A 139286-nucleotide genomic window follows, 5' to 3' on the forward strand; every position below is an offset into this window, starting at 1 on the left:
AACAAAACAAACAAAAAAAAGAGGACACAACAAAGCTTTTTAAAAATAGATGTTAATTCAAGGTTGCATTTAAAACTTTTAAAAGCTTTTCAGTTCACTTTCCCATCGGCCCCAGTATATTTTGGGCCCTTATATAATATGACAGGGTTTAAACAGCAGATGAGCCAGAGTGACTGGCTTAGAATTATGGCTCTAACACTTATTGGTTGTGTAATAAGTCACATAACGTCTCTGTGCCTGAGTGACCTCATCTGTCAAATGGGGATGATGATTCTTTCCCCACAGGGTTGTTGGGAGGGTTTTGGAGTCAAACAGACATGGCTTGAATCTTGGCTTCTCTCTTTTTCTGGTCTGAGATCTTGGAAAGTGTAACACTTGGAGAGTATAAAAAGTAATAAGTCCCTAAAGTAGTGGTTTTGGGTATTACACAGTGTTTGAGAGTTGGGTTTTTATCTCTAAACCTTAGTTTAACCCATGTGAGGGAGAGATGTTGATTACCAGCAATTTTAAATGAATTTTCTTCTTATGTTTTTCTTCTCAAACCCCAAAGCATCTTCAGTTCTTCAAGAAAGGGAGAGAAAAAGAGAGTTTTGAATCGTGACAGGGTTCTTCTAGCTGCTACCCGCGCTCGGGAGAGTGTGGCCAGTCTGCGGACAAGCACACGACGAGCTCAGGTCTCCAGGACAGGCAACACGCACGGACCCCTCTGTTCTCTGCCTTCCCACCTGCTTTTTCCTAACTTGGCCACCCTCACATCGTTCAGTGGAATGGCTACCTGGCTTTTCCATCCCCTGGAGTCTTAATCCTCCTCTCCGTAGTTTCTGTCACTCCCCACTATAGACCGAAGTGGGTTCCTGGGACCCTTGTGTTATGCGTGTGACAGAACAGATTTTTCCCTTCTTTTCTTCTAGTTCTTTGGCTGGTTGAAAATATTTGAACTTCTGTAAGACAGACTAACAGAAGCACCACAAATTTTGTACATGCGGGAGCCCCCCAACACGAGATTCCCCGGCAGTCAGGTAATCGCGGTGTGTATGTATCATCTTGAGCTAAGGAGGAGGGGGCCGGGCTCTGGGGCTTCAAGGGGAAGAGCGGACGTTTGGTGGATAGATGTCTCCACGGGGCAGAGAGTCTCAGACACGGAACTTTCCTCTGTAATAGCCCGGAGCGGCTGTGAGGCTTTTTAGCCTCATCACCGATTTTGTCCTGGTTTCTCAACAAGTGCTTAGGCCCTCGGGGGAGTGGGCTCAATTCAAACCGCACCCCAGTGAATTTCTAAGTAAGAATGCTAATGCATAAGCCTAACGTGGATGTGATGTCGGGAGTTGTGGCCTCCAAGAGCGGAGGACTTTTTACAAGAGCTGTGAGAGCGATTAAGTGCCTTGTCTAAGGTTTCCTTGTCGGGTTTTCTGAGAGAAGCCTGGGGTCTCTTTACTAAGTGGCTCTGAGCTGGTAACCATCCGTTTGTTTACAGGTTGTGGTTGAATTGGACTAATAGTAAGGGTTTAAAACTGGTGTTTCTCCAAAGCTGGTGGTTTCCCTCTTCCCTGCCGTGTGCGCTGCACTGCGATCCTCCGAGGCGGGCTCGATCATGCTGTGATCGCAACATTGCAGGCCGGAGACATTAAGAGGCCAAGCAGTGGGGTCTCCTCTAGGGCTATGACCTCTATTTTTATTCGGCGCATGCCAGGTGTCCGGCACTGTGCTGCGGACCCGTGAGAGGAGACGGATAATGTCCAAGGGCACAGAGATGGTAATTGCAGAGGCTGAACAGTGCTGTGAAAGGAAGAAATGCACGGTGGCGAGGGACCACGGCTTAGAGCATCCTGCAGATGCCGAGGATTTTGGATTTTCTTCACAAGGAGAAGGAACATGATCTGGTTTAGGTTTCATGTGTCCAAAGATTCACTCTGGAGACGCGACCTCTGTCCTTTAGTGGAGGTCGGACGGATGTCGTGCCGAGCAGTGCGGAGGCTGCTGCAGACGGCCGGGCGAGAGCCGAATCGGCCTTCGATGACGGTGGAGGTGGTGAGGGGACAGTGGGGAGAGACTGGTTTTCACTCTAGGATTGTTTTACTCGGGGGGCCAACTAATCCTTAGACCCATTGCATCCTTTCCCACTCAACAATGCTGCCTACCCATTGACAAGTGCTTTTGTCTCCTTTTAAAAGAAACCTATCAGGGGCGCCTGGGTGGCTCAGTCAGTGAAGCATCTGACTTTGGCTCAGGTCATGATCCCGGGGTTCTGGGGTCAAGCCCCGCATCGGGCTCCCTGCGTGGTGGGAAGTCTGCTTCTCCCTCTCCCTCTGTCCTTGCTCACACACACTTTCTTTCTCATATAAATAAATAAAAATCTTAAAAAAAAAATAATAAAAGAAACCTATCAGTCTTCCAGCAACCTTGGTCCCCCCACTGTTGTGACAAGAAGGACGCACGAATTCATTCTGCATCGTCTTTTACGTCAGCGCACTTTAAGTCATCGCCTCCTGTTAGAGGGGCGTCCTGGCTCTGTTCCCGGGGTTCAGGCGAAGTCCGAGCTATGAAGGGAAACTTGTACCTGACGGAATTTGTACAAGTCTGAATGACTGAAAGAGGATAGGTCACCCTGCCTACGCACAGTGTTGTGAGGACCTGATTAAGTGCTTTGTGCACACATCGTGAACTTCAAAGTGGTCACTTTAAAGTGTTCTGAAGTATTTACTGTGACCAAGCATTCCACCCCAATGAAAGCCTTATTATCTGAAGGAATTTACCTAATAAAGAGCCAGGGATTTACAGCAATGACTAATCCTTGGTTCTTTTTTCTTTTCTTTTCTTTTTCTTTCTTTCTTTCTTTTTTTAAATTTCTCCCCCCCTTTTTAAAAAAGATTTTATTTATTTATTTGACACAGAGAGAGAGAGCACAAGCAGGGGCAGCAGCAGACAGAGGGAGAGGGAGAAACAAGCTCCTGGCTGAGTAGGGAGCCCGACGTGGGGCTCAATATGGGGCTCGATCCCAGAACCCTGGGGTCATGACCTGAGCCGAAAGCAACTTTAACCAACTGAGCCACCCAGGCGCCCCAACTATGGTTGGTTCCTAATTGTTTACATACAACTTTGGGACTGCGACATGACATTTTGAATTGATGCCAGTTGGGGCCTGTGAATCCTTTGGGCAATGATCGGATTCACTAATGCTGGGAGTACAAAACGTGTTCTGTCTGTCCAGTCTTATTTTATCCTCATAACAGCTTGGCCAGCACCTATGCCCCCATCTAGAGATGAGAAAGTGAGGCTGAGAAGTTAAGCAGACCATCTGGACTGTCCGAGATTAAATACTGAGAAAGGTAAACGCAGGTAGTCGATCCAGGGCCTATAGGAGGAAAAGTCCATGGTCTTTCTTCTCTAGCATCCTGCTTCATTTTCAATAGTTATCCATTTATGCCTGCTCTACCCTTTTCTCTTAATAGCACATCTGTCCTCCTACCAACAATTTGGGGACTAGCTGCTCCCTTAGGGCATGTGATTCTGGTTAGGCCGCCCTCATGGCAGGCCGATAGATTGGGCCCCCCGCAGTCAGAAGATGGTGCAGTCACATAGCGATGATCTATGTTGTGACTTTCTCTTGTTCCATATATATATATATATATATATTTCTTTTTTTTCATTTGAGACAGGGTTGTGGGGGAGGGGCAGAGGGAGAGGATCTCAAGCAGACTCCCTGCTGAGCATGCAGCCAGATGCAGGACTGGATCCCAGGACCCTGAGATCAAGACCTGAGCTGAAATCAGAAGGCAGACGCTTAACCCCCTGAGCCACCCAGGGGCCCCTGTGCCACGTATATTTACCGTATTTGTCCGTCATTTGGTTTTTCTGGCTTGTGAAGTTCCTGAACAAGTTTTTTGTTCAGCTTCTATATCATTTCCCACTTTCTGTTATTGATTTAAACAGGTTCTGATTAATATTCTGGACCCCAGCACTTCGTCAGTTTTATATCTTTTTCAGTTTTGTGACTTCTATTTTTGATCTTTACATGATTGCCTATATAAACTGAACCCCTTGTGTTTAATACAGTCACATTTACCCATCTTTTACTTTCTCTCTTTTTTCTGTCTTATTTTACAAACCTTCTTCTCTAATCCAAGGTCACGATGATATTTACTTATGCTGTTTTCTAGGAATTTATGTTTTGCCTTTCACGTTTCAGTCAGTCTTTAGTCATCTCAGGGTGAAGTTTTAATTTCATGCGTTTTTCCACGTGGATATCCAGCTTTCCAAGCATCATTTACAGAAGACATCGTATTTCCTGCAGGTCTGTTATGCCTCCTCTACCCCATGCTGAGCGCTCCCAGGTGGGAGGGTTTCTGGGGTCTCTACTACATTCCGGTGGCCTTCTTGTCCGGACTTTTACCAATACAATATATTGTTTTTTCACCATGATGCCTCAATGATCTAGGAGCAGGGTCCACCTCATTGCTTGTCACATAGGAGATTAAATGTTGATTTGATTAAGAATCTAAAGTAATCCATAATTAAAATAATTATGCCTTTTACTCTGGGAACTAGGCTTTACTATGGCAAATGTAGGTTAAGTTCCCAGGTAACACCTCAAGTCACATTCTCACCATATGGCAAGGGGAGGCCAAGGTTACGTCAGTTAGGCTCTACCAGTCTTGTACTCGTTTCCTGCGGCTTCTCTATCAAATCAACACAGATTCAGTTGCTTAAAAAACATCCTGAAATTTACTAAGCTTACACTTCTGGAGGTTGGAAGTTCAAAATGGGTCTGTGGAGCTACGTGAGGGTGTAGGACTGCATTTCTTTCCAAAGATCTAGAGGAGATTTTTTTTTTCCTTTTGCAGCTTCTAAAAATCACCCACATTCCTTGGTGCGCAGTCCCTTCCTGTGTCTGCCAAGCACATTGCTTCCGTCACTTCCATGGTCACTTCTCTTGACTCTGATGCCTCCTTTCATAAGGATCACGGGTTCACCTGTATGATCTGGAATCATCCCCTCGCCTCCACACCCTCCATTTCATTCCATCTGCAAAGTCCTTTTCAGTGAGGTAACATATTCACAGACTGCGGGGATTAGGATGCGAGCATCTCTGTCAGGTGGGCTGGGCTGGGTATTCGGTCTGCCACGGCCGCAACAAGGGCTGAAGGCTTTCTGCGTCTGCGGGGGGTCAGAGCATGCCACCTCAGTACATGCCGCTTCGAGATCGAAGACCAAATCCATTGGACTTGATAAGCAAAATATTATTTTCAGCTAAAGGCACTTGGAAAACACTAGATGCAAGAAGGGCACTCTGACCTTCCTTTTCTTTCCAAGCAGGAGGTAAAATTCCCATGTGAAAGGTGCCCCTCCCCGTCCTGGGAGGAAAGAACATTTTTCTCACCAGAGACAGGAACTGGTGAGAAATCTGTAAAAACAGACGTTGTTAAAATAACCCTTATCTTCCTTCAGCTTCCCTGTATCATTCTGGTCACTTCCATAATTTCGTCTCTTCATGCAACCTCGTCTGTAAGTACGCAGGCCTGGCCATGTCTTTGGGTCTTCATTTTCTTGTGAAGACTCCCATGCACATGGGAAGTAAAACTTGTATTTTTTCTCCTGATAATTTTACCTTCCCTACACATCACTGTTGGGAAGCAACTTGAAGGAACTAAAATACACAGACACTACCAGAAAGTATTTAAAACCATTTAATACCTTTTTTTTTTTTTTAACTCAAAGTGCTTAGTTGCAACAAGAAAGGTGACTCTGGTTGATCAAACATTAAAGGTGATTTTTTAAAAAAGATTTTATTTATTTATTTGAGAGAGGACGCACAAGCAGGGGGAGCGGCAGGCAGAGAGAGGGAGAAGCAGGCTCCCAGAGGAGCAGGGACCCCGATGCAGGGTTCAATCCCAGGACCCTGGAATCATGACCTGAGCTGAAGGCAGATGCTTAACCCACTGAGCCCCCCAGGTGCCCTTAAAGGTGATGTTTTAAGGGGTAGATGACCGCGTCCTGGGGAGGGCTGTGGAACCAGGCCTGAAGACATTTCCAGGTACAAAACCCGAAACCAAGCTGCGAATCAGTCTGGTGCTGTGGTCACAGCTGCCACTGCTCAGCCCGTACTTGACCTCCTGGAAGCCATGGCTGCTGCTACCGCCAAAGTCTGGATGCTTCTGACAGCTTCTCTCCCAGCGGAAGTGAAGCTCCGGTCTCTGCTGTCTCATCCGGCAATTTTGAAGTCAAGTCTTTCGAAGGTGAGACTGACCCGTGGAGCCTGGCCACAGGTGTCCATTTTAGGCGGTAGGGAAGCTGACAGTTGCAGTTTGGAGGCCTGGGTGTGTGACGCCAGTTCAAACCTGGGAACTGCACACATTGATAAAGGACATAAACGTATGAGTAGCTTGCAAACTTTTTGTCCTCCAAGTCCCACAGTCAAAATAAAACAAAACAAAAACATATATACTTGAAACTAAAATTTTATGATGCGATATTTTCATTTATTATGTGAGATGGTACTTTGATATTTTCTATATATTATTATTATTATTTTTTTTAAGTCCACATCAATGGATACGATGTAGGAAAGATGTTAGGGCTTGAAGCCAATGGCCAAGAAAGAATTCTTGAGACATCTTTGGTGCAAAAAAAGTGGTTTATTAAAGCACAGGGACAGGACCCATGGGCGGAAAGACCTATACCGAGGCCATGGGGAGTGGCCCATTATATACTTTCAAGTTGGGAGAGGGTTAGGGATAGCGTAAGTCTCTAGTTTCCAGGACCTAATTATTGTTACGAAAAGGTCATTTAGTACTGTTTAGTAAAAACTCAGTCATGAGACTCTTCTGATGTATATCAGTGGGTCATATGCTTGGGGGATGATTGCCAACACGTATCTTGCGGGGTAGAGAGAAAGGATCCTGAAGGTCAGGTTGAGATTGCCTTTTGCGCTTAGCAAAGCATTCACACCGAGGCAGCTGAGTCCCTAGAGATGAATGTCACTCTGCCTGTTTCAAGAACTTGTGAAAGGGCTGTAAGCAGTAAGGAAATATAATTTTTCTTTTGCCTTTTTTTCCCACATCACATATAGGTAAATCCAAATTTTATTCAGAAGAGTAATCAATAACTCTGAATAAACATATCATTTTAACTCAGAGTAAATTAATCTGGATTAATTTGGATGATTAAATATTTTCATAAAAAATCTGTTGCAATAACTGGTTTTCATACTGTATAAGTGAATGTGCTAAAAACATAATACCATACATTCTTAGGAAAGTTAACCTTGTAGAAAAGATCAACCCTAGTTACAGAACTAAAGAAACAGTTTGGTTTTTTTTTTTTCAAGTAGGTGCCGACATCCAGCGTGGAGCCCAACATGGGGCTTGAACCCACAGCCTTGAGATCAAAATCCAAGCCAAGAATCGGATGCCCCCAGGCACCCCAAGAACTAGTTTCTTTGGCATCACACTTACACCAAATACGGACCCCCCCCCCGCAAATTCTGCTAATCCCTCTTTTATTTTCTTTGTCTTATAACTCATGCCAGCAAAATAAAGCTTAGGAATTTATGGCAACATATGACTATTCCATTAAATAGTGATAGAAATCTGGCTCACTTCGATTACATTGGAGTCTAGGAAAGTGGCATTTTTGTGAGAAAATTTTGGGTAAAATTATCCTCTTTGAAAGGTGGACATTAAAATAAAGACCTGTGAGAACAAGAAACAGAAGGCATATTTATTTTATACCTATAGGTTGTGACTCATTAAATTACTTTTATCACAAATTAAGGGCTTACAATCTGTATCTAAAAGTCTGCAATAGTGCTTTGTAGCCAGAAGCCTGACATTTGTGTAAAGGAAAATGGTAAGAGAGGAAAAAGTTCTAGGGGAGCAGATAAAACTATTAAAGGAGAGGAATTTGTATAAAGGTTTACTCGTGGCCTTTGATAGTTTATTCATTCCATTGAATCATTTAGCCACTGCACAAATATTTACTAAGTGTTTAATAGGTGCTGGTAATTACCTGGGTCCTGAGAGTACCAAAATGAAGATGCTGTCCAAGCCCTCAAGGCATCTAGAGAGCTGTTGAGGAGTGTAGCAGCTCTGGAGTCCAACAGGGCACCCTAAAGCTGCGTTAGGTACACGTGTGGAGGGGCGCCTGGATGGCTCAGTCGTTAAGCGTCTGCCTTCAGCTCAGGGTATGATCCTGGTGTCCTGGGATCGAGCCCTGCATCAGGCTCCTCTCCTGGAAGCCTGCTTCTTGCTTGGGTTCCCTCTCTTGCCGTCTCTGTCAAATAAATAAATAAAATCTTAAAAAAAAAAAAGTTACATGTGTGGAGCACATCTTTTGGAACGTCAGGAAGTCCTAGGCATTGATTTTGCCTGGGAGAATCAGGTGAAGTTTTCCAGAAGGAAACTCTTAAAGGAGTGAAGGGGATCAGGATCTGCCACCCCAAAACATGCCACTTCATATAAGCACCTATACGAAGCGTAAGAATTAATTTTTGCTGAAGGCATTTGAGTTCCTGAAATCTTTCTTTACCTCAAAGCAGGTTCTCTCAAAAATAACTCAGTTGTCATGCCTCCCCTCCTCGGGAGCAACACTTGTCTCTTGTTGGAAATGAGAAGTTGGTACCACACCCGGACAGACTTTGTCATAAACTATCATATCTGCCATCTATTCTTTTAGGGCCCATTTATCTTTCCTAAAAGTCACTTGCTCTTCTGTAAGAGCCCTTCTTCCCTCCCTGCCCGTAGTAAGTTAGGTACATAGCCTCGAACTCTAACTTCCGCTTTGAGTTACTTATCGCTGAGCTCTTACGTGTGGCTGTGATGTGATGTGAGCTCTTACGTGTGGCTGTGATGTGATGTGAGCTCTTACGTGTGGATGTGATGCACACACTAAGCTTGTTTGTTTTCCTCTTGTTAGGCTGTCTTTTCTTAGTCTCATTTACCGGACGCAGCCAGAGAACCTCAGAGCATTTTTATAAAACCTCCGAAGAGTTGAAGGTTCTTTGTGGACGAAGACACAGTGTATAGAAAGGATACTGTTGAGGAAAAGAAAGCTCCAAGTATGACCAGTTGTTCAGGATATTCAGCTAGAGAAGTCGCTGGTGGATGGGGAGAGGGGCTGGAAGAGGAAATTGTACCGGTAAGCAGGTGCCAGATAAGGACAAGAATCGGATTTTATTTTGCAGATGTTGGGAGAACCAGTGAAGGCTTTTTATTTTTTGTGGTTTTGCCTAGATGGGATAATGAAATGTGCATGTCACTCAGGTCTCCGACTGCAGCAAGGTGGGGGAATAGCGGGGGTTGGGGGTGAAGGATGCAGGCAAAGAACTGGCAGGAACCTGTGGTCACAGGAAGGCATCGAAGATCGGACTGGGAGGCTGTGTACAAGAGGCAGAACATCCCGCTACCCTTTTGGGGTCTATGGCTGAGCCCAAGAATTAAATTGACATAAAACAGATTAACAAGAGAAAAGCATACACGTTATTTAATATTTTTATGTGTTCATGGGAGTCTTCACAGGAAAATGAAGACCCTGAAAGTGATTAGGCCTAAGTACTTACAGACTAGGTTGAACAGAGGAGTAAACCTGAAATAGCAACAAAAATAGGAGAGGACGAAAGGAGATACAGGGTTATCTTAAGGTCTGTACAGATTTCTCTCCGCATGGCTCTGTTTCTGCCAGTGTGTTCTCTTTTCCTGATATAAGGATGACACCTTTCACCTGGGATCATTATCTGCCTTCAGGGAGAAATGGGAAGGTCAGAGCCCCATTCTCACATCTGCTTTTCAAGTGCCTTTAGCTCAAAATAATTCTTATGCCAAAATGGTGTGTGTTGGGGTGGCCTATCCTGCTACCTCTCAGCTAATACTCAGTTCTTTCCGGGGGTGCCTGGATGTCTCACCATCCATGGAAGAGTCTGGAGGAGATGGCTCAAGGAGGATCTCTGGCCTGATGTGAAGAGAATGCAAGTTTGTTCATTGGGAAGAATCACAAGCAGAGCAATAGGGCCCCAAAAGCAAAGTGAAAAGAATCATGGTGAACCTAAGATCTGGGTCAGGAAGAAAGGTACCGCAAAACCCTGTGAAGAGACCGTGGCGGGAGGAGGGATGAGCAGAGTCAGGCGTAGCAGATGATGTTCTTGGTATAATTCTGGATCTGGCAATTAGGTCACTGGTAACCACGGCAAGGGTATTTTTAGTGAGTAGTGCACAAGACAGATAATCATGAATGACAAACACAGAAATACTCCAGATTACTTGGAGATGTAACACTAGGAAAGATCTAGTAAAAGGGATTTGGATGAAGTTGAGACACAGATACGTTACATTGGTAGTAAGCAACCAGTAAAGGAATATTAAAACATAAACCAGTACTACTGTTGGATCACATCAACCAACTAACAAAGCTCACTGGTCCGTCAAAAAAGCTATCGATAGTACCTTGTGGGTTCCGTCAACAGACGAGAACTGCCCGTGGTAAACAAGGGCGCGCTTTCTCTGGCATCAGGGACGGCAGGGCAAGTCTCCAGGTAGGGAAAGCAGATTTCGAAGGTTAAGTAGCAGGGTGAGCGTAGCCTGAAGGCCACCTCTGCGCCTGCCTGGCAGGAAAAAGGGAGGGGTGAGGTCCTCGGTGAGGAGGCCAGGGGAGAGTGGACAGAACGCAAGGAGGAGGGCTCGGCGGCGCCACGGGGCACGCCTTCCCGCCCGGCGTTCACTGGGCGCCGCCATCTTGGTTGGCCGCCAACCATCACCGGTCGGTGACGGTCTCCAAAAACGGCCTGGGCAAGACGCTCGTTCAGCCAGAGTCCGAGGAAAAGAACAACGACAAATACCTTCATCCTCCGAGCACAGCTCTTCCTGTGACCAAGTGGGTGGTCCTGAGAAGGACCTTTGGAGAATGCGGCGAGGCTGCGGCACCCGGAGATGGGGCGAAGCTTAGCCCCCGAAGCCGTAGAGGGTGCGGCCCTGGCGCTTGAGCGCGTAGACCACGTCCATGGCCGTCACCGTCTTGCGCTTGGCGTGCTCCGTGTAGGTGACGGCGTCCCGGATCACGTTCTCCAGGAACACCTTGAGCACCCCGCGGGTCTCCTCGTAGATGAGGCCGGAGATGCGCTTGACGCCGCCGCGCCGGGCCAGCCGCCGGATGGCGGGCTTGGTGATGCCCTGGATGTTGTCGCGTAGCACCTTGCGGTGGCGCTTGGCGCCCCCCTTGCCTAGACCCTTACCACCCTTGCCGCGACCAGACATTGCGAGCAAAAACGGTCACTCTCCAGCGCCGGAGCGCTGCCTGCCGCCCTTTATATACCGCTCTTGCGGACCTTTTAGGAAACTGAAACGCTGGGGGCGGGAACGAGTCCTCCGCTCCGCCTCTTCCGACCTTCCTCGGCCGGCCGGGGCTTAGCGACAGGAGGGGCCGGGAGGGGGGACCACATCTGACTGCCCTTTCTTTGTAGAGGCCGGAATCGCTGGTGTCTGTGACTAGTCCTGTGCCTGTGGGGTCTCTCAGATCAATGATATTGTCTAAGTCTCCTCACCTCTTTTATAATTTAGAAAAAGGAGGCAGTGACACTACGATTGTCTATAAAAGAGAGGGGTAACAATAAAATTACTGTTTAAATGTGAAGATTCTTTTAAAAAATGCGAGTATTAATGCTTACAATTTTAACAATACTTACTTAAATGTGGCAGATCACGGAACAAATATACTTACGTGTTTTTCAGCATTCCTGATAAAAAGGGAACTGTAGGAAGGGGAGCAAATGTTAACTGAATTTTCACTCTTTGCTCCCAAATTTATAAAGCACTATTTGCATTGCAGAGATGAGGAATTCCAGGCTTGAAGAACTAGTCCTGTTCTAATAAGCGGTATTGTTGGAGTAGAGCTGAGGTCTGATTCTGGTCTTAAGATCTTGACACCTACCACTGATCTATGTCAGTAAAACATTGAAGATGCATCATGCTGTGTAAAAGTTTGCATTCAACAGAATTAATAATAAAAAACACTAAGAAACTGAAATATGATCCAAGTAAAAAGAGTTACAGAATTAATATTTTATACATAGATGATACATTGATACGCTTAATAGACAAATGTCTATTTACTCATTCTGTACATTCACAGTAAGTGCCTCCCTTCTGTGTACTATAAATGGTAATTAAAAAAAATTCCTTCTCTGCTGGTACTTACAGTATAGAGTCAGATTATTCATTTCCCTTAGACACTATTAGAAATTTAGCTCAGTTACAGTTACCTGCAGACTTAAGACACAGTGATCTTCCATACACCAAAGAAGAATAACTGATTTGTTCATTCATTCAACTTAGGGTCTAGTATATGCCAAGATCAATGTACAAATAACAGGTTTACAAGGACAATCATACAGGTACTTTTAAGGAACTCAGAGCTTAGAAGAAGGAAGAGAAATGTAAACTCAGGGTGAGAGGTCACACATCCACCAAATACTAGTTTCCATCAGGTGGTAATGGGTGGAGCAGCTGAGAGCTTGTTAGACACACAGAATTTTTAGGCCCAACCCCAAGTCTACTGCACTGATATGGCATTTTAAACAGGATCTCCAAGTGGATGGTATGCTCATTCAAGTTTGAGAAGAGGTTTTTTTTTTTAAGATTTTATTTATTTGAGGGAGAGAGAGCATGAACAGAGGTGAGAGGCAGAGGGAGAAGGAGAAGGAGAAGCAGGAAGCCCGTCTTGGGCTGGATCCCAGGGTCCCGAGATCATGACTGCAGGCAAAGGCAGACACTTGACTGACTGAGCCACCCAGGCGCCCGGAGAGGCGTTGTTTTATAGCTGTGTTGCCTACATTAGCCAATAGCCAAATGCGCTCATTTAAATTCAAAATTAAAATTAAAAATTTCTTCCGTCACTCTAGCCACATTTAACTGTTCAAGAGCCACATGTAGGTAGTGGCCATGCATTTGACAGTGCAGATAAAGAACATTTCCATCATAGCACATATATCCTATTGGGCTGTGCTGTGACAGTGAATTTCTTCGAGGACCTTCTAGTTCAGACTGGGAAGGGAATGTGGTGGGTATTTGAAAATGAGGCTTACTGCAGGAAGTGAGGATTGGAGTATTTTTGAAGTATGATAGAGATTAGTCAACTTCTGGGTGTACCAGATATCGCAGATAGAGAGGGACATACAAAAAGGAAACTGGAAGTTTGACGTCAGTATTGCCCTTCGTAGGAAATAAACTGAGATATAGTTATCCTTGGAGAAAAGTTTCAAGTGGGAGAGTGCCCTCAGATGAGACCATATGATAGGAAATTAAACTAGATGTGTTTTCTCATGGCCCTTCTGAACATCTTTGATTCTAACACAATGCTCTATCTGTTATAGAGCCCTTATGTTGTCTTCACGCCTTTTGGTATTTATTTATAGTCACTTTTCTCCTTAAACTTTGAAATTCACTGAACTTTGGAATATGTAAGTACAGCCACCGTGAACTGACCTGGTGAGTGCTACCTAGATCTCTCACAGGGGTTTACTATGATGAGAAGGAGGTTGATACCAAAATTGGGAGAACATGAATTCACAAGTGAGCTACCCATCACTCATCCAACTGTGGTTTTTCTGTTATTTTTACATCTAAAAGGGTGCAAGTTTCAGTCCAGTTCAAAATCAATTGTCTTAACATATACAGCCTTACGCTTCAGAAGTGACGAACGCAACTTTTTTTGTGAGCTACCAAAGTAATAGGTGGAACCTTTCAAGTTTACAGTCCCTTGGGGTGAGCCAGCTTTCCAGATCCTTGTCCATGCTACAGTTACAGAGAGGATAAGTACCTGGGTCTCAGGTCGTAGCAGTAAGTATTTGCAGCCAAGCCCTATCCTTCTATAAACATCTGGGGAAGAACTTCTCAGGTGGATTCATGTCTCAATTATTGCCTTCCAGGAAGGGCAGGGATTACCTACAGTTAAGGAAATAGCCCCAAATGTAATTTCACTTATGTGGAACGTAAATAGCCCTGGGAACCGGTAAGAGTTGCACAAGAATGGAATGGGGACATCTGCTGTGGGAACTGGTCGCGTATCTTAAATTGAGTGTATGTAACTTAGGGAACAATTCCAAGGAGTATTCAACAACTGATGTTTTGACTACAGTGATGACCAAAATGGTAACTTTTAAAAATCTGAGTTTTAATTCTATCATTAGGTCTAGATAATAATAGGCTCTGGTCTGAAAAGGAACAGGGCCTATGTAATGTCTGGGGCCGTTGCTATTGATGTTGATGCTACTAAGGATGAGAAACAGCCCCTTCCAGACGCACATGAAATGCCTGCTTAGGGAGAACTGCACATTGCAGATCCAATCCTGTAAGTGCGCTCTCTGCACACAGCATTTGTTTGGTTTTTAACATGGACTCAAGTCACAGAGGCTTGGTTTCAGTCTGTGCCACTCAATAAATGACTATTTAAAACCAGGCCACGTGACTTTTATGGGTTTAGTGAAGTGTGGGGAGATGACATCTTCAAAACTGATGATCCTATCTTGGATTTTTTGGTGAAAATTCTTAAATCATCATTGAATGTAAGCCAGAATAACAACATTTTTGGAAATGAGGGTATTTGTTTGACGAGAGATAACACCAAAATACTGTTCTTGTTTATTTGTTTTAACAAACATAGAGTTTAATTTCACTATCTGATTATTTGGTAGATAATACTAAATTTGTGCTTAATTATCCAATATTTACCTAATTTCCTTAGCTCTGCTGTGTTGCAAACCAACAGTAAAGCAATGAAGTGGGTCACGTTTGCTGTGAAATGTTTGTTCTACTTCTTAGGCAGACTTATTTAGCAAATAATTGAGGTTGTGACAGCCTAGTTCATATTCTGTTAGGAAAAAGCCCAGGGAGCACTGTGAAAATTCAGAAAGAGTGATTTAAAAGAGAACTTTCTCTTCCTAATCTTGTGTCCCTACTGGCAATGTTGGAAAAGAGTTAAATAAAATCTGTACTATACATGTCATTTGGAAATGCAGGAAATATGTGTAAAATTCTATGTACGTATTGGAGGGAACATATCTTATGGACAGAGTGTCTGTCATTAAATAATTTACAGTTTTAAGAAGATGGGGTATAAACACGTGAGGTTGTGTTCTTCAGCTCCTAACTGGTAAAATGAGGTAGAACTAGCATTCTATTGCTTCACGATTCACTTTTCCTCTTTGTAGATTTGGTGATTGATCTCTAATGCCCGTTCTAGGTCTGAAAAATCTATTCTACCACTATTTCAGGAAAGTTGCTATTTAGAACTCTTTATGTGGAAAAGGAATGGAACATCCTCGTCCCCCATCCTTCCTAAAATATTTAAATCTCCAAAACACGGGGATCAAACACAATTTACACACTGGCCACTCAAATACTTAAAAATGAATCTATTAAAAAAAATAGTTATCCATCTTGTACGTAGAATTTTCTATCCCAGTGCCAATTCCCAGGGCTTCGCGCAAACAGCTGCGGGAGAGCTGTGCTATTGCTCTCGCGAAAAAAGCGTCTTTCCTTGAATATTTGAGTAACAATGAACTTATTTATGTAAACTTGCAAAGAAAAGAATGTGTAGAACAATGCCCTGGAAGACAGACGTGCAAAGGAAACAGAGAGAAATAGTATTTTTAAGGAAAATCTGAAAGTTGTCTCAATGTGACCGAAGTTTTAAAGAGAGTTGGGGGAATCGGCCAAGTTTCAGGGTACTGGTTTTGAAACTAGGTATCGTAAATGAGGCAGGAATGAAGCCTGAAAACTCTTGGATCCGTTTCCCCCAAATCTCTAATTATTTCATGCCCAGATTTCTTACGTTTTTCTTCTTTTTTGAGAGGAAAGAAACACAGCCACACTGCAGAGCGGAGGAGCTATTCCGAGCAGCGCGGCGCAAGGCGCAGGCAACCAATCATCACTCAGCCGCTCTCTATATAAACCCCCGGCCGCCGGTCTCCGAGACACGCCGTTCTGACAGTTTGAGAGTACTTTTTGTCTTTGTTGGCAAAGCAGAAAAATGTCGGAGACTGCGCCGGTTGCTCCCGCTGCTCCCGCACCTGCAGAGAAAACACCTGTTAAGAAGAAGGCGAAGAAAACGGGCGTTGCTGCTGGAAAGCGCAAGGCGTCCGGGCCCCCGGTGTCCGAGCTCATCACCAAGGCCGTCGCCGCCTCCAAGGAGCGCAGCGGCGTGTCCCTGGCCGCGCTCAAGAAGGCGCTGGCGGCCGCCGGCTACGACGTGGAGAAGAACAACAGCCGCATCAAGCTGGGCCTCAAGAGCCTGGTGAGCAAGGGCACCCTGGTGCAGACCAAGGGCACCGGCGCCTCGGGCTCCTTCAAGCTCAACAAGAAGGCGTCCTCCGGGGAAGCCAAGCCCAAAGCCAAGAAGGCGGGTGCGGCCAAGCCCAAAAAGGCGGCCGGGGCGGCCAAGAAACCCAAGAAGGCCGCGGGGGCGAGCGCCCCCAAGAAGAGCGCCAAGAAGACCCCCAAGAAGGCGAAGAAGCCCGCGGCGGCGGCTGTCGCCAAGAAAGTGGCCAAGAGTCCGAAGAAGGCGAAGGCTACCAAGCCTAAGAAGGCGACCAAGAGTCCGGCCAAGACCAAAGCCCCCAAGCCCAAGGCAGCCAAGCCTAAAGCGGCCAAGCCTAAGGCGACAAAGGCAAAGAAGGCAGCTCCTAAGAAGAAGTAAAAATTGTAGCGGGATGTCCTGCTTTGAAAATCTCAAAGGCTCTTTTCAGAGCCACCCACTGCTATCAGGCAAAAGAGCTTAGTAACTAGTAAGTATCTAGATAAATTTCTTTGCAAATTCGCCTTTCCTGCTGTTACTGGCTGCACGTAGCACGTAGCATGTTTCCAGGCCACCGACGTCTTTCAAAATTTACCGCCTGCGTCTGATTGGCTCGCTTTCCCTTAAAGCGACAGGGGCCTGTTACAGCGCGCACCCGGTCGTGTAGTCGGAAATGGCTTACGATTTTAGCCAGGTCGGGTCACAGTTCTCGTAGGAGAAATTTGGTGGCTCTGAAAAGAGCCTTTGGCTTTTGTGAAGAAAAAGCCGTCACTTGCCCTTGGCCTTGTGGTGGCTCTCGGTCTTCTTGGGCAGCAGCACGGCCTGGATGTTGGGCAGGACGCCGCCCTGCGCGATGGTGACTTTGCCCAGCAGCTTGTTGAGCTCCTCGTCGTTGCGGATGGCCAGCTGCAGGTGGCGCGGGATGATGCGCGTCTTCTTGTTGTCGCGGGCCGCGTTGCCCGCCAGCTCCAGGATCTCGGCCGTCAGGTACTCCAGCACGGCCGCCAGGTACACGGGCGCGCCGGCCCCGACCCGCTCGGCGTAGTTGCCCTTGCGGAGCAGGCGGTGCACACGGCCCACTGGGAACTGGAGGCCAGCCCGCGAGGAGCGCGTCTTGGCCTTGGCGCGAGCCTTGCCGCCCTGCTTGCCGCGTCCGGACATATTAGAGAAGAAAGTGTAATTCTCAAATTAATCTGAGGAAGGGATTATTATAGTCTCTGGTTTCATAAATTTCCTTTTCCATTGGTTTGCAGCGGCTGTTGAGAATTAGCCAATCAGAAGGTACTCTTGGGTTACGTGCGCACTAGAGAAAGAAAGTACTTCACCAATTAGAGGTTGAGATATTAAAAGTTGTATATATTGTGAAGCAGTAGAAAATCTTTGACTCCCCTCCCCCCCCCCCTTGATCAGATGGAGTCCTCCTTTGAGTGTTTGGTCTCGCTATTCTTCGCTAAAGCTGCGTAATTATTTACCACTCTGATACTAAGGAATCGTAAAAAATGTAAATGTCACTTTGGTGGTTTATAATTTATCCTCTCTGCCAGATTCCTTCCCCTGGATTGTTGAGATGTTCCATGGAGCCATGGTTGGCTGTCGAATGTTTCTGCTGAATTCTCAAGGAATAGGTAAAGTGAAACAATGAAAGAAAAAAAAAAAAAACCCAAAACTCGGATGGCGGCGTGGTTGGTAAGAAAGTTCCCGGAGTTGAGGAGACCAGGGCAAAATATATGGGTTCTAGATGGGCTGATCTGGATGTTGCAGGCCTGCTTTTTTCCCAAGGCTGAGGTGTTTTTATTTTTTATTTCAGGGAAGCCCACTTAATTTTACTGGGAAATCTTGGCAAATATCTGAGCCCTAGAGATCATTATGGGGCTGTAAACCTGGATGGGGAATCACTGTGTCTTTATTTTCACAAAGTGTAAATGGAATTTAACATTTCCTTCAATTGTGTGTGTAGGCAGCTGATCACGATGGATTTTTCAAGTGCCTGTGGCTTTTTCAGCAATGGCAATCACAGATGTTTTCTTATCACTTGAAGTCCTGCAGATATCTTGAAATAAAGTTTACACTCATTCTGAGCTCTTGACAGTGAAATTCATTATTCTACCTGCTTCTAGTTGTATGATGTGTTCCTGATGAAACATTATTACATGCACATAGTTAAATACGCTTCCATAACAATTTTAATGTTGCGTTCTTATCCTGTATGCTTTACATGTTGAGAAGGTGTCTATAGGTCTCCCCAGAGTATCCAAGGAGTCTATAGTAGGAAAGAAGTCATAAACTGGTGAGCGTATCTCCAGTGGGGGCACAAACACCTCACAGTTGAATAACCTTTTCACTTAATTTCTTTGTTTACAGCCTCCCTCTCCTATGCTTATTGGTTAATAGCTTATTGAAATTGACTAGTTAAACTTTCTCACAACAGGGTGGGGTGATGTAGCCTGCGAGTATCTTTCTGGCCCTTCTAAGTAAGAGTTCGGTTTTTCCCCATTGCAGCTGCAAACCATAATTTCTTCTTTTCAGAGAGTCCAAAAAACTTTTATGACAGTGGCTTGTTTGAGAATGAGATCTGGATATGGAAGGAATTTGAAATACTTACTCTAAAAAGAATTTTTTGAAGAGGAGAATTTGTGTGGAGCGGGAAAGACAAGAGGCAAGAGACCGGTGAGCTGTTTTATACCCAGAATGAGAGCGCTAGGCTTCCTGAGGACTAGGAGAATTATGCTGCAATGCGACATTCAGGGAGCGGCCAAAATGACTATGGAATACCCCTGTAGTTCCTTACAGTTTATAGAACACTCTGATCCCCTCCCCAGAAAGCTTTTGAATTAGGTTACCTAATTGTATTTTAAGTAAATAGTTAAAATGCTTGTTTCACAGTTAATAAAATTGTGGCTCAGAACGATGAAATGAGCAGAATCACCTTGTCAGTACATGGTGGACCTGGGTCTCAAATACAGTTTCTTTGCTCTTAGGTCTGTTTCTTTACATTGCGCCCCATCTATTATATGGACTACCGAAGGAGTGGAGTTCTTGGTTTCATTTTTAGGCTCATCCAGGGAGGTAGTAGGGTTCACGTAATTCTGTTTTAAGCCCTTTGTGAATTAACTAATTCACAAGCCCTTTCAAATGCATCAGACACAATTTTAAACATGACTTCGTCAGTGACCTAGTTTTACTCTGTGGTCTATGTTAATTAGTATTCAAATTCCTTTCCTTTGGACAGGCCTTTGTTTTCAAGGGCATCAGAACTTATTCCAGTCTTTTCCCATCTCCCCACATTTTTGTTGCAGTCAAATCATAAGTCAAGAAGACCAAAGACGTCTTGGTGTTCTGCACCAGGAAGATGAGGGATCAGGAAGCTCATTCCCAGTCACCATATTTCATCAGTAACCACGTCCCTACATGGTCTCCTTATGAGGGTCTCTTGAAAAGCTCATGCTTGGGTTTCTGACACTCTTTTGCTGCACAAAGATGGTCTGTCAATTATAGTGGCAAAAACTCAGGTTTAGAAAAACCCAACAGATTGACTTGAGGATGTTAAAACAGCAGACAGGAGCCTGTGTGAGGAGTTCTCTCTGAGCCACAAAACCCAATCAGTCCATCAATATTGATCAATCAATCAGCCATCTTAGCATGGAAAGTGTGAAACACATGTTCAAATTTTCTTAACGGCAGGAGGGTACTCATGCACATGGCATAGGTCTGAGCCAAGAATAATTTTTAGGCCCAGGCTGAAGTAACCACTTTCTGCTTTCCGGAATCACCTGACTCCTTGACAGCTGGAGGAGGCACACTCAGTTCTCGGCCCTGTGTTGAGGCATTGCTCATTCCTGTCAGTCCGTCACTAAATCAGGCTGATGTTTAACGAGTCTAGGCAACTGACATTTTCTCCTTTCTCACATACTCTCCTCCTCTCATACTTGGGATAATCTTATTGTTTCCTAACTAGCATCCTAATTCCAGTGTCTCCAGCCCCTAATTCTTAAATTCTGGTCAGTCTGTCTCATGTCTTATGAATAGGGTTGCTGGCTTCCCATGGCCTTAGGCTCAAGTGAGGACTTTGTAGTCTTTTTTTCATAATAATACCTTCTGCTTGCATTAATTAGCACTAATAACAACTCGCATTTACCTTTCAATGCCTCCTTATTTGTTTATTTGTTTTGTTTTGCTTTAAACAACTCATTCACCTGCCATTCCTTCTCTCTTCTCTACCTGGGAGAGTCTTTCCAATTCCATCTCTAGCTCTGTCTCCATGAATAAATTCCCCTAATTAGAAAGTGTTCTCATAATGTGTTTTGATGACACTTAACAGTCGGGTGCCACTATTATCAATGGCAAATTAATAATGCTTCTGTTCTTTTCTCTCATTAAAATATACTTTAGGGTGTTATTCTTTGTCTTGTTTTTCCACTACTCTAAGTGTGTGTTTTTAACTGACTGAGGTTTTGTTTTTGTTTTTGTTTTTTTTCATCATGATAATCATACTTTTGAATTCTCATCCCTTTTTTCTCTCATCCTCCCTAACCACCTCCCCTCTGGTATCTATCAGTTTGTTCTCTATAGTTAAGAGTCTGTTTCTTGGTGTGTCTTTCTCTTTTTTTCCCCTTTGCTCTTTTGTTTCATTTCTTAAATTCCACATATGAGTGACGTCATATGGTATTTGTCTTTCTTTGACTGACTTATTTCGCTTACCATCATATTCTCTAGCTCTATCCAGCTTGCTGCAAATGGCAAGATTTTATTCCTTTTTATGGCCGAGTAATATTCCATTGTGTATATATATGCCACCTCTTCTTTATCCATTCATCAGTTGATGATGGACACTTGAACTGCCTCCATAATTTGGCTGTTGTAAATAATGCAATGAACATAGGGGTGCATGTATCCCTTTGAGTAACTGTTTTTGTACTTTTTGGATAAATACCCAGTAGTGTGATTATTGGGTCATCAGGCAGTTCTATTTTTAACTTTTTGACTTTTTAACTCCATACTGTTTCCCAGAGTGGCTGCAGCAGTTTGCATTCCCACCAACAGTGCACGAGGCTTCCTTTTTCTGCACATTCTTGCCAACACCTGTTGTTTCTTGTGTTTTTGTTTTTAGACATTCTGACAGGTTTGAGGTGATTATCTCATTAGAATGGACTGAATTTTTAATCCTGTTCAATGGGTGAGATTATCCCGATATTGAGTAATTTTATTTTCTGTTTTTCTATGTAGGAAGCCAAGAGCAATAAATCTCTCTGCCCCTTTTCTGTTCCTCTTCCCCTTGGCTTGACCTATCCATTATCTCTCTTACTTTCTAAACTATGCTGCCCCACATGTTGGGACTACAGCAAAAAGAAAACCAAAAATATTTATAACATTTTTATGGTAAAAAAGTCTCCCTATCGATATAAAATATCAATATTCACCTGTGGGCAGATGGGGTGGATAGGGCATGCAGAATGAAATGGAATTTCTGAAGTGTGTTGACTTTCAGCTATCATTGCTATAAGAGGAAGCTCCTGGTCATTCAGAGATTGTACATTTAAACAAAATGATATGTGATTATAGGCAACCCTAGTAGTCTGAAATGGATATACAGCTTAATATACCAGTAGGTACAGATGAAATGTGACCCAAGTCATATTTGCGATCCTTCTCCAAAAAAATAAAAATCTAGTTTAAAAACTTTGATAACAAGTACTACGATTTCGATGTATACCTTTTAAAATAAGAGTATATATATTTGTGTGTGTATGTGTCTTAAACATGAGTATTGTTTGAATGGTAGACAGAAGGGCGAAAAATTGTCCATGTCATGTTATATTTTTATTGTTATACATTGGATATAGCTCTGTGCAACTGGCTGTAATAATTATAGTTTAATAGAACTTCACGATCATATAGGACCCTGTAAATTTTCAAAACCATTCCATTTCCTTTCTTCCTTATGCAAGAATTAAGATAAGGATGTCAGTCTTCCCCGGACAGCTTTTCCTAGGAATAAAGCCATCAGGGATAAGTGATGAGTATTATGTTGATGCTGTTGTTTAATAGAGTAATGCCTAATGGGAAAATTTTCGGCTTTACCTACCCCTTATTATCTGAAACTTTCTTACTTTCAGTTTCCTTATCTGTAAGGCAGTAATAGAAAAATAATTGTATATGATAGATAATATTAGTAGATCATGATTGAGCTTTCCTTATATTGTGGAGCCTTATACCTCACTTCTGGCTATTTGCAACGCACTCAATAAACTTATTTCTACTTAGGAAAATTATGTATTAAAATTACATGAACTCAATCTGTTATTTCTGTAATCAGAAATGTACCAAACAGTAATCTGTTTCTCCAATAATTTTTTTAAAGATTTTATTTTATTTACTTGAGAGAGTGAGAGAGAGAGAAAGAGAGAGCATGAGCAGGGGTGAGGGGCAGAGGCAGAGGGAGAAGCAGACTCCCTGCTGAGCAAGGAGCCTGATGCAAGACTCGATCCCAGGACACTGGGATCATGACATGACCTGAGCCTAAGGTAGACGCTTAACCGACTGAGGCACCCTAACTTTTTATTTTAAATTCCAATTTAACTAAAAATAAATAAATAAATAAATAAATAAATAAATAAATAAAAGTAAATAAAAATTCTGAGTGATTGTTTTAGGCAAAGGACCATTCTAGATGTTCTGATGGATTTAATGATATGACAAGATGTTTACTGTGCCTACTATGTCCTCATGTCTTAACAACCAACATTTGGTGAGACAGAAACACACATTAAAAAACTGACTATGCTAGAATCTCAAAGAAAGTACAGGATATGGGAAACCACAGTCTAACATGAATGCCTTTATCCAACATTACAAATATCCAACACTCCAGTGATTCTAATTATGGATAGCTACACCCTTCCATAGGGACCTAGAGAGTCCCTATTCCCACTTTCCCAGGTCTCAATGCCTAATGGAGTTCCAAAAACAAAAATTTCTTCTATAAAACCTCCAGGACTTCTTAATATGGCTAACTTTTCTGTGCACTTTATTTACACCTTTGTCCTTGTTAAATGTACCACCGCCTAATCTCTTTCTTAGTGATCCTTTGAGGGGAAACAGCCCATTAAAAAATTGTTGACAGAGGCCTCTTAATTCTATAGTTAAGTATACCTTCTCCCATCTCCAAACTTAAATTTGCTAAAGCGTTTAAATAGATGAAATCCTTCCAAATAGCATACAGTATCCACATTAGTAAACATCCTTCTACATTTCCAAATAGCTGCCTGAATGGATTCAAAACAGAATTCCTGATTTCCCTCCCATTGGGCTACCAGTTTAGAAACGGAGGAACCTGTTATTTCCATGGGAAGAGAATATCTGTTTAATAAGTTAATAAGAGAAAACCGTTTTCTTGAAGGGATAGAAGAGAACAGTATTTTCTGCAAGAAAACTATCCAGCTTCCAAGGGATTGTCATGTTTTACTGAATGATATGAGGTACTCTCCTGAGATTTAACTTAGAGATTAATATAGAGAATTTAGGAAAACTGAGAGACTTTTGAAGAATATCAGTTAAGGGGCAGCTGGCCAGCTCAGTCGGTAGAGTATGCAACTCTTGATCTCGGGTAGTAAATTCCAGCCAGCCCCACATTGAGTGTAGATTACTGAAAATAAAATCTTAAAAAAAAGTTTCACTAAAAAGGATCCTAATCCCTGCATTCTTCATTCCCAGTGGTAGTTTGAGACCCACGCAAGCCACTCTTGATTGCTTAGCCTGTATTAGAGACCCCAGTAAAGAGGGACGCCAAGAAGTCTGCCGGGAAAGTTGTGCTCGTACCTTTCCGTCCCCCAGCTAACAAGCTAAAATTTGGCTCCCAATAAGACGCTTAGGGGTATATCCTTGATCACCCCCTCAGGATTCTGGCGGTCGCTAGGGAGTTGGGCCCCCAGATCCTATTGAGCAAAGTGCAGATCAACGGTTCTGGCCTCTTAGGGTAGTGCTATTTCAGTAAGGCTACCTCTGGGAAAGACAACCAGAAGCCTTGAAGGCTCACTTGATGGCTGTCTAGTTCCCAAAAGCCACAAAGGACAACCCTTGCAACAGCCCCAAGTTAACTTCGAGGAGCGCACAGGATGCAAGACCCAAGAAACCAGCCACAACACAGAGTGAAACTAGCTATTTCCAAAGAGGAGAATAAAGCGAATAAACCTGAAAGCTAAAACCTAGATCTTTCAGACCCGCGATTAGGATAAAGGAACCCGGCGTTGAGTGTCACGGCATCTGTCATAGAATACAGTGGGTGGCTCTGAAAAGAGCCTTTGGGTTTAAAGTTGGCATAAAATCAGGGAATTAAATCTATGCCCTCTCCCCGCGGATGCGGCGCGCCAGCTGGATGTCCTTGGGCATGATGGTGACGCGCTTGGCGTGGATGGCGCACAGGTTGGTGTCCTCGAAGAGCCCCACCAGGTAGGCCTCGCACGCCTCCTGCAGCGCCATGACGGCCGAGCTCTGGAAGCGCAGGTCGGTCTTGAAGTCCTGCGCGATCTCGCGCACCAGCCGCTGGAACGGCAGCTTGCGGATCAGCAGCTCGGTGGACTTCTGGTAGCGCCGGATCTCGCGCAGGGCCACCGTGCCGGGCCGGTAGCGGTGCGGCTTCTTGACGCCGCCGGTGGCCGGCGCGCTCTTGCGGGCCGCCTTGGTGGCCAGCTGCTTGCGCGGGGCCTTGCCGCCCGTCGACTTACGCGCCGTCTGCTTCGTGCGAGCCATGTCTTAACTGAAAGGTAAAGAAGCGAAAGAACTGCCTCGGCCCTGCTTTTATACAGGGACAGACTCCCTCTGATTGGATTGCGGGCCGTTCCATCAGTCAACGGTCGCTCGGTTCCGGAAGTGCAGGAGTGACTCGTCACTGGCTTAGCCGATCCTTACCCGTTTCTGATTGGTCGATTTCAACCAGCCGACATCTTCGCACCCCCCTTAAAAAAAAAAAAAATCATTTCTGAGTTTCATTTACGATGGTTAACAACTCGTTAATTATCGTTAATAATATAAAAAATTTGAAGTTTCCTCCTGTTTGGATAGAGAAAGTAGGATATGTTCGCAAGAGAGAGTGCTTTAGAATTTCTCTTCTTAAAACAATGTCCGCCATTTTCTGCAGTTATTCCGTTTTCATCTGGCTGGTATTTCCTGCCTTTATCTATTTGCAAATTCCACAGTGTAAGTATCTCATGAGTTCTATTTCATTTTACTTACAGCAAATATCTAGTTCATTGCAGCATAGTCTCCTAGGACATAATGTTAAGACGTAAGGAATGTTCTTTCAGGATTCACGTTTTAAAATTGCAGCATCCTGGAGCCCCTGTCTTTTTAATACTGGGTTTGACTCAAACTGGTGATTTTATATGCTGTTTGGTTTTGATGAATTAAAAATGTCAGCCGGGATGTAATGGCGACTGTCCTGAGGAGAAGGTTTGCTATGCGGAACCTTGAAAAAGATGGCGGCGATCGAGTCTTGAGGTTTAAGAATAGTAATTGTCTTGCATCTCCAGATTCTTGCCGGAGGAGCCCCGAAGAGTCCTGAAATATTTGTGATAAAGCCAAAGAAGCTACTGTTACGATTGGACTGGGCTCGATAATAGGATTTCCTTCCTTGGTGTTCGCGTCCAAATCCCAAAGTTTCTACTTATTTAAAATACAAAAATAAGGTTTTATTGGGAGCTGTGTCTGTGTGTATTTGGGTGTGTTTTGGTGAATGCACTTATGGTAATGAAGCGGTATTGAAAATCAACCTATTGGAGTCCCTGAAATCATTCGTTTATTCGTCCAATAAAAACAAGGTTTGGAATTCCTAATTTACATACTATTAATCTATTGGCCAGTTTTAGTCCAATGAAAATGTAGTCTTTTGAACCTTCCTTTGCATATGTGTCCTATAAATATTCGGGATTGTCCCTCTTCCTTTTTTCTTGGTGGTCCAAATTTCTTAGCTTTGTGATCACCATGCCAGAGCCTGCTAAGTCAGCCCCAGCCCCCAAAAAGGGCTCTAAGAAGGCGGTGACCAAGGCGCAGAAGAAGGACGGCAAGAAACGCAAACGCGGCCGCAAAGAGAGCTATTCCATCTACGTGTACAAGGTGCTGAAGCAGGTGCACCCCGACACCGGCATCTCGTCCAAGGCCATGGGCATCATGAACTCGTTCGTCAACGACATCTTCGAGCGCATCGCGGGCGAGGCGTCGCGCCTGGCGCATTACAACAAGCGCTCGACCATCACGTCCAGAGAGATCCAGACGGCCGTGCGCCTGCTGCTGCCCGGGGAGCTGGCCAAGCACGCCGTGTCCGAGGGCACCAAGGCCGTCACCAAGTACACCAGCTCCAAGTAAAAGTATTCCTACAGTTTGCTTTCCTCCAAGGCTCTTTTCAGAGCCACTCACTTTTTACATATTGAGAGCTGTAATAGCATGTTTTTTCAGCACACTTTTATAGTAAGCATATATTTCCTGAAATGTGTACAGTAGGAACTTGGTTAAAGTTCTAAAAGTCTGGTTTTTGTGTTTGTTCATTAAGTCTTTAATTTGTCCTTATATTTTGTGTAATCGTTTAGATTTTAGAATTATTTTGTATTTGGTGTCTGCCTCTTGAAGTCGGTGAAGCATGTTGAGTCGGTTTCTGAAACTCTAATTTTGACCTACTTGTAATTTTTTTCTTCCCCTAAGTGTTTCCTTCTGTATTCATTTAGACAGAAGAAAAATAGTAAAATGAAACAAAAACAAAAGTAAGAAAAGATAGATATGTAGGGATCACACAAGATATGAATGGAAATCAAGAGGTTCCATGAGTTAATTATTTAAAGGAACATTTGTTTTTGTGCTGCTGAATATAAAATGACTTAGATATGTTGCTGTTGAGTCCAGGTCAGGGTTTATAGGCTTGATTGGTATCAGGAACGCCCACAAGGCATGACAGGTGTATGTGCCAGTTCAGTGTTGGGGATATGTATGAAGGGTTACATAGTTGTGAAAGGGAGTGTTTCCAGTATAGGGTCCCCCCCGTTCTTTTTTTAAATGTATGTCTTCCATTAGATAAAGATTGCAGTTTTAGTTTATCGTATGTTATTTTAGATGGAACACGGATTTCTGAAGATGCTAAGTGCGTTCGCTAACTATATTAGTTATCTTTTGCTGAATAGTAGATGACCTTGAATTTACTAGCCTCAAACAACCCACATGTATTATGTGACAGTTTCTGTGGGTATGGGCATGGTGTAGCCGAGTCCTATTTAAGGATGCTATTGAGATGTTAGCTAGGATTGAAGTCTCTTGGATGCTTGACTGGGGAAATAATCCTCTTCCAAACTCACTAGGTGGCTGAATTTGTTTCTTTGTGGTGGTAGGGCTGAAGGTTCCAGTTTCTTTCATGTTGGCTGTTGGCTGAAAGGTTTGTAGGCTGTTAATTTGGAGGCCTTCACTTCCTAAAGAGCCCCACCCCTTCCCCACCTCAGTTTGTCATTTGGGCCTGTCAGCATAGATACTTGGTCTATCAAAGTCAGCATGCAAGAGTTGAGGAAGATACATCACGTTACCTAATATACTTAACATGTTAGATAACCTAATTATATACAGAAAATTACATCTCATCACCTCTGCAGTCACAGGTCATGTTCACCCTCAAGTGGATAGATCACAGAAGGGTGAACACCAGGAGGGAACCCTGGGGACTACCCTAGAGGCCATCATCACAGGACCCATCAGGAAAAATAAAAAACATCTAAGAACCCAAAGAATGTTAACTAAAATAACTCTTCCCTCTTTCCCTCTGCCCCTACATTACTCTGGTTCAATTTGCCTGCAGGCAGGAATCGGTGCTAAGAGGTAAGGAGAAAGGCTACATATACCTTGAAGTGCTTTTAAATAGGTTACTGCCAGTGACTTTCTCCTGAAGCCAAGATACAGAAGACTATTTGCCTGGTTATTATTTTGGAGGACGCTGCTGCCCCCTTTCCTTTGCAAGTACTGACACAGAAAATATTGTGTGGCTGAGTCCCAGCACAGGGCTAGGAGCCTCTGTACCTCCCTTTCTAGCTTTGAAGCTGAGAAACCAGAGGGTTTGTGAGATGAGTTAACATTGTTGCTTTTATTATAGAATGTCAGGGAATATGTGTGACAAGGTATAACAAACCCCCAAATCTCTGTGGCTTAAAAATACTTTATTGGTACTCAGTTTACATAATCCAGATACAAATGCTTTATGGGGGAGAAAAGTACCCATGTGCCACCTTGGCCTGCTCCTAGGTGCCTGCACTGTAGCCCCAGTTGAGCTTCTCCTTGAACCCTAGGAGTAGGGTAGCTACTGGCTACTCTGACCAAACAAGTTTCTGTTTTGAATAGGCTAAGAGTATTACATACGTTTTTTCAGTACTCAAGTTTTACTTCCAGAAAAATAGTAACTAGGTTTTAAAAATCTAACCTATTAGTGTGTGAAGCTCGTGTAGACTGCCACATCCTGTTAGAGATTCTAAAAACCAGACCCAACTGCTAATGAGGTGGTATGGGAGCACTTAAAAGCTAGAAAACCCTGTATTGGCAAAACCGGTAATGAACCTTTAACCCTCCCTAACCACTTAGCGCATTTCAGCAGCAAGAAACAGGATTAAGTTAAAGCCATGATTTCAGTCCAGAAACCACAATCTGTAATTCTTGATCCTCACAAGGGAGAAAAGAGTTTCAATAACAAATGTCGCCAGCCCTTCAAACGAACGGGTGTGTGGCCCTGAAAAGGGCCTTTAGAATTCTCACAGAAACCGCACGTGTGGGCAAAGTCTTAGCCCCCGAAGCCGTAGAGGGTGCGGCCCTGGCGCTTGAGCGCGTAGACCACGTCCATGGCCGTGACCGTCTTGCGCTTGGCGTGCTCCGTGTAGGTGACGGCGTCCCGGATCACGTTCTCCAGGAACACCTTGAGCACCCCGCGGGTCTCCTCGTAGATGAGGCCGGAGATGCGCTTGACGCCGCCGCGCCGGGCCAGCCGCCGGATGGCGGGCTTGGTGATGCCCTGGATGTTGTCGCGCAGCACCTTGCGGTGGCGCTTGGCGCCCCCCTTGCCCAGGCCCTTCCCGCCCTTGCCGCGACCAGACATTCTCAACAAAACAAAGAACCACCTAAAATTCGTGTTGACAAGAGATCGAGCTTCTTATTTATAACCCTGTGGCGGACCTTATTGAGAACCGCGACGGAGGCCGGGCTGGGTGGGGGCGGGGTGGGGAGGCCGCGGGTCGTCCCCGCCCACAAGTGCGCGCGCGGTCCTGCGCCCCGCGGAGGCTCCGCGAACACCGCCGGGGTCGCTCCCTGTTGCTTCCCTGAATTCTCTGAGACAAGCTCTCTTTGAGAGCGTGTAAGGAAAATTCTCTGCTTTATTAAGGGAGTGAAATAATGGCACCTCCCAAGCCAGTATCTGCTTTTCAGATGTGAACTATTTAGGATCCTTGCGCACCGTGGGCAGGTCGTTGACGAAATTATACATTGCTTTGAATTGTGATCGCGTATCTGAAATGTAGTCGAGGGTTTGTCTTCTCTTCTCGCCTTGAATCATTTTTGTACACTTTAAACCAAGAGAGAATAGTGGTGTTGGCCAGAGGGTCTCATGGAGGGAGAAAAGAACTCACCTCCCCAGCGGGACGGGGCGGGGGGGGGGGGCTGCCTTTTCCGCGGAGGTCTGTCCCTGCTGCCTGGGCCCTGTACTCGCCCTACATTTCACCTTCTAGGGTCCACGATCTGTTTTGTGACGTTTTCTCTCAATTTCACTTTAGTTTGTTCTTCCTTAGAATGCAAATATTAATCCCGACATCACAAAAATGGTTTGAAAATCAAAAGGTAAATCTTAGGTCAAGTGTTGAACACTGTGACGACTACTTCGTGGAAATTCTGTCTTCATGCCCCAGGGATTGACTTCCTTCCTGATACTCAAATCTCTCAGTCTGGTATTTTACAATCGGGATTTATGTTCAGTGTTTATTTTTTATGTTTTCATAACCTCTATATCTGATGAAGTTTTAGAATATAGGTGATGTTCGGTGATATGCGGTGCAGAGCTGACGACCAAGAAAGAATTCTTAAGTCGTCTCTGGTGCAAAAAGGTGATTTTATTAAAACATGGGGACAGGGCCTGTGGGCAGAATGAGCTGCTCTGGGTTTGTGACGTGTGGTTGATATATACTTGGGAGCTGGGGAGGTGAGGACAAAGGGGGTGTCCAGAAGGACTGTCATATGTCAAAGAAGACTTTCAGCATAATGGAGACCTGGTTATTGTCAAGCCAAGTCTGTTTTTCCCTCCAATGAGGCACTAAAATGAAGACAGTTGGGAGTTTCTTGGAGGAATGTTACATTACTCCTATTACACGTCCTTGTCAATGGGCTTCAGGTTCAGAAGAAATTCCATTTTATTTACCTTTCCTTCTGCCTCAGCCTCTCTCAATTTTTATGCAGGGGAGGGTGATGTTAGGGCTTCAGGAAACTGAGTTATGGTCTCTGGAAGTTAGGCTACTGATAAGAAACCTTCTTCCTTGTAAATCACTAGGACATTTGTAAACCCAGGTAGACCCCTGTCCTGCAGGACTGTAATCTTTATCAGTTAACCATTTGTTTTTCTTTAGGGCAGCCAGGAGTGCCTGAGGAATGTCGCATATGTCACATGGGGGTGGGGGTAGGGGGTAGAGGGTGCCTCTAGACTTTTTCCTCAGCTAGACTTCTGCTCTGTCATCATATCTTTGTAAGTGCAAATCTTTGAGTTTAGGGGTCAGTGCTAAATTTATGTGGTTACATTTAAATTTATATACTTTCCCAATTTACCACTACTTTCATACCACAAACACAATTCCTTCTAGGATTGCATTGTCTGATAAAGTGATCTGGACCCACTTTTCAGCATTGGGAATGTGGTTGATGCTATGAGGAACTGAATTTTTAATTTTATTTAATAAAAAAATTTAATTTAAAAGCTATTATTCTGTTCAGTTATTGCAAAGTTTGGGGTATGTTTGAAGAACTTGGGCATGTGAACTCAATTTTTCAACAGTAAATTTTATGGTATTGAAATGCAAATCAAGTTTTTTACTATAAAAATTTAGAATCAGATTGAATGAGATAGATACTGGATTTAGAAGATATAAGATGAAAAAAGGAACGTGAATATTGCATTACTAATGTCTATATTGATTACATATTGAAACAAAAATATTTTGTATATTTTGGATTATATAAAATATACTATTAAAATAATTGCATCCTTTCACTTTTTAAAATGTGGTTACTGGAAATTTTTTAATTACATATGTGTTTTGCATTATTTCTTATAGGTGACACTGTTCCAGGGTTCTTCCTTTCCTATCTCTGTTACTTGATTTTTTATCAAATCTTGCTGTCCTGGGTTTTGGGATATGGTGGACATGCAATTTAAAATTGACCCTTGAACAACAGGGCTTTGAAGTCCATGGGCCCACATATACGTAGATTGTTTTTTGGTAAACACAATACAGCACGGTAAATGTGTTATCTCTTCATGATTTTTTTTTTGTTGTTGTTTAAAGATTTTATTTATTTATTTGACAGAGAGAGAGACAGCCAGGGAGAGAGGGAGCACAAGCAGGGGGAGTGGGAGAGGAAGAAGCAGGCTCCCAGCAGAGGAGCCTGATGTGGGGCTCGATTCCAGAACGCCGGGATCTTGCTCTGAGCCGAAGGCAGACGCTTAACGACTGTGCCACCCTGGCGCCCCTTCATGATTTTCGTAACAACATATTTTTTCTCTAACTTACTTTATTATAGGGATACAGTATATAATTATATCATATATAAAATATGCATTTATCAACTGATTATGTTATCAGTAAGGCTTCTGCTCAACCTTAGGCTATTAACAGTTACGTTTTGGGAGTCAACAGTTATACCCGGATTTTCAACTGTGCAAGGGATTTGTGCCCCTAACCTTTGTTCATGGGACATATATTTCTAAGAAACCCAGTTGCACAGACTGGCCCCAAACTCAAAGGAAGCATTGTACAAAACTTTAAAAAGTAACAAAATAAAATGACATTAGGGAATAATGGGAGGCTTGTCAAAGAAAACATTACTCATCAAAGCAAGAAAAGATGGATAGCTAGAAAAACTGTTGACCTTAGAATTCTTCAAGGGCAGGGTGTCAGGAGATGAGACTTACTGAAATTCTGTGCTAATATTTTTTTTCTGAAAGTACGTTTTGTTGAGCGAGAGCATCCAAAAATGTTTACTATCCCAATTATAGTCCAAAAGAGCTTACGTTTCTGTACAAGAGAATGTATATTCTGGTATTTTCTTAAAAAGAGGCAAATTAATCACTGTGGAAGTACAAAAGCATCTCATGGAAGAGAAGGCTTAGAGAATGGTTTACTGTTTCTAGAATCTAGGTAAAGACCATGAGAGACAGATAAGAAAAGCAGGTCAATTACTTTGGAGTCTAGAAACAGTTACAGTGTCTACTATTTGATGAATGAGTATGGTAAGAATGTCAAGGAGTCACATCATGAAATTTCATAGAAATTTATCTTGCGGGTTCTATGTTTGTATTTTCTTCCAGCAAGGATTCACAACATAAGACACATTATCTGAGATTTGGAAGTCAGGAAAAAAGGATGGGCCATGATGTTTAATATCATAAAATGTTAAAGACCACACAAAAATAGTAGGGCAATTGACTTTGGTCATCTCACTGACCATTGATGGAATGTAACAAATTCAGCAGGGGTTTATTTGGTAGAGATGCAAATAATTTCTGTTAGGTGGAACGGCTCTATCTCCAAAGATTTATGGCCTCTTGGGCATTAATAATTTTGTTTTAACCTCATTCAACAATCCTACTCCAATATTTCTGTGAAATTGTTTATATGTACCCTAATTTCTTAAATATTCTTTGAACAAATTAGAGCATTGTACCTTTTTCAGTCAATGATATTTTAAGTAAACTCTTTGTCACATGTTTATTTTCTATTTTCTGAATTGTTATTTCATCTTTTTGAAAAAAGGTAAACAAGTGATGTCATGTGACTTTGACTTGATTGGAGATAAACAGGGTGTCAGAAATGTGCTGGTCCTTTCTCTACTTCTTTAGGCCTGGGAAATTCAACACTAGTCCTTCTGGGCGTGGCAAATCATCAATGGTGAGAGGGAAGGGCGAAAGTGCAGATGGGAAAGCAGATTCTTCATCAGGCTTGAGGTCACTGAGGACAAGGGAAAGACTTTGGTTGCAGACTAGGGTAGCTCTGAAACCTGCTAAGAAATACCCAAATACCTGTTAAAGTGAAGGGATAGACTGCATTTCTTTCCATTTTTTAATAGAACACAGTCTAAAAGTCCTGTCCACATGTTTTTTTTTTAAAACTTATTTTAAGAGAATGTCCTTCTGGGGGCGCCTGGGTGGCACAGCAGTTAAGTGTCTGCCTTCGGCTCAGGGCGTGATCCTGGCGTTACGGGATCGAGCCCCATGTCAGGCTCATCCGCTATGAGCCTGCTTCTTCCTCTCCCGCTCCCCCTGCTTGTGTTCCCTCTCTCGCTGGCTGTCTCTATCTCTGTCAAATAAATAAATAAAATCTTTAAAAAAAAAGATTAAAAAAAGAGAGAGAGAGAATGTCCTTCTGTTTGACTATTTATTAGGGTCTAGTATCAGAGAAAAATCTGTCAATTTAGATAATTTGTAGGATGTTGATAGTTTAGTGAATTTTGTCCATCGGAGATGGACATTGTGCCATAGGACAATAACCCTTTTTGATCTAAATTTGCTCTTCTGGTTTCACTCCAATCTTTCTTTTTTAGGGGAGGGAAATTTTCCCTCCATCCATTTTGGTTCTTGGCTGGGGCCTCTGTTACAAAACACCGATTAGCGAGAGAAAACAATCAGACGTTTATTAACGTGCATTTCATACACACGTGCCAGAAAGCCAGGGAGTTCAAAGGGGGGTCTTAGAGCTGCAGCTTTACGTGTCTTGAAAGAGAACAATAGGTACACGGAGAAGTGACAAGACAAAGGAAGGCAGTTTAAGGCCTTTAAGGACAGCAGACTCTGGGAATGTAAATATATGGGAGGAAACAGAGGAAGGTTTGTTTGCTGATTCTTCTGATGTCTCTCTGGGCTGTTAAGATTCTAAAGGTCTCCAGTATAGCCCTTATATCCTGCCTTAGGGCAGAAAAAGGGAAGGGTGGAGGGAGCTTTTCCTGTGATTGTTGCTTAACTGCCTTGAACCCCAATTTTTATGTCAAAGAGGAATATTGTTTCCTTCACTAGAATTATATCGCTAGTCTTGATAATGCCCTATTCTCCTTTGAACTAGATTTAACTTCCTGATAGTCACGTACTGATGACTTATATATTAGAAAAACTCACTACAGTGAGACTTGCCTTGTTATTTGGAGTTTTATACTTTAATAACACATAATGTAATGGCTTGATGACAATTTCTCCATGCGAAAAAAAAAATCAGGTTTGTATTTGCTTTTTAGGCTACTGAGGCCTACCTCGTGGATTGGAGACCCATTAAAAAACATCCATTTCTTTAGATTCACCTAGACTTTGACTCCACTAATAGTAAATGTTACCCTTTTCTTTCACAGTCCAAAAGGATATAACACTGCATATAAAGAGATAAGTCCCTTCAACAATCCTATTCTTTTGATCTTGACTGTCTAGAAGCCATTCCGAGCCCTTATCAAACACTAGATTGAAAGACATCCTGGCAGGTGAGTAGTAAAGTGTCTAAAATTAAGCAATGGATTATGTAAACTTACACACAATTACTATGAATCCAAAGAAGATTGTTATAAAAGTCAGTGCATGCTTCCAATAGGACTTCATTGTTTTCTTGAAAAAGAGAAACTACTTTCAGGAAGGGAGATGGAAAGCATTACAACAGTTTTTTGACAAAGTAGGTGGCTCTGAAAAGAGCCGTTTTCAATGTCCAGAGAAAATAGCCTTGGATTACGCCCTCTCCCCGCGGATGCGGCGCGCCAGCTGGATGTCCTTGGGCATGATGGTGACGCGCTTGGCGTGGATGGCGCACAGGTTGGTGTCCTCGAAGAGCCCCACCAGGTAGGCCTCGCACGCCTCCTGCAGCGCCATGACGGCCGAGCTCTGGAAGCGCAGGTCGGTCTTGAAGTCCTGCGCGATCTCGCGCACCAGCCGCTGGAACGGCAGCTTGCGGATCAGCAGCTCGGTGGACTTCTGGTAGCGCCGGATCTCGCGCAGGGCCACCGTGCCGGGCCGGTAGCGGTGCGGCTTCTTGACGCCGCCGGTGGCCGGCGCGCTCTTGCGGGCCGCCTTGGTAGCCAGCTGCTTGCGCGGGGCCTTGCCGCCCGTCGACTTGCGCGCCGTCTGTTTCGTGCGAGCCATGACAACTACACAGAAGAGGAAACTGACTGGAGAGTAGCAAGCAGCTCTTTCTGACCGTATTTATACAGCAGTCTGGTTCGTAGGTCCCGCGCTGTGATCTAATTGGTTCTCAGGTTGCTTTCGCGAGAAATGATTGGATTTCCATTAAGGACTGAATATAGAACCAAAATTCATTTCTTGCTTACATTTATTCCTAGTTTACTTGAAATTGAGTTAAGAAAAACGAGGTTTCATTTAGAGTTGATTCGTGTGTACTTCATTCATTGCTTTTGTTTTGAGAAGGCAAAACCGAACAGATAAAATAATTTTTAGTAAGAATGCAGGCCGCCAGAAAATTTAAAAATCCCGCCCTGGCGTGTGATTGGCCAGGTATCTCTCCTTTGTTCTCTAATTTCTCTCAAACGTTTTAGACTTTCTGACCGTCAGTTTGAGTATAGTGTATATATAATTACGTTGATTTGTATGTAAACTTTACTTGTATACTAAACAGTCTCCAACATGTTGAGATATTTTGGTTTGCATTAGTATCGTTGGCATTCACAGAGCTTATGCCCCTAAATTAGGTCCTGACAGAATTGTAATTTCCTTGGGACTGTTTTTGTGTATTTGCGAACGCTTTATGTAATTTGTTTCATGAATCCGTAATTGTATAGACCTAACATTTTCAATGGAAACGAATACTTTGTGGCAAGAAAGGGAACATTAGTTACTCAATTTTTAAAATAGGAAACTTTAAAAACAGGTTAAATGTAACAAGATTTGCGTGTAATCAAATGGTTAATACTTAATAAACACGTCATCTAGGGTTTTTTAGTATTTCAGCGCTTTCTAGAAAATGTGGGTGGCTCTTAAAAGAGCCTTTGATTTGCGGGAGAGGGATAGCAGGTTTTATAAACATTTCATTTGCCCTTGGCCTTGTGGTGGCTCTCGGTCTTCTTGGGCAGCAGCACGGCCTGGATGTTGGGCAGGACGCCGCCCTGCGCGATGGTCACCCGGCCCAGCAGCTTGTTGAGCTCCTCGTCGTTGCGGATGGCCAGCTGCAGGTGGCGCGGGATGATGCGCGTCTTCTTGTTGTCGCGGGCCGCGTTGCCCGCCAGCTCCAGGATCTCGGCCGTCAGATACTCCAGCACGGCCGCCAGGTACACGGGCGCGCCGGCCCCGACCCGCTCCGAATAGTTGCCTTTGCGGAGCAGGCGGTGCACACGGCCCACTGGGAACTGGAGGCCGGCCCGCGAGGAGCGCGTCTTGGCCTTGGCGCGAGCCTTGCCGCCCTGCTTGCCGCGTCCAGACATAACTGGTTGTATCTGAGCAAAATGCCACAGAAAGAAAGAAAAGAGATGTCCTGAAAGCAGCAAAAAGATGCCAGTTATAGTGCTGGATGGAAGCGGAAAACTCGAGTTGGGATTGGTTAAAGTCATCGTTTGGCGATCCAACCAATAAGAACGGAGAAATGACGCACTCAAATTTACATATTCCCCGTCACTAATTCATTATCAAATCAGATCCGGATATTCTTGCATGCCTTATTTGCATAGATGGCCTATAAAAGAGGAGACTCTGGATGTAGGCGGACATCTTAGGACTTTTTTTGTCTGTGAATTGAGGTGTTAGTAGTCAGGATGCCTGAACCGGCCAAGTCCGCGCCCGCCCCGAAGAAGGGCTCCAAGAAGGCGGTGACCAAGGCTCAGAAGAAGGACGGCAAGAAGCGCAAGCGCAGCCGCAAGGAGAGCTACTCGGTGTACGTGTACAAGGTGCTGAAGCAGGTGCACCCCGACACCGGCATCTCGTCCAAGGCCATGGGCATCATGAACTCGTTCGTCAACGACATCTTCGAGCGCATCGCGGGCGAGGCGTCGCGCCTGGCGCATTACAACAAGCGCTCGACCATCACGTCCAGGGAGATCCAGACGGCCGTGCGCCTGCTGCTGCCCGGGGAGCTGGCCAAGCACGCCGTGTCCGAGGGCACCAAGGCCGTCACCAAGTACACCAGCTCCAAGTAGACTTGCCGAGTAAGCGTCTTGTTACCCCAACCCAAAGGCTCTTTTCAGAGCCACTTCATTTTCATCGAAAGAGTTGTAATATTAAGTACTTAAATTTTTTAGTCAACCTTAGCATACTTTTGTCAGTGGATATGCTTGGAGACTCCTTTCAAGGGAAAAACGACTGATCCCCATGTACTTAGAAAAGTATGGACGTCTTTCTATGCTTAAAAATTTTTTCTGTAGTCTTTTTGTTGTCCGTGTTGCAGAGCCTGGTACTTGGCACACATTCAGTTTTCATTTGGATCTACGGGATGCTGTCGAGGCTGGACAGGAGTTAGGAGTTGCTCCTGTCCTTCTCACCCTACTGCTCTGTCTTGATTCCTGGCAGCAGTAAGCGGTTCTGTGCCCTCCACGCTCTGATTTCTACACTCAGTAATGCTTCCAGTCCTGTCCCTCCTTGCTTGTCAGCCTGAATCCCACCGGGCCTCTTCCATTCCAAATTTATAAATTGTATTAACTTTTAGTTTCTTTTGTGCCCTAAGCCCTGGTTGTGGCTACTGTTGTCTTCAATCTTCTCTGGGATACCTCAGTTTTGGCTTTAAAGTATTGGAAAATCTATGTAGCTTTTAATTAAATTATATTTATAAAAATCAATACTTTTACATTTTCCTGAGAGACCTGTGCCTCTAAGCCTCCATTGACTTAAAGGGCCATGACTACTTTACATTTGAAAGCGTTTATTTATTGCATTTCCTTTCTCCATCAGGCTCTTTGATAATCATATAAAATATTTTCCTTGCTTTCAAGGGACCAACAGTCTCAGGTTTGCCACCATCAGTTCTCCCAGGCAGGGAAAGTATTTATTCCAGGATATAGAAATACATTGAATTTGAGGGCAGCAGTAGTCCTATGGGATATGGGGTTTCCTCTGGTAGCCTCACCAAACCTTTCTTCTTGGCTGACTCTGGACACTTAAGGAAAGCTGAACATAGAAAGCACCAAGAAAAGAGATGAGAGAGGAGATAGTCTATGTAAAAGTACTTACTAGAGTGTTGAGACATCTACTGGAACTGAAGTGTCTTTGAATTCTATCCAGACACCTTTGAAAGAGTCAGAAGACTTTGGTGGGAATGTTCTGCCATGTAAATGAGCTTTGGTTCTCACACCCACTGCGCTTCACTTTATAAAATGAGACTATTACTAAATATTACTAAAGAATAAATTGCTAAAATAAACTATGGACATTTGTGAAAACAAAGGCAATAATTTATAATAAAAACACATTTTAGAGGGATTTACAATTGAGAAGGTTTTTATGAACATTATTAGGTAAAATTTTCCATGTCTTCTATACTTCATATATAATAAATGCAAACTTTTTAAAGTAGAATTATAATCAGAAATAATAATAATAATACAATGAGTGAGGCAACTGTTACTCCATGAAATTAGAGTTGCTGTTCTTAAATCCAGACATACTAAACACCAGGAAAAAAGGAAATGTAAAATGCTGGTTTCAAAACTAGAGACACTTCAACATTATGGGAGCCCACGATATTTAGGAAGAATTTACATGCATGTGTAATAATTCTGATAATATTTATACATTTAAATGTACATATATGTGCAGTTGTAATCTTCACTGAAAACAGAATCAATAATTCTTAAGCTATGGGGGTGTTTTAATTTCCTTTTGCTGGTCTGACAGATTATCACAAATTTAGTGGTTTCCATCAGCACAAATTTATAATTTCCTAATTCTGTAGATCAGCATTTGGGCATGGATGTCACTGAGCTAAAATCAAGGTGTCAGGAATTCTGCGTTCGTCTCTGGGATCTCTGAAAGTAAATCTGTTTCCTTGCCTTTTCCAGCTCCTAGAGGCTATCCTCTTTCCTTGGCTGAGGGCCCCTTTTCTCAATTTTCAAGGCCAGCAATCTCTGGGCAAATCCTCAGGCTGTTAGCTCTCTGGTTCTGTACTCAGGTTCCCTCTCCCCATTTTAAGTACCCCTGTGGTTTACACGGGGTTCACTTGGATAATCCAGGATAATCTCCCTTTAAAAAATCAGGTGATTGGCAATCCTAGTGCCATCTGGAACATTAAGAGACCTCTGTCATGGAACCTAACATACTCACAGACCCTTAGAGGTTAGGAGTTAAAGATAATCGGGATGACATTTCTCTAACTAGCACAGTAGGTCGTAGTGTTTTTAGAATTTGCTAGAAAGCTATATACCTTCTGTTCTACAAACTGGAAGACTATATGGACACACTAACAAGTATACCTTCAGGGTGCCCTTGTATTCCAGGAAGGTCATATGCACCTTGTTTAGATATTTGTTTATTTCTGAGAATACATAGAGCAAAAACTGACTATCATAATGGAAGCTTTCATATACAGCTACCTGGTATTTTTAGATTTCATTCTTTTACATTTCTCTCCTTATTGCTTTTGTTTTGTTTGAAAATGTATGTATTCTTCGTGTATGTTGTTTTGTGTGTGTGTGTGCCCATTTGTGTTGTGTGGGGAGTAGAAAGCTTGCTGTTCATGAAAGAAATTATACAAGAATATAGAATAGTTTTAACTTTTTTCCTCCCTGGGTTGAACCCCTAAAATTACTTCGTATGTGCAACCGTAGCACATAATTCATGTGCGATACCATTCATGGCAGTTTACAACTTCAAGTAAGCTTCTAATTACAAGGAGAAAAGTGTAAACTTTCATCACCATTATTGTATGTCTGCATATGCCAGGGCAGTGGTCGTGTTACAAGAATGACATATTAAATTGTTTTAAAGATTTTATTTATTTACGTATTTGTCAGAGAGAGATAGGGAGAGTACGAGCAGGGTGGAGGGCAGAGGGAGAAGCAGGCTCCCCAATGAGCAGGGACCCCAATGCGGGGCTCGATCCCAGGACCCCTGAGATCATGACCTGAGCCAAAGGCAGAAACTTAACCAACTGAGCCATTCAGGCAGCTCCATATGAATTTTTTTTAATTTAAAAAGAATTTTTGTAAACCAGGACAGAAATTAGCTGATATAAAATCCACCCATGAGGAAAATAACAAATTTAAGGGAGTGGCACCAAAATATCCCTAAAAGGAGTTTCTTTCTTGGACGGCCAGCATTATTACTGCAATGTGGAATTTTGCCAATGGTCTTGCCTTTCATTAAACAAGCCATCGGGAAATTCTCGTTACAATTAAATGACCCCATCTTGGAGTCAGTGATGTTTATTTTTCAATTTTCATGCATTGGCTTGTTCCCACTAGTATTTACAAATTATACTGCCTTAAGCAAATACACATCCAGTAGAAGTGTATAAAGATTAATCTGGAAATAAACCAGTTTCTTCTTACCACAACATACCACTAACAAAAATAGCACTACCAAATTTCTTAAGCCCTCTTGGCTTTTCATAGAACCAATGTGTAAAGGACACTACATCCCAACAGCTTCAGTGAAACATTGTCACCACTTGGGCCAGGCTTGTAGTTAAAACGGGGAGCAGAGACAAGAGAAATCCATCCTACCATTACCTACACTCGTACCTTCCCCTTTCCACTAGTGAAAAGGTATGTGTATTTTAAGGTGCTAGTAACACAGGACTGCAAGCCTCACATTTTCAGCAAAGTAAAGCAAAACCGCTTCAGCAGTTACAGTAACGATCAAAGCCGTTACAACTCACGCTGAAAACCTGGCTGGCTCTTAAAGTGTATTTGGGGTTAAATATGAAGACATGGTGTCAGGATTATTTGGAGCTCCAGCTCCCCGGGCAGCAGCAGGCACACGGCCATCTGGATCTCCCTGGACGTGATGGTCCAGCGCTTGTTGTAATGCGCCAGGCGCGACGCCTCGCCCGCGATGCGCTCGAAGATGTCGTTGACGAACGAGTTCATGATGCCCATGGCCTTGGACGAGATGCCGGTGTCGGGGTGCACCTGCTTCAGCACCTTGTACACGTACACCGAGTAGCTCTCCTTGCGGCTGCGCTTGCGCTTCTTGCCGTCCTTCTTCTGCGCCTTGGTCACCGCCTTCTTGGAGCCCTTCTTCGGGGGATTGGAACAGACTTCTCAGGCTGGGGCATGATGAACAAAAACTATGATTCTGAGATAAGAATATGTGCCCTGGTTAAAATGTTCATAATATTTATATGGATCCTATGCAAATGAAGTGCTAAAAGAGTTAGACTTTGATTGAATAAATAATCCTAAACTGCAACATAGCATGGATATTACGTGTCTTTAATTCTGTTTTGTAATTGGTTGCAAACTTCAAAACTGTTTTAGCCAATCAAACCACGTAATTTACAATTCGGCTTGTAAGTATAATTGCTTCTCATTTGTTGAAAGGATTAGTACTCCCATTTTTTCCCCCGTTACTAAGCATACTGGTTACAGAGTATTAAGATGTCCGGACGCGGCAAGCAGGGCGGCAAGGCTCGCGCCAAGGCCAAGACGCGCTCCTCGCGTGCCGGCCTCCAGTTCCCGGTGGGCCGTGTGCACCGCCTGCTCCGCAAAGGCAACTATTCGGAGCGGGTCGGGGCCGGCGCGCCCGTGTACCTGGCGGCCGTGCTGGAGTATCTGACGGCCGAGATCCTGGAGCTGGCGGGCAACGCGGCCCGCGACAACAAGAAGACGCGCATCATCCCGCGCCACCTGCAGCTGGCCATCCGCAACGACGAGGAGCTCAACAAGCTGCTGGGCCGGGTGACCATCGCGCAGGGCGGCGTCCTGCCCAACATCCAGGCCGTGCTGCTGCCCAAGAAGACCGAGAGCCACCACAAGGCCAAGGGGAAGTAAGGTGGAAAAATAAAATCTTAATTCGTTGAGGGGTCCATTTTAACCAAAGGCTCTTTTCAGAGCCAACCTCCATAGTCATTGAAAGGGCTTACATTTTCTTTATTAATTGTAGGTAATTGAAAACGCCCCGCAGGGTCGCTCGTCAATGCAGGAATAGATGTCAGTACTTCCAACACCTCAGAAAGGAGAAAGTAAGCATTTGGTTTAGAGCTAGAATAAAAATAAAAGTTGCCACCTGAAAATTATGACGCTATGGAAAGGTTTTGTCACGTGGTAAAGTATATCAATACCGGAATCCCTCAGGCCTATAAGGCATCCCTAACCTAATGGGAATGGTAATGCTTGGTTTATATTGAAAGTTTAGATCCAAACCTAGTTAGTGGTCTGCCGATCAGTAAAACTATACCTTAATTAATATGTCCTGTTGAACAGTTGCTTTGCATCTTAGTGGGTAAAATCATCCTCAAGTCATACTTAAAACAACAACAACAACAACAAATATCCAACTGAGTGGGCTGGGGCCTAATCAGTTGGAAACTGGAATACAATACTATATGCCCTTGATTTTGTTGTCGTTTATACAGAGCTTCCTAACTCGGGGTTCAGTATGACTTTAAAAAGATACAGTTATCTTTTATTTATTTGACAGAGATAGAGACAGCCAGCCAGAGAGGGAACACAGCAGGGGAGTGGGAGAGGAAGAAGCAGGCTCATAGCAGAGGAGCCTGATGTGGGGCTCGATCCCATAACGCCAGGATCACGCCCTGAGCCGAAGGCAGACGCTTAACCGCTGTGCCACCCAGGCACCCCTATCTTTTTGTACAATTTACAACTTTGGGTATCTTTTAAGAGCCTTTTATACAAACTTCCATTAGTGTGGAGTAAGTATGTATTTAATAAAATTGTAGTAATAAGTATGAAATTAACTCAGGGGTAATGGTACATTTAGGAGTTGTACAAAAATATATTTAAAAATCAGAGTTTGGGGGCGCCTGGGTGGTGCAGTAGTTAAGCGTCTGCCTTCGGCTCAGGGCGTGATCCCAGAGTTCCGGAATCGGAATCGAGTCCCACATCGGGCTTCTCTGCTGGGTGCCTGCTTCTTTCTCCCCCACTCCCCTGTTGTGTTCCCTCTCTCGCTGGCTGTCTCTCTCTCTGTCAAATAAATAAATAAAATCTTTAAAAAAATAAAAAAATAAAAATCATAGTTTGAATGAAGACATCAAGAAATAGACCTGATATAAGCCTTCTTACTCTTGAACAAGGGTAAAATATTAGTTTGCCAATTAAATCTAGAGGGCGAGTTTTCAAAACCATCTACAGAAATCCAGTTTCAGGGACCGAACCTTAAATTTTTATTCAGCCAACAAGATATATCATTGGAGTAATTGGTATTAAATGCTGCCAGAGAACATTGCAAATAAACAGGTGAGGTAAATAAGAGATCACTGTAATTAAGGTTGAGGAGAGAAAGTTGGAAACACCAGCAGTTAAAGTAGTGAATTGGAGGAAGATGTTAATTTTTTTTTTTTTCGTGGAAGACATTAATTTTTGGCCTAAATATACTGGAGGTCATGTGATTCAGGGAGTGAATGTCACTACCAATATCTTCACTCGGATCCCTAGGACGCAGATGTGTGTCCAATCAGAATGGGACTCTATATCTAGGAGTAGAGCGTGGTATGGTTTCATTGTTCCGTCAGCTGCCTGTTAATTTTGGGATGGCTCGCCCAAAGCAGAAGGTCCTCAAGTCCATGGTGCCGCGCGCCAACAGCTCCCCACGCAAGGCCCCCCGCGGCACGGCCCCGCGCAAGCAGCTGGCCACCAAGGCGGCCCGCAAGAGCGCGCCGGCCACCGGCGGCGTCAAGAAGCCGCACCGCTACCGGCCCGGCACGGTGGCCCTGCGCGAGATCCGGCGCTACCAGAAGTCCACCGAGCTGCTGATCCGCAAGCTGCCGTTCCAGCGGCTGGTGCGCGAGATCGCGCAGGACTTCAAGACCGACCTGCGCTTCCAGAGCTCGGCCGTCATGGCGCTGCAGGAGGCGTGCGAGGCCTACCTGGTGGGGCTCTTCGAGGACACCAACCTGTGCGCCATCCACGCCAAGCGCGTCACCATCATGCCCAAGGACATCCAGCTGGCACGCCACATCCGCGGGGAGAGGGCGTCGGAAATTCTTTTAAGCCAGGGCTGACAGCCTTTGAACCTTATGCTCAAAGGCTCTTTTCAGAGCCACGCACGATTGCCGTGTACTTGTTTTTGGTTTTTGAAATTGTGGAAGATACTGGAGAAACCAAGGGCTACCATGTTCTTTCGTAAGGTTAATTGTGTGGCTCTGAAAAGAGCCGTGTAGTGTTCTCAACTAGCCAAAGTCTTCCTTCTTGGCGGCCACCTTCTTGGGCTTAGCTGCCTTCGCCTTCTTCGGGCTCTTGGCCACTTTCTTAGGACAGCCGCCACCACGGGCTTCTTGGCCTTCTTGGGGGTCTTCTTGAGGAAAGGAAACAAATTAAAATTTCCTGCGGAGGAATCACACTAATTTTATTCTATAGCGAAGTGGGACACCTCATGCTTTGACTTCTTCATGTTTTCTTCTTCCAGTCGTTATCACGTTAGTGTCAGCTTTTTTCAAAAGCCCCTGACACTCCGAGAGATTCACAGGTCAGAGAGACAACTTCTTGATTTTCGTTTAAAATATAAATTCTTCCCTCCGTGCTTTCAGTAGCTGGCTCTCCAGGGGTATTCTACACATTCTTGGCTTCTCACACATCCAACAACGGCGTAGTTCTCATGGAGATTTCCCCGGAAAATCTGTTTCATATGAAGAGAAATAACACAGGCTCTTTCCCTATTTCTCTACAAGAATGATAGTAAAGGGTGCTTGAAATAACAGCTAATTCTGACAGGATCAGTCATTATTTTGTCTGAAAAACCTTTATCATAGCTTTTAGTGACAATTCGCAGGGTCAGTTTGGGGGTTTCAGGCGTTCAAGGTTGTCCAGGAAAATGAGGAATGCAGCAATGTGTAATCCTTGTGACATGGTTGTCAGTCCTGTAAACGTAGATGGTGACAGAGGAGATCCAGAAGGGATATAAAAAAGAGTTGGACCCCTTTATTTGTTTTTAAAAATCTTTTATTTACATTGATTTAATTGGGGAGGTCAGTAATTAAAATATTCATAAGCTCTGTGGTACAGAAATGTGTCATGCCTGGGGAAGATAAACTTTGGTAACCTATTAAAGCAACAGAAGGAAAGGATATACACACACAACCCGCACAACCTTACACATGCACATATTTACAGAATTCGCGTGGGGGAAGGGCGATTTTTGAAAAGCATGTCTTATATTTGCTACTACATTTCTTATTTGTGCAAGGAGATTTGGTTGTAAGAAACTCAGTATAACATATTCTTAATGTTGGATAAGGAATACATTTATAGTAGAAAGTGATTAAATTTTTATTTTCATCACTTCAAATTCTTTCTCTTTAACATAGTATGTTTATTTTGAGACATGTAGCAATCCGTGTTCCGCTATGATGGTGAAAGAAAGAAATGCTGGGAATACACAGAGCAAAGCCCAAGAGGTGAGGGTTTCACCCTCCTTTCTGATCCCCTCAAAATCAAGAAATGACTGATTACCGCCTTCAGCCCATCCAACTGGAACATGAGAATTAGTCTAACAGTTAAATATTAACGTGATACAGATGGCTGAGATGAGATGAGCAATCCACTCAGTATAAATCCTTCTTACTTTGTGTATTCCCTTGTTACGGAGTTTATGTATTCCTAATCCTCTTAACGTGCTTTTGACTCATTGTAGTTGGTTTTGAAGCTCGCCTGAAGATTATTCATTGATAGCAACGAGGAGTATGAATTACAGCGAGGCTGAGCCAAAGAAGGCTGTGACAGTAGTCAGTCCACATAAGAAACAGAAGAGCCAGAATGACAACCATGGTGGGGGAAATAAAAGAGGTGCAGTCCCAGGAGAGAAGAGCTGTCTCTAGTCCGTGTCAATGCAGGGAGTCTCCAAGGTACTGCCCCAGTCACCTTCATGGGCTCTGAGTTTCCTTGATGTGGCTAACTTCCTGGTCTCTCCCTTCAGGTCTGTACTCTCGCTTAACCATCAAACTTGTATTTCTGGGCGCTTCTGGATGTTTGCTATGTATCACCATACACTAGACTACACTCTCTCTATAATCGCTACATAACTAACCTCACCGTGTAGTTTCCAATCGAAAGATATCATTCAACTTGACATGATCGTCAATTGTACATACAAAACCCCCAGTCTTTTTATTACTTGAGCCATAGCTGAGTTGTTTGGGACTGTTTAGTCCATTGAAGGTCCAGAGCAACTACAACAGAAGTAGCCAGCTCCCGTGACTACCGCTGGGCTCGGAGCAGTCCGACTAGGTCTCTCCTTAGACAGTCTCGATCCTCACAACAATATATATGGTGGATGCATGTTTCAGCGACCATATTCCTATTAGAAATCGTAGATGGATGCTTATGGGGTTTTGGTCCCCTTCACATGTTGGAGAAGGAGAGAGAGAGAACATGCGTTGACGGGAGAGGCAGAGGGAGAGGGAGAAGAAGACTCTCTGCTGAGCAAGGAGCTTGACGTGGGGCTTGATGCACGACCCTGAGATCATGATCTGAGCTGAAGGTAGGCGGGCCACCCAGGTGCCCCACACATCTAGAGATTATTTGGGTTATAACATATTATGTAGAGGTTATATGTCCTCAAGCTAGGAAATATCTCTACATTGTAAAAATAGGAGACAGGTCTTAATCCCTTTAAAAATTTCTCTTTTCTGAAGGGAAAAGTGAAAACTCAGACATACTATTTCTTCAAGATAAAGTGTTGAGAGGGAGAGGAAATAACTCTTGCCTTTGCTAAGTGTACAAAATCATTGCCATTTACCTTTACATCCGTCCATCAGATTATTGTTACTAACATATGGTTTTCATGTCAACATTCATGGCATGTCCCAATGCTCCTCTGTGCACATTTTTGTCTTTTGTTCCCCCCTCCAAATTTGCTGTATGTGATTGGGTGGATATAAATTAATGAACAAACACTTAAGCAAGATACATGTAACAATTTAACAGAATCTGATAATCCTTAATTTTTCTCAAATTCATCTTTAAGTCTTTCCATCATGGGGCCCATAATAAAACTAACCAACAGATTGGTAGTACAGTCTATGTCGAATCTTTAGGAAGTATTTATGACAGATAGATTTAAGAAATCTAGTGAATTCCTCCAGAATGCGATTACGAGGAACCATCCAGATACTCGTGTTTTGTACGTAGAAAAGTGATAGAGTCAAAATTCAACTCAATATAAATTAAGAAATGTTTCTGATTTGTTAGATTGACATTGCTTCTCCTTTTGCTTATGATTCTTAGCTGTAATATCACTGAGCTGAACAAATAAGTCATGTTTGAGTCCATAAGGAAAAATAAACACATGGGAAATGGACAAAACATTACAGACTACATCTTTGCTAGACCATCTCTATCTCTAACACTTCAGAAGCTTAGAGGTTCAGACTGCTCTTACATTAACTGCAAGAAAAAAAATAAAGGAGACATTCCCTCTTTGAGATCACAGCTATGTAGTCATGTGGTTAAACAAATTCTGCTTTTGTGTGCAAAACATGAAATATGTTTCTCTTAATTCTCCCTGCTTAGACTTGTCAGTCAGCCAGCAGGCCTTTCTTTCCAGGGAACAGAGACAGAGATGTGTTTTATATAACTTCAATAACCTCCCTGCTACAATAATAAGAGATACAGTCAGTATACTTTTAGTACGGTTCCAGACGATAAGGGAAGGAGGTCGCGAGAAGGAATAAATCAGAACTATTACAACTGAGCAACTTTTCTCAGTTGTACCGTGGTGCCACTTTCATTTTACATAAGCATGATGGCATAATTCAAGCTCAATAAATCAGAAATCTTAACATTTAAAATTTACATTGACTTTTTAAAAAAGTGATAGGGCTTTTTAAAATAACAGTAAAATAATCATGCAAACCAAACAAAAATACAGCTCAGTTTCATTCGCTAATTATAAATTTTGATTAGTATACTGGAATTGAAAATAAAAAGAAACCATTAACATCAAGGCATATAATTTGGTATGAACAAATAACATCCATATTTATAAACAAAACTATGGTTTAGAAATATGTAAGAAACCAAAATAAATCAGAAGTATAAGATACACAATGGACTATCCAATGAATGCAGACACATTTTCTTTCTTTTTTTGTTTTTTTTTTTTGCATTTACCTTTTTAAAAAAATTTAAATTCAATTCATTAACATACAAAGTATTATTTGTTTCATGGGTACAGGTCTGTGATTCATCGGTCTTATATAACACCCAGTGCTCATTACATCACGTGCCCTCCCCAATGTCCATCACCTAGTTACCCCATCACTCTACCCCCTCCCCTCCAGCAACCCTCAGTTTGTTTCCTATGATTAAGAGTCTCTTGCGGTTTGTAAAATTTACCTTGACTTTTAATTATTACCATATTAGGAAACAAAATAATTAGATAAAACACATAGGAAAGGGCAATAGTAAACCCTACTTTACTAGAGTTGATTTCTTGACATTAACTCAGTTTTTATAGAAAAGGGATACTGTGTTTCAGTTTGCTTACAAACTAGATCACTATGAATTCTGCATTTCCTAATACAAACACATATACCACTTATAACAGGTTATAAATAAACTGGTTTTCAAGCATAGAGTCAGCCCCAACGATACTAATACACTATTTAAAAAGACCTAAGACAATGAATTCCATTTCCAAGGGACAAAAAGAACTGTGCAAACAAACTTACTTTTTCTGTGTATGCCAGTGTTATAAAATGTACCTTTTAATAAAACCTTGACCCAAATGCCAGCAGCTTCAGAAAAAAATTTGGGTGGAGGGCGGAAGAGAGTTATTTCATTTGGGAAAAACAACCACTATCTTTTTCCTAATCTTCAACACACACACAATGAAAACATATAGAGCTGCGGTAACACTTTATGCAATTCCTATGCACTGAAGTATAACAACAGCTAAATACAATTATATTTTTAAACACCGAGTCAAGGCTTTACATAAAAATGCCATCCTACTTTCCCCACTAAGTTTCTAAAATATCGTGTATTTTCTTCCCCAACATCTGCAGCCATTCAGGAATTTGTAGGAAACTTCTATGCATGATCTTAATTCCTAATCCCTGGCTCTTTGGGCTCAGTGACAAAAGATCAAAACCACCAAAAATGGTGGTTCACTTGAAGGCAGACCAGAGACCCTGGTTCAGTTAGTCTCCTAGGACAAAGGCAGTGCTGTGTCTCCTGGCTCCATGGGAGGGGGCACGTGAAGGATCTCAGCAATCAGTCACCCATTCAGTCCAGGTGATAGATGTGCATGCATGGCAGAAATCGAATCGGGTCCGCATAACCAGTTCATCATACAGATAACACTCTCCCGGATCTTTTCTTCTGATCAATCCCTTCCAGGGTCATAAACTCCTTCAGGCACATTTGTATCAGGCCTATTCTTTGAGCTATGCTAATGTGCCGCTCTGCAGTCAGCAGCTGCTAGGCTAGGGGGGCTAGGTTTTGGATGATAGACCGGAGCAGGAGCTGGTTCCTGATGTGGGCGCCGCGGGTCCCGATCCCGCTGCATCCCCTCGGTCGGACTCAGATTCCTGAAGCGGGGAGATGTCATCTGGAGTACGGGATTGGAAGCAGTTCCCCAAAATCTGGGGCTAGGATGCGTGATCTGTGCACTGTTCTGACAGTCTTCCCTCTCTGCACATTTTCAAAACCCAGAGTCTTTCAAGATCTGAAGATCCCAAAGAAGGGTTCTTGATCATTTCAGGTCATGGACTTCCTTGTATATCTGATGAAGCTTATGGCCCCTTCCCAGGACAATGCTTTCAAGTACTGAAGAGAATATACATAGGATTCCATAGGAAAAGAATTATATTACAATATCATTATCAAATTTATCAAAACCCCAACCTGTTGATGTGTTAACAGATGTGTTTCTGTATTAATCCATTAGTCACAAGATTGCCCTTGTGAGCAAGAATTGCCACAGTGTAGAAGGAATGACGGGTGTAAATGGGTTGGAAACACCGAGAGCTTCAGCTGCTGGTGACATGCCCTCAACACAGGTCCGGCCCATCCCGCTGTTTGCTGCCTGTATTCACAATTGCAGGAAATGCTGAGGTTCAGTTGGGGGATAGTACAGATAAAAATGGAATTTTTCTTCTATACAAGTTCCTAGATGCCCTGCATCCTGTCACTGTATCCGAGGGTAAGAACCCCAATCTGGCATTTGTCCCCGTGCAACATAAACTCGGAAAACAGCTTTGAGGAGCTAGGTCCTCCTCACAGACCCTGGAGGAGAAGCCAAGTCTCTGCACTTCAACTGGAACTCCTCAAAGGAATTGGTGATGAATTCAATCTTTCAGTGTTTATTATTTTAAGGAGCTCTGGAAAGAAAGTTGTAGCCAAGTAGGATGCTCTGTTAGGCTCACCACTTTACAGGGGTGAATACGGAGGGGGGAAGCGGAAAGCATCCACGACAATATATCATAATAATGTTGAATGAGTGCTTATTTGCAGAGAGTAAAGACTTGACATGGATTATCCCTTTTAAACTTCAGTGCTCTGTAATTTAGACTTTCTTACACAGTTGCAAAGAAAAAAAAACCGAGCGCAGACTGCCCAAGGTGCCACAGCTCGCGGGGCAGCAGGCTGTCTCCAGAGCTTGGATGCCCATGGGCCGGAGCATAGAATGTGGTGGCGGAAACCGCGCTAGCTGTCAGCTCTGCATAACTAAGTACACACTCAAACCACAAACTCGGGCCTGAGCAGAACAAGGCCCTCATCACGTTGGGATGCACACATTTACAAACCTTCAGCACAAACTTCGGTGATGTTGCCCCTGATTTGACTTTGAAAGGTGTAACGTTCTGCTTAGTTCCCGCGTAGGGCTCTCCAGCTGCATCCCGGCGAGCCTGCCTTAGTGAAGGAGGCATCTGTCAATGGATAAGACAAACAGAAACTTAGCAATCCGGCTCTGAGGAGCTTCAAACTTCTAGGGGCAACAGCGAGCAGCAACTAAACACTTCTGGCTTAGTCTGGGAAACGTGAAGGACAAGTATGCGGCGTCTCTGTGGGAAGCGTGTGCGTTGGTGCCCGGCACAGCGGCTGCAAGTGTTGCGGGCACACGCGTACACTGATAACTATATAGGAGAGGATTTGTTGACCTACACCCCCGCCCCCACCCCGGCCAGACTCTGGCTTCAGGGGCCCCGCCTGCCGGGTCTGCACAGCATGGAGCAAAGGAGAAGGAGGCGATGGGCGGGAACTGCGTGTGGTTTCCGCCCCTGCGCTTGCGGTTTTCAAACAGGTCCGTCACGTTGCTATAAAAGGGCTGAGCGGAGGGGCGGCCTGTGGTTTTTGTCACATTTGGAAGGTTTTTCATCACCATGTCAGGCCGCGGCAAGGGCGGGAAGGGCCTGGGCAAGGGAGGCGCCAAGCGCCACCGTAAGGTGCTGCGCGACAACATCCAGGGCATCACGAAGCCCGCCATCCGGCGGCTGGCCCGGCGCGGCGGCGTCAAGCGCATCTCCGGCCTCATCTACGAGGAGACCCGCGGGGTGCTCAAGGTGTTCCTGGAGAACGTGATCCGGGACGCCGTCACCTACACGGAGCACGCCAAGCGCAAGACGGTGACGGCCATGGACGTGGTCTACGCGCTCAAGCGCCAGGGCCGCACCCTCTATGGCTTCGGGGGCTGAGCACGCTCCCCCCCCCCCCCCCAGCGGAACGCTTTGTTAATCAACCAAAGGCCCTTTTCAGGGCCACTCATTTAGTCGCTGGAAAGAGTTGCTCGCTTTTCAGTGTCGTTAATTTTCATCTTATTTCGGCTTTGGTGTTGCTTCTGTTTTTTATTTACATGTCATTTTGTTTTTTGTGGACTTGTTCTTGTCTCAGTTAACTGCCCCGCGTCTTCAAATTTAATGCTTTACGCGGATTAGTTTCATGTTTGATGTCCTCAACCGCTTTACACCCGGAGCTTTTAAACTAAAAGTGCAGAAAGGACTTAATGTACTTGTGATATGTCAGTATAAAGGTTATATTTTAACAAGTGTCTTGGCTTATTGTCTCAATCTTAGACGTAGGTTACTTTCAGTTACACAGAGGGTTCTCTTGTCTGCCTGCAGCACATCCTGACCGACCTTTCAAATGCAGGACTTCAGGATTCAAATCAGTCCTCTGCGTGTCAGCAGTGAGAGAAGTTAAAGTAGCAGAACTCCAGTGGGTACAGCTCGTTCTTGTAAACACTGCAGAGATGCCAGGTTAGGACCTTATCCTTCGGTGTCATTCTAACGTGTTTGATTTTGTGAAGTGTAGGGGTTCATTGCGGTGTAGACTAGCCTTTTTTCATAAAGATTTGTTCACTTGAACATAGTAAAGGCAGAGCTATGCAGGTGGCTTTCATGTCCTGGCTTTGGCAGCAGAGGGAAGAATGTAGTTAAGATCAACAGGAAGTCAGCAGAAGTCACTCCCAGGTTTGGGCTTTAAAACCTTCTTCCCTCTTCCCACCAGACAGAAGGTGATCTTGTTTGATCTAGCAGGGACAGCAGGTCTAGGGGACAGCAGAACGATGATTGAAGGACAGTGTCCTCCTTGGTCAGGAGGAGCAAAGTTGCCCCCTCAGAGCTGGATTAATCACAGTGGATCCGTCCTGTGTGACTCGAATAGCTGTCCTTGAAGTTAAAGCTTGAAAGTCCAAACTGACTCAATGTCACATGATTTGGGAGCAAATAAAAACAGTGAGTAGTTTTCTTTCAGCCTGATTCAGGTAGAAGTCCATGAATTTTCCTTCAGGCTCACTGAACCTGTCTTCCATCACCAGTCTCTGTAAGTTCTAAGTACGTAGTAGTCTATGTCATTGAGTGAATCATAGATCGAGTTTACAAGTTCCCAGTCTCCCCTCAGAGATTAAAAAAAGAGACTGGAAACCTTGTACAGAGGGATGCTTAGTCTTTGTGTTGTCTTTGGTCAGGTCACTTAACCTCTTTGTGTCTGTTTTCCCATCTGTAAAATGGGACAACTTATGGGTTTAAGGTGAATAAAATCAAAGCATTTTGTCCCATGCATGGCACATGGTAAACGCTGTTTTCTCTTTTATTATTATTGCTGTTACTATTATTGTTATTTCTCATGAAATTAGAGAGGCCCAGACAAAAAGACGGGGACTATTAAACCACGAAGAGGTACTCTTAATGTACTGAACTGTCATTTTCTATCGTTGTCCTCTGTGGCAAATCACTGACCACTTTTCCCTCATAGGCAATGTGAGGATATGTTACTATTTTTGTGACAGTGAGACAATGGAGGATAACTAATGTGACTGTAGTATGAGTTTACATGTATCCCTGAGAAGTTGCAAGTGAATTAATGAACTTTTGTGGATGCAATCATAAAAACTCGATTCCAGATTATTTAAACAAAGTAAAAAATTCTCTTGAAAGAGACATTCTCCTACCATCCTGACGAAATTGCTGAGCAGGCAGGACTTTCCGATCTGTTGCTTTTCCTAGTTTCTAGGAAAGCAAATCTAAGGGGTGCCGCTGGGGAGCTCCTGGCATCAGTCACACATGATGACCCAAGACAGAGGGGAATATAGTGGGGACACTTCCAGCTCAGGTAAGAGGAATACTTCTGAAGCTGTCCCCAAAACCTGGGTTACTCTTTATTACCTATAATCAGAGTTTCCAGTGAGATCCATTTACCATCTGCAAAGGTCATCGTCTGTGCTCTCAGCAGCCAACACAGCAGGCTGGCTGCCTCCTCCTTCCTGAAACACTATTTCTTGACCTCGGTGACTCTCCTCCCCTGGTTTTCTTCCTCACCATTCGGCTGTCTCCTTTCTCTCTCTAAAGTTTGGAGTGCTTCCTTATTCTCTCCATGGGTAAATGCCAGTTTCAATGTGTGCCAACAACCGTAAAATTTCTATTTCCAAACTCTCCACAATGTCTGTGTTCAATCCTCAAGCTGTTCTGATTTCCAGACTCCAGGGGCAACAATGCACTTGACCCTCCAGTGGAATGCTTCAGGGGATTTAAATATTGTCATGCCCCAGTCCCTGAAACCTCAACCTGTCCTATAATTCTGGATCATTCATCCAAGAATTTCACCAGCTCTGTAGGGTGTGGGTAAGCATACAACCTGGAGACACACTGTCGGCTCTAACCCCTGCCCCACACCTTGCTCATCCCTAGTCAACCAGAAGGAGAGAATAGCTGTGTCTAGATACTGTGGATGTTCAGAGGACGAAGTGAGCTAACATTTGGAAAGAGTTTGGCAGTCTCTTAAACACACGTAAAGTGCCCAATAACTGTCAGCTACATGTTTCTTCACCCATGAAACCTGGTTCATCAATAGTCTTTGCGCTTTCTCCTCCCATAGCACGTGTAGTAATTTCACCAGGGTTATTGCACTAACGTTTCCATCCTTTCTTCTGCTTGTTTTTACCTTTAATCCCATAAATACCATTTTCCACACAGCAGCTTGGGTGCTTTCAAACTCTAAGAGTTTCTCAGGGCACAATAAAAATCTGGGTGCCTTCTTTGGCCCACAAGGTCTGACATGAAAATAAACAAATAAAAAAAGAAAGCCAAGTTCCCAGATTTCCCCCAGAGCTAATGAAACAAACTCTGGGAGTGGGGCCAGCAATCTGTCCTCTAAGAAGCCTCCAGGTGATTTTGATGGGCCATCAAGGTTAGAAGCACTGCTCTGTATCCTCAGGACATAATTCCGTGCTGGCACTCCGGTGTGAATGAACCAAATGGTTGTTCCTTCTTTCGGCCTAGAAGGCCTTTGTATCAGACAGTGCCATTTCCCCTCCTTCCTAACACAGCCTCAGTTTTGTTCTGGTCTCCCCCTCCTCACTGCCTTGTGCTCCAGGGAAGACAGAGTGTCTCTGTAGTATCAGGGATCAGGTCCTGATTCAACCACACTAGTCCTGAAGGTCCCAGACAGGTAGTGATGATTGGTTTGGGGCTGGGAATACAGCCAGTTCTTTGTGGCTGCGAGAGTCTAACAGTGCAGATCTGCTGCCCCAATAATGTTTTGATTGAGCTGAAAAGTGAGTCGTTGATTGAAAAAACTGTGTGCATGTGCCCGTGTGTGTGCGTGCTGGGGACAAAGGTGGAATCAGGGGCATTTCAGGAAGAGAATATTTGCAAAGGCCTGGAGGCTGGAGAGGTCTCAGGGAATTCCAGAAAGTGTGAAAAAGCAAAACATGAAAAAACAAACAAACAAAAAAAACAAAAAACAAAAAACCACATTGGAGAAACAAAAAAGAAGAGAAAAACAATCCTGTGAGTTTTGGTTTGGGTTTTAGGTGAGGGGTAGGCTAGAGGGCTTGATTTCTGATTTCGTGCAGTAGGGGGATCACTGAAAGGCACTGCGAGGAACGGCACAGAATCAGGTATGCTTTCTCACACAACTACCCTCTGGAATGAAAAGTACATTCACTATGGACAGAGGAGTTTTCGGATCATCTCAAACTGAAATCAAGATGATCAGAAAAAGTTGAAGTGTAGTTGTAATTTGGCAGCCTAAGTGCAAATTCTTGTTTCTTTGTGCTGATTTTGCCTTTTTGAGAGAATAAAGGGAGACCAGACAGACTGGCTGGGAAGGCTGGCTGGGAGTGTCTGGAGGACAGGTTAGCTATTCCTGGGTGCATTTGGTATTTCTGTTTACAGGTGAGGTGCTGGCAGTCAATCTTTCTCACTGAAATTCCAGAAGGAAGGTTGTAATGTCACAATGCCTGGAGAAATGAGGGAAGGAGACACATCCTGCTTTTAATTTTCAGGGCTTAGGCCCTTTGGCATCACCTGATCCGAAGCCAAGCCTTCCAGACTTTGGTGTCCAGCATCTGAATGTTAAAAGGCATGGCCCGAGTCCACATTTTTAGCTCTCCACCCGCTGACCGTCCTGGGTCCCTGTCTTTTTCTCCCGGACCTCCCCACCCACAGCTGCTCAGCGGAGCTGGGAAACCAGAGCTGGAGACAGGACAGGTGGACGGCTTGGAAGGGAACTCGCAAGTGACAGGAAAGGACGGACTGGGGGCCGCTGAGCCAGCCAGCCCTTATTCTGGGGCTGCACTAGGGAGGAGGAGACTGTGGCGGGTCATCGGGGAGTCGGGAAGGAGAGTGGGAGACGAATGCATTCTTCTCCACGACACCCTAAAAATCAAATGTAATGACGATCGCCTTTTCAGGGCAGCTTAAGAAGGAAAGCGGCGAAGCCCGACTAAAAACTGGTAAGCACCTTAGTGTCCTTCCTGGAGAGCTGCAGCCGCCCACCGCCCACTTTAAAGACCTATAACACGCTCAGCCAGGACTGAAAAGTCCCGGGGAGCAGGCGGGGGAGGGAAAAGCGAGGATCCCGGGCCACACAAAGAACCCGGGGCGCGAGCCTGGCAGCACCGGAACAGGAAGTCCCGCCTTCCGACGGCGGGTTTTTCAAATGTCATTGAGGCTGCGAACACCCTGCAGGGTGACACTTGAAAAAAGCGGAGGCCGGAGGCCCCCTGGCCGTTTTAGGAGCTTCGAAACGCGGCGCCAGCAGCCACCGCGCCCGGGTACTGTTAAGAAGCCGATCATCAGCTCCACGGGCTGTGGAGTAAGCGCTAGCCGTTTCGGTGCGCGCTGGTTTACGCAGCCGGGGCCCTCTGTACATACAAGCGACAGCTTTCACAGCCACAGGCAGCGAGCCCATCCCCCGACAACGGGTGACAGGCGATCATGTGAAGTTGTTCCCATTGACCCAAGCGAACGTAAACTAAGACTACAGCGCATGCCAGTGCGCAGCTCTGCTGGTGAAAATATGTGGCTCTGAAAAGAGCCTTTGGGGTTGATTGTGCCTCGGAGCGCACTCACTTGGAGCTGGTGTACTTGGTGACGGCCTTGGTGCCCTCGGACACGGCGTGCTTGGCCAGCTCCCCGGGCAGCAGCAGGCGCACGGCCGTCTGGATCTCCCTGGACGTGATGGTCGAGCGCTTGTTGTAATGCGCCAGGCGCGACGCCTCGCCCGCGATGCGCTCGAAGATGTCGTTGACGAACGAGTTCATGATGCCCATGGCCTTGGACGAGATGCCGGTGTCGGGGTGCACCTGCTTCAGCACCTTGTACACGTACACCGAGTAGCTCTCCTTGCGGCTGCGCTTGCGCTTCTTGCCGTCCTTCTTCTGCGCCTTGGTCACCGCCTTCTTGGAGCCCTTTTTCGGGGCGGGCGCGGACTTTGCTGGTTCAGGCATCCTGACTCCGCTTTTTCTGACAGAACAGAAAATGGAGTCAGCGTCAGGATCCTGCCTATTTGTAGCCAACGTTATGCAAATGAGGGATGCGTTTAGCGACCGTTGATTCGTCGACTAGTGGTGCGGCCTCCAGGCTAATGATTGGCTCGAGTTCTACTCTCCCATTGGTTATGTCCTGAGAGTCCTTTTCCCCAGTTTAGCCTGGCTTATTTATTCTAGTAAGGTTTTTATTATAAGAAATTCTGATTAGTATTGCAATGCAGATTAATTGGTGGATTAGTTTCGAATGTTAGAAATTCCTCTCTCTTGTGTTTGGAATGCCAGGAAGGTAACGTAGTGTGTAACATGTTCAGATTATTTCATAGTGTTGGTTCAAGACCCGCCTCTGCCCTCCAATATGTCTCTTTGGCATGTGGGTTATTTTGACCTGAAGGCCCGTGAGACCCTGCAGACTTGAGAAATTTTTTCCCCTTACTTATCCGTAGACAAGGACCTAAATGCCGTGGGGGGGGGGGTCTTTCCCAAATAAGGGTTATTATGGAGATAAGTTTTATCTGAGTGACCCATCTCTATGGTAGAGCAAAGAACTAATTACCAAAGCCTGTTCATTCCTTTTCTTGAAATCCCAAACTCCTACCTCCTTTCCCCTAGTTCAGAATGACGTAAATATATATCCCTCATTTTGCTTGTCTTGGGAAGTTCCATGTGTTTGCGGATTCCGTATACGTACAGTGTAAAGTTGGTTTTCTCTCTTTAATTTTTTCATGTCAATTTGATTCTAGCTTCAAGGAGCTCGGAGGGGCCAGGAATGCTTGCTCCCCCAGAGCTGGCATAGTTGGCAGGATAATTTAACTCATTGGGTACCGCTTGCCCCAGACACTGCAGCAGCATAGAGATCCTTAGGACATCTGCCACATAGCTGGCAGCAGGCAAGATTTACCATTTCAGCCTCTTCAGTCTCTGTCTGTGGAGTCTGATGGAGCAAGGGTAGGTAAGAGTTCTTTTCCCTCTTTCTAAATTTGGATTAGCAGGAGAAAATATTTGTGGAACTAGTTCCTTGGGCTAAGTGACTCTGCTTCATGTACTCTGGTAACTTACTGATCCTTTTCCTCCCAGAGATGGTCTCTGTTTTCCTTTGTCTGTGTCTTTCATATTTTTTTGTGGCCTGTTGTTAAGGGACTTCTTGGAAGCCAATGCCCCACAATTTGTGGGCATGGTTTGAGCCCTTGAAAGCTGTTAGAGTGCTGGCTAGCTCACGAAGTCTCCCACGGTAGGATAAGTTGGTCATGGAAAGGGTTATTTATATTGACATTTGGTCACCCCCAACGTCAAGTAATCTTCTGTAAGCATACTGTAAAACTACACACAGTCCCAACCCCACAACAATACCTTCTAGGTATTAGTGTGGCTCCAGGAGACCCAAGGCTTAGATCTGTTAATATTTTCCTTCTGTCTTGTTCTACGTCCTAAGAGCTTGGCTTTTGGCCAACATGAAAATTTACTTTGGTCTCCAATGTCTGGAGGGTGCACTTACCAGGGTGCACCTTGACGGCCAGTCTAAGAGACTGGGGATCAGATTTTCTCTCTGTCTACCTGTGTCACCTCTCAGGGGTGGTTGTCATGAGAGGTTCCAGCCCATAGGAATCTGTTGTCTCAACATTCCTTGCTTGTTAGTGCTAGAATGTTCCATTCCAGAAGAACCCACCTGATATCCTAGATTAGTGGGTGGGTGACTGCAGATGTGTCACATTTTCGTGGGACACCAGAGACATTCACTATACCATCTTTACCATCTGTGCAATGAAAGCTTTTGCTTTCTTAGAGTAATTTCATAAGTAAACTTTTGGGTGGGGGGGCCTGCATCATCTGTGCCCTCTCTGGACACCTATTGTGTCTTTGGTTAAGGTATTAAAAGGCTTATTGGTTTAAGTCACTATTAATAGATCTTACTCATCAATGGCCATACAACAGATCCTTTATTTATTTTTACAATGGATCCTTTAAATTCGCTGTATTTAAAATATCTCAGCTGTCTTATAACGGCTCACCTTAGGGACTCCATAGACAAGATAAAAGAACAGAAATTAGACACAGAAAGAAATGGTCTCAGCCAATGTAAATTCTCCTTCTTAAAATTTGGCTGCATCTGCTTGTTTTAATTCCTCTTTCTTACAAGATTTCCTACAGAGATCACTCTGACTTAATCTCTAGGATCAAAGTATACAGGTTGCTGGGGTATATGCCGAAAGCCAGAAAATGAGTTTAACAAAAGCAGCAGGAGACTAGCACTAAGGGGCGCTTTGCTCCTCCCTGCCCTGGCTCTGTAAACAGGCTTGGCCAAGCCTCAGGCGTTCCTATACAATGCCCTTTGCAAGACTGTCCTCGATCCACTGCCCTCCCCCGCCCCCCAACACCAACAGAACCATGGACAACAGCGGAGCTTTTAAATTATAAAACCCTTTTACTTCTACTTTCAAGAGATCCTACAAAATTTAGAGAGTAATTACAAAGATTATATGACTATATTCACAACTTTGCTTTCTGAGGAAATATATAACCAAAATATCTCCTAAGCCGTCCTATAAACGACTTGCAAAAGGCCAATATTCAGGGGCTAATAGAAGCCACGTTTAAATTGTACACCCAGAAAAACAAGGCTTTTGTCAAAATGCTTTAGATAGACTTTACAAAGGTATAAACCTTTTGGTTTCCATTCTAGTTTAAATTTTCTGCGATATAAAGTAGCAAATTCAGCTAAAAAGATGGGTCAATCCCTTCATATTCGGACTATAATCCAGTTCTTCTGTCCTTATTTTACAAATCTCTACAAAAATCTCTACAACTCTCTAGAGTTAAAGTCCACCTGTCTTTACCAATCTCCAAACCTTGCACATTCCTTTCAAAATGTCTGTGGATATTATTTTAATAATCAGGATATTGGAACACAATTGTTCTGGACTTTAAAACGGGGGGGCTAAATTTCTAAATAGCAATTACCCTGAAACTTTAGAAAAAAATTTCTTTGCATTCTTTCTCTGTCCCTTGAAATTATAAATCTTATCATGTCTTTGAAATGTAAACACATCCCACAATTTCCTGAGACTGAATTTAAAAAAGAAAAGGAGAGGGGGTTCAGGTAGGGGGGTGGGAGTTCGGGGGGTGGGGTAGTGGGTGAGGGTTGGGGGAAAGAGGCCTTTTTAAAATACCAATTTCTGAAAAGGCTTTTATGCCCATACTATAGCGCCAATAATAACAGGCAGAAATGCTCCAAATACGCATCTTCAAGAAAACTTACATACTCTCTCTGCATTTGATATACGTTTTTCAACCTCCATCGTCTCTACAACCCAGGAGCCAGTCTTTTTGACATGCAAACTTTAGGGAAATTTTTTCAAAAAAATAGATGATAGATAGATAGATAGATAGATAGATAGATAGATATAGATAGATAGATAGATAGATAGATAGATAGATAGATAGATGAAACTATTTAAAAATTGGGCCTAGGGGCACCCGGGTGGCTCAGTTAAGTGTCTAACTTGATTTCAGCTCAGGTCATGATCTCAAGGTCATGAGTTTGAGTCTAGCATTGGGCTCTGAGCTCAGTGTGGAGTCCATATGAGATTCTCTCCCTCCCTCTCCCTCTCCCTCTGCCCCTTCCCACACTTGTTTTCTCTCTAAAATAAATACGTAAATCTTAAAAAAAATAAAAATAAAAATTGAGCCTTTAATGGCCTCTCCACAAATACCAACATTTTGTTTATATCTTGTCTGTATTTTGTGGTGTGTGTCTGTATTTTGTGGTGTGTGTGTGTCCATGTATGTTTCCACGTGAGATATTTTCTCTACCTCTGGATGGTATTGCTGTAATTAGTATGTACAAGAGCTCTATTTAGTTTGTTTGAAGGCACATGCTTGTAAAGATTGGGCATTCTAACATCCAGAAAGTTAGAAACAAATCCAAATCTTTTTCAAATTAATGTAATCCGGGAAATATTTGGTATTAAAGCTAAATTAAGTTTGTTGGCTTAATTAAAATGGATATGTTTTTACAGTTATCACCATTAAACCTAAAATTTTCATTCTGCCTGTGTTTACTAAAAGTCAAATAAGTTCAGGGTATTTCTGTTGCAAAATTTGTCAGCAAGAAAAAGGCTTACAATAATGGTTGATTCTATCTAATGCATAATGAAGTTTTTGTGGGTAGTCTGTATGTAATTGTTAAAAGAAGTAAATTAAATAGATGTAAATAAAATAAAAATCTTTGTAGGTAAACTTGTAAATAGCTTCCAAAGTCTTTGGAAAGCTAAAATGTCATAGTTTTGCGAAGTTAAATAATGAGTAAAGTCAAGCTTGTTGATAATCTAGATCTCTTCCGATTAAGATAAAATAATGAAACATTAAGTACTGAACATGTTTATCTGCTTTCGTCTTATTATAGAGAAACTAAAGATAAATTTGGGTCTGTTAATAAACATATTTTATGCTTTATTAAAAGATTATATTATGAAAAAATACATGTTTCTAAAAATAATGAAACATATTCATAAATTTGCCAATCTGAAAAGTTCTGGTATAAGAGTTCACAATTGCTTATTACTTCATTTTCCCTAGAAATTAGGGTTTCTAAGCATTTAAGAATTTTAAGAAATGTAATTAAGACTACTGGAAAAAACAACTTTATGTGAGGAAAGTAAGAAATGTGTTTTTGGTAAGAAGAAATGTAAGTAATAAAACTACATATTTGTTGAGGGAAAAGAAAGTGTTAAAGCAAGACTGGTTATTTATAGAGAGAAAATTTAGGTCAAAATCTGAGTGTTAAAGAATGTTGTAGGTTTCTGGACAAAGACTTTTTGGAAAGAAATTTTGTGTGGTCAGTACTTTCTAAGATTAGTACAAATTTAAATAAGTAAATAATTTTTAATACCAAAAATACACTGGTGCAAAGTTTTTGTTTTGTCTTTGTTGAAAGTACAAAGTTTTTGGGGCGCCTGAGTGGCTCAGTTGTTAAGCGTCTGCCTTTGGCTCAGGGTGTGATCCCAGGGTTCTGGGATGGAGCCCTGCATCGGGCTCCCCGCTCTGCTGGGAGCCTGTTTCTTCCTCTCCCACTCCCCCTGCTTGTGTTCCCTCTCTCACTGGCTGTCTCTCTCTCTGGAGCCTGCTTCTTCCTCTCTCACTCCCCCTGCTTGTGTTCCCTCTCTCACTGGCTGCCTCTCTCTCTGTGTCAAATAAATAAATAAACTCTTAAAAAAAAAAGTATGAAGTTTTCTTAAGCTATTGCTCTGCCCTTTGTGAGAAATTGTAAACAAAAGTTTTTTTTTTTTTTACCTTTTAAGTTATCCTCCTTAAAAAACAATGATTCTAAGTTTGCCAGAATAATTTCTATGTTTATCAGGTCTTTGATTACTTCAAAGAACAGTCTTAATATTGAAAGACCTAAATTTTACTCACAACTATGTAACTTTCTGTATTTGCCTCTAATATCTTTTCTTGTTGGTTTGATTAAATGGATAATTAAATACTGTTTCATGATTGTGATCCTATCTAATCAAATGTTTAAACCTTGTGGGTTTTTTGTACATATGTCTCACAATCGAATTCTAAAATGAAGTCTTTCGACCAGAATCTAAATGAAATTTCCCACCAGGAAATTTCAGGCCCCAGGAACATTTAAAATAAAATTTTTTTTTTTTTTGTGAGAAATAAAACTAATTAGGCTTATTTGGCTTGTGAAATTACATGCGAAGCATTGTCAATGAAGTGATATTAAACCCTATTAGGTTATATTTATATAGATCTGTTACCTAGTAAAATTATGGGAATCTCCTAGAAATCTGATGTCTTGATATGTTATTATCTTGAAGTGTTGTATGTCACAAAAATAACCAAATTTCCTTGTCATTTGCATTGTAATGAACTCTCATCAGATCCTTCGCCATGGCCATTTTTAAGTCTTTTATCATTTATAGACAGTGATAGTTTTACTTAGCTGTCTCTATAAAAGTTTCCTGCAAATGTGCTTCATCTTTAGTGACAGTCATGGAAAAAGCTCTGAGTACAGGTTTCTGGTAACCTTAAGATCATTAAACTGAACTACATTGGGGCGCCTGGGTGGCTCAGTTGGTTAAGCGTCCCACTCTTGATTTTGGCTCATGATCTTGGGGTCATGAGAAGGAGCCCGACTTTGGGCTCTGCCCTGGGCGTGGAGCCTGCTCAAGATTCTCTCTCTCCCTCTGCCTGTCCCCCTCATGCTCTCTCTAAAAAACAAAACAAAACAAAACAAAACAAAACACCCAAAAAAACTGAACCATGAAAAAATTTCCAGAACTGGTGGAAAAGTTGTATTCAAACAGAACAAGAATTAATAACATGGGATTGAATAATTGAGGAAGATAATTACACTTTTTATGAGCTTTATTTCAAACATTACTGACTTCTAAAAACTGTTTCACTTTTTTCCAGATTGAAGAAAACCTTTACTCTCAACCTAACTGACTTACAGCAGTTTGACAAAATATGCCTTTGTGAACAAACTAAAAAATGTATCTTTTCTTCCTACCTGAATTCTCCAGAAAATCTGTGAGAACTCTTATATTTTTATGGCAATTTATTTATTTGCATAAGTTCAATAAATATCCGTTCTCCTTATGACAGGACATAATTGGAAACAATATTATATTACCAAGGCTTTGACTGGAATGTCACATTTGAGAGACATGCATAGACTCAGATATGACCAGACAGCTTTAAGGAACTAAGGTTGAGGTTCTGGAGCCAAGAAAGCCCCTTGGAACTATCACTCTGATACCTCGCTTTCAGAATTCCAAACAACCTTACTAGGTGAGTAGAGGTTACTTCCTGGCAGGTACAGGAACCTCAGGATATTTTGGGAACCTCAAGAAGAACTCCCCCAAATGTGTAGGTATTGCCGGTCAAGTCTGATGGCAAGGATTTGGCTTGGCTTCTGGCCTTGAGAGGCTATTCAAAGTTCGATCTAGGGATTCCTTGGAAAAGTTCCAGCAACACAGGTTTTAAAAAGTCTATAGCTCAACCACGTTCTTGCTGCACTTATACAAATAATCAGGCCAAGATTTTTTGAAATTAAAAAACTTATTTTGCAAACAAAATACTGTTAATATAGCTATCCTTGGTAAGAATGAGAATGAGTATAGAGAGAAAATATGTTTCAATAACACATCTTTGCAGATACAAGATTTTAATACTATTCTTTATAAGCTGAACTAGCTCGGAATTTCTTCTAGTGTCCTCCAACATCTGGCTACAAGTCTCCAAACTAACATTTTGATTTTTCTTCCATATTTCTGACTTTGAATCCTTTAAGAACTGAAGCTTCCCTTTCTCCTGCAGCCCTGGCAAACTTCATCAAGAAATGATTTGTTGTAAAGAAACTGCCATAAAAGTTCACACATAGACACTCTTTATCCTGTTGCCCTATGGGCCACTCAAAAGATCACCAGAGACATCTGAACTATAATCTAGGAAGATCTGTCAGATTGCCAGTACCTGCCCTCATTCTAGTTGAAGATACTTCAAGTCTGACATCTAGAAATCTTCTCAACTGGCTATCTTGAGACTCAAAAACTGGGTTAACATTTGATCCAATCATTAACCATTGCTTTTCTTTTGTTTCCACAGAAATGTCTCTTATTTAATACCCAATTACTTGAACCACAGGCCTAACTTGGAGAATACACCTGGATCAGTGCCTCCTGAAATGAGTTTGACTAAACCGAACTATTGTCAGGACTAAGAGACTAGATCAATGAGATGAAACAACCTACCCGTTCAACTTTTAACATGTGAAACTCCCAAGGAAGTTTCAGATGGGGAAACCAAAGGGGCTCAGGACAGGCCCCGCCCCATGTCTCCCAATATGCCACTTTGGCACGTATATTATTTTGAGCTAAAGGCACTTACTACCCAGCAATCTCAAGAAAACTTTTGTCCCTCCCTTAACCAAACAGAAGAATCTAAATTGGTGGTCTTTCCTAGAATAAGGGTTATTAACAGAGATAAATTTTATCTGAGTGGCCCATTTATATGGTAGGGCAAACATCTAATTACCAAACATCTGCTCTCCTTATCCCCCTGTGAATTACCTTCCCTCTCTCTGAAGTCCAAGACATTTCTCCCTACCTCCTTAGTTCAGAATAACATACGTACCTTATTCTGCCTGTCTTTGAAATGTCCATGTTTATGTGGGTTCCCTGTATGTAAGGTATTAAATTTAATTTTCAACTGTTAATCTGTCCCATATCAATTTGATTCTTAGTCCAGCTAAAAGGACCTTGAAGTGCAGAGGAATTCTTCCTCCCCACATTAGAATTCTGGAATATGTACAATATTTTATCGTTTTATGATGCTTATTATTTTTCTATAAATCAAAAAAGTGTGTATAATACAGAATGTATTAGATAGTTCCTCTTGAGTCTGAAAACAGATCATGCATGGATTTAAAAAATAATAATAAAGAAAAAATAAGGATGAGGGGAAGATATACCTGGAAAATGTTACCAAGAGACAGCAAGTATAGCAATATTAATATTAAACAAATTTTAAGGCTCAAAGTATTAGTGGGGATAGGGAGGTACACTGTCAGGACTTTTGGTTCCAATGTGGACAACAAGATATTCTGGAAAGCCGCCCTGAAACGAAATAGCTAAGGACTTGATAAACTACAAACACACACCAGCCCATCATGGCCCAGATAACAAGAAGCCAAGGAAAACTCCCCAAATCTCCCAGAATAATAAACTCCTAGGAGCTGAAGCCTGACTAATAAACATACTAGACTGGGTTCCCTGGGTACAAATGTCATGAAGATTCTGCACTTTGTCAATTAATGGCAGCCTCTTGGGGAAAAGAGGATTCTAGGCCTTTCACCTGAACTGGAGACACCTAGCATAGAGCCAGGGCTCTTCGGAAAGCTTAGGCTTGAGAAAAAAAAAATCTAGCAAAGATTTCTGAGAAGGAAACCTGTTTGTCTCAGAAATGGTGCTGAGGAGAGGGCAGTGGAAATTTACAAGGATTTCTCCAAAGATCTGGAGTCTACTTTCAGCGAAAGCTTCCTGAAATTAAAGAGCTGGGGGCGCCCTCTAGTGCCTTATGGAAGCAAACTTAAACCTCTTCAGGAAGGAAGCAACTTTAACCCGTTATTGGGTTACACACCAATTATTTATTATCTATCTATCATCTATCTATCTATCTATCTATCTATCTATCTATCTATCTATCTATCTATCTATCATCTACCTAACTATTCATGTATTCATTATTTATGAAGCACATATTACCTGCCGGGCATTCTCCTAGCAATTTGGGGTGTCCAAATATAAACTCATAATAAATGTGACCTAATCGAGGAAGAAACCACGCTATGAAGACTTAGGCTTCCAAATAAAAAAGAGATCCCCTCCTCTCCCTCAGACAAACAATTTCAGATATAGAAATTATTAGATAGACTATAAAATACTTACTGAAACTTTAAAGGAGTAAAAATGGAATAATCTAGGCAAAAAAGCAAGGGACATTCAAAACGAGGCCCATTTTTAAAACTAATGAAAAAATAGAACTTCTGGAGATGAGGAAGAACTATAATCCATAATGACAAAATAAAAATCCACTGATACGATGTAACATTCAGGGCCCTGAAGCACCTGACCTCACAGCCACTATGTAGGGCAGAAACTGCCGGAATTAGAACTTCATGTTTACAATTGTAGGGCAAGGTTCCAGGATCCCACTTTTAGAATTTCATACACCAACCAAGGAAAATGTGGGCATAGAAAACTGAACAACACGATAAACATACTTCATTTGTGACTTCTGCACTTAACGCATACAGAATATCTGATTTATTACAAGGTACACATTTAATAATTTCAAAATTTCAACTCTGGCTTCAGAAAAGTAACAATAGATATCAAGCAACCAGTTTCATATATACTGCACTCTTTCATCATCATCTAACTAGAGTCATAGGAAGGATTTTTCTAAGATAGTAAAAATACAAATCTTCTCACATGCCTGCAAACTAGCAGCAGTTCTAAAGACACGAATTAGAATGAATATCATAAAAGAAACTATGTAAGATTCAAATATTCGCATGAAGTGTGCTAGAAATCTGAGGGCAGCGAGCAGGGGTTGTGCAAGCCAACTGTCCCGCGGAGGCAATGTTAAGGGGCCCTCGGCCGCAGCAGAGCAGGCAGGACCGCCTCGCCCACAGCCCGACAGGAGGGACACCGGGGACACCGCCGCCCAGCTGCTCCGCGGGCACAGCGCTCGGCTCTGCGTTCTTCTCCGCGGACGCCCAGGGCCTCAGGGCAAAGGTCCAGACGCAGCTCCGCGAGGCCGGGTCACCGGGGCCTGCGCACCAGCAGGGGGCGCCACGGGAACCGCCCCGGCGAACGCAACCGGAAGGAGAAAGAAGACGCGCGGTCGCACGGTGGAGCCGGCAGAACGTAACGTGACGTGAGGCTCGTTGGGGCAGTGGGAGGGACGTGTGCGCGGAACGGCCCAATGAGACGGCGGCGTGGAGGGCGTGGCAGGACGGGCCACCGAGGTCGCCGGCGTGGAGGGCGTGGCCAGGAGACCGGGGTGAGTGGGCGGGGCTTGCCTGGCCGCAGGGTCGCGGAGGGTGGCGTGAGCCGGCTGCCAAGTTTTAGGACTTTGCAGTTCAAACCTGAGTGTAATTGTGTTGCTGTTTGGCGCTAGTATTTCAAGGAAATCCCGTCTTCTGGTTGAAAGCACAGTTCTCTGGTGGGAGTCCCGGGACCAGCAGCATCAGCAGCACCTGGATAATAGAGAAATGCAAATAATCGGATCCTGCTCGAGGTCCAGTGCATCAGAATCTGTGAGGTGGGGCCCAGCAATCCGTGCTTTAAAAACACTTCAGGTGATTTTGGTGCACGCTGAAGTTTGGGACTGCTTTGAAGTATTGTGTTTTCTTTAATTCAGATGCTGGAGGTGATTCCTCAAATGTCAGCTGAGCTAAACCGAGCTGTTCTACCTTCAAGATCGTTACCAAAGCCAGAACAGGGCTTAGGCCTTACCCGCTCAGACTTCGATGCCAGAGTATAAGTGGAAAATAGGTTGTATGTCTAGAAAGGCGAGATCTAGGAGAAGGATTTGAATCAACAATGCAGAATTCCATCGCCTCAGATTTTATTAATCATAACATCTAATTTACAGATGTTTTGCCCCCATTTAGTCTTTTCCATCAAAGGTACTCCATGGTAAATAATGAATTCCCAGTCGCTGGGCCTGTAAGGAAGTAAATTCTATTTTTATAATTAGGAAAACTACAATGAAAATGTAGTTTATTTAGGCTTTTACTGAGGTAATGCTCTCCTGATGAATCAGTGTACAACAAACCAGGACGGGTTAGATTTGAGCAGGGTATGCACCCTTATCAATCATTATCAGGCAGATCAGACTTTTATGCTTCATAAATTCTATGAGCTCATTCATATTTTCAGTTACTGCTGCATTCATTTTCTGCTCTGCATTTGTCTCTCTCCTATAATTGAAGAAATAAAAAGTTTTATTTCTTCGGTGTTATTTTGCCATCAGTATTGCTATTTGATGTACAAGGAAGAGAGTTCTTTTAACATATGTTCCTATAATGTCCTACGAGACATCCTTACTACAGTATTACCTATGCCTTACTCATTTTTAGCATGAACAGATAATGTGTCAAACCATGCTTAGTCAAGAGATGTTCTTGAACAAGACGATCTTTGTTCCAAATCCCCCAAATATACTTCTTGAGGTGGGATTTGAGTAGTTCAAAGGCTTCTATTTTCTCTTTAGTTTTTGACATGAAGAAAATTGGCTACTCTGATTGTCCTTTTAATTCATTGACTAAAGAAAATATAGTAGTTGCTAACAATTATTAAGTGTTTACTAAATATTCATTAGGATCTTAAGAACTTTACATTATTTATCTCACTTAATCCTTAATAGTACACTACTTAGAATTATTTTATTATTGTTGTATAGATGTGGAAAATAAGCCCCAAAAGGCGGAGTCACAAAGTTTATTGAACCAGTGCAACAACTCAGCTCTGGTCTGTATTCCTGTTGTTGTAGATATACGGGTACTTTAATTAGTTCTGATTGCTGCACATCCTCATTGAGAGCCCACTGTGTGCCTGGAACAGCCTTAGGCATTAGCGAGTCAGCAGCAAAAAAGACTAACCCTACCAGTGGAGCTTACTATCTGGAGAATGGGAAGAGGAAACAAACAATACACAAATTCATGTCAGTTTTGCTAAGTGTAATGAAGAAGAATGAACAGAATCAGTTAAGAATGGGGTAGAAGGGCGCCATTTTACTTTTGCTGGTCAGAGAGTATCTCCCAGATGTGGTAACATTGTAATCCATCCACTCAGGCAAACACCCAAGAATTTGTGGGGAGTATTTCAAGTATGTAACAGGTGGTATAACTCAGCTGAAGTGCCAAAAACATAAGAAGTCCTATCCCCTCCTCTCCCTCTTTTCCCTTCTGCTTCCTCCAAGTGGCATGCTCTGTGGCTTCTCTTTGGTCTTCAGGCTCTGTCTCTCCTATTGTACTAGCCATTTGTTTCTTCCATTGTTTTTCTGAGTCCCTCTCAGTTTCTCTCACCTTTCTTCTTCCCCCATGCTCCTCTGTCTTTCCTAAAAAATAGCCATAATTTGGTTGTGATACTTACATTGTTTTGTACTTCTGAAATCCAGCTGAACCTTCAGGGTTAAATTTTTAGACAAAAGTCTTACACGTTAGTCCTTCACTTTCCCACAATTCCTGTTCCCTGTCCGTGGTAGCCAATGTCATGGTTATGAAAGGAAAAGTCCCTCAAATGCTGCTGTTCAAGTAAAGCAAAGGGAGCCTTTCTTCCTGCGTAGCACCGCGGGCCCACGCCACCCAAATGAGGCCCAAGACTCGGAACTTCCGCCAACGTGATCTCCAGCTCTCCCCAGTCTTCTTTCCTGCAGCCAGGGTTTGGAAGGCAGTTGGGAGTACAAGTCAAGGAGGAGACCGCTGAAGTCGTTCATCTGAATAAAGTACAAAAAATAGCCTTCAATAAGAAATCTCCGTATAACTTGTGGGTCCACAGTCGATGTAAATAGCCAAAAATGTGACACAGAACCATCAAAAAAGCAAATAGTTGGGAGAATTCAAGTTATGGTCAATGACAGATATCTAATTCAAAACTGTAAAAATATGGCTTTTCTTATGACTCTGTGTGTAGTGAAGAACTAACGTTATCCAGAGGGAGGTGTGGCCTTTGCCCTTTGCTGGGAGGTGATGCCTGAGCCCTTGGAATGTCCTGCAGGATAAGAGTATCTTTGTTTACCAAGAGGCCTTGGGCTGCACAGGAGAGTGTAATGTCATTTATGTTGGGGGCTATGGGCCATGTGGTGTCCGGACGACCTCCAGAGGGACTGCTGACTAAAAGATCAGCCACGTGGACAGTCAACCATATTTATGTGGTAAAGCCCCGTGGTTGGCGATGTGTATTTTGTTGTTACAATAGTGTTATGTTGCAGGAAGGCATTAACACTCCTCACCCCCACAATGGGGAAGCACTATTAGAAGCTCTGAGTTGGGACCCCTCTGAGACTCTGCTCACGTGCCTCTTACCCTGGCTTATTATTATTATTATTTTAAAGATTTTATTTATTTATTTGACAGAGAGAGACAGCCAGGGAGAGAGGGAACACAAGCCCAGGGAGTGGGAGAGGAAGAAGCAGGCTCCTAGCAGAGAAGACTGATGTGCGGCTCGATCCCAGAACGCTGGGATCACACCCTGAGCCGAAGGCAGACGCTGAACGACTGCACCACCCAGGCGCCCCGACCCTGGCTTATGTTTAATCTGTATCCTCTTGATATAATAAACCCCAACCTTGAGTATAGTAACTTTTAGTGAATTCTGTGAGTCTTTTAAAGAAGTACCAAATCTGAGGCTGGTTTTGGAGACCCCTCAACTTTGCAGTTGATGTCAGACATGAGGGCAGTCTAATGGGATGTTCCTTAACTTTGCACTATGTCACACTGATATTAGTATTCTGTTTATTACTCAAATATTTGGATGAATATTTTGCCTTAACTTAATGAATTTTGTAGTTCTCATATGAGCCCAAGTCTCTTCATCTGCCAGCAGATTTCCAAAAAGTGATAAACACTTTTTTACGTCCTAGTGAATGATTATTTAAAAAAAGAAAAAAAAAAAAGGAAGCAATTAGCTGTAATTTCTCCTCGATGGTCCACAAACCTGAGGGCTCCAGAAGGTCAAGAACAACCTCATCTCTCTGTATCTCCAGTGTCCACGCCTGTGTCTGGCCCAAAGATATTCAATGACTATCTCTTGAGTGACTGATTTACAAGAAATATGTGGAGCTCTTGCCTTGGTTCAACTGAGTAGGGAATTTTGACACATGTCAAGGATCTCCTCGTGAGCCATCACGACTAAACTATGCTCTTTAATTTCTTTTTTCACGTCCTTTTGCTACCTCTTAATCTGTTACCTTACACTTTAAACATGGTAGGTGATTTTAAGTCTGACTCAATCATCAATTCAAATTCTACCTTTCAAATCTATTAATTTAGCTTTCACTTCCTGTCCAATTGCAAATTTTATTAATCTGTCTTTTTCCACATTGTTAATTCTTTTATTTTCATAAGCCAAAGTATTTTCTAGGGTTTTTCGTTTTTATGGTATTTATTTTCACTTTTAATTTTTTTTTTTCATATCTATCAGTTTTGTTGGACATTCCTACAACCATCATGAGCCAGAGATTTGCTCTACAGATGGCTGGTTAGCAGTTCTCAGATGAATCCATTGAGTTCGTTCAATGTTTTCTATAAGTACCTGCAACGTGCTGGTTTTATGTAACTGCAGAGACCACTGTCTGGTCCCTTACAATCTCTGGGAAAAGTCCATGTGGACATTACGTGGGAGTGTTTTTGGTTTTTGCCTCTGTGGACAGTGATACTGTAGTCTTACTTTCCAGAATTCTTGATGAGCTACCACTGAAAAAGTACTAGGTCCAGGTGATTACACAGCTGGTTTCCGTCTACTCTTTAAGGCACAAATACTTTTTACAATCAAGTATTTCAAACATAAAAGAGACAGTGTGGTGATCCCACAGTATGTTGACAAATGCACTATCCTTCCCCTGACAGGTGGAGCCCAGTCCCCTTCCAAATATAGGCCACATTTAAGTGACTTGCTTCTGATTAATAGACAGTGGCAGAAGTGACAGCGTGTGACATTTGAAACTAGGTCACAGAGACTTTGTAGCTAATTCCTCCCCCACTCTCTCCATGATTTGTCTTTGTGGAAGAGAGTCAATGAGCCCCCCTGAGAGGTCTATATGGCAAGCACAGAGGTCCTACTGAGGTCCTCCTGCCAAGAGCCAACAGGACCTTGGGTAGCATGGGAGTGAGCCAACCTTGGACGTGAACCCTCCAGCCACACAGTCAAGCCTTCAGGTGACTGCAGCCCGTGTTTACATCTTGACTTCAACCTCATGAGAGACCCTGGTCAGAACCTCCCAGCAAGTCACTTCTGGATTCCTGACAACCCAGACACAAAATGAGATAAGAAATGTTCATTGATTTAAGCTGCTGGGTTTTTAGGTAGTTTGTTACCTAGCAGTAGATAATAGAGGAAAGGCCACAGTTACGTTTTTGACATTACCATAATCTTAATGACACCATCTATATGGATGAACTCCCAAAGAGAAAATCCCAGAATGATGTCATGTATGAATCGAGGAGGAAAAATCCCTCTGAAATATTAAAATGTGTGCAGCCAGTATTTAAGATAATAATATTACATGACCAAAAAAGATTTGGCCTTGGAATGCAAGTATGGAATAACATTAGGAAATCTACCTGTATTTCATTGTAGCAGGATAAAGGAGGAAAAGCATATGATTCTATCAAATGCCAAAAATTCACATATCATTCCTAAAAAAACCACTTAAAATATATTTAGAAGGAAACTGATCAACACATACAGATTTCACACTCACATACGTGTGCACGCAGGCAAACAAGTTTTTCATTAAGCCTGAACTACCAAAGCCACTTCAATGAGAAGGAAGAAGACAGTGATGTGTGCTAGGATACCTGACATGGCATGTTTGTGATTTTAGCTAACACAGTAACATGATAAAAGTAACTAACAGAAATAGACATTGGAAAGAGTATACAAGTTTTTGGTTTGTTAATGATGGTATTACATGCAATGAAAAGACAGTCCGTTTAATATTGATTAGAACTGACAAAGTTTAGTAATCCGATAGATATAAAGTCCATGTAAATGATCAATTTCTCAGTGATCCTTCCCCTGCCCCCAAGAATTTATAACAGTGTTTCAGTCTGATGCCATCTGTCAGAACAGACTAGAAAGGGGAACCTTGTGAAAATCAGCCTTTCATTTGTTGTGAGAATTTATGGGGCTTAGTTCACAGTGTGACAGAGTGTTCCTCCTTTTGTTGTATGAGTGTCAACCTATTTCATTTATTTTTAATTCCATGAGTAATCCATCCACTCTAAAAAATTCTCGGCCATGATCTTTGAAGCTCACACCTGCACTGTTCTCTGGTTGTCTTTGTGGTATTGTGATCAGACGTATGGCAGACAATTTTACTACTAATTCCAGATCTCTTAAATTCACTGTTACATTTCTCTCCCTGCATTTTGGATTAACTCTGCTTACAGAGTTCATGAAATTCTTCATCTGGGATCAATTGACCATTTGGACTAACCAGCCAGTCTTCCATTTTAATTTTCTTATAATTAATTGTGTATCTAGAGAGATTCATTTCTAAAATTTGTATCTGGTTCTTTCAGATGTTTTTGGAAAATTCTTTGTATTCTTAGCCCCTCAGCATTTCAAATAGTCCTTTTTTTTGTTTTGTTTTTAAATCATTAAAGGTAGCAATTTGAAGTCCGTATCTGTTAATTTTCTTCTTATTCCTTTTGTTTCCATCGTGTGCTCGTCTTATTCTTGGTCACAGTGTCTTGTTGAATTGTGTGTGGATTTTGGTTGTGAAGCTGCTCCTTCATTGTCTTTGGTATCTTATCTGTGGGGATTTGTTGAGACCCAAAATGAAGCTTATTCCTCCACAGAGGGTTTGTATTTGCATCTACCAGGTGCTGGGGGGCACCAGCTTGGGATATGCCTAAATTAATTCTCGGCCTGGGTGTATTCTGAATCCCTGTGATATCAGTGCCAGAAACAAGTGCGTTGTAGCCCAATTCTTTGTGGCAGAATCCATCTTGCTCGGCACCGAGGCTCAGGGCACACGCTTGTTGCAATCCTCCGTGGGGAGTGTGGGCATGGGTGGGTGCGCATGTGTGTTCATTTCTAGCTCATCTTTCTACTGTGAGGATGTAACCGGTCAGGTTGTCAGCTACAGCAGGAAAGATTTCTCAACAGTTTTCTTGGTGAACTCTTCTGAACCATTGACTGCTTACCTCCTGGCCAGTTCCTTCCAGCTCCCAGCTTCTTTTCCCCACAATAATCATTCCCCAGCAGCAGGAACCCTTCATGCCATCCCACTTGTGCAGCAGAAGCGACATCCTGCCAGGAAGGGCTTCCCTTCCCTTTCTCCCTCCTCTCAGTCCTTGCCTCCCCAGGACATGGGGAAGGAGTCCAGGGTACTGAGAAGGGGGCCTTGGTTCTGGGGTAACTATTGCCAGTGAGACACCTTATGGGATTGAGTAGTGGGCTTTTCGCTTGTGACCCAGAGGGCTTTAGAGCTAAATGCTGCTGGAAGAAGACTGTAAATGAAATAGGACTTTCTAGCAGAGAAGCTATAGAGGTGACAGGATTTGAAGGTCTCTAAGACAGGACAGGTTTCCTTCAGGATACAAACAGTACAGACTCCCTCCCCCCACCCCACACACTTCCCACCCCCCTCCCACCCCACCATGCCCCGCCTGAGGAAATGGGAGCAGTTGCAAAGCTAGTAAAGCAGAAACGCCTATTAAGATTTTGTTGAAAAGTCAACATAGTCTTCAGCTTTTTTTTAGTATTACATATCTATATGCTAAAAAGAAAAAGAGAAAAACTCCAAGAACACTTTTCAGAGCATGCCATTCTGTGCTCTGGGTAAGCAATCCTTACCAAGTTCCTGAACAATGTCAGGATGGATTTGGAGCCCTGCACACGGAAACCAGAGCTCTACGCTTTAAATGGCATTTTCATTTAAAATTATTACTTTTTGTGAAACTAAAGGAATAATAGTTGTATAGAACGGTTTTTGTTCATACTGAGTGCTCAATTTTGGAGAAGTATTGAAATTTACTGGGAAGCGTGGACATACTTGTTACGCAGCCTTATTTGAAAGTTAAAAGTTGCAGTTAGCTTTAAGCTTGGCAGGAAAGATCTGAGAATAGCTTAGAGAGAGAATTATAGCTCATTTATTGAAGGCATGCGTGGCTCTGAAAAGAGCCTTTAGGGTTGGGTATCAAGACGCTTACTTGGCAAGTTTACTTGGAGCTGGTGTACTTGGTGACGGCCTTGGTGCCCTCGGACACGGCGTGCTTGGCCAGCTCCCCGGGCAGCAGCAGGCGCACGGCCGTCTGGATCTCCCTGGACGTGATGGTCGAGCGCTTGTTGTAATGCGCCAGGCGCGACGCCTCGCCCGCGATGCGCTCGAAGATGTCGTTGACGAACGAGTTCATGATGCCCATGGCCTTGGACGAGATGCCGGTGTCGGGGTGCACCTGCTTCAGCACCTTGTACACGTACACCGAGTAGCTCTCCTTGCGGCTGCGCTTGCGCTTCTTGCCGTCCTTCTTCTGCGCCTTGGTCACCGCCTTCTTGGAGCCCTTCTTCGGGGCCGGAGCCGACTTGGCTGGCTCAGGCATTCTGACGTTAAAAAATACACTATTACTAAGACTTGGGAAAATAATCTACCTTGGCAAGGCCACGCTTATTTATAGATGCGCTATTCCAATGAGGTTAGTAAGATCATTTACGATTGGATAAATTTTGCTGTATCGTCACAAATGCGATTGTAAGAGATACTTGCAGGTCTAGCTTTCATTGGCTGCTTGGGTACTTTGCTTCGACCCAATCAGAAGGTCTAGAGCAGGCTACCAGAAGCTACTATAAATAATCCTCTTCAAGCAGAAGTCTTTTTTTTTTTTTTTTTTTTTTAACCTTGAGTAGGTGGAAGTTTCGAGGAGGAGCGGTAGCTTTGGGTTTGTGTGTGGATGGCTTCTAGTGGCTGGTACAATCTCCTGCATTGGGAGGGGTCTCGCATCTCCCTCTGCCGTCCCAGCTGCTGGAGCTGGTGGGCAAGTGGTTCTTGATGAAATGGGCATTCTGCAACAGCTAGCCTAAAGGAAAGAACCAGGATTTCTGCAATATGCTGGGTTAGAGAGACCTTTGAAATGTCTTCTTTATTCCCTAGTGTCTTGGTTTTCTACCAAAAGACTTGGTACGAGGCCACGAAACCCCACCATAAGCTTAGGTACCTTTTAAGTCTAAGAGGAATGCCAGTGTTCCATTAAATAAGAAATCTTTAAGGTGGGTATATAGTACCTAACACTAGCGTCCCCCATAAGTGTTGTGGGTTCCCGCCCCCCCAACTTATGGCCCCCTTATTGAAACGTGTGGAGTGTGCCCCAAGGCCAATTTATGTCCAAACAGCGCACTTAAGAGAGTAGAGGGGAAATTGGTGCTCAAAATAGTATCCCAGAGGCTAAACCTACCGAGAACAGTTTTCAAAGGCCCGAGTGCACTTAACTGGAGTCCCGGTAGGTGCCGCCCGGGTACGCGGAGCGGCTCTTCCCGCCACGCCCCCTTGCACTGCGCAGTGCAACAGCTCTTTTCCTGAGCTCTGGGGTGGCTCTGAAAAGAGCCTTTAAAGATTCTAAACTATTACATCCTCGCTTACTTCTTCTTGGCGGCCACCTTCTTGGGCTTGGCCGCTTTGGGCTTGGCTGCCTTGGGCTTCGGGGCTTTGGCCTTGGCCGGACTCTTGGTCGCCTTCTTGGGCTTGGCAGCCTTCGCCTTCTTCGGACTCTTGGCCACTTTCTTGGCGACAGCCGCCGCCGCGGGCTTCTTCGCCTTCTTGGGGGTCTTCTTGGCGCTCTTCTTGGGGGCGCTCGCCCCCGCAGCCTTCTTGGGTTTCTTGGCCGCCCCGGCCGCCTTCTTGGGCTTGGCTGCACCCGCCTTCTTGGCTTTGGGCTTGGCTTCCCCGGAGGCCGCCTTCTTGTTGAGCTTGAAGGAGCCCGAGGCGCCGGTGCCCTTGGTCTGCACCAGGGTGCCCTTGCTCACCAGGCTCTTGAGGCCCAGCTTGATGCGGCTGTTGTTCTTCTCCACGTCGTAGCCGGCGGCCGCCAGCGCCTTCTTGAGCGCAGCCAGGGACACGCCGCTGCGCTCCTTGGAGGCGGCGACGGCCTTGGTGATGAGCTCGGACACCGGGGGCCCGGACGCCTTGCGCTTGGCCGCCCCGGCGGACTTGCGGGCCTTTTTCTTGACCGGCGTTTTCTCCGCGGGAGAAGGAGCTGCAGGCACGGCAGGTGCGGTTTCAGACATTGTGCGTTTGGATTCCTGAAGGTAAATGCAGAAAAGAATAATAATAATAAAGTCTCGGAGTTGAGCTGCCTGGCCCTGGCGTGCGAGTGTGTATATATACAACAGCCACGCTGCGCGCTGATTGGTTCCCAGCTCAGTCCTCCAACTTGACAGCAACCTAGTCTCCGCTCTGTCCCGGAATTGTGTTTGTTACAATTGAGGAAAGTAAAAAAAATAAAATTTCCTGCGGAGGAATCACACTAATTTTATTCTATAGCGAAGCGGGACACCTCATGCTTTGACTTCTTCATGTTTTCTTCTTCCAGTCGTTATCACGTTAGTCTCAGCTTTTTTCAAAAGCCCCTGACACTTCGAGAGATTCACAGGTCAGAGAGACAACTTCTTGATTTTCGTTTAAAATATAAATTCTTCCCTCCGTGCTTTCAGTAGCTGGCTCTCCAGGGGTATTCTACACATTCTTGGCTTCTCACACATCCAACAACGGCGTAGTTCTCATGGAGATTTCCCCGGAAAATCTGTTTCATATGAAGAGAAATAACACAGGCTCTTTCCCTATTTCTCTACAAGAATGATAGTAAAGGGTGCTTGAAATAACAGCTAATTCTGACAGGATCAGTCATTATTTTGTCTGAAAAACCTTTATCATAGCTTTTAGTGACAATTCGCAGGGTCAGTTTGGGGTTTTCAGGCGTTCAAGGTTTGTCAGGGAGTATGGGGAATGCAGAAATGTACAATCCTTCTGACATGGTTGTTGGGCTTATGTTTGCTATAGGTGATGACAGGAGATTTAGAAAAGGCATAAGAAAGAGTTGGGTCCCTTTATTGTTTGAAAATATTATCTTATTTACATTGATTTTATTTGCGGGATCAGTTACTAAAATGTTAACAAGTGTGGGTACAGATATCCGCCAGGCTTGAGAAAGAGAAATATGGAACATATTAAAGTAACAGAATCAAAGATTATACACACAGAGACAGACACAGATATTCACACACTTATGGAATTACCTTGAGAGAAGGACATTTTGTAAAAAGTATGTTTTATATTCACTACTACATTTTTTATTTATGGAAGGAAACACATTACAACTTATGCTTAATGTCGAATAGGAAATAGATTTACTGCAGAAAGTGATTTAATGTGATTTTCTTCACTCCTTAAATTCACTCTGTCTGTAACATAGTATCTTTATTTTGAAACATGTAGCAATCCGTGTTCCGCTATGATGGTGAAAGAAAGAAATGCTGGGAATACACAGAGCAAAGCCCAAGAGGTGAGGGTTTCACCCTCCTTTCTGATCCCCTCAAAATCAAGAAATGACTGATTACCGCCTTCAGCCCATCCAACTGGAACATGAGAATTAGTCTAACAGTTAAATATTAACGTGATTCAGATGGCTGAGATGAGATGAGCAATCCACTCAGTATAAATCCTTCTTACTTTGTGTATTCCCTTGTTACGGAGTTTATGTATTCCTAATCCTCTTAACGTGCTTTTGACTCATTGTAGTTGGTTTTGAAGCTCGCCTGAAGATTATTCATTGATAGCAACGAGGAGTATGAATTACAGCGAGGCTGAGCCAAAGAAGGCTGTGACAGTAGTCAGTCCACATAAGAAACAGAAGAGCCAGAATGACAACCATGGTGGGGGAAATAAAAGAGGTGCAGTCCCAGGAGAGAAGAGCTGTCTCTAGTCCGTGTCAATGCAGGGAGTCTCCAAGGTACTGCCCCAGTCACCTTCATGGGCTCTGAGTTTCCTTGATGTGGATAACTTCCCGGTCTCTCCCTTCAGGTCTGTCCTCTCGCTTAACCATCAAACTTGTATTTCTGGGCGCTTACTTGGTATTTGCCTTTGCACCTTTGACACCAGACTACATCTCACTACAATATCTTTGCTGTTGATAAGTGAAGAAAATCATTGCCATTTACCCTTACACACCCCCATCAGACCATTGTAACTAACATATTGTTTTCGTGCCAACATTCATGCCATTTCCCAATGTTCCTCTCTGCACATTTTCAAAACCCAGAATCTTTCAAGGATCTGAAGATCCCAAAGAAGGGTTCTTGATCATTTTGGGTCATGGACTTCCTTGTATATCTGATGAAGCTTATGGCCCCTTCCCAGGACAATGCTTTCAAGTACTGAAGAGAATATACATAGGATTCCATAGGAAAAGAATTATATTACAATATCATTATCAAATTTATCAAAACCCCAACCTGTTGATGTGTTAACAGATGTGTTTCTGTATTAATCCATTAGTCACAAGATTGCCCTTGTGAGCAAGAATTACCAGAGTGTAGAAGGAATGACGGGTGTAAATAGGTTGGAAACACCAAGAGCTTCAGCTGCTGGTGACATGCCCTCAGCACAGGTCTGGCCCATCCTGCTGTTTGCTGCCTGTATTCACAATTACAAGAAATGCTGAGGTTCAGTTGGGGGATAGTACAGATAAAAATGGAATTTTTCATCTATACAAGTTCCTAGATGCCCTGCATCCTGTCACTGTATCCGAGGGTAAGAACCCCAATCTGGCATTTGTCCCCGCGCACCATAAACTAGGAAAACAGCTTTGAGGAGCTAGGTCCTCCTCACAGACCCTGGAGGAGAAGCCAAGTCTCTGCAATTCAACTGGAACTCCTCAAAGGAATTGGTGATGAATTCAATCTTTCAGTGTTTATTATTTTAAGGAGCTCTGGAAAGAAAGTTGTAGCCAAGTAGGATGCTCTGTTAGGCTCACCACTTTACAGGGGTGAATACGGAGGGGGGAAGCGGAAAGCATCCACGACAATATATCATAATAATGTTGAATGAGTGCTTATTTGCAGAGAGTAAAGACTTGACATGGATTATCCCTTTTAAACTTCAGTGCTCTGTAATTTAGACTTTCTTACACAGTTGCAAAGAAAAAAAAACCGAGCGCAGACTGCCCAAGGTGCCACAGCTCGCGGGGCAGCAGGCTGTCTCCAGAGCTTGGATGCCCATGGGCCGGAGCATAGAATGTGGTGGCGGAAACCGCGCTAGCTGTCAGCTCTGCATAACTAAGTACACACTCAAACCACAAACTCGGGCCTGAGCAGAACAAGGCCCTCATCACGTTGGGATGCACACATTTACAAACCTTCAGCACAAACTTCGGTGATGTTGCCCCTGATTTGACTTTGAAAGGTGTAACGTTCTGCTTAGTTCCCGCGTAGGGCTCTCCAGCTGCATCCCGGCGAGCCTGCCTTAGTGAAGGAGGCATCTGTCAATGGATAAGACAAACAGAAACTTAGCAATCCGGCTCTGAGGAGCTTCAAACTTCTAGGGGCAACAGCGAGCAGCAACTAAACACTTCTGGCTTAGTCTGGGAAACGTGAAGGACAAGTATGCGGCGTCTCTGTGGGAAGCGTGTGCGTTGGTGCCCGGCACAGCGGCTGCAAGTGTTGCGGGCACACGCGTACACTGATAACTATATAGGAGAGGATTTGTTGACCTACACCCCCGCCCCCACCCCGGCCAGACTCTGGCTTCAGGGGCCCCGCCTGCCGGGTCTGCACAGCATGGAGCAAAGGAGAAGGAGGCGATGGGCGGGAACTGCGTGTGGTTTCCGCCCCTGCGCTTGCGGTTTTCAAACAGGTCCGTCACGTTGCTATAAAAGGGCTGAGCGGAGGGGCGGCCTGTGGTTTTTGTCACATTTGGAAGGTTTTTCATCACCATGTCAGGCCGCGGCAAGGGCGGGAAGGGCCTGGGCAAGGGGGGCGCCAAGCGCCACCGCAAGGTGCTGCGCGACAACATCCAGGGCATCACGAAGCCCGCCATCCGGCGGCTGGCCCGGCGCGGCGGCGTCAAGCGCATCTCCGGCCTCATCTACGAGGAGACCCGCGGGGTGCTCAAGGTGTTCCTGGAGAACGTGATCCGGGACGCCGTCACCTACACGGAGCACGCCAAGCGCAAGACGGTCACGGCCATGGATGTGGTCTACGCGCTGAAGCGCCAGGGCCGCACCCTCTATGGCTTCGGGGGCTGAGCACCCCCACTCCTAGCGGAACGCTGCGTTTCTCAACCAAAGGCCCTTTTCAGGGCCACCTATCCACTCATACGAAGAGCTGTTTACTGGTTACTATTGAGTAATTCATAATGTTTGCTTGCAGGCGTTTGCAAGTTTTGGACCAAATTGATATAATTTGCTACTGTGTTTCCTAGGTTGTTTCTTAGATTAAAATTGTTCCAAAGCAGTTTGTTCTAACGGGGAGAGCGTATATTATTTTTGCGTGGAAGCGATCGCCTCCAGCGCTGTTTATACTTTGAACCCGGCAGGACGTTTCCACATGCAGCTCCACTTGTTTCCAGTGTCCGTTGGTTCGTAATGGCGAGTAATTTGGGACTTCTTACAAGGTCATGTAGTTTTCAGATAATAGATGAGGATACTGCTGATTGCATTCCACACATCTAGGAGTGCGAGACTGGTGTTTCAAACTCACGTCTTCACGATTCAAATCCCACCTCTAAGGATCAGGAAAAAAAGGCTAAGCTCTTAAATGGGTTGCCCATTGTTCTGTCAATTTAGTCTTAGAGGACTGGCAGTTTTGCCATTGTACACTTTCGTGTGCTCACAATGGGTTTGATTTTGTGAAGGATCTGGGGGAATCTTTTCTCTGTAGCCTGGCCATTTTCCAATAAAATGTGCTCACTGGACCATAAAGGCATAGCTAGATAGATGGGTCTCTAGCCTCAGGCAGGCAACATGTCCTGCTTTGTCTGGCAGCAGAGGGAAGAATGTAGCCAAGATCAACAGGAAGTCATCAGAAGTCACTCCCAGGTCTGGGCTTTAAAATCTTCCCTTTTCCCACCTGATAAGAAGGTGATCTTGTTTGATCTAACAGGGACAGCAGGTCTAGGGGACAGCAGAACGATGATTGAAGGACAGCGTCCTCCCTGGTCAGGGGGAGCACAGTTGCCCCCTCGGAGCTGGATTAATCACAGTGGATCTTGCCCCCCCGGAGCTGGATTAATCACAGTGGATCTGTCCTGTGTGACACGAATAGCTGTCTTTAGGCTAATTTATTGTTGAATGTCTGTTACAGCAACTTTACAAACCAAATACGGTTTTGTTTTCTCAATTTACGTAGCAGTGTGGACAGTCCCTTTGTTGACCTGAAACTGCTTTTAAGGAAAGATGATTCCAAATGGTCCTTTTCCCTTCATATCTGTTCTGCCATGTTCCATTCTCGACAGAACACAGAGTAGGGGGCCCATTGCATGTTAGAAACAAATGCGTGGACCATCCATATGTCTTAAGCAGTTGTAATGTGGATATTTCAAAGTATTGTCTCTTTTTAGTAGAGCCGATCTTAACAATAAGTAGATCACAAACTCCTTTGAGAATGTGTTAGAAAATCTGCCTGTGGACATAGACATTTCATGGGGCACATGTTCCCCTGCTGCTCATTCCAGGAACACTCAGGACTCTACTGATTCCTGTCAATAACCTGGAGTCTAGGATTTCAGGGTCTGAGTTCTAGACATCCAAAATGTAAGAGAGGAAAAGGCAGGCATATTTGCATAAAGAACAGTTTGAACAAGAATAATGTCATTGTTTATTTACTGTGGGCTGTAGACCTATATATTCTTGAGAAGTTATATCAGGTCTTAACAGTTTGTAATTCGAAATGCATGATAAACAGCCCAATTTGAAAAATTTTGATTCTCAGAGACCTGAAAGTACAAAATGACTCCGTCTCACATGATTTGGGAGTAAATAAAAACAACAAGGAGTTTATTTTCAGCCTGATTCTGGAAGAAGTCCATGAATTTTTCTTCAGGCCCATTGAACCTCTCTTCCATCACCAGTCTTGATAAATATACTAACAAGTTCTAAGTATGTAGTCTATGTCATTGAGCAAATCATAGATTAAGTTTACAAGTTCCCAATATCCCCTCACAGATTAAAAGAAAGAAAGAAAGAAAGAAAGAAAGAAAGAAAGAAAGAAAGAAAGAAAGAAAAACTGGAAACCTTGTACGGAGGGATGCTCAGTCTTTGTGTCTGTGTTGTGTTGTGTCTGTGTTGTGTCTGTGTTGTCTTTGATCAGGTCCCTTAACCTCTCTGTGTCTCTGTTTTCCCATCTGTAAAATGGGATAACAGTAGAATCTACCTTATAGGTTTGGGGTGAATAAAATCAAAGCATTTTGTCCCGTGCATGGCACATGGTAAAAGCTTTATGTTTTCTCTTTCATTATTATGACTATCACTATTATCCTATTCCTCATGAAATTAGAGAGGCCCAGAGAAAAAGAAGGTGACTTTTGAACCATGAAGACATAGTTTTGAAGTCCCAAATTGCCATTTTTCTATCTTTCTTGTCTGTGGCAAATCACAACTGCTTCCACCTTCTTTTATTTATTTATTTATTTATTTATTTATTTATTTATTTATTTAAGAGAGAGCAAAAATGGGGGGAGGGGTCCAGGGAGAGGGAGAAGCCTATTCCCCTCTGAGCAGGGAGCCCAATGAGGGAGTGGGGGGTGGGGGGCTGGTCTTGATCCCAGGACCCTGTGATCATGACGAGACTACGGCAGACATTTAACTGACTGAACCACCCTGGTGCACCTGATTTTCCTTCCTCATATCCCATAACAGAAACCTCCACACTGGAGTGGGTTTGGTTAGCTTCTTATCCAAGTATTAGATGTTCTCAAACCATAGCAGCTGGAAGCAGCATTCGTATCTGTGGGAACTTGGTGGCTCAGTCGGTAAAGCGTCTGCCTTTGGCTCAGGTCATGATCCCAGGGTCCTGGGAGAGAGTCCAGCATCAGGCTCCCTGCTACGGGAGAGCCTGCCTGCCGCTCCCCAGCTTGTGCTCTCTCTAAAAATAAACAAACAAATAAATAAGAAAGCCAAGTTCCCAGATTTCCCCCAGAGCTAATGAAACAAACTCTGGGAGTGGGGCCAACAATCTGTCCTCTAAGAAGCCTCCAGGTGATTTCGATGGGCCATCAAGGTTAGAAGCACTGCTCTGTATCCTCAGGACATAATTCCGTGCTGGCACTCCGGTGTGAATGAACCAAATGGTTGTTCCTTCTTTCGGCCTAGAAGGCCTTTGTATCAGACAGTGCCATTTCCCCTCCTTCCTAACACAGCCTCAGTTTTGTTCTGGTCTCCCCCTCCTCACTGCCTTGTGCTCCAGGGAAGACAGAGTGTCTCTGTAGTATCAGGGATCAGGTCCTGATTCAACCACACTAGTCCTGAAGGTCCCAGACAGGTAGTGATGATTGGTTTGGGGCTGGGAATACAGCCAGTTCTTTGTGGCTGCGAGAGTCTAACAGTGCAGATCTGCTGCCCCAATAATGTTTTGATTGAGCTGAAAAGTGAGTCGTTGATTGAAAAAACTGTGTGCATGTGCCCGTGTGTGTGCGTGCTGGGGACAAAGGTGGAATCAGGGGCATTTCAGGAAGAGAATATTTGCAAAGGCCTGGAGGCTGGAGAGGTCTCAGGGAATTCCAGAAAGTGTGAAAAAGCAAAACATGAAAAAACAAACAAACAAAAAAAACAAAAAACAAAAAACCACATTGGAGAAACAAAAAAGAAGAGAAAAACAATCCTGTGAGTTTTGGTTTGGGTTTTAGGTGAGGGGTAGGCTAGAGGGCTTGATTTCTGATTTCGTGCAGTAGGGGGATCACTGAAAGGCACTGCGAGGAACGGCACAGAATCAGGTATGCTTTCTCACACAACTACCCTCTGGAATGAAAAGTACATTCACTATGGACAGAGGAGTTTTCGGATCATCTCAAACTGAAATCAAGATGATCAGAAAAAGTTGAAGTGTAGTTGTAATTTGGCAGCCTAAGCGCAAATTCTTGTTTCTTTGTGCTGATTTTGCCTTTTTGAGAGAATAAAGGGAGACCAGACAGACTGGCTGGGAAGGCTGGCTGGGAGTGTCTGGAGGACAGGTTAGCTATTCCTGGGTGCATTTGGTATTTCTGTTTACAGGTGAGGTGCTGGCAGTCAGTCTTTCTCACTGAAATTCCAGAAGGAAGGTTGTAATGTCATAATGCCTGGAGAAATGAGGGAAGGAGACACATCCTGCTTTTAATTTTCAGGGCTTAGGCCCTTTGGCATCACCTGATCCGAAGCCAAGCCTTCCAGACTTTGGTGTCCAGCATCTGAATGTTAAAAGGCATGGCCCGAGTCCACATTTTTAGCTCTCCACCCGCTGACCGTCCTGGGTCCCTGTCTTTTTCTCCCGGACCTCCCCACCCACAGCTGCTCAGCGGAGCTGGGAAACCAGAGCTGGAGACAGGACAGGTGGACGGCTTGGAAGGGAACTCGCAAGTGACAGGAAAGGACGGACTGGGGGCCGCTGAGCCAGCCAGCCCTTATTCTGGGGCTGCACTAGGGAGGAGGAGACTGTGGCGGGTCATCGGGGAGTCGGGAAGGAGAGTGGGAGACGAATGCATTCTTCTCCACGACACCCTAAAAATCAAATGTAATGATCGCCTTTTCAGGGCAGCTTAAGAAGGAAAGCGGCGAAGCCCGACTAAAAACTGGTAAGCACCTTAGTGTCCTTCCTGGAGAGCTGCAGCCGCCCACTGCTCACTTTAAAGACCTGTAACACGCTCAGCCAGGACTCGAAAAGCCCCGGGGAGCAGGCGGGGGAGGGAGAAGCGAGGAACCCAAGCCACACAAAGAACCCGGGCGCGAGCCCGGCAGCACCGGAAGAGGAAGTCCCGCCTTCCGACGGCGGGTTTTTCAAATGTCATTGAGGCTGCGAACACCCTGCAGGGTGACACTTGAAAAAAGCGGAGGCCGGAGGTCCCCTGGCCGGTTTAGAAGCTTCGAAACGTGGCGCCAGCAGCCACCGCGCCCGGGTACTGTTAAGAAGCCGATCATCAGCTCCACGGGCTGGGGAGTGAGCGCTAGCCGTTTCGGTGCGCGCTCGTTTACGCAGCCGGGGCCCTCTGTACATACAAGCGACAGCTTTCACAGCCACAGGCAGCGACCCCATCCCCCGACAACGGGTGACAGGCGATCGTGTGAAGTTGTTCCCATTGACCCAAGCGAACGTAAACTAAGACTACAGCGCATGCCAGTGCGTAGCTCTGCTGGTGAAAATATGTGGCTCTGAAAAGAGCCTTTGGGGTTGATTGTGCCTCGGAACGCACTCACTTGGAGCTGGTGTACTTGGTGACGGCCTTGGTGCCCTCGGACACGGCGTGCTTGGCCAGCTCCCCGGGCAGCAGCAGGCGCACGGCCGTCTGGATCTCCCTGGACGTGATGGTCGAGCGCTTGTTGTAATGCGCCAGGCGCGACGCCTCGCCCGCGATGCGCTCGAAGATGTCGTTGACGAACGAGTTCATGATGCCCATGGCCTTGGACGAGATGCCGGTGTCGGGGTGCACCTGCTTCAGCACCTTGTACACGTACACCGAGTAGCTCTCTTTGCGGCTGCGCTTGCGCTTCTTGCCGTCCTTCTTCTGCGCCTTGGTCACCGCCTTTTTAGAGCCCTTCTTCGGGGCGGGCGCGGACTTCGCTAGCTCAGGCATCCTGACTCCGCTTTTTTCTGACAGAACAGAAAATGAAGTCAGCGTCAGGATCCTGCCTATTTGTAGCCAACGTTATGCAAATGAGGAATGCGTTTTGCGGCCGTTGATTCGTCGACTATTGGTGCGGCCTGCAGGCTTATGATTGGCTCGAGTTCTACTCTCCCATTGGTTATGTCCTGAGAACAGTTTTCCGCCCTGTAGGGCGATTTCTTCAGTTAACCTTCTTGTAACAAGTTCAGGTTACTTTATTAACATTTCAGATTACTTCGGTGATTAATTTTAGAAACTAAAAGTTTCTCTCCCTTGTGTTTTGAATTGCCAAAGAGGCCACGCTCAGGTCTAGGTCACGTCTCGGTTTGCAAGTCCCTTGTACAGCTGCTGGAAAAGCTGTATCTTTACATTTGAATCTGGGTTCCAGACCAGGGAGAGAGATGTGATGAAATCGCACTGGGCCCATCTGGGAACTCTAGACACACTGTCCATCAGAAAAGTTCTGAATTGAGGGGAAATGACCAAGTCCTGACTACTGCTTGCTCAGTGATAGAACAGGAGGTGTTCTAAGACCAGAGTGACCTCAGGTGGACCCCTGAACTGGACTCTGAAGAAGCTCATCCCTGGAGGCTACTGGATAACCACAGACCTTCCAGTTGACCAGCGAGTCCTTTCTTGAAGGAAGCCCTCAGCTCCCCGTCTGCCTCAGCATTACTGAAGACAAGTAAACAATAAAGGGACTATTTACAATGTTGTGAGCAGGGTTAAGGGATATCACCAAGGAATGGTGGAGGACTCTGTGCTGCTACTCCCAGTTCAGAAGAGGCAAGAGTAGGCTTTGAAGAGTGCAGTGAGTATAGGAGATGGCTGCCCAACAGGAGCTGTGGCTTTTGTGAGAGAAAGGCAGTCTCTGCCCAGTTTTGTAGGAGGGGAACCAAGCAGAATAAATACTTTAGTCTCATTTATCCCCCCACCGTCAGATGTCTGGTTGGTTCCTCCCAGAAACCAGAGAGTAAGAAACATGGTTGATGCCATGCACAAGTCAGGTCACAAAACATCCTTAGCCTTTTAAGGTCCGTATCTAAAGTAGCAGAGATTGAGACTTTGTACAATTAAAAAAACAAGTTTACCTCCTCTTTCTAATGATTAGATATCTTTAGCTATTTCTTTTTCAGCCCCTGAAGTTAGTTCGTGAGCACTTGGATTCTCTTTAGAGCTGCAAACTTTTAAACATGCTTTGTTACTATCCTTGCCACTGCCCAGTTGTTCCAATGCTACCTTTTTTATACAGTACTTCCTCTGAGATATTCTTGAATTGTGTTTTTTTTTTGAAAGACTTATTTATTGAGGGAGAGAGCGGGGTAACAGGCAAAGGGAGATGGAGGGAGAAAATCTCAAGTGGACTCCGTGCTGAGTGCAGAGCCCCACCCAGGGCTGGATCTCAAGACCCTGAGATCTTGACCTGAGCCGAATTCAAGAGTCAGATGCTTAACTGACTAAGCCATCCAGGCAACCCTTGAGTTTTCTTAATTATAGCCGCACTTTCCTTTGCTGGCCTGGATCCTGGAATAGTCTCATTTCCCATTGACCCTTGGTCTCCAGTTAATTTAATCAGTTGTATGTGTTTTTTTTTTCCAGTGAGGCCTGGCTACTCACATTATGGTCACTGAACCACCAGCAACAAGTGATGTGGGAGCTCCACCCCAGAACTACAAATCAGATAGAATCTTAACCAAATCCCCAGGTAATCTGGGCACACAGTACAGTGTGGGAAGCACTATTCCAGGGAGCTGTCCATATGGTTGCTTGTATCTTCACCCACGTGGAGTGGCCCCATAAAACAAAGGGCACAAACGGCCATATATTACTAGATTTCCTTTTCTTTCCCATATTTTTAAAAAACATTCACCCTTGTCAATTCTTTGTCTAGGATCACTTGTTATTTATCAGCTTAGCTTTGACATTAGTTTTACTTGTTAGTTTGAGTTAGTCTTACCAATGATGAGGGATAATTGGAAGGCGGGCACAGACCCTTCCTAAGACGAAACCACCCTTAAAAGGATTTTACCCTGGGGTGCCTGGGTGGCACAGTCGTTAAGCGTCTGCCTTTGGCTCAGGGCATGATCCCAGCGTTCTGGGATCGAGCCCCACATCAGGCTCCTCCACTAGGACCCTGCTTCTTCCTCTCCCACTCCCCCTGCTTGTGTTCCCTCTCTGCTGGCTGTCCCTGTCAAATAAATAAATAAAATCTTAAAAAAAAAAAAAAGAATTTTACCCCACCCTGGAAGAAGCCCTACACCCTTTCCCATACAATAGATAGGTGACAAAAATCTGATGGGATGACAGGCGCAGGGAGGGTCAATCAGACAGCCGGCCAACATAAAACCCCCTAGACTTAGAAACTCCCATGGCAACCCCTTCGGGTGGCCTCCCTCCTCAGGAGCTTTGTACTATCACTTTGGATCCTTCAGTAAACCTTGCTTTGCTGCCCACCACTCTGTCTGGTCTACCTCTTCGAAGCTGTGTGAACAAGAACCATGGGCACTGAAGGAGAAAAAAATCCTGCAACACCAATTCTACCTCTTTATTAACTTACTATTTGAAAATTTTATATATATTTTCATTATGGGTAAAGTTGAAAGCCGCAGACTGAGAGCCAAAGCTGTAGCGTCATCTACAATATGCGATCATTTTAGGAATGATGATTTCTCTAACTTTACTCAAATTTCTTCTTCCCCATAAGATTTCACTCTGAAAAGGGCGTCTCTTTCTACAAATATGTGGTCGTTTTTGACACATTTCCTGGAAACACAAGACCTTTGTGGTCTGATTTATTTCCAATTCAGGACAAAGGTGAATAACAAAATAAGAGCAGCAAGTCAATAGCTCTGGACCATTTGCCCCACAAGTGTAACCATTGGGTTTACAGGATTTAAATCATGCGACTCATGGACCAAGCCACTAAATTAAATGTGTGAACCTGAACAGATAAGCTTGGCCTCTATGATATTGAAAAGTAGTAAGGATTGACTCAAACTGCCATCTTCATTCCACGCCTACATGAATTTAATGAAACACAAACAGCATATAATGCAAACAAAATAATCCAAGAGTTGTGTTGAAAAAAGATGGAAATTTTGTAAGGAAAGACTTTTGGGGAAAGGATTACTGATGGGTGAAAGGGGTAACTGAAATAGGGAAATGGTGACCATTGCATCAGATCTGCAAACTTCTGCAAGGTTAAGCAAAAGGGATTTTCTTGATAGGGAAGAGTAAACAAGACTAGAAAGAACCCAAGTATAAGAAGGTGGGTTGAAAAAGTGCCTTGATAGAGAATGTGAGATCAGAGAGCAAATCAGGGAATGTTTTACCCTGAGGCTAGCCAGTTCTCAGGAGGGACCCTTAGGAGGCCGAAGGTGGGTCAAAGCTCAGGGTCCTGGGGGATGGGAAAATGTCACTGAGGTTTTGTGGACAGGCGTATTGTTCTGATTAGTGAATGGGGAGGACAAGCAGTTCAGCAAACTCTTTATGAGGCAAAGAATGGGAATTTGAGGGTCTGTGTCTGGCCTTGTCATAGGGAAACACAAAGTTCGTCCTTGAATGTTATCTAAGTCGTAAGGGGAAAATGTGGTTCCTTGCAGTAAGTTGTTTTGGAGCACAAAGGTTCAGGGGTATTCCTCTAACCATTGCTGTTTTCCAAGATCGACAAGTCTCAGATAAAGGTCAATATTATCAGTTACAATCAATGACATCTCATTTAAATCTTGCTGGTTCTGAAGTTTAAAAAAGAAATTAAAAATGTAAAAATATTAAATACGCTTCATTTTATTTTAATGTAATCTGAAATGAAATTACTGAAATATAAATATTATGATAGAAATATATGTTGGATAACATGAAAATTGTCCCCATAGGGCTCCTGAGTCCCAATTGTTCTAAACCCCTCTGAGGCGGTGATCATTTGACAATGAGGCATTACTTGGGCCACAGACCACTAGATTAAAAGCAAAATTGACATGTATGCTTTTAAATAAGTGGATTTCTCTGGTGGACTTATTCCCCATAAAAATTCTCTCCAGATCCCAGAAGAGTGATTTTTTTTTTTTAGGTTTACATAAAATGTAACTCCAAAATAATGGTAGATATTAACTTACATGTAATATTTTTTAGTTGTTTCGCTATATGATTGTGGTCTCATGGAAGTTTTACAAGTTTTCCTTTGCCTTTCTCAGAAAAGCATTATGTTAGTGTTCTGGAATATGTACAATATTTTATATTTTCATGATAAAAATTATCTTATTTGAGCCTGAAAAAAATCACGCATGGATTTAAAAAATAATAATAAAGAGAAAATGAGGATGAGGGCAACAGCAAGTATAGCAATATTAATATTAAACAAATTTTAAGGCTCCAAGTGTTAGTGGGGATAGGGAGGTACACTGTCAGGACTTTTGGTTCCAATGTGGACAACAAGATATTCTGGAAAGCCGCCCTGAAACGAAATAGCTAAGGACTTGATAAACTGCAAACAAACAAGAAGCCAAGGAAAACTCCCCGAATCTTCCAGAACAATAAACCCCTAGGAGCTGAAGCCTGACTAATAAACATACCAGATTGGGTTCCCTGGGTACAAATGTCATTAAGATTCTGCACTTTGTCAATTAATGGCAGCCTCTTGGGGAAAAGAGGATTCTAGGCCTTTCAGCTGAACTGGAACACCTAGCATAGAGCCAGGGCTCTTTGAGAAAACACAAGCTTGAGGGGGCGGAGAGAATCGCAAGGATCCCTAACAAGAAAACCTGTTGGTCTCTGCAGGGCTCTGTGGAGGAGGGCAGAGGAAATTTGCCACAAGGATTTCACCACAGACCTACTTAGAGCCTAGAGTTTCCCTGGAAAGCATCCTAAAATTAGAGTGCTGTGGATTTGTGCGCCCTCTAGGGCCTCCGGAAGGCAAACTTAAACCCCTTCAGGAGGGAAGCATCTTGAACCCAAGTTCTGTATATAGATTTATTTTTTAATTCAGAAATTTTTTCTTGAGCACATATTACATGTCAGGCACCTCCTAGGAATTTGGGGTGTCCAAATATAAACTCATAATAAATGTGACCTAATCTAGGAGGAAAACACTTTGAAGAGTCAGGTTTCCTCCTCGTCTCCCTCAGACAAAGAATTTCAGATACTGAAGTTATCAGATAGAGACTATAAAATATTTACTGAAAGTTTAAGGAAACAAAAATGAAATAATCGGTCAAGGAGCAAGAGACAATCAAAATCAGGCGTATTAAAAAAATTACAAAAGAGAACTTCTAAAACTGAAAAAGAGCTGTACTCCACAATAAAAACCCAAATATCCACTGATAAGGTGTAATACTTAGGGCCTTGAGGCACCTGACCACATAGCCACTATGTATGGCAGTAACTTCCAGAATTAGTAGAAGAACTCCAAGTTTACAATTGTAGGGCAAGCTTTTAATACACTACTTTCAGAAATTCATATAATAACCAAGGAAAATGCTTATGGTTATGGAAGATTGAATACCACGATGAATTAAGTTCATCAATCTGTGATTCTTTCACTTAACACATAGAGAATATCTGAGTTTTTCAAAGTACACACTTAAATTCAAATTTTCAACACTGGCTTCAGAAACAGTAACAATACATACCAAAAAATCAGTTTCACATACACTGTGCTCTTTTATCATAATCTAACTAAAGAGCAATAGAAAGGACTTTTTAAAAGATAGTAAAAATAAAACGGTTTTCTCATATGCTTGGAAACTAAGAGCACACTTTTAAATACATGGATTAGAATGGACATCATTAAAGAAAGTATGTAATAGAAATACCAATGAATAGACTTAACCAAGGAGGTGAAAGACCTATACTCTAAAAACTATAAATCACTGATGCAGGAAATTGAAGATGACACACACAAATGGAAATACATTCCATGTTCATGGATTGGAGGCATTAATATTGTTTAAATGTCCATACTAGTCAAAGCAATCTATGGAGTCACTGCAATTCTTGACAAAGTACTAACAGTATTTTTCACAGAACTAGGATAAACAATCTCAAAATTTGTGTGGAACCACAAAAGACCTCAAATAGCCAAAGCATTCTTGAGAAAGAAGCACAAAGCTGGAAGTATCAAAATTTCAGATTTCAAGAAATACTACAAAGCTATAATCAAAACAGTGTGGTCTTGGCACAAAAATAGATCAATGGAACTGGATAAAGAGCTCAGAAATAAACCAAACTTTTATGGTCAATTAATCTAAGAAAAGGAGGCAAGAATAAACAATGGGAAAATGACTCTTCAATGAATGATGCTGGGAAAACTGGGGAGCTACATACAAAAGAATGAAAGGGGACCACTTTCTTACACCATATACCAAAATAAACTCAAAATGGATTATAGACCTAAATGTGAGACCTGAAACCTTAAAACTCTTAGAAGAAATCATAGGCAGTAATCTCTTTGACAATCTCTGCTTGTCTTAGCAACATTTTTCTAGACATGCTTCCTCAGGTCAGGAAAACAAAAATAAAAATAAACTATTGGGACTATACCTAAATAAAAGGCTCTCGCACAGAGAAGGTAACCAACAACAGAATGAAAAGGCAACCTGTTGAATGGGAGAAGATACTTGCAAATGGTATGTCTGATAAAGTGTTAATATCCAAATTATATAAAGAACTTATACAACTCAACACCAATAATAAAAATAAGATTGAAAATGGGCAGATGACAGGTATAGACATTTTCCATAAGAGACATACAAATGGACAACAGACACGTGAAAAGATGCTCAAATCACTAATGATCAGGGAAATGCAAATCAAAACCAGAATGAGATATTGCCTTACACCTGTCAGAATGCCTAAAATAAAAAAGGAAAATAACTGGTGCTGAAGATGTGGAGAAGAATGAACCTCATGCTCTGTTGGTGGGAATGTAAATTGTTACAGCCACTGTGAAAAACAGCATGGAGTTTCCTCAAAAACTGAAAAATAGAAATACTATATGGTATAGTAATTTCACTACTATTTAGCCAAGAAAACAAAAATACTGATTAGAAAAGATGTATACACCCTTATATTTATTTTAGCATTATTTACAGTAGCCAAGGTATGGAAGCAACCTAAGTGTCCATCAATAGACGAATGGATGAAGAAGATGTGGAGTGTGTATATACATGTGTGTGTGTGTGTGTGTGTGTGTGTGTGTGTGGAGTGTGTCCATATATAGAACATAATATTAGCCGTAAAGAAGAATGAGATCTTGCCATTTGTGACAATATGATGGATGCATGGACCTAGGGGGTATTATGCTAAGTGAAATAAACCAGACAGAAAAAGACAAATATCATATGATTTCACTTATATGCGAATCTAAACAACATAGCAAATGTACAAACAATGAAACAAAAAAGCAGGAACAGACCCATAAATACAGAGAACAAACTGATGTTTGCCAGAGGGGAGAAAAGTGGGGGGATGGGCAAAATGGGTAAAGGGGAGGGGGAGAAACAGGCTTCGGGTTGTGCAATAGGTAAGTCAGGCGGATGAAAGGTACAGCACAGGGAATATAGCCAGTGGTACTGTAATGTAGTAGCATTATACGGTGGCAGATGGTAGCTACACTTGAAGTAAACATAGCATAATGTATAGACTTGTCAAATCACTATGTTGTTAAGAAAAAAAAGTAAAAACGAAACAATCTTCTCAAATGCTTGGAAACTAAAAGCACAGTTCTAAACACATGGATTAGAATGGATATCACAAGGGAAGCTATGTAATATTTTGAGATAAATATGTATAAGAATAATACATACAAAACTTGTAGAATGTATTTGTAGTGGAACTAAAAGGGAAATATATAATATCAAATGCATATGTTAAGGAACAAGAAACACCAAAGATATGTAAACTAGATATTCAACTAAAAAAGCTAGTATAAAAATGGGAGTAGATTGAGAACTGAACTTAGAATCTTTAGAATCTGTTGTACTGTTGTGAATGATGTCTGGCTTTTCTATTTCAATTCCAGATAGGTCATTGCTCATGTATAGGAAGGTCATGAATTGTTATGTGGTACTCACATACCCACCAACCCTGTTGAGCTCTTATTAGATCTAACTGTTTATTTATAAATTCCCATGGATTTTTACATTGACATTATTTTCAATATGTCAATTTTAAAATTTAAAAAGAAAAATTAATAGAAAAACTGGGGATGATTTATAAACCAAAAGCTTGTTCTTTGAAAAACCTAATAGACAAGCCTCTAGCAAAACTAATTAGGAAAAAAAAAAAGTGTGTGTGCATGTGGGGTGGGGGGGGGTGGGGAGGTAGAGGGATAGATATAGGAATAAAGAAGGGACTGTCACTGCCAAAAAGGAGGTATTAAGAAACATGAGAATGCTATGAATAAGTTTTACAAATGGAAAAAAAAAAAGATACTAAAAAGAAAAAGATAATTTTCAAGAAAAAATATTAAGTGATGAACAAGGTAAGTATTATTATGATCATAAGGAATAGGATGGACAGTTTAAAAAAAAATCTCTTCTATGCCTTCCAAACCAAATGATGCCAAGCACAGCTGGGTCTTACAGGTTAAAGTGAAATTGAAGTAATCAATAATCCCAATTTTACAAAAGCTGTTTCAGTAGGAAATAGAGCTCTTCCCTTTTTTCTTTTGAAAATCTATAACCTATTATCAGAACTGAACAGGAACAATACGAAAAAAGACAGAAAATTATAGTTTTGTCTTACCTATGAACATTCATTTTAAGAAAAGCTCTATTTAAAAAGCAAGCAAATGGAAACCAAGAAGCCATATTATTTAACAAATAATAGTATATTGTGCAGAGTTTATTCCAAGAATGGTAGAAAATTTTCACATCATAAATCTGCCAGTGTAAGATATTAATAGTGTAAAACTGTGGTCATCTCCATAGATACTGAGGAATTATTTGCTAGAATATAACACTCTCTCATCGTAAACGTTTTCAACAAACCAGAACAGGAGGGAGTAGCTGCTTATTTTATAAGGCGTAGCTACAGTGAGCATAACATATAATGGCACAATTTTAGGATTCCTGAAAAGAAAAAAAATAAAAGACAAAAGGTCTGTGGTCCTACTCCCATTCCACATGGCACCAAGACCTGGACAGCACCATGAGACAAGGGGAAGTATAAATAAGGATAGAGAAAAATTCAATAAGGAAAAAGCTGTTATCTTTATTTTTTGAAAATAATGTCATTTAAGAAATCCACAAGACTCTACGAACAATTTGAGCTATAGGGTTAGTGGACATATGATCACCACACAACATTCATGGCCTTTGCATACATTAGCAATACCCTCGCTGGAAGTAGGAAAACCAGACATCATTCACAACAGTACTTCATATTCTAAGGATTCTAAGTCCAAGAAAAAAAATTCCAAATCTATACGAATAAACTATAAAATGTCACTGAAGGATAGGATTGATTTCAGTAAAGAGACAGACCTACACTGTACTGTTTATGTTTTGTGATGACTCAACATGCTAAAATGTTCATAAATTCCCAAATAAACTAGTTTTTGATGCCACAAAAATGCACTGGATTTTTGGTAACATTGGTAACATTTGGTAACATCATGAGCAAAAATAGTGAAGACGATTCTAAAAAAGAAAGAAAAGAAAGAAAAAGGAGAGAGAAAAAGAAAAAACAAGTAAAGAATGGTGGGTTTTGATTTAGCACAAGCCTTTAAGAGAGGCTAGGGTCATCCTAGGGATATAGCCTTGATCTGTTAAAACTGTTTTAATGTTTGTTCAAGTGTTTAGAAGTTGCGAAGAGGGTTCAGAGTAGCCCGACTAGAGTTTGGTCTAAACGTCACCTACTGTCATTTGAACTAATTGCGTATGGTTACCGAGAGATGTCTTTAGCGTACTGGACCTACCCTGCCTGGGTCAGAACAGAATCCCCTCTGCCGCTTACTAACGGTATGACATTGGGTAAGTATAATTTTAAGACTGAGATGACTCAATATATATGCGGGCAATTGGAATAATAGTTCACAGGTGTGTTATGAGGATTACACGATTCACATCTGAAAAGAACTTGGAAATGTAGCTGGATATTTGTACAACGACAAAGATATTTTTAAGGTAAATAAAAACAACTGGGAAGGATTGTGTGTTACCTGCTCCCAAGGCTTCAAGGTTTTTTTGTGGACCTAGGGACTTCTGACTTCTTGAGCCTCTTCCTCCATTAAAATAATAACAATTAATAGCATTATTAGAATTACATGAAGGTTAATTTATGAACATTATATATTAGAGCGTTTCGGTCAGCCTCTAAGTTGATACTTATCTTCTGACTTCAGAACACATTAAAAATTTGAAGCGCCTCAAAAATTACCCCGGGGCCTGGGGCTGTGCCTACTGGACGAAGGGCTGCGTGCCCGTGAATATGAAGTAGAAAAAGTTACCGAGTAGGAAATAACTATTCACACATACGTACGCACACACGAAATTCCCTAGAAATCTGAGGGCAGCGAGCAGGGGTTGTGCAAGCCAACTGTCCCGCGGAGGCAATGTTAAGGGGCCCTCGGCCGCAGCAGAGCAGGCACAGGACCGCCTCGCCCACAGCCCGACAGGAGGGACACCGGGGACACCGCCGCCCAGCTGCTCCGCGGGCACAGCGCTCGGCTCTGCGTTCTTCTCCGGGGACGCCCAGGGCCTCATGGCGAAGGTCCAGACGCAGCTCCGCGAGGCCGGGTCACTGGGGCCTGCGCACCAGCAGGGGGCGCCACGGGAACCGCCCCGGCGAACGCAACGGGAAGAAGAAAGAAGACGCGCGGTCGCACGGTGGAGCCGGCAGAACGTAACGTGACGTGAGGCTCGTTGGGGCAGTGGGAGGGACGTGTGCGCGGAACGGCCCAATGAGACGGCGGCGTGGAGGGCGTGGCAGGACGGGCCACCGAGGTCGCCGGCGTGGAGGGCGTGGCCAGGAGACCGGGGTGAGGGGGCGGGGCTTCCCTGGCCGCAGGGTCGCGGAGGGTGGCGTGAGCCGGCTGCCAAGTTTTAGGACTTTGCAGTTCAAACCTGAGTGTAATTGTGTTGCTGTTTGGCGCTAGTATTTCAAGGAAATCCCGTCTTCTGGTTGAAAGCACAGTTCTCTGGTGGGAGTCCCGGGACCAGCAGCATCAGCAGCACTTGGATAATAGAGAAATGCAAATAATCGGATCCTGCTCGAGATCCAGTGCATCAGAATCTGTGAGGTGGGGCCCAGCAATCCGCGCTTTAAAAACACTTCAGGTGATTTTGGTGCACGCTGAAGTTTGGGACTGCTTTGAAGTATTGTGTTTTCTTTAATTCAGATGCTGGAGGTGATTCCTCAAATGTCAGCTGAGCTAAACCGAGCTGTTCTACCTTCAAGATCGTTACCAAAGCCAGAACAGGGCTTAGGCCTTACCCGCTCAGACTTCGATGCCAGAGTATAAGTGGAAAATAGGTTGTATGTCTAGAAAGGCGAGATCTAGGAGAAGGATTTGAATCAACAATGCAGAATTCCATCGCCTCAGATTTTATTAATCATAACATCTAATTTACAGATGTTTTGCCCCCATTTAGTCTTTTCCATCAAAGGTACTCCATGGTAAATAATGAATTCCCAGTCGCTGGGCCTGTAAGGAGGTAAATTCTATTTTTATAATAAAAGCAAAAAATAAAATGAAAATGCTAAAACACTGTTTAGGCTCTTCACTTAGCTAAGGCTCTCCTGATGAATCAATGTATAGTAAACCAGGATGGGTTGGATTTGGGCAGAATATTCACATTAATCAATCATTCTCAGATCACTTTTATACTTCATAACTTCTATGAGCTGATTCATTTATTATTTGCATTAATTTCTTCTCTGCATTCATATTTCTCCCCTAATTGAAGAAGTAAAAGGGGTTCATTAGGCGCCATTTTGCCATCAGCATTAATATTTGGTGTACATGACAGATGGTTGTTTTTACATGTATGTGCTCATATAATAACTCTCTTTCAGTATTACCAACACTTCAGTCAACTTTAGCATGAACACATAATGAATCAAATCATGCTCAGTCAAGAGATATTCCTAAACAATATGATCTTTGTTCCAAAAGCTATCCTTCTAGCTATCCTTCTTGAGGATTCAACTACTTGGCATTCAAGTAGTTCAAAGGCTTATACTTTCTTCCTTGAGTTTTTGACTGGAAGAGAATAGACTACTCTGATTTTCATTTTAATTCAAACTAAGGAAAATGTAATACTTGCTAACAATTGTTAAGTGCTTACAAAGTATCCAGGACTGATTTAAGAGCTTTGCATGAATTATCTCACTCCTTAAAATAATTCTAAAATGTAGTATACTATTCTTATTTCTGTTCTATAGATGGGGAAAGTGAGACTCACAAATGGGGTCATTGTACTAAGCCATCACAACAACTCAGCTCTGGTCTGTATTCCTGTTGTTGTAGATATACGGGTACTTTAATTAGTTCTGATTGCTGCACATCCTCATTGAGAGCCCACTGTGTGCCTGGAACAGCCTTAGGCATTAGCGAGTCAGCAGCAAAAAAGACTAACCCTACCAAGTGGAGCTTACTGTCTGGAGAATGGGAAGAGGAAACAAACAATACACAAATTCATGTCAGTTTTGCTAAGTGTAATGAAGAAGAATGAACAGAATCAGTTAAGAATGGGGTAGAAGGGCGCCATTTTACTTTTGCTGGTCAGAGAGTATCTCCCAGATGTGGTAACATTGTAATCCATCACTCAGGCAAACACCCAAGAATTTGTGGGGAGTATTTCAAGTATGCAGCAGGTGGTATAACTCAGCTGAAGTGCGAAAAACATAAGAAGTCCTATCCCCTCCTCTCCCTCTTTTCCCTTCTGCTTCCTCCAAGTAGCGTGCTCTGTGGCTTCTCTTTGGTCTTCAGGCTCTGTCTCTCCTATTGTACTAGCCATTTGTTTCTTCCATTGTTTTTCTGAGTCCCTCTCAGTTTCTCTCACCTTTCTTCTTCCCCCATGCTCCTCTGTCTTTCCTAAAAAATAGCCATAATTTGGTTGTGATACTTACATTGTTTTGTACTTCTGAAATCCAGCTGAACCTTCAGGGTTAAATTTTTAGACAAAAGTCTTACACGTTAGTCCTTCACTTTCCCACAATTCCTGTTCCCTGTCCGTGGTAGCCAATGTCATGGTTATGAAAGGAAAAGTCCCTCAAATGCTGCTGTTCAAGTAAAGCAAAGGGAGCCTTTCTTCCTGCGTAGCACCGCGGGCCCACGCCACCCAAATGAGGCCCAAGACTCGGAACTTCCGCCAACGTGATCTCCAGCTCTCCCCAGTCTTCTTTCCTGCAGCCAGGGTTTGGAAGGCAGTTGGGAGTACAAGTCAAGGAGGAGACCGCTGAAGTCGTTCATCTGAATAAAGTACAAAAAATAGCCTTCAATAAGAAATCTCCGTATAACTTGTGGGTCCACAGTCGATGTAAATAGCCAAAAATGTGACACAGAACCATCAAAAAAGCAAATAGTTGGGAGAATTCAAGTTATGGTCAATGACAGATATCTAATTCAAAACTGTAAAAATATGGCTTTTCTTATGACTCTGTGTGTAGTGAAGAACTAACGTTATCCAGAGGGAGGTGTGGCCTTTGCCCTTTGCTGGGAGGTGATGCCTGGGCCCTTGGAATGTCCTGCAGGATAAGAGTATCTTTGTTTACCAAGAGGCCTTGGGCTGCACAGGAGAGTGTAATGTCATTTATGTTGGGGGCTATGGGCCATGTGGTGTCCGGACGACCTCCAGAGGGACTGCTGACTAAAAGATCAGCCACGTGGACAGTCAACCATATTTATGTGGTAAAGCCCCGTGGTTGGCGATGTGTATTTTGTTGTTACAATAGTGTTATGTTGCAGGAAGGTATTAACACTCCTCACCCCCACAATGGGGAGCACTATTAGAAGCTCTGAGTTGGGACCCCTCTGAGACTCTGCTCACGTGCCTCTTACCCTGGCTTATTATTATTTTGAAGATTTTATTTATTTATTTGACAGAGAGAGACAGCCAGGGAGAGAGGGAACACAAGCCCGGGGAGTGGGAGAGGAAGAAGCAGGCTCCTAGCAGAGAAGCCTGATGTGGGGCTCGATCCCAGAACGCTGCGATCACACCCTGAGCCGAAGGCAGACGCTGAACGACTGCACCACCCAGGTGCCCCGACCCTGGCTTATGTTTAATCTGTATCCTCTTGATATAATAAACCCCAACCTTGAGTATAGTAACTTTTAGTGAATTCTGTGAGTCTTTTAAAGAAGTACCAAATCTGAGGCTGGTTTTGGAGACCCCTCAACTTTGCAGTTGATGTCAGACATGAGGGCAGTCTAATGGGATGTTCCTTAACTTTGCACTATGTCACACTGATATTAGTATTCTGTTTATTACTCAAATATTTGGATGAATATTTTGCCTTAACTTAATGAATTTTGTAGTTCTCATATGAGCCCAAGTCTCTTCATCTGCCAGCAGATTTCCAAAAAGTGATAAACACTTTTTTACGTCCTAGTGAATGATTATTAAAAAAAAGAAAAAAAGGAAGCAATTAGCTGTAATTTTTCCTCGATGGTCCACAAACCTGAGGGCTCCAGAAGGTCAAGAACAACCTCATCTCTCTGTATCTCCAGTGTCCACGCCTGTGTCTGGCCCAAAGATATTCAATGACTATCTCTTGAGTGACTGATTTACAAGAAATATGTGGAGCTCTTGCCTTGGTTCAACTGAGTAGGGAATTTTGACACATGTCAAGGATCTCCTCGTGAGCCATCACGACTAAACTATGCTCTTTAATTTCTTTTTTCACGTCCTTTTGCTACCTCTTAATCTGTTACCTTACACTTTAAACATGGTAGGTGATTTTTAAGTCTGACTCAATCATCAATTCAAATTCTACCTTTGAAATCTATTAATTTAGCTTTCACTTCCTGTCCAATTGCAAATTTTATTAATCTGTCTTTTTCCACATTGTTAATTCTTATATTTTCATAAGCCAAAGTATTTTCTGGGGTTTTTCGTTTTTATGGTATTTATTTTCACTTTTAATTTTTTTTTTCATATCTATCAGTTTTGTTGGACATTCCTACAACCATCATGAGCCAGAGATTTGCTCTACAGATGGCTGGTTAGCAGTTCTCAGATGAATCCATTGAGTTCGTTCAATGTTTTCTATAAGTACCTGCAACGTGCTGGTTTTATGTAACTGCAGAGACCACTGTCTGGTCCCTTACAATCTCTGGGAAAAGTCCATGTGGACATTACGTGGGAGTGTTTTTGGTTTTTGCCTCTGTGGACAGTGATACTGTAGTCTTACTTTCCAGAATTCTTGATGAGCTACCACTGAAAAAGTATTAGGTCCAGGTGATTACACAGCTGGTTTCCGTCTACTCTTTAAGGCACAAATACTTTTTACAATCAAGTATTTCAAACATAAAAGAGACAGTGTGGTGATCCCACAGTATGTTGACAAATGCACTATCCTTCCCCTGAAAGGTGGAGCCCAGTCCCCTTCCAAATATAGGCCACATTTAAGTGACTTGCTTCTAATAGACAGTGGCAGAAGTGACAGCGTGTGACATTTGAAACTAGGTCACAGAGACTTTGTAGTTAATTCCTCCCCCACTCTCTCCATGATTTGTCTTTGTGGAAGAGAGTCAATGAGCCCCCCTGAGAGGTCTATATGGCAAGCACAGAGGTCCTACTGAGGTCCTCCTGCCAAGAGCCAACAGGACCTTGGGTAGCATGGGAGTGAGCCAACCTTGGACGTGAACCCTCCAGCCACACAGTCAAGCCTTCAGGTGACTGCAGCCCGTGTTTACATCTTGACTTCAACCTCATGAGAGACCCTGGTCAGAACCTCCCAGCAAGTCACTTCTGGATTCCTGACAACCCAGACACAAAATGAGATAAGAAATGTTCATTGATTTAAGCTGCTGGGTTTTTAGGTAGTTTGTTACCTAGCAGTAGATAATAGAGGAAAGGCCACAGTTACGTTTTTGACATTACCATAATCTTAATGACACCATCTATATGGATGAACTCCCAAAGAGAAAATCCCAGAATGATGTCATGTATGAATCGAGGAGGAAAAATCCCTCTGAAATATTAAAATGTGTGCAGCCAGTATTTAAGATAATAATATTACATGACCAAAAAAGATTTGGCCTTGGAATGCAAGTATGGAATAACATTAGGAAATCTACCTGTATTTCATTGTAGCAGGATAAAGGAGGAAAAGCATATGATTCTATCAAATGCCAAAAATTCACATATCATTCCTAAAAAAACCACTTAAAATATATTTAGAAGGAAACTGATCAACACATACAGATTTCACACTCACATACGTGTGCACGCAGGCAAACAAGTTTTTCATTAAGCCTGAACTACCAAAGCCACTTCAATGAGAAGGAAGAAGACAGTGATGTGTGCTAGGATACCTGACATGGCATGTTTGTGATTTTAGCTAACACAGTAACATGATAAAAGTAACTAACAGAAATAGACATTGGAAAGAGTATACAAGTTTTTGGTTTGTTAATGATGGTATTACATGCAATGAAAAGACAGTCCGTTTAATATTGATTAGAACTGACAAAGTTTAGTAATCCGATAGATATAAAGTCCATGTAAATGATCAATTTCTCAGTGATCCTTCCCCTGCCCCCAAGAATTTATAACAGTGTTTCAGTCTGATGCCATCTGTCAGAACAGACTAGAAAGGGGAACCTTGTGAAAATCAGCCTTTCATTTGTTGTGAGAATTTATGGGGCTTAGTTCACAGTGTGACAGAGTGTTCCTCCTTTTGTTGTATGAGTGTCAACCTATTTCATTTATTTTTAATTCCATGAGTAATCCATCCACTCTAAAAAATTCTCGGCCATGATCTTTGAAGCTCACACCTGCACTGTTCTCTGGTTGTCTTTGTGGTATTGTGATCAGACGTATGGCAGACAATTTTACTACTAATTCCAGATCTCTTAAATTCACTGTTACATTTCTCTCCCTGCATTTTGGATTAACTCTGCTTACAGAGTTCATGAAATTCTTCATCTGGGATCAATTGACTATTTGGACTAACCAGCCAGTCTTTCATTTTAATTTTCTTATAATTAATTGTGTATCTAGAGAGATTCATTTCTAAAATTTGTATCTGGTTCTTTCAGATGTTTTTGGAAAATTCTTTGTATTCTTAGCCCCTCAGCATTTCAAATAGTCCTTTTTTTTGGTTTTCTTTTTAAATCATTAAAGGTAGCAATTTGAAGTCTGTATCTGTTAATTTTCTTCTTATTCCTTTTGTTTCCATCGTGTGCTCGTCTTATTCTTGGTCACAGTGTCTTGTTGAATTGTGTGTGGATTTTGGTTGTGAAGCTGCTCCTTCATTGTCTTTGGTATCTTATCTGTGGGGATTTGTTGAGACCCAAAATGAAGCTTATTCCTCCACAGAGGGTTTGTATTTGCATCTACCAGGTGCTGGGGGGCACCAGCTTGGGATATGCCTAAATTAATTCTCAGCCTGGGTGTATTCTGAATCCCTGTGATATCAGTGCCAGAAACAAGTGCGTTGTAGCCCAATTCTTTGTGGCAGAATCCATCTTGCTCGGCACCGAGGCTCAGGGCACACGCTTGTTGCAATCCTCCGTGGGGAGTGTGGGCATGGGTGGGTGCGCATGTGTGTTCATTTCTAGCTCATCTTTCTACTGTGAGGATGTAACCGGTCAGGTTGTCAGCTACAGCAGGAAAGATTTCTCAACAGTTTTCTTGGTGAACTCTTCTGAACCATTGACTGCTTACCTCCTGGCCAGTTCCTTCCAGCTCCCAGCTTCTTTTCCCCACAATAATCATTCCCCAGCAGCAGGAACCCTTCATGCCATCCCACTTGTGCAGCAGAAGCGACATCCTGCCAGGAAGGGCTTCCCTTCCCTTTCTCCCTCCTCTCAGTCCTTGCCTCCCCAGGACATGGGGAAGGAGTCCAGGGTACTGAGAAGGGGGCCTTGGTTCTGGGGTAACTATTGCCAGTGAGACACCTTATGGGATTGAGTAGTGGGCTTTTCGCTTGTGACCCAGAGGGCTTTAGAGCTAAATGCTGCTGGAAGAAGACTGTAAATGAAATAGGACTTTCTAGCAGAGAAGCTATAGTAGGTGAGAGGTTTTGAAGGCCTAAGACAGGACAGGTTGCCTTTCCTGTCCCTTTGTGCCTTTAGGATACAGCACAGAGCCAGCTCTGCAGCCACCACCTCCTCCCCCCCCCCCCAGCAGAAATGGGAGCAATTCCAAATCAAACAAACCAGAAAAGTATATTAAGATTTACGTGAAAACTCTTATTTTCAGCTTTTTTTTCAGTATTAAATCAGAAAAGCCTATGTAAGATTTCTGTGAAAACTCATATTTTCAGCTTTTACTCAGTATTATATGCTAAATAGAGAAAGAAAAGCTCTGAACAGGACAAAGTTTTCAGAGCCTGGTCATTGTGCTCTGGGTAAGAGGACCTTAACAAGTTCCTGAACAATGTCACGATGAATTTGCAGCCCTGCACAGGGAAACGAGAGCTCTACCCTTGAAATGGCATTTTCATTTAAAATTGATATTTAATTTTGTGAAACTAAAGGAATAATGGTTGTATGGAACCGTTTTTGTTGTGAGCGCTCAATTTTTGGTAGGTATTGTAATTGACCAGGAAACGTGGACATACTTGTTACCTAGCCCTAATTGAAATTAAAGTCCTAGCCAGATTTCAATTTAGGAGACATCCAAGAATAGCACTCAGAATGAGAGGATTACAGCTCATTTATTGAAAGCATGCGTGGCTCTGAAAAGAGCCTTTAGGGTTGGGTATCAAGACGCTTACTTGGCAAGTTTACTTGGAGCTGGTGTACTTGGTGACGGCCTTGGTGCCCTCGGACACGGCGTGCTTGGCCAGCTCCCCGGGCAGCAGCAGGCGCACGGCCGTCTGGATCTCCCTGGACGTGATGGTCGAGCGCTTGTTGTAATGCGCCAGGCGCGACGCCTCGCCCGCGATGCGCTCGAAGATGTCGTTGACGAACGAGTTCATGATGCCCATGGCCTTGGACGAGATGCCGGTGTCGGGGTGCACCTGCTTCAGCACCTTGTACACGTACACCGAGTAGCTCTCCTTGCGGCTGCGCTTGCGCTTCTTGCCGTCCTTCTTCTGCGCCTTGGTCACCGCCTTCTTGGAGCCCTTCTTCGGGGCCGGAGCCGACTTGGTAGGTTCAGGCATCCTAGTGTTAAGTTGGAATATAACTAAGAGCTGGGCAAATAATCAGGAGCGCCAAAGCCCCCGTTTATTTATAGATGCGGTATTCAAATGAGGTTAGCAAGATTTCGTTCCTGATTGGATTAATTTTAGTGTGTCGTCACAAATGCGAATGTAAAAGATCATTGGAAGTCTAGATTTTCATTGGCTGCTTAGTTACTTTGCTTCGACCCAATCAGAAGGCCTAGAGTAGGTTGCCCAAAGCTACTATAAATAAGCCTCAAACAATTGCACTGTAATTTCAGAAAACCAATGAAACTTTTGTGATTAGGTTAGCTTTCGGGTTTTTTCTTGTAGACAGCTCCTTGCTGGCTTACAGTAGGGCTTCCTGTGTTCAGTCTGGCCCCTGCAATAGGGCACGCCTGGTGGCCGTTCTGAGGTCCTAGAGGGGATTCTCGGGCTAAGTCTTTGACAAGCACATCTTACCCCTTGCTAGCTAGCCTAATTTATTTACGAGCAGCTCTGTAGGGTGCTGGGCGGATACCAAGTCTTTACCTCCTTAAAAAGAAGTGCGTGCCAAAACTAATTTATTCTCCCGTCTCGCACTGTGTCAGTTCGCAGGAACTGCGTTCCAGGTAAGTGAAGAAAGGAAATAGGTGGGCAATAGCATCGGGCGCACTGGTGTCCGTACACGGACATCGGCGATGTTTTCTTCTCCGGACTATCTTAGCCCCCTACGCTATCAAGTTCCTAAAACGGTCGGGTGTATGCAACTGGAGTTGCGCTGGGAACCACCCTCTGTGCTGGAGGTACCCGCCCCTCTGCGGTGCGCCTTCCCTCCCGCCACGCCCCCTACGAATAGTGTGCAACAGCTCTTTTCCTGAGGTCTGGGGTGGCTCTGAAAAGAGCCTTTGGGTTGTGTTGAGCTTCTAAGCAGTTGGCCAAAGAAACTTATTTCTTCTTAGCTGCCGCCTTCTTTGGCTTGGCTGCCTTGGGCTTGGCGGTCTTTGGCTTAGCCGCCTTAGGTTTCACCGCTTTGGCCTTCGCAGGGCTCTTGGGCGCCTTCTTGGGCTTGGCTGCTTTCGCTTTTTTCGGGCTCTTCGCCTTTTTGGCTCCTGCAGCCGCGGCGGGCTTTTTCGCCTTCTTTGGGGTCTTCTTGGCGCTTTTCTTAGGGGTGCTCGCCCCTGTGGCCTTCTTGGGTTTCTTGGCCCCTCCTGCGGCCCTCTTGGGCTTGGCTGCACCCGCCTTCTTGGCTTTGGGCTTGGCTTCCCCGGAGGCTGCCTTCTTGTTGAGCTTGAAGGAGCCCGAGGCGCCGGTGCCCTTGGTCTGCACCAGGGTGCCCTTGCTCACCAGGCTCTTGAGGCCCAGCTTGATGCGGCTGTTGTTCTTCTCCACGTCGTAGCCGGCGGCCGCCAGCGCCTTCTTGAGCGCAGCCAGGGACACGCCGCTGCGCTCCTTGGAGGCGGCAACAGCCTTGGTGATGAGCTCGGACACCGGGGGCCCGGACGCCTTGCGCTTGGCGGCACCTGCAGTCTTGCGGGCCTTCTTTTTCACTGGCGTCTTCTCAGCAGGGGCCGGAGCGGCGGGCGCGGCGGGCGCAGTCTCGGACATGTTGAAGGCGGGCGCGGGGAGAGCAATTCGAGCCGGAAGCAGAGGCACTGGCCGGGACTCGGGCCGCGCCGCTGCGCCCTCCCGTTTATATAGGGCGGAGCTGCGCCGTGATTGGTGCGCTGTCCAGCCCGCCTCGCTGGCAGCCGCAGAGTGTCCTCTCGGATCCCGAGTTGTGTTTGTTACACCTCAAAAAATGCCAAAAATATCAAAATTCTCTACATCGAATCGCCCGGTTTTTCTCAGAAAATGATCCCTGAAGCCTCAGGCTTCACGCTGGTCTCAAATTATGAAGAAAGCACAAAGCTTTATGCCAAAAACTTGCAATATTTCCCGCCGTGCTCTTCAAATTTCAACTCAGAGAAACAAAACTTTCTATTTTCTTCGTAAATTATAAACCGATCTTTAGCTGTGGAGTTTTCTGACCTCTCAAATAGGATTCTCCAAGTGGTTAGCTTCTTATATGTCCAAAAACCATGCCACTGGCACTAAGATTTTTATTACAAATCTGCGCTTAAGTGAGGGAAGTAACACAGGCTCCTCGGAGAGTCCTGCCTATTGAGCCGAGGGCATTTGAGTTCATCAAACTGGTTTAGTTTAATGCCAAACAAATTATTGCCCATTTGGGGTTAGATTTTGGACCCCTGGGACATCAATCTATGCAGTCATGATTGTATTTCTGTTTGCTGCATCTGGGTTTTTAAATAATTCTTTAGGATAATTCTTTTCCTTTCTGCTCCCAAGGGTTGGGGGCGGGGCTGTTGCTTCTCTTTTCCCTGGACAACTGCTCCATGAGTTTAGATACCTTGAATTCTGGATATTTGGGACGGTAAGGGGATCCCAAAATATAGTCAGGGTATACAGATGGAAAAGGATTAATTTTCACACGACACGGAGATGAAGCCATAAAATCACTGGAAGTGGAGGGGCACTCTGAAGAATTTGCAGTGTTGCTGAGTTCTTTTCACATATCCTTCAGGATTAAACTAATAAAAGAGGTAGAATTGAAATTCAAGTGTCGATCATGAGGGGAAAGAAATAAGAAGTGTAAATGATAACATCTCTACCCCCATTATTAGAGAATCCCGGACCGTGTGATTACTCAATAGTTGATGAATAGCTAGTGCACACACACCAAATACGGACGGCTTCAGCCATGAAGATTATGGCCCTATGTTACCCAGCGTTTCATAAAAAAGAAAACAAATTACATGTCGGATTGAATTACAAGTTCAGATTTCCATCTCAGAGGCAGATCTTTGAGGGGCTATGCAAGTTAAGTCATTGCCCTCTGAAGACCTCCTTTGCAAGGTCTCTGAAAGATGGGTTTGTTTAGGTAGCTGCCCACTCAGTGAAGAGTATACGTTGGCAATGGACATGTACTAAAGAATGGACGTGGACTCAAGCAATTATTCCTGGAAAATGGTCTGGATGGAATTGTCTTTAAAAACTTATAAGCCGTGTACGTGAGAGACGAAGTACAATTTTGGCCAGTGCTATAAAGTGATATGACACTATTCTGTGGGGGCAGATGGTTGTAATACTGCACTGGACATAACATCAATTTTTAGTTTTATTAATCATCTCCACACATAACAGACCCTCCTACTGAAATCAAAGAGAATACGTATCTTTGATACAACATTATTTAAATGTTTCAAATTAATGTTATTTAAATTAATGCTGGTATAAAAGTGATGTAAATTATCAGTATTTTAAAAGCCTTAATGTATAAACATTTCAATGTAATTAGTGCATGCTAGTGAAAAACAAATATGCCCTTTGGTATATATAAAAATAAAGAGGGAGAGGATAAGGTTCCAAAACAGACTAGTTGATAGTTTTAGGGAAACTGATTTATGGGTACTCAATCTCAGAACAGTATGTTATATTCATTTTTAGTGACGATACCTCTTGTAAATGGCTGAAATTTATGCAACCCATGGAAGTTTTCTCTTAAATGTCTGACTTGAATCTATATATCCCTTACTATTTCTGACTCGGAGGGACTTAACCTCTCCAAATTCTGTGATCTTTCAACTCACGTTTGCTTCCGTCCTATGGTACGCTGTGTTTTCCTATAAATAAAATTAAGTGATGGATTCAAATAACACACGGACGATCTCCCACTATTTAAGCAAATATTTATTTGACAGTCTTCTACGATGAATCCGAGAAACGCCAAAAGGCTCTACTTTATACTATTGATCTGCCAGCTTGGCTGGCTATATGGTATCCACCTAAGTAGTGTATGTGTGTGAGCATGTGTGCTTATATTTTAAATATAGATTCCAAAGTCTTGCTCCAGATGATTCTGACTAATAACTCTAGTGAGTCGCAGAATCTGAATATTTAGCAAGTCCTCAGTTCCCTCTGATGCCCAGCTGAGTCTGGGAACTACCACTCTCACTGGAGGTGACCAACAGGACAAAGCTGTTTTCCCTCATGCGAGTGTTCTTGTGGAATAAGAATGGCCATGCTGGACATGACTTCAGATTGAGAGGATGGGGCCAGCAGTGGTCCAATCCTGACTTCCTTGGATTCTCACCCGACTGGGCTTGAGAGTGGCCTCTTGAAGGAGAAAGGAGAGCTATGGCAAAGGCTCCGATGCTGCATGATTTTCCACCCACCTAGGGTGGACTGGGTCTCAGCTGCCTGGGGACTCCCCGAATCACCTAGCACAGTATCTCCACTTCTCATCCCATTTTATCATTCTTAATAAAAACCAACCTTTCCGTTTACTGGTTATTGTACTCTGTGCTACCTACATTCTGGCTTCGTCAATGCAACAATCCCTAGTTTGAGATATTGTCCCTATTTTACATAAGAGAACATGGCTTCACAGGCTAGGGGCTCCTGAGTCCGCTATGAGGTACATCTAGGATTCCAGTTCACATCTGTCTGGCTTCAAAGCATGTGTCCTGAAAGTGTGTTCCAGATTGCAGGTCTGAATAATCATTAGCGGTTGCGAAATCCATTGAGTAGCACAGGCCAAATGTTTCTTTCTTTCTTTTTTTTAATGAAGCAGAATAGGATATCAAATACCAGAGCCCAATTCATTTGGTTCCAATTATTTACTTAGTTCTTTGACTGTGTGCTGACGCCCCCTGATGTGAAATGTATTTCTTCTGTGAAATGTATTTCTTCTTAGGGTCAGAGTGGGAGGAGTCTTCCTCATGTAATTTCTTGAACTCATGAAATATTCTCAAGTGTGTTAATCTCTACTGAGCTAAAAAAGTAATTTCCTCGTATTCACCTCTCGTCAGCCTCTAAGAAAAACCCTGAGCGATGGGAAGTGGGGACAGTCGGTGAGCCTTTCCGTTCTGGACACAGTAGCGACTGTGCTTAGAGGGTCAGCAGTATGATTTGCAGAAAAATTGAAAGGAATGGGAGGCTTGTACCTGGTTCCTTTTACTCTACAATTCTGGGTTCCAAGCACTTAATTCTGGACTTGGTTATTTTAATGTTACCATGATTGCTTTATTGAAAACAGAGTTTGGGGAAGAGGTGTTTTTTTGTAAGACAGTGAGTGCCCCTGCCCGGCTTCTTCACGGGCGATGTGCCGTGTGCGTGGGGACATGGCGGCACCGTGAAGACCACAGATAGAACTCTATCTGTTGGGACAGACTTCCCCTTTGTGGACTCTTAATAGGTACTCTATCTTAGCTTTTGGTGTAGAACATTTCGGAAGAATCTTTCTTAAAAGGAGCTGTTAGTTCCTTTAAAAATTGTTGTTCTTTTTTATGGAATTCAGCCATCAAAAGTGTGGTTGCATCCCGTAGCTGTCTGTTGCCGCCTTGTTTGGAAATGTACACAATTGGGAAGAACTTTAATACCCACACCTGGGAGAGTGGTCGAGCACACGAGGACACACTTGCGGAATTGAGGAGTACGCAGCTCCAAAAATAGTCAGAAAGACCTCTAGGAAGTAAGGAGTAAATTCCAGAATATATGACTAAGGGAAAAAGCCAAGTGCAAAAGAGTATCCATAGTTCGCTACCTTCCATACAAGAAAGAAGGGGCTATAAGAAAACACATTTTCTGCTTATTTATGCAGAAGATATACAGAAAGGATAAACCCAAAACAAAGGAGATGAGTTATCTATGGGGGGGAAGGTTAGAAAGGAGTAGAAAGTAGGGAGAAAGGGGAACAGAGTGGCCAGGGTGAGGAGGGAGGATCGGTTTATCGAGTATGTCTGTTTGTGTAGCTCTGACTCTTACAACTACAGTAAGGTTTCATGTACTGGAAAAGAAACTATCAAAAGTGATAGGTTTGGGGGAGGAACCCATCATGGAATACAAGCACTAACAAATGAACCAAGCTATATTAACTGAATAATATAATAATCTAATAAAAGTATTTCAGGGTAATGGCTTAACCATTCGGAAACTGCTGATGTGTCTCTTAGACTTGACCAACGAAGTAAATGCATTGTAGATAATGACATGTAGTGTTCTTACAGGTGGAAAAAGAAGTATTTGGTTGAAATGAAACTTGTGGGTCTGGATTAGAACCAGAAGTGTATCTACAGTTATATAGGTATGGAGACATAGATGTGTGTGTGTGTGTGTGTGTGTGTGCATGGATTAATATACACATATATTTCCTTGCTCTGTCAGGTGAGAGGGCCTACCAGTTGTGACACCCTCACAGCAATGAGCACACTTGGCACACAACCTTTGTTTTTTAAGCATCATTCTCCAATAAAAAGAACCAGGGTTCCTTAGACAAGTGGTTGATTCCAAGGATGGAGCAGGGAGAATACAGGATGGGTCTGAAACATCTCGTGGTACCAGAAGATAAGGAAATGTTTTTAAAAAGATGGAAACATTGAAAAAACATGCCAGCCAGTCTCAAGGAATGTCTAATGGCCAAAGCTGGTGCCATTTGAGCAACAAAATAAAAATGGATAATATTGGATTTTTTAACTCCAATAAAATATGTATCCACAAATACATATATAAAAAGAAGGGACAATTCTGCCCTATTGCTGATACAATCCACATGTGGATGCTAACATCGCTTGGTGAGAGTTTAAGGAGCAGCAGGGTTTCAGTCTCGGAACATCTTCCCATCTTCCCTAAGACACCTATCAACTACAAAGCAAAGGTAGGAAGCATACAGCGGCTAATCTCAGCAGACACCATCTTCAGTAAGTGAGCACGTAAACATGACACGTAACAGGACATATTGACATGGTGAACTCCTTGTATCGAGAAGACACTTCCTCATTGTTGTGATATTTCCTGGCAGAAATGCATAAATGCATTCCATTGATAAGGAAACATCAGACAAATTCAAATCGAGTGGCATTCTTTAAAATAACTGGTCAGTGCTCCTCAAAAGTGTGAAGTTCATGAAAGACAAGGACAGACGACAACACTACTACAGACCTGGAAATACTGAGAAAACAGTAAGTTAATCCAGTTAGGGATCCTGAATCGGATCGTGGAGCAGAAAAAGGGCGGTGGTGGGACAGTTTGTCAAATTTGAAAAGAGTCTAAAGTTTAGTAAATACTATTGTACTAATGTCCATTTCCTGCTCTTTTGTTTGTTTTCTTTTGTTTGGTTGCATTTCCTGAATTGTCGTTTGTACAATGGTTATGGAAGACATTAGCGTGAGGGGAGCCAGTTGAGGGATACAAGGGGATTTTTGTACTAGTTTTGCAACTTTCTTGTAAATCTAAAATTAGTTCAAAATGAAAAGTTTTCTAAAAAAAGTTTCTCTTCACATCTCACCACGATGTAACACTTTTCATAGGAAGGGAAAATATACCTACACGTGACAGAGATTCTCCATAGCGGTGGAAATGTAGACGATTTGTATTCTCATGTCCGAGCTTTTATGTTTTTCAAAGTTTCTACCATAAGCATGGATTACTTTGTTGTTAGCAAACAGCATGCTTCTCTTAAAAATATGATAAGACTTTTTTTAAAAAATGTGTACCAATTTTCCCTAGACACCCGAGTAGTATAGTCCGTGGCCTCTTTCTGCTCTTTATCTGGACTTTCACGGAAATTCTTTCTTTCTTTTTTTAATCTAAGATTTATCGCCTATATATGTCCATGAACATTATGGTTTAGTTTGTCCTGGTTTTGAAATGTATATGTGCGAGATCATAGTATACGTATTCCTTTGTGTCCTGCTGTTTTCCCTCAATAAGAACCATCCCTATGTATTATGTTGGGACAGAGAGCTTTCGTTTGTTGATTTGCACTGTTTTATATTTCATCTTATAAATGTGGCCCGATGTATTTACTTATCTAGTTTACTGCTCAGGGACATTCTCCTGGTTGTATGATGACGCAAATTTAATTTTCCAAAGATGGTGGCAGCAATTTCTCCTGACCCCCACTCCCTTCTCCCTGTCTTGCCGCTTGTGCTCTCATCAGATCTGATTCTTGTCGCACGGAATCTGGGCGAGCTTGTAGCAGCTTGCACTAAGAGAGCGCGGGGGGGCGGGGGGTGAGGCTGTGGGTCTTGCAAGGCCCTGCCCCTACTCTTTAGAACAACGCAGCTTGTGCCTTATTTTCTGGAGCCCTCAGACTTCCATCTCTCGGCTCTCTCATGAGAATTTTGGTGATTCTGCAACCACCAGGCCGTGAGAAAGTCCAGCTGTGTTGGAAACCTTGTCTGGGTGCCCTGGTTTCCTGTCCTAATACTGGAGACCTCCTAGTTCAAGGACCAGAAATATGAGAGGCGTCTCCAGGTTATTCCAACTGGCAGTGGTCAAGTCTTTTCAGCTGAAGTCCCAGACATCGGGGCATAGCGACAAGCCAACTCCATTCTGCTCTGTCTAAATTCCTGATCCAAAGAATCTGTGGGCATAATAAAATGGTGGTTGTTTTAAGCAATTAAGTTTGGGGTACTTTGTAATCTAAACAGTAAAGGCTTCAGTTTATGTTCATATGTTTATTAGCTGATCCGTTTTTTTAAAACCCTTTCTGGCCATAATCTGCATTGAGAAACACATTCTACATCATATGCTCACACTCGCGTGCCTTCGAACGCCCTAACTGTAAAACTGAACAAAGCGGGAGGGGTGCCTTTGTGAGTTATTTCTCTGCTACCTTCTCTTCTTCCTTACCCTCCCCTCCCCTTCTCTTCCCTTCCCTTCTTTCTTCTCTCTATTCAATTTCAACAAAGCTGATGACAACCAACTAAACTGTTTTTATAAATAATGTGTCTCAATCAGCAGACTGAAGGAAACCTGTGTTAGAGGCTGCCGTTTAAGAGGGGATCTTCCACTCATTTTTATACCTTATAGAGTATGTATATATTATGTGCATATTTCTATATCTTATATATTTACTATACACACACACACATATTTTAAGTTCTAAACTCAGTCACATTGTTCTACATTGGCCCAAAGCTAAATAAACCAATAAAATAAAAACAAAAAATGTGGAAAGAGTAAATCTAATAAATCTAAACTTAATTTGGATGTTGAAGCATATCAAGACTCCAAGAATCCATCTTGTTTCAAGATGAAAGGCTGAGAGAGGTTAGTGATTTAGCCTCCAGGTTGCCAGCAAGGGAATCTTACAGAATCTGGTTGAAGGAAGGATCCTTGCAAAAGGTACAGGCGGAGAGCAGTTTGGATCTGGGGATGAGATGGAGGATTGGGATGTCCTTCCTTGGCCTAGAAGAGCTGAAGAATATGAAACTTACGTGTCTACATGCACACTCTTAAGAGTCAAGACACAGATCCCTTAATCATGGCAAGAACCCAGCAAATACTCTTTTCTGTCTGGAAAGAAAGCCTCTAGAGAAGCAATGACTTCAGAGATATTAGCTACCTCTTCATTAACCTTTAATTATTAAACTCATAATCATTTTCCATGTCAATCTCTTCAGCATCTATTTATTCCTTGATGTTGCTGGTGTCTTTGGAAGAGATGGTTCAATGAACAAGAACAGATTGCATTTGGCCTCCTTGTGTATCTCTACTTTGTTCTTCACTTTCTCTCTCTATCCATGATACTTTTGATTATTATTTCCTCAGCATTCCTTTATTTTCCCTCTTCACTCCCTCTGAATTATATGTTATTTGCTGTTTGTAAATTTAAAATCTATGCATTTACACAGATAGTTAACTCATACATGGGGGCAGTTTGGCATAATGGTTAAAGAGACAGACTCTTACATAGTTGTCTACTGCTGCATAACAAATTATCCCGACACTTAGTGGCTTAAAATAATGATAAGCATTTATTATCTCACAGAGTTTCCACGAGTCAGGAATTTGGGGGTGACTTAACTGGGTAGTTTGGATTTGGATATCTGATGAGATTGGAGTCAAGATATTACCTGGGAGTGGAGTCATCTGAAGACTTGACTGGGGCTGGAAGACCTAATTCCCAGATGGTCCATATGGCTCACATGGCTGTCAAGTCAGTGCTGGCTGTTGGTAGAAGGCCTTGGTTCCTTGGCCTCTTGTGGGGCTACTCTGGAACTGTCGACATTGCACCTGACCTCCCCAAGAATGAGGGATCCAAGGGAGCAAAACTGAAGTCACAAGATCTTTCATGACCTAACTTTACTAGTCACAATATTATATTAGTTACATAGGTCAGTCTTTCCAGTTTGGGGAGGGAACTATCCAAGTGTGTGCCCACCAGAAGGTGAGATTACCAGGGTCATCTTGGAATCTGACTATCACAGTTCTGGAGATGGAGGACTCCATTTCAAATCCCAGTCCTATCACTTACTAAGGTTTATGACTTTAAGACATTTATTAGACTTGGGGCACCTGGGTGGCTCAGACAGTTAAGCATCTGCCTTTGGCTTAGATCATGATCCCGGGGTCCTGAGATCAAGCCCAGAAACCAGCTCCCTACTCAGCAGGGCATGGGGTACTTCCTTTCCCTCTGCACCCCCCCCCCCACCAAGCTTGTGTTCGCTCTCTCGCTCACTTTCTCTCTCTCAAATAAATAAGTAAAATCTTTAAAATTTTTTAAAAAATTTTATTTATTTATTCGACAGAGATAGAGACAGCCAGCGAGAGAGGGAACACAAAACAGGGGGAGTGGGAGAGGAAGAAGCAGGCTCATAGCGGAGGAGCCTGATGTGGGGCTCGATCCCATAACACTGGGATCACGCCCTGAGCCGAAGGCAGACACTTAACCGCTGTGCCACCCAGGCGCCCCAATAAGTAAAATCTTTAAAAAAAGAGAAATTTATTAGACTCTATTTCTCAACTTCCTCATATTTAAACTTGGGATGAGAATAGTATGGTAGATTGTACTATTACTCCCAAATTTTTGCAGCACATTAGGGAGGGTTATACATCCCTGCCCATCAGCATGGATTGAGAATACACCTCCCGGGGCACCGGGGTGGCTCAGTCATTGGGCGTCTACCTTCGGCTCAGGGCGTGATCACAGGGTCCTGGGATCGAGCCCTGCATTGGGCTCCTCCACTGTGAGCCTGCTTCTTCCTCTCCCACTCCCCCTGCTTGTGTTCCCTCTCTCGCTGGCTGTCTCTCTCTGTCAAATAAATAAATAAAATCTTAAATAAATCTTAAAGAGAATACACCTCCCGTGTGAGGAGTACACTTCCCCACCACATTGACATCAGTCATTACCACATGAGTTGCTTTGGCTGATACAATATCAGAAGTGACATGTGCCCACCTACCAGCAGAATCATTAATACCAATAAGATCCCTTTACATCATGCTCAGCCTGGGTCCCTCTATGAAGAAAACGTGGAACAGAGCCGTGACTGATCCACAAAGCAATGCAAGGTGAGTCTGAAATAACCTTTGCTGTTATTAACTAAGATTTGGGGGTTGCTTATTGTATAATTCGGCAAAAATCTAATTGATACAACTATTACCTACTTGGGTGGAGTGTTGCTAGGATTAGATGCGATGATTTTCTTGAAGCGCTTTCACCCTGTTTGACACATAGTAAGCAACCATATGTGTTACTTATTACTATGATTATACAATCCTAAATTCACATGAACTGAGTTTATAAGTCATGCCATTAATTTATAATGAGATACACTTGATATTAAAAATAAATATCAGGGGCACCTGGGTGGCTCAGTCGTTAAGCGTCTGCCTTTGGCTCAGGGTGTGATCCCAGCATTCTGGGATCAAGCCCCACATCAGGCTCCTCCACTAGGAGCCTGCTTCTTTCTCTCCCACTCCCCGTGCTTGTGTTCCCTCTCTCGCTGGCTGTCTCTATCTCTGTCAAATGAAGAAATAAAATCTTAAAAAAAAATAAATATCAGATGTGTGCTTACTTTCTTGTTAGGAGACCAAGATACAGATTAGAGGATATTTTTTGAGCATAGAGTTATAATAAGGGATCCTTTTATCATACGATGGTCTCCGAATCAATCAGAATCTCCAGCCTGGGGACACCTGTGTACTGCATTCTTATCTGTGGAAAATATATGTTGAACAAGTTATCATTCTTGAACTCTTCTTTTTCTAGCTGACCACCAACCTTCCTTTTCTCATAGTTGCTCTTACATGAACTCTCTGCTTACAGTAACCATATAAGTAACTTACATAACTTATAGTAACCCAGGGTCTTAAGCTACAAGAGTTTACCTGTACTGTCTCTCTTTCTGGTAAAATTTTTCCAGTGACTAACTCCACCACCTTTTAAAAATTGTTATTATTATTCCTAGTTCAGCAAAAATGTTATTTTTATATTTTTAAAATTTATTCCTGACCCGTCTTCTTTGATTTAGGGGTGGGGCCGAAAGCATGGGGTGGAGTAGGAAACAGAAAACAGTTGGTAGGACAACATACCTTGTTTATGAAACCTTAGCGTAATCCTTGTCATCTTCCCTCGTGGTCTCCACCGGGAACATCCCCTTCTGTGATGTGGACAGCTCAGGGTTGGGGGTTTTGTTTGTTTTCTTCCCCTCCTACACAATGAAACACACACTTTGGCTTCACAGAAAGTGCTTCCAATTCATTTCCCAATTAGAATGTGGTTCCTAAACTTCCCCTATACAGAAATTCTGGAGCCCCCAATATTCAGAGATTTAAGAGGTCACAGATGTCGCAAAGCCTCCCACGGTCTCCAATAGAAAACATGAGCGCAGAGTAGTGAGACTCTCTTCTCAGGAAGCAGCCGCCCTCTGGACTTGCAGCAGCGTAAGGCCCCGGGCAGGTATTCAGCACCGGAAAATGCTGGAAACACTGCTCTGTATGTTAGTTGTTCAAGAACGAGTTTGTCCATCGGCTGTGTTTGGTCCCATGGTTTATCAGGGTATTAGTACAGTCCAGTTAAAAAGGAGAAACACCGCTCTAGGGATTTCATATGGAAGGAATTTAATTGAGATACACATATAAACAGATGTTGAAAGAGTTGAGACACAAAAAAGGGGTGAGGAGTACCCCAAAGATAAGCACCGGCAGGAAGGTGCCACCTCTCTGAGGGCTACGGGGACAAAGGGAAGAAGGGGGTAACTATCATCTAGGGAGGAGCTGGGGCTTGAATGCCCAGTGTAGGTAGAGCTGAGACCACCGAGAGAAGGGCCATCCGATGAGACCAAGCCAGAGCACCAACGAGGCTGGAGAAACCCCAGGAAGAGGGAAGGGGAGAGGTGCCCTGGTCCCACCAACATGTCCCGCCAGCATCTCCCACTGCTCAAATCTACTGGAAACTGGAGATCAAAGGAGCCTGGGAAATGTAGTTTCCAGTGACACTCAGCTGCCGCAGAAGACAGGCAGAAATCCAAATACTTCTGCAATTTTCGATGCCCGAGCATATGACCCAAACTGCACCCAACCAGGCCCCCTGTGCGCGAAAACACAGAGATACACTTCCATTTTTAAAGATGCGGGGTCACGAAGACAGTTTCCCCTCGTTTTAAACAGGTCGTGACATATTCCTTGCTGTAGGCATCCTCTAAGATGACCCCAGTGATCCTTGCCTCTGAAGGTGCGTACCCTTGGTTATCTTTTCCCTGAGTGTGCGCTACTCTTAGTGACTTGCTTCCAACAAGTAGAACATATCAGAACACACGGCAGTCACTTCTCAGATTAGGTTACAATCTGTGGCTTCTGCCTTGGGCCCTGACGTGCACTCTTACTCATGCTCACTCCCTCAGAAGAAAGCCATGGAGTTAGCTGCCTGTCGGAAGGCCCACAAGATGAGAAACAACCAACAAGGACTGAGGCCCTCAGTCTAACAACCCTTGAGGAACTGAATCCTGCCGACAGCCATGGGCATGGGTTGGGAAGTGCATTGACCCCACACTGGGCCTCGAGATGGCTGCAGTCCCAGCCACACCTTAAAAGCAGCCTGTGGAAAAGCCAGAGGGCCCAGCATGGCCGAGCTCCCATCCTGAAGCTGCCAAATTTGGGGATAGTTTGTGACGGGGCAGTAGATTATAGATACATCCGGAGATGAACCAAACACATAGATAAGGGAGAAGAGGGCATGGTTTTCAGTGTCTACTGTGGACCAAGTATATTATCCTCACTTAATCTCCGAGGTGGGTGATACGACTGGTTCCATTTTCCAGGCAAGGCGACTGAGGATAAGAAGCGAAAATAATTTGCTCAAGGTCACATAGGTTGCAAAAAGTGGGGCCTGATGGATGGCCACACCTGTGTTTTTCACTTCCGTTATCCCACAGTGTCCCAGAAATCATGGTGACCCGTCCCTCATGGTTGCTGTCATCTTGTTTGGCTTGGGTACAAAGAAAAAGAACAAATTGCTTAAAATCAAATATCTTCTTGCTTTCTTTTCTTTTTTTTTTTTTTTTTTAAGAATTTTTATTTATTTATTTGATGGAGAGAGAGACAGGCAGCGAGAGAGGGAACACAAGCAGGGGGAGCAGGAGAGGAAGAAGCAGGCTCTCAGCAGAGGAGCCTGATGTGGGGCTTGATCCCGGAACGCCGGGATCACGCCCTGAGCCGAAGGCAGACGCTTCACGACTGAGCCACCCAGGTGCCCCATCTTCTTGCTTTCTTAAAATTGAACGCCTCTCTCAGAAATTCTCTCTCTCTCAGAATGATGAAAATCACCAAAGAATAAAAAATGAGCAGGGCCTTGTTTCTGGTGCTTCTTAGTTAAAGACACAGCTACAGAGGACATTATGAAAGTGGAGTCATAACCGAGTCAAATCAAAGAAACCTCCACAGAGACGGTTCTCAGCTCCTTGGGCTGCTAGACCGCTGGTATCGTCGTGCAATAAAATCATACGACCTGGGCAAGTTACCTCTGTCTCTGCGTCTCGGTCACCTAGCCTACAAGTGGGAGAATAATAACACCCACCTCATAAACTCCTTACGAAGATAAAATAAGGTAGTGCTCGGGCCCTCGTGAACATTATAAGCTAATTAATGAAGTGAGGTAGGAGCCACCTCCCCACCATCCCACTCTAGCTTGGAGAGCAGGAAATGTGGGTGACCCGTGCCTGCGTCCGACTCTGAGGCGCACTTCTGAGCTCCAGGATAGAGCCCAGCAGCGGGGCTCCTGATGATGGAGCCAGAGGACCGCTCTGCGCTGCTGCCCCACGACACGGATGCCGGATGCCGGGTGACCGGAGCCCAGGCTGAGCTCCTTCGAGACCGGTCCCCCTGGAGCACCCACGGAGGCAGCGGAGGCGGGGAGGGGGGGTCGTCTCCGCATATTTCAACACAGACCAGCCGGTGCCAAAACAAAAAGGTCCTTTTCAAAAGTGCTCCTTGAAAAACAGTGGATGCTGAGTGGAGAGGAAAGATTGTGGGCGGGGGGGAGTGGGGGCAATAGAAAGGGGGCCGGCAGAAGAGAAATGGAAACTTGTAGAAACAGCTGTTGGAGTGCAGCTTTCATGAATAACATTTGAGAAGACGGACATAAGGAGATTTAAATAATGTTTAAAAAGTTAGATCCCAGCCCCTTTGTGAAAGCTCTCCACTCCTGCCACTAACACCCCTAGAGGTCAGGTGACTCCTACCAGGCCTTCCAATCTGGGGTTTCCGTTGGTCCTGGGTCCCTGGAACTGGGGGACAGAAGGCTGCCTGCAGGGTTTGTTCTGCCACGCTGGGGGAGGGGAGGAGGGGCTCATTCCCCAGGAAGGCGGCCCCGGATGCCCAGGGGGCCGTGCTCCAGAAGGGCGCCCACTGCCTGCCCTGTTCCCTCCACAGAGAAAGCAAGCAAGCAGACTTGAATCTGGAGAAGAAGCATTTTGTGTGGGTGTCCGCTGGGAACGCCAGCCTCCCAGCACTCGGGAACATTGGCTGATCCTCCCACGGGGAGAGAAACAGCCATTGTTCTCGGTTCATCGCCAGGCAACCCAGAAGAGGTCCCTGGGGTGACCGGCTACACGGCCCTGCTGCATTGTCCTCGTCCTCGCAGTGCCTCACTCATGGCATTTCTGGGCCTCTGTGCTGCCAGTCCATGCTCCAGGCGCCACTACCTGCCAGACCACGGCCACTCTCCCGCTCCAGAGGTAGAATGATGAGGGAGCAAAAAGTGTGAAGGAAGTGAGGGATGAAGGCGGGGGCTGGACTCCCATCCGCACGAACTAACAGTGGGAACACGCATAAGAAAGTGCAAGACGACCTAGTGGGTAAGCGGGCAGAGGAGCAGACTCCCAATATATACCTTGGTATCTTGATTTGTTTGAACCCTCGGAATGTATTACTTATTCAAGACATTAGACATATTCTGCACTAAAGAGAGCTTCCCTTCAATAATGTTTTCTCCCCCTTTACTCTCCTTATCCCCAAGGCAGACATGGACACGACAAAGAAAGAGGCCCAGAGTAAGTTTCCAAAAGGAAACCATTTGCAGGGGCAGAATCAATCCGTGAGGTCAGAACACTGGCATCCACCCATTTATTTCTGAGAACTGAAGAGTTCGACAGACACTCTGGACCCAGACATCTTGGGAGGGAGAAGCTTTGAAACCTAAGGAAAGAGTAGAAACCAAAGTAAATGTAGTTTGGAACTTCTTTCATCCTCAACATGTGCAGAAAAATGTGCAGACTCATTTCTGGTACCAGCACTTCTCAGTTCCTCCCAGTGAAACTCCCCCAGGGTCAGAAGACCAGGCTCCCAGGGAAGATGTTCTCAGTTCGCTCTTGAGGTTGGGTTGCCAGATGTGGCGAATAAAAATGCAAGACGCTTAGTTAATTCTGAATTTCAGATAAATAGCCATTTTTCATTTAGTATAGTATGTTTCATGCAATATCGTGGAACGTATTTAGTCTAAAACAATTTGTTGCTTATCTGACATTCAAATTTAACCCATCAGTCTATATTTTATTTTATTATTTTAAAAGTTTAATTATTTTAGAAAGCGAGTGAGCAAAGGAGAGGCAGAGAATCTCTGCACTGAGCGCTGACCCTGAGATCAAGACCTGAGCCAAAACCAAGAGTCGGACACACAACTGACTGGGTCACCCAGGTGCCCCAGACATCCCGTATTTCATCTGGCAACCCTACATCGTCAGGTGCCACCTGGAGGAAGCTGATTAAGTGCTCCTGAACACGTTAGCCCCGAAGGACAAGGCGTACCTAGCCCAGTGCTACCGATAGAACTTTCTGGGACGACAGAGGTGTCCTCTATCTTTGTTACCCAATACAGGAGCCACCGGCAACTTGAAATGTACTTCGTGCAAGTGAGGTCTGAATTTTTCACTTAACTATCTTATTTAAATTTAAAATGTCACCTGTGGCCGGTGGCTCCTGTACCGGGCAGAGCAGCTTTGGAACCAGTCGTGTATCTCCCTCCAAACTGAGCCACCGGAAGTGAAGACAGAGTATCGGCTAACATGGCAGATACCCCAGGAGTCAGCCCTCAAGTCCCTGCGGCTTGGTGACTAGTCCATTTCTGTGCAGATATAAGTTTCGTTGTCAACACATTCATTCTGAGTAGTTACTGAAGATCTATTATAGGGGGAGGAGGTGAAGTGCTAGGGTATAGGGACAAGGAGTTAGAATTCTTCGACAAACACCCTGGAGATGAGCGTGTTAGCTGGATAATCCTGGCATTAGAATATAAAAACCAGGGGGGTGGCCTTCTGGGCAGAGCGGACATGGTGAGTGGATGAAAAAGCATTGATTTTGTCACACGCACCAGCTGGGGGACTCTTTTCTTCCCTTGATTCTAAGCAAACGTTTAGTAACCACAGACCCAGTAACATATTAAAGAGGATTCTCTTATGCCTGATACCAGCCACCACGAACAGGCCCGTAAAAGAACTAAGGGCTTCTTGAGGGTTCTCGTGAGACATCGAATCCGGAGAGGTGAGTGCCCAGAGCTGGGGGAAGGTAGGGTGCGGGACGCAGGTGGGCACACGTCCCATGTCACCACATGCCTGGGCAGCTGCAGAGGGCGGGCAGGTGAGGTGTGCACAGCGGTCAGGGGGCAGACATCCGTCCGCGGAAATCCAGATGACGGTGCGCTGGGCTCGGAGAGGGCGTTTGGGCCACAACATCCATTCCCTGATCATCTGGCAGAGCCGAGTGGCCACCGCTGCCGGATGCTGGGAAGTCACGGTGAGTAGACAGACCAGCTCCCTGTCTCACGGAGCAGAGGGTGTAACGGGGAGAGGCACACAGCAAGGGAGCCAATCAACAAAATCTTGGGCTCTATTTTAAAGGATCTAAAAAGGGCGATTGATAGAAAGTGATCTGAAGTGAGAAATGAGCAGAGAGAGGTTACTCTTTTATTTTACTTTTTATACTTTAAGACATAATACCTGCTCATTTTAGCTCTTTACACTCAGATGTTCATAAAGGTTAACCATCTCTCCTCATGTAACCTGACACCACGGGGCCTTTGTTTCTGGATGGCAGACACCCTCTTTTTCCAAGTGTCTAATTTTTTTTCCCCCTGTTTGGTTCACTTCTTTATTTATCTGGTACTAGTTTGTTGTATAAAAGGCCAAGTGTCTAATAGTACATTTAAATAGATGTTACCAGGAGAATTTTTCAAAAGATTATAGGCAGTGGCAATTCTTCCTCATCCTCAGTAGTCCCGTGTATTACTAGTTTTGGTATCCCATTTGTACCGTTATATACAAAACTGAACTACTAGAAAGATGAACATCTTTCCCCCTCATATGTATTGGCCATTTGAATTCAATAAAAGATAGAAAATATCCTGTTAAGTCATTTTTGTCTATTATATTGTGTCTTAAATTTCCTTTTGGCCTTTGTGGTTTATGTCCTTTCTTATATGGTTTTGTGTTTCCTGCCTTGCTAGATAATGACACCTCCCCCTCAACACACACACACACACACACACACACGCGCGTGCGCACACACACAGAAACACACACACATGTATAGAACTGGGGTTAAAGTGTTTCCTGAAATTTCGTCTACTGTTAGTGTTTTGTATTGAGATCTGTAATCTGTCTGGGTAGGTCTATTTCAGATGTGCTTGTCTGATGAAGAGCTGAGGCCGGGAGGGGGAGAAGGAGCTTGTCGGAAGACACGTCAGAGAACAGGTATTTCAGAGAAAAAGAGCACCAATGAAAGTGTCTTGAAGCAGCAAAGAGCTTGTCAGGAGGAAAGAGGAAAGAGACCAGTGTGGCTGCAACAGAGAGATGGAGATGAAATCCAGGAGGTGGGCAGAGGCCAGAGGTGGTCATGGGGGGCCCCTCAGGTCACGGTAGAGACACGTGGAGAATACATCAAGACACGTGTTGGGGTGTAGGTGACGTGACCTACAGATAGTTTGGATTTGTGGAGATGAAGGGAAGGGAGCAAGGCTCAATCCTAAAATTTTGGCTGGAGCAAATGGATTCAAGGCTGTGTCACTTCCTGAGTTGGAAGGACAGGAGGAAATAACAGGTTTAGGGTATACAGTGTCAATTCCTGTATCTTAAACATCTTTCAGTTGAGAAGAGAGTTCCAAGTGAAGGTGTTAAGGAGAAATGTGTGTACACACATCTGCACGTTGGGGGAGAGGGCAGGGCTGGAGACGTAAACTTGGAAGTTTACTAGGTAGCCTTTAAAACTGCACTATTGATGAAACCATCAAGAATAGGAGCTAGTACCAAGCTCCAAGGTTCTAAAATCTAGAGCACGTGATTTGATGGTTTGGCCTCCTTGAGATCCATCTTTAATGCAAAGACAGCTTGTCGTGGTGTCAGGTCAAGCCCAGTGCTCCCGGCTCTGGCTATCACCAAAGGCAGGAGGGAATGGACTTGCTCACCTGCCACCGCCTGGTGTTTCTGACGATGAGGAATGTGCTCAAGGTTGAAGCTCCAGGTGGCAGACAACCTACAGCAGAGTCTGAGCTTAGCAACTTGCTTCTTTCACCAGGAGCCCCAACTCTATTGACGTGCATTAGTCTTAAGCCCCAAGGGATGCTGGTTCCGCCGCCCTGCCCAGAGTACAACTCAAGCCAACAGGGGCAATGTACCGCAGTCCAATGAAGTGCTGATATTTTTAAGCAGACTACACCAATCCCATGCCTGCAACTTCACTTTATTTTCAAGTTTGCACGTCATAGTCTACATATGAGGCCTTATTCTTGATTTCAGCATGCATGGGGAATCCTCAGTTAAATTCCTACCATCTTCTAATAATACACATGCATTATATTTAACAGGAATATTTACATTTATAATTATAACTTACGATCAAAAGATGACAAACCCTTAGACGGTAATGTAATTGACTTGAAAATACATACAATTTTTATAACTAATTATAAAATGTATCATCCTCATAAAAAAAGAGTTCCAATGATACATAAACTGGTAAGTGACTGTATGGGGGACGGAGGAAAGAAAAGCTGCATAGGTGATTTGGAAATATAAAAAGGGATTTTCTAATTGGCGATATTGTGTCGTACTGATCTGCTTTGTTGGGAATGCCCTATATAACCAAATAATGATTCCGTCTTAGCCTCACGCCTCAGTAAATCCCTGAGATCAACTTCTGTCCCTGGTGTCCAGGTGCCTCAGTAATTGGAAGGCCTGGCTTTATTGCTCTCATGAACTTGTCCCAGTTGAAATGGTCCTCCCCGGGACCCTTGAGGCATGGCGGATGGAGACCTGCTCAACAGCTGGAAACCAACTGAAGCTACTGAGAATTTATTGCTCACTGGAGAATTTTCCAAAGACGTAACTAGGGCTTTTGGATATAAACAGTGATGCTTCAAAGGAAAAGGAAAAAAGAAGCATGTTGGAGGGGGGAGCTAGGACGGATCTTTGAGGAATGTCCTCCAGAGAGCCTTCTGGCAGTAGCTCTTAGGTAAGAGCTGGTCAGTTGGCACCTTCGGTATTTCTTTGAAGCTCTCTAAATAAGATGCCAGCGCAAATTAGATTTTCTGAAGGGATTTTCTACTGGAAAGAAAAGATGTTATTAGCAACCTGTTAGTCTGATGTCTAATTAACGTCTCCTCTGGTAGTAAACCAACCCTCTAGAACAAAGTGCTTCCTGATGGCCCAGCCACTGACTCAGCTCAACATTTACACAATGCCCTATTTTCAAGCGTTTGTGGCATGGCAGGGTCTATGCTGACTATTAACAACTTAACAAGATGGGGTCTTTGACTTTAAGGAGGTCTTGCTGAAGATGAAACATTAGCACAATGTATTATTCACCAACCACATACAAGGTCTTGTTGCTGGAGCCCAGAGGGGAGAATTCAAAGTCACATCTTCTCTAACTCCTTCTTCCTTCACCACAAGAAATTAGTTTCTCTAGTCACGTAGCTCTTTACTGAACCATCTCCCGATTTGTCCCCTTGTTTCAAAAGTGTATTTACTTCCCCCCTGGGTTTGCAGTGCTAATACAGGGCCAAGATTCCCCTTGCTTCCTCCCTTTATGTAGATTCCAGGGAGAACACCTCTCCTCCTTCCCTTAAATTCTTCAGTTTAGGATGCAATTGGTAACATTCTGGTATGTTGACAAAGTTAACCCATTATGTCTTGAGTTTTCACTGGTTTCTTTGCTCTGACAATAATCTTCTAGGGGGTAGTGTTCACAAAACAGCCAGCGGTCAAAGTACTAGCTTCCTGACCTTGGGACTTAGACGAACCATTTATGCTCTGTTCCTGCTTCCTCCTTTTTAAAATCAGGATACGGATAGCATTTACCGCTGGGCTGTTGGGTTTAATGAATTTTCTAGAAGCACGGAGAACTGTGTCGGACACAGTAATGCTTAGTGTTAGCCATTACCCTTGAGTGCCTGTGCTCTAGTTTCAGAACCCACACTGCTGAGCCTACTCATTTCAGCAGGAGGTGAGCGAAGGTGAACACGGAGTAACGGAAGCAGGGGGAGGTTGAGCACCAAGCCCAAGGTCACGCACCCAGTCAGTGCTGGAGCGGGGTCCAAAGCAACCTGGAAGGTTAATGAGGAGGATTGCTAGGCTCAAATAAAGCAATCGGAGCTAAGGATCCGAGTTCTCCAGCATACAAGAAATTCTGGCTGGAAAGATCCCTGTCCCCTGAGCGGACCCGTCTGGAACGCCGTGCCGCTGTGAGGCCAGACCTCCCCCGAGTGAAGATTCTGTCTCGTTACCCATTGGAATCGTTAGCAGCTCCTCTGGAAATTCTAACGTGTGGCCATTGAGGTGCTTGCTTCTTTTTCTGCCACTTTGCCTTCCCCTAACTCCCGGACAGTAGCCACTTTTTTCCGCTGGTGACAGCAAGGCCAAAGGAGGGGAGGCGGAGCTTGGGGAAGGAAGCGGGGGGAGGAGCAGGAAGGCGGGGAGAGGGTGGAGGCTGCCTCCCCACCACTCCGAAAGCGTCGACGGTTCGCCAGTGGGAGGCGCGTCCGCGGGAACCAGCTTGTTTAGACCGTCTCCCCACCGCGCACATTCGCCTTTGAATGCTCCAAGCGAACGATCCCAGAAAATGCTTCGGTAGGAGCTCTAGGAGCGTTTGGGGAAAGAGGTGGTTTTGCTTGGGCCGCCCGTCTCTGCGCGCAGAGGCGTGGGCAAACCATGGCCCGTTCATTCTTCAAAGCCTAAACCGAGTCATCCTGAAGAAACACTCGGGTGAGACTCGACCCTAGAAACTAAGATCGTAGGAATTTTTGCACGGTCCCGGATTTGCCACTTTTGGGGCTGGAGCAACTAAGTTACCAGATCCTTAGTAGCGACTGCTTTGGGGAGGCCTGTGGCCACTCTTTTTTCCGGGCTGCCTTAGGAATCCAGGCATTGGAGCTTCTTGAAATGTACTAATTCCAGTTCGTTGAATGCCAGGCACTAACCTCGGCTAGGGGCTTTAAGTGGTTTAGTTGGTACAAGACTCTAATGATGCCACCACCAATCTACCTCCCATTTACAGATGACAAAAATTAGAAACTAGCCCCAGATAACAATTAACTTGTAAACAGGAATTAGCTGCAGATCGAACCTGGATTCAGTCAGTATTGTAAGCCACCTTTAATTACCGCAGAGAAATCCATTTTTCAGAGGCCCCTTTCAAAGCCTGAGTTTCAAGTGATACTTTGAAAACTAACGGAACAGCACCTAACTCCTTCATATGACTAGTTAAGACGGGTTGCTGGCAGCCTGAGATGAAGCGTCGAAGAGGATTTGGCCAGGGAGGTTACCGTGCGAGCGGGCTTTGCCTGCAAAAACATCGGAGCTAAGTTTGCAAGACAAACTTCAGAGGCGACGGTAGAGTTCTGCAGTTAAGCCGTTTAAGTTGGGCCTTACTCGACCGCCGATTTGCATGGATTAGTGAAGTTATAAAGCACATGCAATCATTAGATCCCAATTTGCAATTTCCCATTGAGACCAATATCCTGAACCTCTTCTCAACCTGAGAAGCCTCATATCCTATTCTCAGAAAAAGTAAACTTACCTTTGCCTATTTTTCCCCTTAACCTTAAAGAGTGGTATTAGCTCTTCTATTGAATTGGGGGGGGGCTCTGAAAAGAGCCTTTGGGTTTGAAAACGCTTCCGGAAACAAAAGTCAAAGATCTTTGCCAAATCACTTGCCCTTGGCCTTGTGGTGGCTCTCGGTCTTCTTGGGCAGCAGCACGGCCTGGATGTTGGGCAGGACGCCGCCCTGCGCGATGGTCACGCGGCCCAGCAGCTTGTTGAGCTCCTCGTCGTTGCGGATGGCCAGCTGCAGGTGGCGCGGGATGATGCGCGTCTTCTTGTTGTCGCGGGCCGCGTTGCCCGCCAGCTCCAGGATCTCGGCCGTCAGGTACTCCAGCACGGCCGCCAGGTACACGGGCGCGCCGGCCCCGACCCGCTCGGCGTAGTTGCCCTTGCGGAGCAGGCGGTGCACACGGCCGACTGGAAACTGCAAGCCAGCGCGAGAAGAGCGAGACTTCGCTTTAGCCCGAGCCTTGCCTCCCTGCTTGCCACGTCCGGACATTGCAGACACGGAAAGGAAACGCGAAGACAAAAAACCTACTCGCTTGCCAAGAGAGACCTAGCAGTGAAGTTGGTAGAAACACCGCTGCTTTTATAGGCATTTCCTGGGGAGTAAATCCAGTTTTCTGATTGGCTACTAACAAGACTCGGTCAAGTAGCCAATAGAAAAGGTTTATTTCCATACCTTATTTGCATAGTTCTGCCCATGGATGACAGCCTTGCTGCTTGTCTTCCAATGAACTAAGACGCTGTCTGCATCCTTCATTAGCATAAAAGCCCTATAAGTAGCAGAGATTCGCTTTCTACTTTCATTTCATTTCGGATGTTCTCAGATTTTAAGATGCCTGAGCCAGCCAAGTCCGCGCCCGCCCCGAAGAAGGGTTCCAAGAAGGCGGTGACCAAGGCGCAGAAGAAGGACGGCAAGAAGCGCAAGCGCAGCCGCAAGGAGAGCTACTCGGTGTACGTGTACAAGGTGCTGAAGCAGGTGCACCCCGACACCGGCATCTCGTCCAAGGCCATGGGCATCATGAATTCGTTCGTCAACGACATCTTCGAGCGCATCGCGGGCGAGGCGTCGCGCCTGGCGCATTACAACAAGCGCTCGACCATCACGTCCAGGGAGATCCAGACGGCCGTGCGCCTGCTGCTGCCCGGGGAGCTGGCCAAGCACGCCGTGTCCGAGGGCACCAAGGCCGTCACCAAGTACACCAGCTCCAAGTAAACTTGCCAAGTAAGCGTTTTGTGATCCACCCCCAAAGGCTCTTTTCAGAGCCACCCACATGTCCACTAAGAGAGCTGTAAAACAACACTTAAAAATTTTGCATGATGGAATTGGAGCAAAGTATTCTACCTTAATTAGAGAGTCATTTACATGGGGAGTCATTTTTAGCTTCTCAACGGTACTATGGCAGTAGGGGGCGGAAGTTATCTGAGCATAGAGATTTTTGATATTTTTAGGAGGCTTATGATAAGCAGTCAGGATTGATCTGCTTTAGAAGACTCCTGCTCAAAATTGCTGGTTAACTTTAGGGGAGGACGAACTGAAGGCAGGTACTATGGGTGGAGGAACGAGGTGGGAGGATAGGAAGGACACCTTTGAACTTTGCATACTCAAAATAGAGAACTTTCACTTAACAGATACTGCAGGCTGGGAAATTACAGTTGAAGCTCTTTACTCATGAACTTTGCTCCAGGCCAAGATTTTAAAGTGGAAGGAACACTTTCTCTATTTGTCTTACCCAGGTCTGGAACACATTTCAGTTCTTAGTGAAGTTTGCTTTTCCCATTGAAAACATGGGGAAGTACAGGGAATAAGTTTTGTTACAAAAGAACACAAAGACTTGTACAGTTTTGGATAAAACTATGTGATGTAGATTACCAAGTTACTTAACAGAAGTCCTGCTGATCTAAAGCCTGTAGTTTTCATTAACACTTGGGAAGAATGCTAAAGGCTTGCCTGGCCCCAGACAGACTTCATTGGAGCACAGCTCCGGCTGCCTAACTGGGAAGCGATCTGACCTAGTTAAGGCGGAAGTGCAAATGCAGGACTGTTGCAAATGTTTGTCACACTAGCTCTTCAGCCAAACTAAGGTTTTCGGAGTCCTTCAACAACTGAAATTGGATTTTTTTAAATTTTTGTCCCTATGTGCCTAGTGAACCTGCTCAAGGACTGATGGTCCACTTCAGACTGACCTCTTAACTGCCAACTAATCAGGTTACCCCCCCAAAATGCGCAGATTCACTATTACCAGGCTGTCTACAAGGTTTTTGGTTGGTTGGTTTGTTTTTGTTTTCCTTTTCTTCTCCCCCTTTTCTCTTACATAAATTCTGGTTACCCGTTGGATGGAATAATTCTACAGCTTGTTCTCCCTTCTATACAAGCGAAGGGCAGGCTAATCATTAACTACTTGACCATTGATTTCTGAAGATTTCACCAAGACGTTGTTTACCTAAGTACTGCCCTAGGAATCAATAGAAATGTGTGACCTGGAGAAGTTCCTTGTCCAGCCCCGGGCAGCTTGAGTTTTGTGCTTGTCTGCCTTTGGCTCTTGCGTGCTGAAATGTATTCTTGCCCACATTTGTTTTTATTTTGGCTCTTATTCTGAGTGCAGTCTGTCAATTGGTTACACATTAGTGGTTTTATGTCAGATCATGAAGTGATTAGTTGGTGGCAGAGGACAGACAATTTGAAGCCTAGGGTATTTGTTAATCTTTTCTGGGTTGTTTGTGTTTGTCTGGGGATTCTGGTATTCTCTGGCATTTGAAAACACATGAACAGGAAGTTGATGTTTTTCTTTCTGGCCTTTAATGTGATCCACTGGGTTTGGTGTTTTGTGTTTGTATGCTGTGGATTCCTGAAATTAAAAATAAGAGTCTCTTTCCTCCTTTCAAAACGGTCTTTTCTTGTGTTGACTTATTATGTGTCCAAATAGTTGTCAACATCTGCAGAAATGGGATTCCTGCCTCAAAGATAATACAAATGTAAAAGGGCAATCTGTAATAACTTTTGACTGTAAGCAAGTGCTTAGGCCTTACAGGAGACTAATGACAAGAAAGAAAACGAGTTAACCAAATCTCCAGCAGGCAGAGGCCTGTCCCTTGCTCTGCAGAAGTCTCTAAAGTGTATGATTCAATAATTCCAACTTATTGTCCCTTCAGTCTCTCCAAGTAAGTTTAAAGAGAAGAGAGAAGAAACATGGTATTATAAGTCAGATTACTGAGTCAGACAAAAAGAGAAGGCTTCTGGTACCCTTATAAAACAAACATTTAATAGTTACTAAATCTCAATGTGTTTATTGTAAGAGCTAGGGCACTGAAGAGTAGGATTTCCAACAAAACTTAGAAGGGTATCAGAATTTACACCATTGCTGAGAGATCTCTGATCTTAATTAAAAATTTTTTAAAAGATTTTTATTTATTTATTTGAGAGAGAGAGTGAGAGAGAGAGAGAGAGAGAGTATGAGCAGGGGCAGAGGTAGAAGTAGACACCCCGTTGAGCAGGACGCCTGGCACGGGACTCGATCTTAGGACCCTGAGATCATGACCTGAGCTGAAGGCAGACGCTTAACTGATCAACCCAGGCACCCAGTTTGTTTCTTAATCTTTCTTTCTTCCTTCCTTTCTTTCTTTCTTTCTTTCTTTCTTTCTTTCTTTCTTTCTTTCTTTCTTTCTTTTGTTTCTTCTTAACTGATCAACATACGTAAATCTGTAGCTCTGGTTTTGTTGTAGGAAAGACATTAGGGTTCGAAACTGAGGGCCAGGAAAGAATTCTTGAGACATCTTCGGTATAGCAAGGTGATTTTAGAACCCGTGGGCAGAAAAAGCTGCAATGGGGTCATGAGGAGTGGCCTGTTATATACTTTTAAGTTGGGAGGGGGTGAGGGATAGGGTAAGTCTCTAAGGAATTTTGGAAGCAAGGTTTCCGGAAACTTGAGGGGGCTAGCTATTTTGGGGAAAGGTCATTTATTACTGTGTAATAAAACCTTAGTCACGAGACCCTTCAGGTGTATATCGGTGGGCCATATGCTTGGGGGGTGATTGCCAACACGTATCTTGGGGGTTTTAGAGATAAAGGAAGTTTCCAAAAGAATTTTTAAATGTTAAAGTAGACTTACAGGATCTTGGGGTGGGAGGTCAGGCTAGGACTGCCTTTTGCCCCCAGCAAAGCCTCAACATCGAGGCAGCTGAGTCCCTAGAGGAAGGTCACTCTGCCTGTTTCAAGGAATTGTCAATGGGCTGTCGGTAGTCAGGAAATTTCATAATTTTTCTTCTGCCTTTGTTTCCCATATTAGTTTTACCTACTTTAAATTTTTTTTTTTAAGATTTTATTTATTTATTCGACAGAGATAGAGACGGCCAGTGAGAGAAGGAACACAAGCAGGGGGAGTGGGAGAGGAAGAAGCAGGCTCATAGCAGAGGAGCCTAATGTGGGGCTCGATCCCATAACGCCGGGATCACGCCCTGAGCCGAAGGCAGATGCTTAACCACTGTGCCACCCAGGCGCCCCTATCTACTTTAAATTTTATTCCGGTTTCACACTTAGCTCCTCTAACTTGCACAATGATTGAGAATATTTTCTGTTTTATGACAACAAATAATTTTGAGCAAGTCATCCACTTAACCTCAGCAGGAAATTAATAAGTTATAATGTAAACTTAAATTTTAAATGGCTTATATAAAGACTAAAAAACACAATTTAAAGTAAAAGAAACTAGGAGCCAAAGAATATCATGCTAAGCGATATAAGTCAGAGAAAGACAGATATCCTATGATTTCACTCATATGTGGAATTGAAGAAACAAAACGAAGGTTCATAGATGAAAAACAGAGAGAGGAAAGCCTCTTAACTCTAGAGAACACACTGATGGTCACCAGAGGGGAGGTGGGCGGGGGGATGGGGGAGACAGGTGACGGGACGCAGGAGGACACTTGCTCGGAGGAGCACCGGGTGATGTGTGCAAGTGGTGAATCACCATTTGTGCCCCTGAAACTAATACTACACTGTATGTTAACTAACTGGAACTTAAATAAAAATAAAAAAAAAGAAACGCAAATCAAAATAAAAATTCTCCTGATGCTTTAAATGTGCTTCCTCTTTAAAACAAGAAAGTTTAGCTGGGTACTTAGTGGTTTTAGTTAACAGGTTATAGGATAAGAAACAAAACAACTTCTCTATTATTTTTGAAAAACTTCAAACTTTTAGCTCATGATACGTAGTTTTATAGGAAAAAAACCCACATATCTTTAATTAAGATAACTTTTTGGGTAAATTCACTGGCTTGCTAATCTTGCTTTAAAAATGGCCTTCTGTCTTCTCCTTTGTTACTGTCGTGACGTAAGGAGAAGGTTAGCTTGGTATTCTAGTTCACACGATTCTGGGGTTTATTTTCTTAAAAAAAGAAGAAAAGAACCCTATTTAATTTGAATTTACTAAACTTCTTCCACTAGGTTTACTGGTTAGAAGAGGTCAAATCATTTTATATAAAATTATACATCTGTAAATTATGCATTGAGGTAAATTAAATCACAACAGATGTCATTTTTAAAACAGCTGATGTTTATAACGTCGCATACAAATCACAAAAATTCAATGTGTCAACTTAAATGCTGATTCATAATCTACAGATAACTCTAAGAATTTTGATGTCTATTAAATTGAGTACATTAATGTCTAATCTTTGGATACCTGGAGAATTTCTCAATTAGAGGGTGCAAAATATACTTCCCTAGAAACAAGTTGATCTATGCAAGGCGCATACTTTTGCAGTTCAGAATGATGCTTGATTAACAAGTTAGAGAACATGTAGATGTCTTAGGAGAATGGAATTCGAAATGTTTGTTTTTGCCACTTTAAATTGGTAAAAGCGAATGTAATGTGTATGCTTGGCCCAGAGGCCCTGGCGGGCTGGGACTGCTCCCAGTTTCCTCAGGCCTATGAGGGACCACAGTCGCCTGCTTCGTTTAAGGGCTGCTGTTAACACGTACGGTTCTGATCCTTTTAATTATTACAGCTCCAGAGACACACGGCTGTGCATACAAGATAATGGCTATGTTCAGTTTGTTCATTTATTAGGAAGTTGTTACAGTTTGTTAATGTAGTAAATTCAGTTTAATAGGTGTTACTTTATTTATGCTGATTAGTTAAATACACTTTAGAAGTGAAGTCAAAGGCTTCGAAGAAATCATTCTATGAATTTATCATTTGATTTATCTGCGGTTTTGCTTGTGCATATCTAAACACAGGCACAGAAAAGCTAACTAGGGTTGGTTAAAAAAAAACACTATAAGGAAGGAAGAGAAAAATTCAGGGGTCAAATGGAACTTTCAATATATTTTTGTGCCTTTGCCAAGTTTAAAATAATTTCTAACACGTGCTTTATCTCGCCTCAAAGCGTTTGCCGCCGTCACTTTAGGCTGTTTTACATTTCCGTCTGCGATAGGACCGCGACCATTTTCTTGTTTTTATATATCTATGATTTATGTTTACATCTTAATGTAATAACCAGCTTTCTCTGACTTTTTCTCTTTTTTTCCCTATCCTAGATTCAGCTCTAAATACAAAATAGTAAAACCGTTAAGATATCTTTTACACCAAAAAATATCTCTGGGCCTCTCTTGATAGTCACTGGGTAACCAACAACTTATTCCCACAACTTAAAGAAAGGAGGAATGATAAATTCATTAGGTGTATTTGGTATTTTCAAATATTGATTGCCAAATCACTGTGCAGTCTTCTGTTATATAATTCTTAAATTTTCCAATTTAAATCCAGCTTCCTTCAGATAAGAGTAAATCCCATAAATTTTTAAAAAATATAAATCCAATTAATTATCACATAATGCATTACTGCTTTCAGAGGTAGAGGTCAGTGATTCATCAGTGTTATATCACACCCAGTGCTCATTCCATCACGTGCCCCCCTTAATGCCCATCAGCCAGTTGTCCCCTCCCCTCCAGCAACCCTCAGTTTTTTCCCTATAATTAAGAGTCTCTTATGGTTTGTCTCCCTCTCTGATCTCATCTTGTTTTATTTTTTCCTCTCTTCCCCTATGATTCTCTGTTTTGTTTCTTAAATTCCACATGTAAGTGATATCATATGATAGTTGTCTTTCTCTGATTGACTTAGTTTGCTTAGCATAATACCCTCTAGTCCTATCCACGTCATTGCAAATTAAATCCCATACCTTTTAAACAACTATTCTCACACTAAACTTGTTTTGTGCCAGTTTGATGTTCCACCGTAATTGCAACCTTGACATATTATTTGGTAATTAATTGTCCCTGAAGAATAACCCAAGTAGATTTTTACTGTTACGTTTTAACTTCATTCTCTATAACCAATAACTCAGTCTACGTAGTAGGTCAATTATGAGAATGTCACTTTGCTCAAGGTTCAAGAGTTGACAAATGTACTTATAGTTGGTATGCCTGCTGGTTGTTCGTTTGTTTTTTCACTTGTGTGAAAACAAAGGAGTTTTCTAACTTGTTCAGACGGCTCAGCCAATATTGGGGCAGGAGTCAGGGGAGGGTAATTACTCATGAGAGGAAAAGTAGCAACGAAAGAAAAACTGAGTAGTTAAAATTAAACCTAACGTTAAAGAAAATACCGCAGCTGCAATGCGAAAAACAGCCTTTCAAGGTTTCCTCACCATCAGTACTATAACAATTGTCCAGTCTGATTTCTAACAATAAAATCAAATATAACCTTCGATCAAATTGACCGTCACAAATCTCTCATACCGCTCCTGTAGGTTAACCGTCTCCAGACTTTATAATCATGTAACAAAAAATAACTCCAATGATAAACACCAACCAGTTCCAAGTTTACAAATATGTTGATTAGCCCGAAGACTAGACAAGTGATCGAATCTTGCGTTATCTATTATTAATATGAATTTCAAACCTATAAAGGTGGGGCAGTGCTTTAAAGCACGCCTCAAGAACCACGTGAACAGATCAACGTCATGTTATTGTTAAAACATACGGATCTTTCCCCCCACCTGGTGATAACTTTACTACTTGTAAGTGATAAAACCAAGATTGTAGGTGAAATACTTTTAAAAATCTGTATCAAAGTATCCTTACTGGACAGATCACATCAGTGACCTACCTGTTGAGAAGATAATACAAGAGACTTTAAAGTAAAATTCGCCCAAAATAACTTAAACTGACTGTGCCAGTATTTTACTCTTTATCCTAATGATCCTGATAATGTGTCCATACCTAAAGATTCTCATAAATCCTTATCATTTGAAATTGTGCCAAAAGAGCCATGGGACTTGGTTTTCCTTCTCTTCTGACTTGTTTGGCTTTGGGGTGTTCAGATATTGTCAGATATTATCAATAACTATTGTTAGCCACACTATCACGATTGAACAAATGGAAGCTACATTTGGAGAGAAGATGTCACCAGACACACTTCTAAACATCTACAATTAAAGACTATATTAAAAAAGACTTTCAAGAAGTGTCAACTTTAGGATGTGAGGGTGATCGGATTGTGACATCTGTCACTGCACTGATCACCAGGGTTCATCCGGCTGATCTGGCTGGGTCGGCGGGTGTCCCCCTCCTCCCTCACTGTTCCAAGTGCGTCCTCCTGCAGCTGTGCGCTCCGTGGAGGAGGATGACTGCTGGACAGAGGAGCACTGTTCTTCTGTCAAGGGTGCAGGAGTAACTGGGCTCCCCTGCTAGAATCGCCAAACAAGCTCTCAAGGCCCATTTGTAGGAGAACGTAGGGTAGT

At 43.5% G+C, this 139286-nt stretch overlaps 19 protein-coding genes and 2 pseudogenes across 22 annotated transcripts; 7 read left to right on the forward strand and 14 right to left on the reverse strand.

The window, feature by feature from the left end:
* Positions 1-5769: 5769 nt before the first annotated feature.
* LOC113264219 (histone H3.1-like) lies at positions 5770-25047 on the reverse strand. 3 transcript variants are annotated; one of them, XR_008956663.1, is made up of 3 exons: positions 10826-11289; positions 8005-8268; positions 5770-6342 (listed from the first exon to the last, which is right to left on the reverse strand). XR_008956663.1 is itself a non-coding variant. In XM_044388632.3 (2 exons), the coding sequence occupies exons 1-2, from the start codon at positions 25018-25020 to the stop codon at positions 10929-10931; spliced, it is 657 nt and encodes a 218-aa protein (XP_044244567.2). In that variant the 5' UTR covers positions 25021-25047; the 3' UTR covers positions 10826-10928. The 3 variants fall into 3 exon arrangements, 1 of the variants encoding a protein (XP_044244567.2); XR_008956664.1 differs by lacking the exon at positions 10826-11289 and adding an exon at positions 10434-10802; XM_044388632.3 differs by lacking the exons at positions 5770-6342; positions 8005-8268 and adding an exon at positions 24687-25047 and having other exon boundaries at positions 10826-11251.
* LOC113264264 (histone H1.3) lies at positions 15940-18353 on the forward strand. 2 transcript variants are annotated; one of them, XM_048225543.2, is made up of 2 exons: positions 15940-16765; positions 17820-18353. In XM_048225543.2, exon 1 carries the CDS (start codon positions 16012-16014, stop codon positions 16675-16677), a length of 666 nt encoding a protein of 221 aa, XP_048081500.1. In that variant the 5' UTR covers positions 15940-16011; the 3' UTR covers positions 16678-16765; positions 17820-18353. The 2 variants fall into 2 exon arrangements, with proteins under 2 accessions (XP_048081500.1, XP_057160988.1); XM_057305005.1 differs by having other exon boundaries at positions 16012-17900; positions 18233-18353.
* On the reverse strand, positions 15955-17436 carry LOC113264276 (histone H2A type 1). The gene has a single exon (XM_026511201.4). The coding sequence runs from the start codon at positions 17434-17436 to the stop codon at positions 17044-17046; it is 393 nt and encodes a 130-aa protein (XP_026366986.2). The 3' UTR covers positions 15955-17043.
* A 200-nt stretch (positions 25048-25247) lies between the features above and the next one.
* Positions 25248-27351, forward strand: LOC113264284 (histone H2B type 2-E-like). The gene is made up of 2 exons (XM_044388655.3): positions 25248-25467; positions 25800-27351. Exon 2 carries the CDS (start codon positions 26251-26253, stop codon positions 26629-26631), a length of 381 nt encoding a protein of 126 aa, XP_044244590.1. The 5' UTR covers positions 25248-25467; positions 25800-26250; the 3' UTR covers positions 26632-27351.
* Positions 27352-29002: 1651 nt separating this feature from the next.
* Positions 29003-29397, reverse strand: LOC130542243 (histone H4). The gene has a single exon (XM_057305013.1). The coding sequence runs from the start codon at positions 29378-29380 to the stop codon at positions 29069-29071; it is 312 nt and encodes a 103-aa protein (XP_057160996.1). The 5' UTR covers positions 29381-29397; the 3' UTR covers positions 29003-29068.
* Positions 29398-35192: 5795 nt separating this feature from the next.
* LOC125283542 (histone H3.1) lies at positions 35193-35671 on the reverse strand. The gene has a single exon (XM_048225561.2). It carries the CDS (start codon positions 35648-35650, stop codon positions 35240-35242), a length of 411 nt encoding a protein of 136 aa, XP_048081518.1. The 5' UTR covers positions 35651-35671; the 3' UTR covers positions 35193-35239.
* An 816-nt stretch (positions 35672-36487) lies between these two features.
* Positions 36488-36988, reverse strand: LOC125283536 (histone H2A type 1-B). Its single transcript, XM_048225548.2, has one exon. It carries the CDS (start codon positions 36940-36942, stop codon positions 36550-36552), a length of 393 nt encoding a protein of 130 aa, XP_048081505.1. The 5' UTR covers positions 36943-36988; the 3' UTR covers positions 36488-36549.
* A 230-nt stretch (positions 36989-37218) lies between these two features.
* On the forward strand, positions 37219-37707 carry LOC125283539 (histone H2B type 1-C/E/F/G/I). Its single transcript, XM_048225554.2, has one exon. The coding sequence runs from the start codon at positions 37270-37272 to the stop codon at positions 37648-37650; it is 381 nt and encodes a 126-aa protein (XP_048081511.1). The 5' UTR covers positions 37219-37269; the 3' UTR covers positions 37651-37707.
* A 3651-nt stretch (positions 37708-41358) lies between these two features.
* On the reverse strand, positions 41359-41720 carry LOC113249355 (histone H2B type 1-N-like; annotated as a pseudogene).
* A 295-nt stretch (positions 41721-42015) lies between these two features.
* Positions 42016-42492, forward strand: LOC113249354 (histone H2A type 1-B). The gene has a single exon (XM_048225547.2). It carries the CDS (start codon positions 42043-42045, stop codon positions 42433-42435), a length of 393 nt encoding a protein of 130 aa, XP_048081504.1. The 5' UTR covers positions 42016-42042; the 3' UTR covers positions 42436-42492.
* A 1646-nt stretch (positions 42493-44138) lies between these two features.
* On the forward strand, positions 44139-52256 carry LOC113249349 (uncharacterized). Its single transcript, XM_048225562.2, has 3 exons — positions 44139-44518; positions 44594-44596; positions 51932-52256. Exons 1-3 carry the CDS (start codon positions 44154-44156, stop codon positions 52254-52256), a joined length of 693 nt encoding a protein of 230 aa, XP_048081519.2. The 5' UTR covers positions 44139-44153.
* Positions 48943-51491, reverse strand: LOC113249351 (RING finger protein 11-like; annotated as a pseudogene).
* A 4309-nt stretch (positions 52257-56565) lies between the features above and the next one.
* Positions 56566-61503, reverse strand: LOC113249353 (histone H2B type 1-C/E/F/G/I). Its single transcript, XM_057305012.1, has one exon. It carries the CDS (start codon positions 57788-57790, stop codon positions 57410-57412), a length of 381 nt encoding a protein of 126 aa, XP_057160995.1. The 5' UTR covers positions 57791-61503; the 3' UTR covers positions 56566-57409.
* Positions 61504-68957: 7454 nt separating this feature from the next.
* On the reverse strand, positions 68958-76782 carry LOC113264283 (histone H2B type 1-C/E/F/G/I). The gene is made up of 2 exons (XM_048225552.2): positions 76290-76782; positions 68958-70846 (listed from the first exon to the last, which is right to left on the reverse strand). Exon 1 carries the CDS (start codon positions 76677-76679, stop codon positions 76299-76301), a length of 381 nt encoding a protein of 126 aa, XP_048081509.1. The 5' UTR covers positions 76680-76782; the 3' UTR covers positions 68958-70846; positions 76290-76298.
* Positions 76783-76941: 159 nt separating this feature from the next.
* On the reverse strand, positions 76942-81920 carry LOC113249352 (histone H1.4-like). Its single transcript, XM_057305006.1, has one exon. It carries the CDS (start codon positions 78355-78357, stop codon positions 77710-77712), a length of 648 nt encoding a protein of 215 aa, XP_057160989.1. The 5' UTR covers positions 78358-81920; the 3' UTR covers positions 76942-77709.
* Positions 81921-82029: 109 nt separating this feature from the next.
* On the forward strand, positions 82030-82522 carry LOC113249350 (histone H4). The gene has a single exon (XM_026490842.4). The coding sequence runs from the start codon at positions 82059-82061 to the stop codon at positions 82368-82370; it is 312 nt and encodes a 103-aa protein (XP_026346627.1). The 5' UTR covers positions 82030-82058; the 3' UTR covers positions 82371-82522.
* A 4937-nt stretch (positions 82523-87459) lies between these two features.
* LOC125283540 (histone H2B type 1-L) lies at positions 87460-87914 on the reverse strand. Its single transcript, XM_048225555.2, has one exon. The coding sequence runs from the start codon at positions 87881-87883 to the stop codon at positions 87503-87505; it is 381 nt and encodes a 126-aa protein (XP_048081512.1). The 5' UTR covers positions 87884-87914; the 3' UTR covers positions 87460-87502.
* Positions 87915-106722: 18808 nt separating this feature from the next.
* H1-4 (H1.4 linker histone, cluster member) lies at positions 106723-108778 on the reverse strand. The gene has a single exon (XM_026511190.4). The coding sequence runs from the start codon at positions 108776-108778 to the stop codon at positions 108119-108121; it is 660 nt and encodes a 219-aa protein (XP_026366975.1). The 3' UTR covers positions 106723-108118.
* LOC125280873 (histone H2B type 1-M) lies at positions 106811-107191 on the reverse strand. Its single transcript, XM_048225551.1, has one exon. It carries the CDS (start codon positions 107189-107191, stop codon positions 106811-106813), a length of 381 nt encoding a protein of 126 aa, XP_048081508.1.
* Positions 108779-127170: 18392 nt separating the features above from the next.
* Positions 127171-131373, reverse strand: LOC113264274 (histone H2A type 1-C). The gene has a single exon (XM_057305009.1). It carries the CDS (start codon positions 131042-131044, stop codon positions 130652-130654), a length of 393 nt encoding a protein of 130 aa, XP_057160992.1. The 5' UTR covers positions 131045-131373; the 3' UTR covers positions 127171-130651.
* Positions 131347-131764, forward strand: LOC113264282 (histone H2B type 1-C/E/F/G/I). Its single transcript, XM_026511208.4, has one exon. The coding sequence runs from the start codon at positions 131366-131368 to the stop codon at positions 131762-131764; it is 399 nt and encodes a 132-aa protein (XP_026366993.2). The 5' UTR covers positions 131347-131365.
* The last annotated feature ends 7522 nt before the right edge of the window (positions 131765-139286 follow it).

Source organism: Ursus arctos, unplaced genomic scaffold, assembly GCF_023065955.2.
Source record: "Ursus arctos isolate Adak ecotype North America unplaced genomic scaffold, UrsArc2.0 scaffold_31, whole genome shotgun sequence".
Lineage (NCBI taxonomy): Eukaryota > Metazoa > Chordata > Mammalia > Carnivora > Ursidae > Ursus > Ursus arctos.

Excerpts from the sequence above, each read along its gene's own strand:
- LOC113249349 (XM_048225562.2), top strand. The coding sequence starts at position 44,154 with ATGGCTCGCCCAAAGCAGAAGGTCCTCAAGTCCATGGTGCCGCGCGCC.
- LOC113264274 (XM_057305009.1), bottom strand. The coding sequence starts at position 131,044 with ATGTCCGGACGTGGCAAGCAGGGAGGCAAGGCTCGGGCTAAAGCGAAG.
- LOC113264282 (XM_026511208.4), top strand. The coding sequence starts at position 131,366 with ATGTTCTCAGATTTTAAGATGCCTGAGCCAGCCAAGTCCGCGCCCGCC.
- LOC113249352 (XM_057305006.1), bottom strand. The coding sequence starts at position 78,357 with ATGTCTGAAACCGCACCTGCCGTGCCTGCAGCTCCTTCTCCCGCGGAG.
- LOC113264276 (XM_026511201.4), bottom strand. The coding sequence starts at position 17,436 with ATGTCCGGACGCGGCAAGCAGGGCGGCAAGGCTCGCGCCAAGGCCAAG.
- LOC113249350 (XM_026490842.4), top strand. The coding sequence starts at position 82,059 with ATGTCAGGCCGCGGCAAGGGCGGGAAGGGCCTGGGCAAGGGGGGCGCC.
- LOC125283539 (XM_048225554.2), top strand. The coding sequence starts at position 37,270 with ATGCCTGAACCGGCCAAGTCCGCGCCCGCCCCGAAGAAGGGCTCCAAG.
- LOC113264284 (XM_044388655.3), top strand. The coding sequence starts at position 26,251 with ATGCCAGAGCCTGCTAAGTCAGCCCCAGCCCCCAAAAAGGGCTCTAAG.
- LOC113249354 (XM_048225547.2), top strand. The coding sequence starts at position 42,043 with ATGTCCGGACGCGGCAAGCAGGGCGGCAAGGCTCGCGCCAAGGCCAAG.
- LOC125283540 (XM_048225555.2), bottom strand. The coding sequence starts at position 87,883 with ATGCCTGAGCTAGCGAAGTCCGCGCCCGCCCCGAAGAAGGGCTCTAAA.
- LOC113264219 (XM_044388632.3), bottom strand. The coding sequence starts at position 25,020 with ATGGCTCGCACGAAGCAGACGGCGCGTAAGTCGACGGGCGGCAAGGCC. Across the intron at positions 11,252-24,686 it reads CGAGGACACCAACCTGTGCG|TTTTGCTCGCAATGTCTGGT; the intron begins CCATCCACGCCA and ends GAGAGTGACCGT.
- H1-4 (XM_026511190.4), bottom strand. The coding sequence starts at position 108,778 with ATGTCCGAGACTGCGCCCGCCGCGCCCGCCGCTCCGGCCCCTGCTGAG.
- LOC125283542 (XM_048225561.2), bottom strand. The coding sequence starts at position 35,650 with ATGGCTCGCACGAAACAGACGGCGCGCAAGTCGACGGGCGGCAAGGCC.
- LOC125280873 (XM_048225551.1), bottom strand. The coding sequence starts at position 107,191 with ATGCCTGAACCTACCAAGTCGGCTCCGGCCCCGAAGAAGGGCTCCAAG.
- LOC130542243 (XM_057305013.1), bottom strand. The coding sequence starts at position 29,380 with ATGTCTGGTCGCGGCAAGGGCGGGAAGGGCCTGGGCAAGGGGGGCGCC.
- LOC113249353 (XM_057305012.1), bottom strand. The coding sequence starts at position 57,790 with ATGCCTGAACCAGCAAAGTCCGCGCCCGCCCCGAAAAAGGGCTCCAAG.
- LOC125283536 (XM_048225548.2), bottom strand. The coding sequence starts at position 36,942 with ATGTCTGGACGCGGCAAGCAGGGCGGCAAGGCTCGCGCCAAGGCCAAG.
- LOC113264264 (XM_048225543.2), top strand. The coding sequence starts at position 16,012 with ATGTCGGAGACTGCGCCGGTTGCTCCCGCTGCTCCCGCACCTGCAGAG.
- LOC113264283 (XM_048225552.2), bottom strand. The coding sequence starts at position 76,679 with ATGCCTGAGCCAGCCAAGTCGGCTCCGGCCCCGAAGAAGGGCTCCAAG.